Here is a 144,179-nt window from a genome sequence, read left to right on the forward strand (position 1 = left end):
AAGAACACAACTTAACAACAAAAAGACTAAATGCTAGATTTTACAAATAAACACTGTAATAAAGACCCTCATGCACAAGACATTTTGCATATCTGAGCAGATCTGCAGAATCCTTTTCCAGAAGGGTGTGGGCTTTTCTAATTTTGACAACTGTTGCCAATTTGCTGTCCATAGAGGGTGTCCCAGTTTATATCCACATGATAATTTACTTCCAAACCTACTCTGAGATCTGCCAACACTGACAAGAATGCCCAATGCAACATAATTTGTAAGAGCTCCAAACTGGAAATGACCCAGTGACCCTCAGCAGGAGGATAGAGAAATAAATCGTGATCTTGGCACACAACGGAATACTATAAAGTAATGAAAAGGACAGAGTTCTGCTACCCATGAGGCAGAGGAATCTCACAGGCATGTCAGCGTCTGAAAGAAGCCAGAGACAGAACAGTGCTTCCTGCAGGATTCCACTGAGATGAATCAACCGTGAGGTTAAAAGGAAGAAGCAACCGACGATGACAGAGATCAAAACAGTGGTTCAACTCAGATGGTGGGGGCTTTGACTACATGGGCACAAGACTGTCCCCTGAGCTGTTCAAAATGTCTGAGACCTTGATCGGTGACAGGTACATAGGTGCACACGTACACAAGCAGCCCCATGGCAGACCCTGTGTCTCTGTCCAGTCTGGACCCAGCTGTCGGTTCCAGACGTCAGGAGGGGAGGCTTGTAGTCCCCTCGGGCATCCAGGGCTCCTCCTGCAGCTCAAAGGAGCTGGACAGCTGCTGTCTCGCTGTGCCCTCCTCACCTCCCCCTGCCCGGACCTCCTCTGCCCCAGCTGTGAAGCAGCTGCCTGGTTATTTATAGCCTCAGGCTCCGCATGAAAGCAGCCTCATCCAGTGGCTCCTTCCTCCCACCTTCAGCTCTGCTCCCCAGCCGCTCTCTCCCCCCTACTCCAAGCTTGAATGTTTCTGGAACATTCCAGGTCCCACTGCGGGGCCACATGTCACTGTGGTGGTGGTGGGGGGGTCTCCCTGACGGAGCCAGTTCCTGGGGCTCAACTCTCCTGAAGTGGCCTCAACTCTCTAAAGGGCTTTGGGTGAGGAGAGGGAACTGCTTTCTCACCAGACTCAGGCCAGGCCCTGGGGTCTCAGGCACTCAGTGGCCAGGCCATCTCTCTGGGTGAAGGGGCACCTACTTGGAGGCCGAGGTCCCTTCCTGGGAAGAGCGACAGTGGTCCTGGCCTCTCCTCCACAGGACCTCCTGGGCCTTCTGGCTGAAGAGGCCGGCCAGCCTGTCCCCGTGCTCCTCCCATCCGTGGTGCAGGACTCCTGCCCCAGCCTGCCCTGCCCTGCCTGCCCACCCTGGGGGCCTCCGGGTTCCAGAAGAGCTTAGCCAGGCGCTGGACCCTCACCCTCAGCCCACCCCTCTTCTGGTGGGGCTTGAGGGAACCTGGAATCTTTTCTCCAAGTCCTGTTAGACCCAAATTATTCCTGCTCCTCTTCAGAAAGCCAGGACGCTCCCCCGCCTGCCGCACATCGGAAGGGCGCTGTGTCGGGGCCTCACCAGCGGCACAGGGAACAGCCAAGCCCCAGTGCCTGCCTTCCGTCGGAAGTGGGGCCCCCAGTAGGTTGTAGAGCTCCAGCCCTTCTGTACCCCAGAGGCAGGATGCTGCCTGCAGGAGACGTGTGCTGAAACCTCTTCCGGAAACGGGTTTCACAAGTCCATTTAAAAAGCGGCAAAGGTGTCCGCTAGTCTCCTCTCCCTCTCTCCCTCTTTCTTTTCTTTCTTTCCCCCCTCCCTCCCTTTCTTTGTTTCCTTTTTCCTTCCTTGCTTCTCTGTAACCTTCCCCCACGCTCCCTCCCTCCCTTCCTTAGTAAAGTGAAGGATCCCCTCTAACTGGAGGGAAGGTGGCTGGAGGGCCCTATCCCAGTGGACTTCCCTGGGCTCCGCGTGGCCGACAGGCTGAGTGAGGTGACCGCCCCCAGGGGCGGTGGGACTCAGAGGGGAAAGAGTCTGTTCCAGAGCAGAGGAAGCTCACCTTCTCCGTTGGGTGTTTTCAGGGACCTGTGTGCAGCTGACTGATCAGGACCCCCACCCCCGCCTCCCGCCGGGTCCGGCCGGTGCAGGGTGTGTGGGGACCAAGGAGCTATTGGCAGAAAAACAAGAGCAAAATTAGTTTTCGTCCTTTGAGTCGGTGGCTGCCTGCCAACGACTCCTTCCAATACGAACATTCTCGTTTTCACTCTGGAAGTTTTTGTCAGGTTTACTGCAAATGAAAAGGGTGAGCAGACAGAAACAAAGTGACACTTGCTGAGCTGGGAGGATTGTTTCTAAAGCTACGGTCAAGAGCACATCCATGCGTGTGCGCCTTTCTGGGCCCTCGCCTTCCTGGGGGGTTGGACCCAAGTCAGAGACAGCCTTACTAGACGCCCAGTCTTGGGTCTCTGTGCTCGAGTGTTTCCCTGTGGGCATGCTACATGGGCATATGGTTGATTTACGATGAGGACCACTGTAAGCCACCACTGGAAACATCTGCAAGACAGATGGGCACTAAATCCACAAGATGATGGAGAATTCTAATGAATTTCATTGCCATCAAATTTTTATGTTCCTATAAAGCCATGACATTAAAATGACGGCCTCACAACAGACCAGAGTAATTTAATTGAAAAAAAAAAAGTCCTCCAGAAAGACTAATTGATAAATCAAAGCTCAAACTAATATCCTTTCAAAAGTTGAGAATGATATCCTTCAACTTTAACATTCGTTTGCAGGTCCCTTTGGCTAGAAGAGTTGTAATATGAGATACTTCTTTTATTTTCCAGAAGGATGCCACGGCCTCCGTGTGCTGGCTGTGTATCTCCAGGGGGGGTTGGACAAGGAAGGCCAGGTCTCTGACCACACGGGGAAGGTCTGAAGTGACTGCTTCAGTCTCAAGAGAGCCACCAGGCTGGAAAGGGGTGCCTTTCCAGGGCATGAAAGAGATGCTACTTAAAGGGATGCTTTCTTATTCTCACATGAGCTTGATAACAGCAAAAAAAGAGGTGAACAATATTTCCTTCATGGACCAAAAAATTTAGCCATCAGGGCATTTGTTAATATGCACATTTAAACACCTATCTCCCCGCCTCCCCTGCTCATTGCTAGGTGGCTGGGACAGTAAGAACTTTCTCTTTTTAGATAGTTGCTCTGCATTTAAAAACCAAAAAAGCCCAGTCTCTTCCCAGGAGGAGTGCAGCTTCTCTTTGTAGTGTGTTTGCTAACCAGCTTCACACACCTGTTTATCCAACACCGCTAAAAAAAGTCAAGCTCAGAGTTAAGAACAATGTATGTAACAGCTGGGGCAGGAAACCTGACCCGCCGCACGGGGAAAGCGCGTCCTCAGAATACGCCGACATCTCAGGCAACTGGCCGTCGTGCTTCTAAGTGAGAAGACTGGAAAACTGGGCCGGTGAATCAACGCTTACTTTGGATCTGTCCTATTGATCCAAAAAAAAAAAATCACTTGGAAAAAGTGAGCCTTTCTCTTCTATTTTTGCTCCAAACAGTCCAAAAAAAAACAAGTTTTGGTTCAGTTCTGTCTGTGAGCTCAGCTCAGGGCTGAACAAACTCCAGGGAAATCACAGCAGAAGCACACAGCAGACGAGCCTCCCACCATGTTTCTGACCACGGAGGTCCCTCTGGCCCTTTGGCATCGGGACCCCCAGGGAGAGGGCGCCTCTTTGACCTCCTTGCACATTTGCCTGTGTGCACACGTTCTGCTGGAGGAAAAAGGCTACAGAAACTTCCAGTCCCAAGAGTGGCATTCGAGGTCCTGAAGCCTTGCAGCCACTCCGTGTTCTGACACTTCTTCTCAAGCTAAGGGGAGCTGACGGTGGCCTGGCAGGAGGCAGGCTGGACTGAGGCTGCACCGCCTCCCCCCCCCCCCCCCCCCCCCGATTAAAATGCAGCAACCAGACTTCCACCCCTCCTCCGACCGCAGGGAGGACCCCCACCCAGTGAGCTCTGTGAATGGGCGTTACGTTAAAGAGAAGCTTCAGGAGTCTTGCAGATAAACTCATTTTCTGATTGATAATTTATAGTAAGCACATTTTCTACTTGAACTTGTGCCACACCCAGAATAAACAAACAAAATGTGAGTTAATTATACTGTATTTTGAACTATTGCCCCAGCTTTTCTTCATCTATAGCATGACGTTTTCTCTGATACGGTAAAACATTTCAATATACAATAGATTACAAGATCTGTAGTAACGAATGAAAGATAACGTGCTTTTTATCTATACACAGATGCAGCTTAATTGTTCACAGATACAATTCCTCCTGTTTTTGGTTGTTGACAGAACATAAGCGGTTCCTTAGATAGTTTTTCAATCGACAATTAGGCTCCCTCCCTTTATCTGAAAGGAAGCCGAGTTCCCCTCTCAGCAGTGTGCTCATCTTCTGGAAAAGAGAAGATGGAAAGGTGGAGATGGGAAGAAGGGGTCGGGGAGGAAAAGAGGAACCATGAGCGCTTTCTAGAAAGTGCGATGATTAAAACAGAAGACTCCCTGTGCTTCTGGAATGGAAAGATGACATGCACTCTCCTGTGATTCCTGTTACTCCGTGACTTGCAAGGTGCAGCGCCGGGTGTGGGAGCCTGGGTCAGGTGTGTGAAAGGATGCTCATCTTCAGATGGAGCATGCGACCACCCACGGCCAAAACGCTGCTGGAACAAACCACCATTGCCCCTTCAAGGCGATGCAGCACCCGACCTGCCAGGTCAAAGCTGTAGGGATGGGGTGACGCTGCCGTGTCATGTTCCATCACAACTCACAGCCTCACAGAACTGGTTTTGATATGAAGGTAAGTGTGTGGATGGAGACATTGGAGCTGTTTAGTGATTGGATCATCTCAGGGATAGCTACATCCTAAAACTCTGCCTGTTACAGACTTTGAAATCGACACAGGGTTTCCTAGAGGATGTTAAGGCTCTGGGTTTTTTACTGGTGCTCATCCGTGTGTTACTGGTGCTTCAGTTGATGTGGAGGCGTGAAGAGGGTGTGCCCGGAGGCCCTGCCTGGCACACCCGTCTGATGGCTTGTGGTGCGGCTGCAGCTGTGGCACCCGAGGGGCTGGGCCCCTACGTTAGGTTACTGAACGCTGGGACCACAGTGTTGACATCCACTTTTCTGGGCATTCCCAGATGGTCCTCTGCTCTGTCCCTGACTGCCCCCAAGTCCAAGGACAGCTTTGGGGATCCCAGGATCACTGGTGGGATGGGCAGGGGGGTTCTCTGGGTTCCACGCTGGTCTGAGAGTCTAGCCTGCGGCTGCCTGGGCCAGCCCAGGACTGGAGGGGTGAAGGCCCTCTCTGTGAGCCTGGATCAAGCCCAGACTCCCCACTTGCAGCTCTGGCAGCTTCTTGGAGCTAAAACCAGAAGGAATTTGCAGATGTTTTTCTGAAGGGTGGTGGGTGCCACGGGTTTGCCCGGGACCTGGTGGCAGTTTATGGTGAGGGGTTTGGAGCGTCTCAGGCTGGGCCTGTGCATGAGGCACAGACCAGAAAAAGCATCCCCAGCAGAGCGTGAAGGTCACCAGAGTCCACCAAGAAGCCAAAGAGGCACTAGGAGGGCTGGCGCCCCGCGGTGGTGCCAGGAGGCTGCCTTCTTGCACTTCCGAGGGGTGAGCGGAAGGAATGACCAGTCTCCTGCTGGCTGCCAGACTGTCGCAGGACACGTGGGATGGGGATGCTGGTGCTGGCAGAGCACAGATGCCCGAGGGCTTGTGTTCGCGACAGTAACAGAAGCCACCCGTCAGGAGCACAGGCAAACTCTCGGAGTCCCGGTGCCCACCAAGCGGCTGGTTCACAGGAACTCGCTAGCTTTTCTCTCGGAGCACAAAGGTCTGAGCCTGCTGTAATTCTGCCAACCAGATGGGCGGTGGCAGAAGACGAGGAAACTTGGAAATGAGACGCTGAAGGGATGGAAGTGGCCCATGGTTAAGAAAAGTGAGCTGAAGGTTTGGATCACTATCCATGTGATTCATGCAATAAATTAATTTTGTCTCACCTGAGATATTTCACACAAAAGGATGCTTTTATCCTAAGTTATCTGGATAACTGCTTTAAATCCTTTTTTTCCCCAAATAGTTTTACCTTATCTTCTTAGATTTGGAGTTTAATTGAATCAATTTTCTGAAAGTTCATACAAATCACATTCTTCAATATTAAAAAACAACCAACCAACCAAATCCAAAAGCTCTCCAGATATCACAGTAGATTAGGACCTTGAGAAGTCTTTGGAAGTCCTTGACTAAAATTTTTGGAAAGTACAACACATCATGCAATTAACAACAGAACTAGGAGACTAAGGACAACGTTTAGCCACATTCTCCTGTGCTAAATGAACACTCTAAGCATATCTGTGATGCCGCCAGAAGTCTTTACTGTTGAGCAAAAAGAGAGATTGTTCTGGCAAATCAAAATTACCAAAGAAACGTTTCACCAACCTACCACGTTGTAAGACCTCCTTCTAAAAAGCAAACTATTGGCTTCCTTGGTCCTTTGTAAATAGTCAACAAAATCGTTTTTTTACCCAAGATCCCCAAATTGGCGTGGAAATTGTAAATTATGCTCTATGATATTTCAAGTTAAGTGACCAAGGAATATTTAGGACTTTTCCCCCTCAAATACTACCCTGAAATACTGGAGATGTACAGGTGTATAAGGGCATTTAAAAAAAACTACTGAACATTATACATAATAAACATTTTATGGTGTAATCAACAGTTGGGGGGAAAAAAAACCTGACCTTGTGTTAAAGGTATACAATCTACTTCTGTTACGTTAGCAGGACGTGCAGGTTCCCGACATAATCTGTTTCTCACTAATCATTCTGAAGGCATCGGCGTGTTACAAATCTTGTCTCAATTCCCTGATGGTCTTGGTCAGCACACGGCACAAGTCCACATGGACATCTGAGTAACTGCACTTCTCCAGTCCAAGCAGACATTAGACAATAACTTAAACCTTCCACACGTAATCCAAGTAGCTGGTCTTACAAGAAGGGGACAGGGAGAGAACGGAAGACATGTTTGTCTTGGCGGTCACTTGCTGTACATGTGGTCATTATACTGAACATGTATAATGCTCAGAAGTTTTTTAAATGCCCTGCTGTCTGATCTCACAATTTAAATGCACAATGTCCCATTCCACCACCTGGATGCTGTGTTCTTTCCTTGCAAAGGACGGGAGCTGCCAAGACGGGAGATGGTTTGGCTTTGGCAGCAGGCGCCGTCTTCTGGCTACGTAGCTGGGAACCCCTGGCAACAACTGGCGGAGCGGGGACCAGCCGCTCGGCTACGTTGAACCTGAGCCTTGAATCTGTTGTACAGAAAAAGACACCTCTGCTTTCAGTGAGGCATCATGAGGACAGAAGGGGTTCCAGATGTTCTGAATGTCTTGGAAGAAGGCTGCTTTATGTGCTGAGGCATATTGGCATGTGGGAGAACTGAATTTAGCAGCTTAAGAGTTACTTTCTTTAAATCAACAGTGTCTGCTCATCGTGTTGCTGTGGGTCTCTGTATTCCTCAAGTTTGGGAGTCAGGTGGCCCAGCACTGAAACTTTCTTGGGAGGTTAAAGGTGATGGTGGGATGTGGGGGACGGGGCCACAAGTGGAGAGGAGGGAGGCACAAGTGTCCTTGGAGAGGAGTGGCTGTCCAGGAACAGAGACCAGAGCTGGGGAGGCCGGGAAGCTGTGGAGAGTTCGAGATGGCGGCCCTAAGAAGGGAGGGCGTGGGGAGCCACTGAGGTCTGCCTTGGGTGCGAGGATGTCTACGCCCAAAGGAGCCTGAGGGGTGTGTGTGTGTCCACATCACTCCCATCCTGCTCCTTTCCCCAGAATCACATGGACAAGTCTGAGCAGTTCCTCCTTTCTGATATCATTCCTCACCCTTCCAACCTAGAGGGCAGGAATTCTGTTTGCTGAGAAGATCAAGAAGGTCAAAAGAAGACAGAGGAAGTGCAGGTCCGAGAAGACTGCTGCCCGCCGGCAGCCGGCACAGAAAGGTGAGGGGCTGGCCGAGACCCTGGTCCTCTGACCACCAGCCGTTCTCCCGGAGACAGACACGGCAGACGCCTCACTGGGTGTGTTACTCCCGAGAGGCTCCCAGCAGCCCGACCAGTGCGAGCCCGTGCCTCGTTCTGCTCAGCTCCGAGCCTGTGCTGGGACCCCAGTCATCATCAGGAGAGGATTGTTTTAGAAATAAAAATGTATGACCACGTGTGTTGGAGGGACCAACACAATATTGGTCCTCATCTGTTGCTCTTTCTTGAGAGTGAATACTTCATAAGACCATGAACATGAAAATAATCTAACGGGCTACAGATGACATCAAGGAAGCCACTCTTCAAAAAAGTCAACAAGGACAGGGATATCTGAAATTCCCTTCAGCTTCCTGTTGGAATTCCTAACGGTAGAGCCATCACAAAAAAACAGTATCTAATCACAGCTGCTAGTCAGATCTTCTCAAGCATCCCAGCATTGTAACCACCTAAGTAAAAGGAGCTCTGGCACGGAGTAGGTCCTCAGTAAACACTGCCTGAACATTACTTCTCCGTTGAAAAGAATCCAACTAACTTTGTCTTTATATTGAAAAGTCCTTTGAATGGCTCTCCAGATGTACTGAGGCAGCTCCGACACTAAACTCTAAACTACAGTTGGATTGGAAATGCGTATATAAATAAGTAGCATTGACCTGTTTAATCACGTTTCCAATGGAGAGTCTAGAAATGCTTGGAAACCTCACTAGCAGAGAGTTATCATTAAAAATCACCACTCCAGGTCATGGGTATTTGATTTGGATCCAGGAACACTGAGTAGGTTTATTTTTAATGTGCTTTTTTTTTTTCCTGGAGAAAGGAGCCACAACTTTCATAAAGTTATCAAAGGTTTTGGGAGCCCCCTGCAAGAAAGGTTAAGAATGGCTGCTGTCGATGACTGAGATTTCAGGAGGCAGATGGCTCAATGCATGACTGCGTAATTCCTTCCTCCTTCTGATTTCCAGGCCCAGCAGGAATCTGAGAATTCCCCAAGCTTAAGTTACTCTACTATACAGTAATAACTCTTCAGAGCCATGTTATAAACACACACACACACACACACACACACACACACGAATGTTTTACAAAGGAACAGCATAAAAATAGACGTGGGGAGATTTTGAGGTTATGCATACATGGTGTGCAAGTGTGTACTTTTTCTTAATCACTTCCTCTCACTTATCTCTTTCCCAGTTAGCTTCCTCTCCCTGGCACTTGGGATCTATTCCAGGCGGCCACAGTGATAGGCTCCCACGGCAGAGAAAAGCAACCACGTGCGAAAGAGGTTTTAGATGAAAGAGAAACCACAAATGCTAAGTCCTGAGGCTTACTGCAAAAATTAGAGGCTGCCCTTCCTAACTGAGAAACGTTCTGAAGTCCCCGCGGGGCCCCTTTTCAATAGAGAGACCTTTGACGCAGCAAGGGCCGCTGTTCCCTGATCTCCTGAGACGTTCCTAGGGATGCTTGCAGCGCAGACTCGGAGGAAAGAGAGCCCTCGTCAACAAGTAATGTCCTCAATGGCACCAGCTTCCAGCAGAGAATCTCCTAGAAGTGGGATGGACACAGCCTGGGGCCACATTTGCCTCTCCCTTCGCTGAGTCAACAAAAGGATCCTGTGCTCTCAAGTTGCACCTAAATACTGGACTCGCCGGGAGAGACCCTGGGTGGGGGGAGCGCTCTAATGTCTAGCAGAGCTGTGGTTTGGCTCCGGACCTGGCGGTGTTGTGAATCTCTGTGACAGGACAGATGGCATGTGTGTTTTTCTGGGAAGATGCTTTGTGACTTTAAACAGATTGCAAGATGGGTTTGTGACTCCCCCTTGATACGGGCAACCCAGGAACTCTGCGGGAGAGGCTACATAGGTGTATCTTTTCAGAAAACTTATTTCATTTTCTCAGTTAATTCCTTCTCTTAATATTGTGGGGGGAAAACTAGAAAGCCTAGTAAAACTGAGATGTGGTTGCAAGCAAAATTTGTCCTGTAACCTGCTTTTGCTAAGTTTCACGTAAAAATAAATACTTCTAACTGTAGCAAGTATGTCCATTAAAAACTCACACACACACAAACAACAGGGTTTTAAGTTGCCTTGTTTTCAAAATCTCGATGTGCAACAACTACAAATCCTCCTGTTCTGGCCACAAATGGCAGGGAACCAGGGATGCTCGAACCTCTGGTGCGGTACCGATCTTGTTAATGAGGAAATACAAGGCATCAAATATTGAGATTTTAGAGTATTTTAATGTCCATTTCTTCAGTGGATGCACTTTGAAATTATTAGGATGAACAATTTAAAAAGAGCAAAGGAAAGATGGAGAACACAAACAGTTGGTTCTCGCTGATTTCAGATTCTAGGCATGACGTGATTTCCCGAAACAATCACCAAAAAGTGCTTACCTCAAAAATCTAGAAATGCAAAGGCGGACAGGTCTTTGGAAAGTACGCATCCCTACAGCCCACGTGACGGGAAGCACGCGGCCCTCTGGCTCTCCGTTGTCAAGTGCAAATGTGCAGGTGTCTCCGCGGTGCAGTCAGGGTGACAGAGCTGTGGGCGGGTGCTGCATAATCTGGGTGGCCCTCCAAGCTCCGGAAGGGTTTCCTAACGGATGCTCTGCATTTGTTTGCATTAGATACAATTACGTGTGCTTGTTTATATGTAGTTTTTATATATATAATTTGATCTGACCTGAGGCCGAGAAGAAATTTGCAACTGCAACTCAAAGCAACTATTTACACACATTCAATTCTGAAGTATTGCTTCCTGCCCTAAGTTCACAGGAGGTATTGCCGCTCTGAAGAACGCATCCACTGAGTCAGTCGGGAGCATGTGACCCCGCCGCCAAGAAGCCCGCCTGTCTTCAGAAACCGTCTGCTCCATGCCGACAGTCAGACGGCCAGCACCGCCACTGCAGGGACTCTGTGGTTCTGCACTGAGGTATGCTTCCGAGCAGGAACTGGGAAGGCCCCGAGTCACTGGTGGCCCAGGGAGAAATCTGTACTGATTGCTTACGAAGGCTCAGGGTGTTTTTAAAAGACAATTTCAACTGTCCCTCAAAGGCTCCAGTTTGCACCGTGCTGAACCGCACGAGATGTCACCACTCTCTCTCCACGTCTGCAGCTCCTCAGCTTCCCAAGGGTCAGGAATCACAGACATCTTCGCAGGAGAGGAGGGAAAAGAAGAGTCTGATAGAGAGGAAGGGTGTGCAGAGGTGAACTTTGTGGAGCGCATTGTGAGAGAAATAGCAGAGACGTGGATGCTCATCGGCCACCGCCCAGCCCCTCACAGCTGCCACCAAAGCTGCAGAGCCGGGAGCTAGGCGCCAAGGGAGGGGGCCATACTCAACACCCACTGGAATACTGCTGGGAGGGACCCTTGATGCGCCCACGATCCTTAACAGACGATGAGAGCATCAGGTAGTGTTTCTAAGAAAAAATAGAAATAAAAATTCTGTGGTATTTTAGAAGAATACATTCTTTAGAAGCAAGAGGTATTGTCACAATCATCCATTCTCCGGCACTGGAAGACCAACAATCTGACAGTGGAACCTGAAGGCAGACCTCCCTGGACGTCGAGCTCCTGGCTGTGACCGCCCTGCCGGGTGGCCGTCCCACGCATGTGCCCAGGGAGCTGGCTGATCAGAATCAATACTTCATGGTGCTGGAAGGGCCAGATTCTGAATGTGTTTGGTGAGGCGGAGTGATAACAGGACTTAATGCAGATGTGAAAGCTGCACAGAGATTTACCAGTGAAAAACGAATGCACAGGGCATGTCGGTAAAGACCTTAAACAGGGAAGGAGCTGGTCCTCAAGTTACCCCATGAGCTGTAAGGTGTCATGTGACTGTGACTGGACAACCCTGGCCTGAGGACAGCTCTACATAAACTCCAGACTCAACGTGGCGAATGTAATTACAAGCAGGATTAGCAACAAAGGGCACAGAAGTGACTTCCCCGGTTTCAACACATTTATGTCCAGATGAATCTGTCCCCACTTACAGTGTAAGAGCTCCATCTGAGGAGGGCTGGGATTCACTCACCAGGCTCAATCCTGCCACCAGCAGGCCCTGCCAGGCAGAGAATGGAAGGCATGGCCCTGCTGCTCTGCCCAGACCTCCAGCTTCCCGCAGAGCCACGCTCTACTCCCAACCCAGCCATGGGGAGACTTCGTGGGTGCAGGGCAGGAGAGGAGCATTGGGCTTTTAAATGGTGACTGAGGGCTTCCCCCTGGACCTGGAGCATGCAGGTGGGGGGCCCACCTAGGGCCTACTCAGCCCCAACTGCAACTGCGGGAGAGGTGGCCCCAAGTGGCTGAGGCAGGAGTGACCATCTTCTCATCCTCCTGCTGAGCCTTTGCCCACCCCTCCTTTCCCGCCTACTCCCTTCACAACTACCCCGGCAACCCTCCCCGAATCACACGCAGTTCCTGATAAATAAATAAATAAATAAACGCAACCCTCGGATGTTTATTTTGTGCGCCCCTCTTGGACGAGTCACAGCCCCTCTGCTCCAGATGGAAGACCCTCTCAGGGCGGGGGCAGAATGGAAAACGGCTTTGAGATCCCTGAGGCCTGGGTTCCCGAGCTGTGACACTGTTTAGCATTTGGAATCTCGGCCTGCAGGCGCAGGAAGCCCTAAAGCCGCAGGCGTGGGGCCCGCGTGCCCTGGAAGGTGCGAGTGGGGAGGGGCACCTCAGCCCCACGACCCCCACCCCCAAGCATCCCCGCTTGGTGAGTTACTGGCACTTGACCTCAGATTCATGAATGCAAGTGTGTGTGCGTGTTTACATAGAAAGGTCAGGTCACTGGAAAACACTATTATGTATACAGAAAAAAAAAAAACCTCAAAATCATTGTATTAGGGATAAAACAAAAAGTGTCCCGTGAGAAAAAGCAATAAAAATAACATCTTAACCACAGCTTTGTTTCAACGTTGGACACCACCCAAGGCCACGCCTCCCCGGACCCGAGGCCTCCAGCCCCCGAAGGCACTTGTTCTCTGAGCAACAAACATCACACCACAGCAGGGGAAGGGGCCATAAAGGTGGGACAGAGACACTGGATGAAAATGAACCCTGAATAACTGTGATCCACACAGAAGTTAGGGCTGCAACGACCACACAACACCACGTCTGGGGACGGGAACTGTGGCGCTTGGAACACACAACAGCCAAGCACGGAGACGGCTGTTTCGACGGACAGAGCACCGTGGGCAGCACTGGGCTGCGTCACACCCTCTGCGAGACGTTGAGCTTGGTGAGCTCGCTGGTCTCCTCCAGCCCCATTTCATCATAGTCGCTTTTCTCTATGGCTTTGCCGAACCGACACCTTTCTTCGGCTTTGATGGGCTCCTTCCAGGGTCTCTTCGAAGTCAGGTGTACGTCCTTGGCCTGCAGGTTGTGATCGGAACCCAGGGACGCCTGGTCCGGGTTCTGCACGGAAGGCACCAGGTTGGCGATCTCGTCCGTGGGAGAGCGACCGATGCTGCCGTCCACCTGGACGCGGATGTCAGGGGAGATGGACAGCTGGTGCTGCGGCACCATCCCGCTGTCCGTGCACTTGGGGTAAAGGTAGGTCTTCATCTGGCCTTTGCCCTTGACGTTCACTGTCCCCCTGTAGTCGAAGTCGTAGCCCATCTTGCTCAGGACGCGGTAGCTCTCCTCGCTCACCTGGATGCGGCACTCCACCCCCGTGGTGTCCATCCGGCTGGCAATGTTGACCGTGTCACCCCAGATGTCGTACAGCAGCTTGGTGGTGCCAATGACGCCCGCCGTGAGGGGTCCATGGTTGAAGCCCACCCTGAGCTTGAAGTTGAACCAGAGCATGTTGTTGTTGAAGTCATCCACCACGCGCATCATCTCCTTGGCGAACTCGAAGAGGATCTGCAGGTGCTCCTGCGGGTGGCCGCCATCCCGGCACTGCGTGGCATTCAGCCCCGACGCCGCCATGTATGTGGCCCCGATGGTCTTGATCTTCTCGATGCTGCTGTAGTCCGGCTTGCTCAGGAGCTCGTCGAAGTCCCCAATCAGCTCGTTGAGGACCCGGTAGCACTCCTTGCCGCCCTCATAGTTCTCCTCGTAGAACTCGCTGAAGTTGACGATGCTGGCGAAGATGACGCCTCCGTTGTCGTGGTTCTTGGAGTAGGTCTGGGAGACCTTCAGCTGCTCAGCCACGTGGTAGGGGATGATGTTCCTCAGCAGCCAGTCGGCTTGGTCCCTCATGCTCTGGATCTTGGTGCGGTGCAGGTCCGCCTCCACGTCCCCGTGGTAGTGCAGGCGGTAGCTGACTTCAAACTCTCGATTCAGGAACCAGACCAGCAAAAGCAGGAGAAAGATGACAAGAATCACCTCCTGGCCAATCAGGCTGGCTGGTTTCCTGCTGTCATGCAGCAGCGAAGCATTGCACGGACTCCTTGCAGAGCTAGAGAGGAAAGAGAGAAAAGACATGCCTTCTTAAGTGCATCTTTTAAGGGGAAGGTTACTGCCCAGCACTTTCCGGTCTTGAGAGAGCCCAGCTAACCAGCATCCTGCATAAAGTTCTGTGCAGCAAAGGGACCTGTTTCTGTTTGGAAGGATATGGTGAGATAAAGAGTCACTCTTGTAATATTTCTCTAATAGTGCTTTATAATATCTTTGTTTTTCAGATGCCTTTAGCTCCTTGATTTTCAAAAATCTTTTCTTTTTTCCCCCAACTTTTTATTTTGGAAAATCTCAACCTTATAAAAAGAGACTAGCAAAGCAAACATCTGTACACCCTCCTCCTGGATGCAACAGTTGTTAACACTGTGCTACTTTGCTTTTTCCTCTGTCCACGCACTGCACGCACACACACACACACACATGCTTGCATGTGGACACTTGTACATACGCTCACACAGGCGTACTTTGCTGAACATTCTGAAAGTCTGCTGCAGACATCAGGACATTTCAACACCTAATAGTTCAGTACGTATCTCCTAAGCACAAGAATACCTCCCTATGCAATCACACCACCATTATCATACCCAGGAAATTTAACATTCTGTGATATAGTCCAATATAACCCCCCGTCCCTGCCCAATCAGTTCTGTTTTGCCAGTCATTTAAGACACCTTTTAAAAAATATACAATGAATACCTTTAAAAGTAACATACTGTAAGAAACTCAAACAGTATATAAACAATGGAAGATAAATGTCTTTCTTTTGAGGTCACTGAGCTTGTCCATTCCCTATGGTCACCCACTATTCTAATATGCAGTTGTGCCCTAACGACCAGACTCCCACTGAGGGAGGCGTCTTTCACCAGGGCTACCACGGTTGCAGGGGGTATTCCTGTGTGTATCTTTGCACATTTGAATGAGCCTCCCCGTGGGATAAACTCCTGGAAGTGGAATTGCTGAGTCATTTAAAATACTGCACACTTAGAATTCCATGAGAAATTTCCAAACTGCCCTTCTAAGGGCTGAACCCATTTCAGTGCCCTCTGAGGACCAAGTCTGCTCTCTGGGGACTGTCCTGTGATTCCACGGCGCTGCAGGGCCACGGCTGGGACCTGAGGACTGAGTATTAGTGTGAGGGGCAGTCTCTTCTAAAGTTTACTCTTTAACTGTAATTTTTTTCCACTCTGAAATAGTACATTCTCAGCATAGAAAATTTAGAGGGAAATGCAGAAAGAAGAAGATTCCCCTGTCTGCAGACCTTGTTAATGTCTGTTGAATTTCCGTCAGGCCTTTCTTCTACCCATTCACAATGCTGTGATTGCTCTGCTCATGCAAATTTTGTCCCCGGATGTACTTCTGAAGTGCACAGAGTGGGCTACTAGATTTTATGTTACAATGGGCGGGCTGGTCATTTTCTGAATATAACTATATCTAAAATGGACAGACCCTGAGTTTACAAAGTGCCATGGCACAGAAAGCTCAATCTTGTAATCAGTGTTTTTCATGAGTTTTACTGTTACCTGTAACTTAACGATATAAAAAAAATAATGAAATTGACCAATCTGGCCACAAGGCCTTCCGTGAAACAGTCACGAGAGCCATGGCCCTGGAGTAACGACACCCGGGCTGTGGCCTGGCTGGCCCACTGCAGAGCTCTGAGACTTTGAACAAGACACATCGTCTCTGTAGTTTCCTCATGTGTAAACTGAAGATGGGCTAGGGTATGGCTACTGGCCTAAGGTTCCATGCAGAAAATCCTTAGAGACACTGGCAGGGTGCTCCAGGCTGGCATCAGAGAGCTTGGCTTGGGGGGGGGGTTCCCACCAGTCCTTGGTAAGAGGGGCTGTTTGTACAAACAATGCAGTTTACGATGAGCACTTGCCCTCCTTCTGAAAGTCTGGGATTTTGGTACATGCCAGGCAGAGGGTGGCTATGTGGCCAGCTGCCAAGAAAAGCCCAGGCATCTCTGATGGGCTCCCCTGGTGGGTGTTTCACATACACTGTCACGGCTCATTGCTGGAGGAGTTAAGTGCATCCTGTATGACTCCACTGGTAGAGGACTCTTGGATGTAGGCTCCTGGTTCCCTCCGGACTCCGTCTCATGCACCTTTATTTCCTGTGGATTTTGCTGTGTATCCTTTTGCTGTAATAAACCATAGCCATGGGTACGACTGACTACTGGCTGAGTCCCAAGTGCTCCCAGTGAATGAGGAGACCTGGGGGTGGTCTTGGGGACCCTGACAGAGGTTCTGCAACTCAGTGCCTAGGAACCAGGAACCAAAGAAGGCCTCTAGGTGCACTGCACGTCACTCATTTATTTTGCCAACTGACATTTAAACAAATGGTAGTACCTATTATGTATCTAGTATTAAACAAAATAACTGTTTATTTTAGACAGATTTACTTCCAGCCATCAAGCCCTCTGGTTGGCTTAGGGTAGGGAGAGGAGCTGGAGGGAGCAGGTCCTCTCTGGGTGAGCCCATCTCGTTGGGTTCGGAGTTGACCTTTCCTTCAGTTTCTCCAAAGTAGTAGCACTGAGGAACGGCCTCTTTAAGGGGAGACGTCACCAGGGCTTGACGTCACCTTAGAACCAGACGTCGGAGAGCCTGGAGGTACAAGTGGGTGGTGTGCCTCTGTTTCCTCAGTCGTACTGTGGCCAAAGCTACCAGCGTGGCCTGACCCTGGGACGAGCATGGGCCAGTCCCCTCCAGACGGAGCAGAGGGATATGAAATGTGGACAAGTCTGAGAGGGAAAGGGAAGCAACTGCACTGCTTACTTTTACCTCTGCGTCAAAGGAAGCGACCTAATGCACAGACTGACACATGGTGCCCAAAGGGCTGCCTTGCAACAGAGGAGAATTACTGTAACAGGCAGGTGAGAGAATTACTGCCAACTAGAACCCGTATTTCTGACTCTACTGCAGAAGGAACGAGGAAGGCGATGGTACTACTCCTAAATTCAAACAGAACAGGTCAGTTCCAAAAGGACGAATTTTATGTGACTAAATGTAAGACATGACGTAACAGGTGGACATTAAACCGTAAGTCGAAGTTAGAGTAAAACACAGTATGATTCATTGAAATGGAAAAGAGGGATTAGATAACAGAGAAAAACAGAAAACAAAGACCAGTCATGGTCCTAAACAGCTAAATGTGGGATCTGTTAACATTTTGCTGTATTTCAATGCTGTTTAAAATCTATGCCTAGGATGCAGGTGGGGCGCACTAGGAGGAGGCACCAAGGGGGTTTCTGGACTGCTGGTGATGTTCTGTTTCCTGGTCTGGGCAGCAGTTAAATGGGTGTGTTCACTTGTGGAATAACTTCCATCATCACTTTAATCCTCCTTCCCAACATCTAAATGTCCACAGATATTTAATTTTTTAATTTAAGAAACAAAACAAAAATCATTCATCATTAGATTGTAAGTATTACATGTCTTACTTTTCTCATATATAATGAAATACCTAGCTGTAGCTGTAAGATGTATGCAACTTTACATAACAAATGGAAAATGAAAACCACAGTTGATTGCCAGATTGTGCATTTTAACAGCTGCAAAATTTGGGTACATGTATCATTAATTAATTTCTTTTCTATTGACAACTGAAGTTGCTGATGAACTTTCAATATTATCAATCACTCTGATCAATATTTTGGGTCAAGCAGCCTCAACCAAATGCTGAATTATTTCCTCAGCAGATAAGCAAAAACCACCTTTAACGGTTAAAGGTGATGAATATTTTTATGATTTTTAAAAATAGATTGTCAAATTACTTTCCCAAACTATTGCACCATTCTGAAAAGTAATGAGGCATGGCAGAAAAAGCATGGCCCGATAGTAAAGGAGGCTAGGGTTTAAAACACTGCCAGTGACTAGCTGTGTGTCCACAGGCAGGTTCCTTAACTGCTCTGGGCTTTGGTTTCCTTATCTGGAAAATGGAGATATGGTCACCTACTGAACCAGGTAATTCTGTGGATTAAATGAACCTACACTAAATACCACCATCATTTATGAATGCGCCACACCCTGGCCTGCACTGTTCACACTGTAATATTTTGAAAGTACAATGCAGAAGATCAAAGAAAATTGTGCAGTTATGTAATTGTGCGATGACTTTGGTAGTAACCATTTATCTTCTACTACACTTCCTCTTTTGTGGGTTTTTTTGTCTTTCATCTACACAGATTTTAATTAGCTTTTTAAATAACAGTCCCATAAATCCTTTTCTCAGCCTGATTTTACCACCGCACCCACCCCATACCTCAGTCAGTCTTGTGGCAGGGGGGTGCACATTTGGTTCTATTTATTATTTGTAAGATCAGAAAGTTATCTCTGTCTTAGAGGCTTGAGAACTCCTTAAATTTTTTCTAGATGTTTATATAGCTTTATAAACATCTTTAGATTTTTAGAATTTTTAGAATTTTTGACTGTAATATACTTAGAATTTATTTTGATGTTTATAGTAAAGCAAGGGTACATTTATTATTTCAAATTTCTAGTCAGTTATTTAAAACGGTTTAAATTTTTTTCTTTTTGGGGGGCAGGGGAGAGGTAATTAGGTTTATTTATTTATCTGTTTTAATTATTACTATTATTTTTTAATGGGGGTACTAGGGATTGAACCCAGGACCTCATGCATGCTAAGCATGTGCTCTAACACTGAGCTATTCCCTCCCACTGTGGTCAAAATATTTTAGGGAATAAAATAAGCACTTTACTTTGATTTATGAGATTTCTTTTGTGACATGCTAATGTCTTATATAAAGTTAAACCAAATCAAATACAGGAATCCCCTGCTTTTTGAAAGTTTGTTTTTCACCACTTAACTTTGACCAAAGACCTACATTAATACCTGTTTTTGCTAATGAAAGAAATCTGAAGAGGACTTTTGCTTTTACCAAAAAAAGGCGAAAAGCAAAAATAACGTCCAGCATTTGTCTGGCAGCCAGGGTTAGAGGCAGCATCACCCCGAGCAGCGGGAGCCACACCGCCAAGCTCTGTCCCCGGGAACCACGCTTGGCATCTCAGCATCAAGCCGCAGGGCTCTGAACTGTGTCTGTGAGCATCTGTGCTTCACCTCGACTTACTGTGTGTATCCGGTAGCAAGCTGTGTCCGAAGGTAATTGCTTCCTCGTTTCCCGGTTTAGGAAAGATGTCATAGGAACACTCCACTTGCAGACAGCAGGAGAAACCTGCACACGTCTTAACCATCATTTCATTTTCCCAATAAGGTATTACAACTATGACTCAATAGTTCAAGAAATAAATATTTTCCACTTACTCTTTTAAGAACACATACATTGTTCTTTTGATTCAGGATACAACTGTTTTCAAGAAGCTTAGCAATAATCAGTAATAATATAGTTACTCTCATTTACTCAGATATAGGCACAATGTTAAAAGCTTACCTGAAATTCTGTACTGCAGCAAGGTCTGAAATTACTATGGAACTGAAATTAAAATGCAGAAAACTATTGTTAGAAAAAGCAAAGAAGGCATTATACAAAGCAATCTGAGAAGAGTTTAAACTTTGTTTTATTTTTTTACATAGAGATCAAGTTAGACAGTTAAGGACAGTAAATTTTAATTATAATTTGATACTGCATGTTAATGAAGAGTAACAAAATGGTAAAGACGATGTAAAAGCCTTTATATCAGCTACAGAAAGTAGGTACAACCATCAAAGAGCAACATCAAGAAAACAGTCTCGCGGGCATTCATTTAAGGTCTTATCCATGGTGTCCTACAGGCTGGAAACTTCAGTCATGTTCAAACAGCAATGTCTGCTGACAAAGGATCAATTTCAAAAGGACCTGCTGGAGGCGCTGGCAGATCACTTACTGGAGAAGCCGGACTCTGCTATTGGTGGCACCCAAAGCAATCAAATCCCAGGTTTAGGGCACTGAAACCATCCAAAATTAAACAGCCTTCTCTCGGTGTTAGGGCAGGTACCCGAGACATGCAGCACCTTCCTCCCCACATGCTTCACAGAGTCCTTTGGAGTCACGTCACACCCAGCATCCACTTGGGCCCACAAATTGACCACCGACTTCCCCACCTGGGGAAGAGCCCTGACGCTCGTCCCCTAGACCCACCAGCCTTGCTCCCCACAAAGGGGGACCCTGCAAAGCATCTGTGAGCAGCTCTCCTTTGCAGCAAAGGCCAGTGAGGGCTCGTAGGGGCTTTTACAATTACATGAGGCAGTAAAATGACTTTACAGAGAAGGAAAGAAAAACAAGAGCTGCACACAAAATGTGAATTCTAAGACTTTATGTCCTCTCCTTGCCCTGTCCAGACATGACAGTGACACTACTGTAACCCACGTGTCTGTCTCCTCCCAAAGCTGGAGGAGTCCCCTCCCCTTCAAGGGAACTGAGGTTCTGTTTTGTTCTCCCCACGTATACCCTCCCCTGGTTGGGCATAGCAGTGATGATGGGTGGATAGAGGTGTACTGGTTCAAGGAGAAACTCAACCGCCTGCCCTATGTCAAGATCTGCTGTGGGAATTCCGGGCAGAAGCCCATGGACAGGTGCCCCATCATTAAGGCTCTCGAGATCCACAGGGAAACAGCCCTCACCAAGGGCTGAATGGCACTGGGCATAGCTGATGACACTTGTGATGGATCTAACAGGTTAAAAGGTGGATTGCTGAATTTCATGCTCTTGGGGAAGAGCTTTATAATGACCATAATTCCAGATGGCCGCAACTTCAGAAAGGAAAAAGGACACTTTGTTTTGCTTAAAGTCATTTAACTATTCATTAAAGTTTCCTCTCAAATGCTGAATGGCAGTGCTGCTTCAAATTCCTTTTGATCTTAATTGGCAGAGAATTTGAATATCTTTCATGTCATTATTATTTTATTAATTACACTGAGGAAGGATACTTACTCTGTCCATTACTGACCACTGCTTTGGTAATACCCAAAATACACTTTTGCAATTTCATTTGATATCCAGACCAACTGGATCATTTTCTGTTTGAATTTACTAAAGCAATGGTTCTCGGCAACAGTAATACCATCCCAAGAGGACATTTGGGAAATGTTGGGGGTCTCTCTGGTTGTCATAATAATTTGGGGAGCCAGGAATATTAGATGTCATGCCAAGCACAATGAAGAAATGTCCCATGTAACTTTGAAATATCCTGCTGGCCTAAATCTACTGTAATTATAAATAAATAGTTCTCTAATATGTGCTAACATGAAACATTTTTATAAGCAGTTACACAAAAAGTCCAATATTTAGGAGATGTTGGTTACAGAAACAAAAGCTTCATAGCTTTAAGACATTACCCTGAAATTTTTGAATAAATTACTTACTGTGTGCACTCTGCTATCCAAGCTATCATTGTACTTCCAACAACATATTTGGTTGAAAAGGTTAAAAGCCACAAAAGCAGTTGCAAATGTGCAACAGGCAATTTCAGACTCATTTTAACAAACTAAGAGCCAAACGTGACTTAATCAGCAGAATACATGAAGGTGGGAGCCCTGCTGGACTTCATGGACAAAGGATGCTCTAAAGGTAGCACACACACTGCCATCCTACAAATTTTAATTTTTTAATTTTCCGCAACACAGTGGTAAGAACAGATCCTGTCCCCAGGAGCCTTCCATGGAGCTCCTGTTTTCTTCCCCACACTGTCAGTGATGGGCTCTGAGTGCCATCTGAGCACCAGGGATGGGACGTATTCCTCAGTACGCGGAAGGATTTCAAGATAAAAGATATGCTTCCAGGTATTTGCCACTGCCCTAACGTTTCGTGTCATAACGGAGAATTGTTCTGACATGATATTTATGAAGGAGGCCCAGGTCACTCACAGGACTATCCGACTTCTTCATTTTCTCTACTTCAACTACCTGTAATCTGTCTTGGTGTGTTCACCCAACTCCAAAATGGTGAGAATCAGCTACTTCTTTTCATTTTGGGGTCACCTGACCTCTGTTACTTCTTTTTCTCTATGGTCTCCTATGAAACAGCTTCTGGTCCTACTTTCTAATATTCAAACCTCTTTGCCGTATGTACAGCTGGCCCTCTGTATCCACAGGTCCTGCATCTGTGGATCAACCAATCTCTGATGGAGAATGCTAGGGGAAAAAATTCTAGAAATTTCAAAAAAAACAAAACTTAAATTTGCCACATGCTGACAGTTATTTACACAGCATTTACGTTGCATTAGGTAGCATAAGTAATCTAGAGATGATGTAAAGTATTACAGGAGGGCGTGCGTAGGTTACACGCAAACACTATGCTGTTTATAGAAGGAATCTGAGCATCCTCTAATTCTGGTGTACGAGGCGGGGTCCTGGAATCAATCCCCTGTGGATACCGACTGTGAGTTCAAGCATGTGACTACGGCATGATGTGTGATGGGGGTGGTCACCCAAGGATGTCTACATGCAAATATATTATGGTATTAAAATTAGTTTCTCTTTCTTTCCGCTGCATATTATTCTTTGGGCATGTCACTGAGTTGTTGACTCTATGTGGGCTGAAAGCTATTTCATGTTGTGACGGTAAATATCTGAGGACATTGAGGCTGTGAGTGCAGATGGGGAAACGCAGTGACAGGTATGACTCCACAGCAAAAGGCAACAATCCGAGTGAAAGACGGGCAGAGGATCTAAACAGACATTTTCCACAGAAATGACCAACAGGCACATGAGAAAGTGCTTAACATCACTAATCATTAAGGAAAAGCAAATCAAAACCACAATAAAACGTCACCTCACACCTGTTCTAACAAGTGTTGTGAAAAAAGACAAGAAATAATAAATACTGGCAAAGATGTAGAGGAAAGGGAACCCTTGTGCATGGTTGGTGGGAATGTAAATTGGTGCAGCCATCCTGGAAAACAGTATGAAGGCACCTCAAGAAATTACAAACAGAGCTATCGTGTGATCTGTCAATCTCACTTTGGGGAGTATATCTGAAGGAAACAAAAACAGTAACTCGAAAAGACATCTTCACCCCTGCGTTCACTGCAGCACTACTTACAGTAGCCAAGTTGTGGGATCAACCTGAGTGCCCATCACTGGATGGATGGATTGAGAAGATGTTGTATATAAACAATGGAACATTATTCAGCCATAAAAAGAAATCCTGCCATTTGTGACAACATGGACAGACCTTGAAGGCATTATGTTAAGTGAAGTAAATCATACAGAGAAAGACAAATACCATATCATGTCATTTATACACAGAATCTAAAGGCAAACAAATAAATAAATAAATCCATGAACTCATAGATACGGAAAACAGACTCATAGATACAGAGGCAGGGATGGGAGGTGGGTGAAATGGGTGAAGCTGGTCAAAAGGCACCAACTTCCAGTTATCAGATACACAAGTCCTGGGGAGGTAACGCGCAGCACGGTGATGACCGTTAATAATACTGTACTGCACATTTGCAAGCTGCTGAGAGCGCAACTCTTAAAAGCTCTCAACACAAGGAAAAAAAATTTTCATGTGGTGACAGATGTTAACTAGACTTACTGCGGTTATTATCTCACAATATACACAAATATTAAACCATTATGTAGTACACCTGAAACTAACGTGTACAGGTCGTTTAGAGCTCAGTTAGAAAGAAAAGGAAAAGCGTGGTGAAGGAGACATAAGCTATGTCAGGAAAGGTGCAGGGGGTGCGGCCGGGAGGGTGTACATACCTGTCCGGGCACAGGGACACATAGAGCAGCAGCAAAGGCCCGGCCCCGACGACGGTGGCTAAGGAGGACCTCATCCAGGAGCTGAGCTGGCAGAAGTTACAGTAGTGCACCACGGAGATCAGGACAGCCGAGCCCGTGAGCACGGTGGACTGCAACAAGGGCAGGCGGGGTGAGGCCCCCATGCCACCCCGCTCCGCCCCGCAGGGCCCCCCGCCTCACCTCCTCCTGAGGACCCCGAGAGCAAACAGCTCCCTCACCTACCTGTCATTCTGTTTAACAAAATACCTGGTGGTTTCAAGGACAGGTCATAAATCATTAGATTAACTACCCAGAGATTTGGCTACGAGTCTCACTGGTACTAAAACGCCTCTCCAGGTGTGTGGAAATCGCACACGTCACCTTGGAGGAGAGGGGAGGGAGGCTGCCCCACCATGGAAACAGTTACCTTCAAAAAGCCTTCCTTCGGGCACCCTGCTGCGTGTCAGTGGAAATGAAATTCAGTGTTAAAGTATCAAATGCAGTCACCTGGTGGTTCGTGCTACACTCACTGGCCCCCAAAATATAATCTTCCACAGCAGCATTAATTCACTCCTTTTGAGGTGTAACTTGGAAGTTCCTTCCTGATCAACAGCAGCTGATCCAGGGGCCAGTCACCTGCTTGTGCCGGGTCTACAGGTGAGCACAGTATCTTGCGTCATTTGGAAACGTGGGGCAGATGTGTCTTTGTAAAACGCATAAGAAAACCACTGATTTGGAACTTGGTAAACACCAAGAGAGGTTGGAGAGGACACAGCCACCGGGGTGTCTCCCCTGGCAGGCCCCAGGCTGACCTCCCTGCCTGCTCCTCTGTTCCAGGCAAGGCTTTTAAAAAGACAAGCTCAAGGAAGTAACGAAGAGTTTGTACCTCTGTAAGGGCTGTATTTAAACTGATCCCAGACCATCAAACTTACTTTTATTTTAAAAAGTGATCAAGGAGCCCAGAAGAGCACAGACACAAAACCACAAAGGCTTTACTTACGTGTATGTTTGTCTCAAATTCGGAGGTGACGTGTGAATAGACCGCGAGAGCGGGAAGGGACACCAGGATGGCCCCAATGAAATGGCGTGGGAGCCAGCCGGCTATCCACTCCAGCAGGCGCTTGGTACAAGCCATCACATCCTCCAGGAAGAACACCATCCTGCATAAGGTGGGGAGAAAGGGGAAACTGGGTGTCTACGGGTGGGTCAGCCACCAGGGAAGATGTCGGCGGGGAACAGCCAGCCAGAGCTGTTCCCAACTCTCCCCTACGCTGTGGCCACGGGCGTGGGTGGCAGGCAGAGCCCCAGCCTCCCTCACTTTTGGTCAATGGCAAGTAAACTGGACTCATTTAGCTCTTCACACCTTATTTTGAGGTCACTTGCTGCATTCTGAGATGTGCCCATCAGAGACAAGCATAACCTCTGTGGTCTAAACGGAGCATGTAAGAATCAGACAGCCTAATACCAAGAGGCCCCGAGAAAGGTCACCGGTCATCCGCTACTGCCAGCTTCTGGGGTGGGCAGTCTCAAGTGGGTGGTTCAGGAGGTGTCCTGGAATTTTGTGGGGCCTTCCTGTCACCTCACTGATTGAGGGTGCTACTGGCATTGAGAGGGCAGGGGCTAGGGACTGGCAATGTCCCGTGATGTACAGTGAGGCTCTGCCCTGTGCCCCATGCAACTGCCACATGCCCCCTGGACACCCACGGAAGCGGGAAACCTGCTGACAGTGGCGTCAGCCTAGAGCCTAACTGCGTGTCATTTACAAACAGAAAGTGGTTTCTGTGTGGTGGTAACATACACCGAATTTTCCAGGAATGCACCTACTGGGTGAACCAGACAAGAGGACCCGTGGTTTTGTCTGGGACATCACCAAGGGCTGTTCAGCATTTCAGAAATCACGTCACAGGCTCCTGGGACTTGTGCCACCAAACCTGCACACCTGTAACAGTCTGCACTTGGAAATGTCACAGTCCCAGCGAGCGTGCGCACGAGAGCAAACAGCTGACAAACCCGAAACAGCCTCCCAGGTGGCAGTGCCCTGCCATGTCTGAGATGAAGCGCTACATGTGTATTATTTTAAGTGGCTTTCTTGACGTGTCTCCTTCACATTGGCATGACAGCATTTCACTGATGGCTTTGGGAACTGTGAGTATACGTGGGCTACATTCGAGGGCAGTGATGTGGCACAGAAAATGCTTTTCATGGAGAATGGGGAGCTGGGTGTGTGGTGCTGAGGACCACTGCTCTGCAGGAAGAATCCCCGGATGGCCAGCAGTGGGAGACAGAGGAGAGGACACTAGGGGGTCCCCTCGGGAGGGAGACCCACACCATAGTCCCTCTCTGAAGCCAGCCCCCTATGAGAGTGGAGCCAGTACAGGCCTGGCTTCCTCACCATCAAAGGCACAAAGTCCCAAAGTCAAGGTCCCCTGTGCACCCAGCGTCCACGCCTTCAGTTCCACAGTGTAGGTCTGGAGCGACCTGGGATCCCAAACATGCCCTCAGCAGGGCAAGAGGAAACCACACCCCACCCGCCAAGCCTGCCCTTTCCTGGGCTTTGACACCCCAGGGAAAGTGAACTTTTGACATCATACTAGGGGCCCAGGCAGGAACGCAGTGGCCTCACTCAGAAGGGGCCTGCAGAGATGTGGGTGCGCCCGGCACAGCCAGGCCAAGCACCCGTGTGGCCTGCAGTCCTCTGCAGTCTCTCACCTGGCTTAGGCCAGATTCTTCCAAATTGGATCTGAAGAACAGGGAACAGTCATGTAAAGGTTTTAAAGGAAAAGTATGGAGACGACTCTTGCCTTGCAGGGATCCAGAGCCTTATCCCATGTGGGCCCCGTGCGGGCCCTGTGCCAGGCGGGAACCCAGGGCTGGGTGGGGAGGGACCACACGTGGGGACTGGCCTCTCCTTGGGGTGACAGAAATGTTCTAAAAATCATATGGTGGTGTTTTTACACAATTCTGTGAGTTTACTAAAAATCTCTGAATTGTATCCTTGTGAGTGAATTTATTGTATGTGAACTATATCACAAAAAAGTCAGTTTTAAGGAGAAAAAAACAGACTAGGGGCCAGAGGATAGCTTGCTTGGGTCCCTTTGGGTGCCGCCAGGCCCAGGGCAAGCCCAGGGGAGGGCTGTACTATGGAGGAGCCACCTGCTGTGGGCAAGGCAGCGTGATTCCAGTGGGGAATTTGGGGAGATGGCCGGGTTGCCCCTTAGAGTTCTCTCTACTGGGAGGAGGGTGAGGGCGGAGCCTCTGGCAGCCAGAGAAAGCCCTGGGCAAGCAGCTGAAGGGATCTCAGCGGGCACCAGGGGGTGAGCATGGGAAGGGGCAGGCATCCAGCTTGTCCACTTCAAAGGGAGGGATCTTCTGTTTGGAAGCCTCAGGGCCAGACCTGAAGCTATGGTCTCCTGTCCTGGGATGTTGGGGAGGAGCAAGAACTCATGGACATGGCCTTTCTCCCCGTTTCTCTCTGATCCCCAGTCTGGGGGCAGTTATGGGGTTGGGGGAGGGCGCTTCTGGGCTGTCCTGCTGGGCGACAGGGCTTGGGGGTGGGGAAGATCTGGCGCAGGGACCCCGCATGGCATCCGAAGCAGGAGGTGGACAGTATAGGCGGTCTGCGTGCAGGTGAGTGGGGGCCCTGTGCAGGGTCCCGAGGGCCCAGCTTCCCTGCTGTCTATTCAGACACTCTGTCCAGTTTTAAATGGGTTGTCTCTTTATTATTGAGCTCACATTCTAAACCTTAGACCCTTGTCATGGATGTGATGTGCAAATACCCTCTTCCAGCCTGTAGGTTCCTTCACTTTGGGGTGAAAAGTGCTGATGGTGTTCTTGGAAATATGAGAGTTTTCAATTTTGATGAAGTCCAACTTACCTATTTGTTCTCGGGTCACACGTGCTTTTCCCGTCATCTCTAAGAAACCTCCTGCCTGGTCCAAGCTCATGAAGAACCAGGCCTGTGATTTCCTCTGAGTTTTATGGTTTCCCTCTTCCATGGAGGAGAGGCCTTGCTGACGTGCTGGCAGCCCCCTACCAGGTGTCCCCTAATCACCCACCTCTTTTCTTTTGCTGCCCTGCTTTCTTATTCCCTATCTTCCCACTTTCTCTTTTTAAGTGTCTGACCTGGGAGCTCCAGGGACTCGCTGGTGGCATCGGGGCTGCAGAGGTGCCCACTTGTGCTGAGGGCCAGGGTCTGCGAGGGAGGAGCCTGAGGGTGGGCTGGGGGAGGGAGGAGAAGAGGACCGGCCCCTGGAATGTGCTGAGGGAGACAGCTGGCTGTTCCGCCAGCAGAGGGAGCTAAAGGATAGGAGCTGGCGAGCCGCCCTACAGGTGGGCCATTACCTGACGGAGACCACGAGGGATAGCACCTCCAGCAGCAGGGCCGCACAGAAGACCGCCAGAGCAGCCGGCGGGGGCGGCGTGGAGACAGCCCCATACTTCAGGAAGCAGGTAACAGAGAGAATCAGAAACACTGTCGTTGACAGAAGCACATCCAGGAGAGAGCTGAAGGTGGGACTGGCAAAAGTCTTCACGGGAGAATTCTTTATAACCTGTTTGGGAGCGTGAACAGACGTGGCTAAATGAACACGGAGTATAATCCAGCAAACGCTGGCCTTCTCTGGACCAGGTACAGGGTGAGAAGTGCTTCAGGTGGGCCATCTCCCTGCTGCTACCCTACATAATAGTGAGGATGCTAAGGCACAGAGAAGTGAAGAAACTTGCCCAAGATCACACAGCAACTGATTACAAGCCAGTAAATTCTCACAGGCACGTGACATCCTGAGCCTGAAAGATGAGTTATTGGCAGACAGAGTCAATGACTCTGCTGCTGTAGGGGAGTCACATGAAAGCCAAGTACTGGAAGCTTCCACTGAATGCTGGGCCCCAGGTTCAGGGTGGGTAAAAGCTGGCTTCATGATAGAAGCAGCAGGCGGGGATTGGCGCAGCAGCAGGTAACTAGTAACAGGGACAGCAAGAGCCTGCTCTGGGCCTGGCTCTGCGCCGGGTGTGGGGCAGCCGTGGAACAGCGCCCTTGAGGAGCTCGCGGCCCAATGGAGAGGACAGAAAGAGAACAGAGAACGGGGGTGGCTGGAGCAGCCCCTCCGCGCTAGGCTTCCAGGAGGCCTGGGGAGGCACCCACTGCAGAGGAAAGGGACAGGGTTGTTGTAGAAAGACTTGGGGTTTTCTCCCTCGTGGAGATAAATTCACAGACAGGTGCAATTTGGGGCTTATAGACTGCGGCAAACCAAATGAGGCTTCATCTTCCCGTCACTCTGGAAAACAGAAGGGCCGCCACAGCACAAGACTAACCGCAACTACTCAGTGAGGATGACACCCATCTTCAGTGAAACTACAAGGAGACACGCACCTCTGCCTGGTAGCTGGTCCTGTAGGCTCTCTCTAGCTCCTGATCCAGGAAGTTCAAGCTGAACTGATTAATAGGCGGCTTAAAAAAATAATCTTTCATCAGGCTAGAAGAGACAATGAATGCAGTCAACCAGTGTGCAGCACAATCATTATATTTATTTTATCAGAAAATCACACTTAGTTACCTGAATGCCATCTGTGAAGCATGTCACAAAAGCTGTACTAAACGTCACTACATAATAGACATCGCTCGACTGCTCCTTTTAGAACACATCTCTGGAAAGTCCTTTCTGCTTCTAAACATAATCACATCTTAGGTTTCACCCCCGCTGAAGAGTGCCCATTCACCACAAATATAACACCCAGAATTAGAAGAAGGTGGCAGCATTTTTGTTCTCCAGGACCAGCAATCCCTGTACGGAGGGTTCTTACGTTGAATTGGAGGCTTCCTTGCAAACATAATTCAGAACCGGCTGTCCTGTCACTTGGAGAACTGACAGTAATTACCCCTGTCAATGCTAACAGGTTGTTATCACAAAATTGTGTTTATAGTTGGTATAATTTTGGTGCTATTGTCATATATGCAGATTGCGTGTGAAGCCTGAAAATGATAATGCTCAATGATTTTAATGGCAGAGAAATCAAACCTGCTTTACATGACTCATCCGTTCTTTTATGGACTGCTAGCAAATAGTCGTATCCTTCTTATACTGCAGAAAATTACTACAAATGTAAGTGAATGTTAACATGATTGCAGAAGGTAAATCTAGCTGTGGGATGGCATCTCTCTCCCTCACACGATAACTACTGGAAGTAAATCAGATGAGATATGTAAAGGGCCTATCATGAGCCTGTAGACACACAGTAGGGTTCAGGGTACTTATACTCCCTTCTTTCCCTGCAGCAAAGCAGAGACTCTCTTTTCGTGTTACGTGTGCAGTAACTTACTAGATTCTCATTCTCAGAAGAGAGAAAATTCTGTCTATCCTCCCTTCCACTGAGGAAGTGTGGACAGGGAAAAACAACAAAGCAGCTATACGGAGGGCATGCAATGGCCTCATTTTCACAGTCAAGTAGCAGGATCCACACAGCTATCAGCTGTGTTGCTCACCAAGATTAACATCAGGAGGTTTCCCCTGGGAACAAAGATTAGCTCCTGTTGGGACCAATCCTCTCTCAGATAACTATAAACTCTGGATAAAATATAAAAACCACTCCTGGAAGGCACTGGCAATAGACCAAAGTCGTAAGAAAATGGAGGATAGCTACACTTAGAACAAGCTGAATTTCTCATGTTTTTTTCTTTTTTTTTCATTTTTGCCTCAAGAGAGTGATTAGTCAGTACCATGTGTAGGATGGCTAAAACTCAGATAGAAAAGCTATAGTCTTAATCGTTTGGAAACAAGAAAATAGAGTTTGGCATGCCTCCAAATGGAAAATGAGGCTGGATATCCCAGAGGGAGAGAACCAGAGAAGGGGAGCCCCAAAATCTGCATATAAGCTCTGCTTGAATCTTTGGCTGACCCTTGAAATACGCATGTGCATGCAGACTCCAAGCAGCCTGATTAAGGCTAAAAGAACAACTGCTACCCACCTCAGGAGAGACAGTTTGGTGTTTAGGTTCAGATAAGTTTACTGTCTGCTAAAACAAACAAAAAAATCAATACTCTTCTAAGGAATATAACAGAATCCAGAGTTTCTAAGCATCAATGCAACAATGTGCATAACAAAATCCAAAATTACTAGACATACAAAGAAACAGGGAAACACAATCCATCCTCAACAGAAAAGTAATCAATAGAGATCGACCTGAGATTACTGAGAGGTTGGAATTAGAAGTTGGGATTTATAATGTAAGTAGATGTGATATATGTGACAACTACAGCGTAAGGAATTAGAAGAGAGTAATGGATCTATACAGTTATAAAATTTCTACATTCAAAGTGAGATGATACAATATTAGCTATAAGAGGACTATAAAAATATAAGGATGCCTAGAACAACCACTAAAAACAAAATAATGCAAAAACATATGGCTAAAAAGCAAATAAATACATTAAAATATAATTAAAAGGCAGAGATTATCAGAATGATTTAAAAACCAAGACCCACAAGAGATGTATTTCAAATATAAAGACCCAGGTTAGAATTTTTTTTAAATGGGAAATAACATCACATGCAAACAGTGAGAATAAGAAGGCTAGAGTGACTATATTAATATAAGATAAAGCAGTCTTCGAGACAGAGAATTATTAAGCACCAAGAGGGACATTTCAAAATGATAAAAGGATTAATTCACCTGGAATATGTAATACTCATAAATGTGTATGTACATAAAAAAGAGTTTCAAAATACCTGAAAGAAAAATTGTCATGACTAGAGAGACATAGACAGTTCCACAACCATAGCTGGAGATTTTAGCATCCCTATCTCAATAACTGATAGAACAACAGACAAAAAAAGTAAGTAAAGAGACAGATGATCTGAACACGACTGCCAACTGCCTGGAGCTAATTGAGGTTTATGGATCACAACATTCTAAGAATGCAGAATATGCATTCTTTTCAAGTGCACATAGTATGTTTACCAAAACAGACCACATGTGAGGCCACAGAACAAGTTTCAATAAATGTAAAATGACTGAAATCACATAGTGTATGTCTTTGACCACAATGACATTAAAGCAGACATTAATAACTAACATGCCTAAATACCATTCTTGACTAAAAGGTGCCAAGGCTCTTTGGAGGAACAGCTGATTCCTTAGCTGGGGCAGGGAGAATATAAAATGAGCCTGGAATATCCTGTTGTGCTGGGAAGTAAGAAATCGCTGAAAACAAAGATGGAGCCATGTCAAAAGGACACAGGAGCCAGCCTGAAGGGGGGCCCCCCAATGGCCAGATTTGGGACAACTAGGGCATCAAACTGTAATGAGGACAGTGATAGATTATATCCTGTTAAGTAAAACAGGACTCTGAGAATTGATGGATTCATATAGCCACAGACAGATAGATAATGTAATAAATGGGGAGGGGCTCTTATTTACTAGGGGATGCCAGGTGCCCAATGATAAATACGCAGTCAGTGCTGAAGCAGGAAAACAGCCATTTTGACAAAAATAGTGAAGACTGTTTCAGGAAAGAATCATCAATGGAGAAAAAACCTAGGGAAGTCTGATGAGGAATGGGATATTTACACGATCTTAAAGTATCTTCCCATAGACTGCTTACTGGTCACAGGGAGAAAGCAGTGACTACAGATTGGAGAAGTCAGCAACACTCTCGCCTGGTTGATCAAAGTCACCATCCCTGATGAAGGACAAACAGGCACTGTGTGCCTCTGGATCTGGTGCCTGAGAAGACGCATCAGTTTTGTGGGATCTGGACAGACACACGGCCTTGATAAAGTCATAAGGAAATGTCACATAAATCCAGCTTCAGGAATGTTTTATAAGAAAACTGGGCATTTCTCAAAGTGTCAATGTCATGAAAGATAAAGAACGGCTGAGAACTGCCCCTGATTTAGGACGACTCAAGAGGCAGGAGAACCCCATAAGGCAGCACGCGATCCTGGACTGCGTCCTGGACCAGAGGGAGAGGAAGTGTTATCAGGGACATGTGGGACCAGCCGACAAAACTAGAATGTGGACTGTAGACTGGATCAAACATCTCATCAACGTTAAGCTTCCTGAATTTGGTAACTATGATTATATAAAAGAACTTCCTTGTTTTCAGGAAATAGAGTTTTAAGGAGTAGAGAGCATGATGCATCCGACTTACCGACAAATGGTTCAGAAAAAAATTTCACAGAGAGAGAAAGAGGGAGAGAGAGGAGAGTAAAACAAATGTCAAAATGTTAAAAGTCGGCAAATTGGGCAAAGGGTATAAAAGGAATTCTTTGTATTATTCACACAACTTTTCTGCACGTTTCTAATGACATCAAATATAGCAACACATGGACGATGGAGGGCGTGGGAGATGAGGCAACTCAGCACAGTTGGGAGCCCCCCCCACCCCCGCACGTGCTCGCTGCAGTGCGAGGGCCACGCTCTCACCTGTCCTCCTTGATGACGTCCACAAAGTGGGCATCTGTTTTCTCCCGAATGTTCTTGAATCTCAGCGGAAGGAGAGCCGACTGGTCCAAGCTCACACCTGCCCACCTTCCCTTCTCCTGCAAGATCTCACACAGGGAGGTCTGGCTGTTGGTGAGCTTCTCCTCGGGGGGAGGACTGAGCAGTCCATTCTGTGTCTTGGAGCTGGGCCCTCCGGAAGCCTGCAACAGGATGAGACACGGGGGAGCAGACGCGTGGGCTGAAGCTCTAACCTGACTCCACCCAGCGAAGCCCACCAGGCTGCACCGCACAACTCAGCCCACACCTTCTAATCTCTGCTCTAGTCCCAGCGCTCAGCCTCTCCACCATCCGCTTGCTTCTCCCCTATCCCCCAGCTCCTCAAAATGCACCTCCAGGCCTCCAGGGACCAGGAAAGGAGCTTCTTAGGAATTGCCAATAAGGAGGTGGGGGAGACTGAGGAAGAGCTGAGGCTCCTGGAGTCTAATGATCAGAGAACCCGTGTTCCGGGGACTGGTGGGCTCGAGGGAGGTGCAAGCGTGGATCCAGGGAAAGGAAATCCAGAGCTGTAAGGGCTGCAGCTTAAGAAGGGGTGACTGGCTGTGAGCAATGCAGACTAAGTCTGCACCCTGCAAGTCCGTGGGCAGCCCATGCCAGGGTGCAAGATAATGGATTCGAACCTCCCTGGAGAATCAGCCTTCAGAAGCTTGCCTGAAGACTTCTGTGTTCCATCTTTACTCTGATCTCCCCTCCAGGCTGGGTTCTGGTTCCAGGTGAGCCCTCTCTGCACTGCCCTGGCCACCAGCCCTAACCCACGCCCCTCCTCCCATCCTAAGGGTCCCCTCTTCTCTTTCCATGTCCACATCCTAGTGCCCCTTGGGTCCAGCTTCTGGACCCACAGACCTTCCCTGACTCATCTCACCCGCCTGGGAACCCCAACCAGGTTAGCATCCACCCTGCTCTCTCTCAGTCTGTTAAAAGCCCAGAGGACTAAAAGGTATGGAATGGTGCCACCCACTGAGGGCTGCCCCTCAGAACTGAGAGGCTGACAGGACAGGAATGTCGCCTCGGATGGGGGCAGCAGGACGGGCGCCAATAGAGACGACCACCAAGCCCGGGTACCTTGGCGCTGTTCTTCTGCTCCTCCTGGCAGCCGTTCTGGACCGCCCCGCCTTCTGCGCCGGCCTCTGATGTGGGAGCAAATGTGATTCCACATGAAGGGCAGGTCTACGAGAAAAACACAGATCACAGGAACTCACTCAGAAAACACGGCCTCACCACGTGATTGCAGCCAGTCCGCTGCTGTTGCAATTTGCTGCCACACAGAACAGTCCAACCAAACGGGAGGCTTACTGATCCCCTCGGGATGAGACAAAAACAAACGGGCACCGTGAAAATGGAAACATAACCGCACAGAGACCTGAATGTGAATGTGCCCTAATAGTCAAAAAGCAGAAACAACTCAAATGTCCATAAGTGAATGAATAAATCAATACAATGGGTACATCCACAGAACGTTGTTTCACTCAGCTGTCAAAAGGAGTGAGGCACTGTCACATGCAACAACATGAATGAACCTTTAAACCCTGCTCCGTGAAAGAAGCCAGACACAAAAGGCCACAAGCTGTGTGATTCCATCTGTATAAAACATCCAGAAAAGGCAAATTCACAGAGATGGAAAGGAGATTAGTGGTTGCCAGGGGTGAGGGAGATAAGGGAATGAGGAGTGACTAACAGGTATGGGGTTTCTTTTGGGGGTGATGAAAATGTTCTGAATCTGACCATGGTGATGGTTGTACAATCTTGCGAACCTACTAAAAACCACCAAATTATATATACTCTTCAGAGGGTAAATTATGGTATGTGAATTATATCTCCATAAAGTTGTTGTCAAGCAAACAAACCAGCCACTAACACATACTCTAACACTAAGCCAAGGTTCTGGAGCTCTCTGGGAAGGTGATCTGTTCTTATAAAACAGGCAGGACCATCAGAAGAACTTGCTTACAAACCTAGCTATTCTTAGACGTTTGCAGGAATTAGCTGACCTAGAAAAGACCAGGCAAGACTCGATACTGACAGTACAACACAGGGAATGGAGCCAATATCTACAGGAACTATAAATGGACTATAACCTTTCAAATTGTCAATCACTATACTGTACATCTATATGTTTATATATAATATAATATTTATATATTACTATACATTTATATATTATAAAGCAACTGTGCTTCAATTAAAAATAAAATACTGACAGGTATAGCAGAAAGGGCAAGGCTTTCATTTCTCACAAACCAGGGTTCAAACCCCTCCTCGATTTCTCACTAGTTTGGAGAGTCCAGTTCAAATCACTTACGTCAGTTCTCTCACGTGTGAGAGTGGTAATGCTGTTCTGGAAGACACGTAAGGATGTAAGGGGCACACACGTAGACAGCCGAGCATCGTCCCCAGCACGCAGTGCATCGTTAATAAATGTACTCCTGTTATTAATGTGAGCCAGGAAAGTAGTAACTGTTAATGAGACAGCAACCGACGGCATCCAGGGGAGAGGACCAACTGCAGAAGGAGAGGCTCATGAGGCCTCAGAAACAATTTCCTAGCATAAGAATCGTTAATCATTGGACTACGTTGTAAAAGGCTAGATATCACTTCAGAAATTTTAAATAAACGTCACTTAGTGCCTGAGGGCAAGGATATAACCCAGGTCACATCCCAAGTTAGATTTCAGGCCTGCACTGCATTAAATAAAAGAAATAAAAGCTCTAAAGAGTTGTGCAATTTGGGAATATGATGCAACGCACATGTTAAATGTGAGCACTCGTATTCGTTCAAAAAGTGAAAACACCCACACCAAAATCGCTGGCCAATCAGCAAGCGTCATGTCTGAGCCCGGAGTCGTATCTGGGTAAAATCTGCTCGTAGCTCTTTAAAAATTGGCATTATTAACAGAGGCAACATGTGCTAATTGTCAATAACATACAACAAAATTATTTTAAAGTACGTCTTGGTATTGACTCAGTTAAACTTCAAAACACATCGCCGTGGGGCCAATGATCCTCTTACATGACAAAACATCCAATTTCATGCATAAGGAGTGACACCCTACCCCTGTCCCAAGAAAAGGGATCAACAACAGGCCATCAGCTTCTTAGGAATTCCTCATGGTGCCCCGGCTTTAAATATGTACAGTGTTTTATGCATTTAGAGCCACAAATGTGCAAAAATGACTACCAAACCTATTGGATACCAGGGGGCACAACCCCCTGCAAAGGATTCCTTGGACAGGAGTCGAGGCCACACCACTCAGACGCTGCACCCCCTCTCTGAAGGTCTCGGTTACAAAGGGGTTGGGGCCTGGGGCAGTGTTCTTCACAGACGGGCAGCTTAAAGCTACATCCTTTTGGCAAACAGGCTACGTGGCCTGTAACCTGCTGGGAGAAAATGATCTAATGCGGAGGTGAGGTCTTGCAGGGCTGCCAGCAAAAGAACCCAAGGGCGCAAAGGCACAGACAGATGCTGTCGGAGCCCAGATGCTCTTAAATGGCCCAGGAGACTGTGCTCAGGGAGGGCCTGTATCAAGCAGTAGAGCAGGACCTGAACACTGCACCCCCTCTGTGTACCCACTGCAGCTTCGTCCAGGGAGTGGGGCCCTGGGGGTGGAGGGGCTGCCAGCTGTGGAGGGGCAGCCCCAGGGATCCGGATCATTTCATTGTACTGGGAAGACGTGGCTCTCTACTGTTCTGTCTCTTCCTCGGCTACTTTCCCTCTTGAGGGGGAACCTGTACTGATTATAACTTTAAAGCAAATGAAACAAAAACCTTAGAGAAATTCGTCTGCCCTGACGGGGACATTCTCAAACCTTGACAGTCCCCGATCTGCGGTGGGAGCCCCTGTGTGCACCAGGAGGGCCCCACCAAGCGATGGTGGGTGGGTTTGTTCCCCCTCCCAGTCCCCACAGCAATTTTCCTTCAACTATTTTCTAGCTTCACTTTAATCGGGTTAAACCGGTTCTTGCCCAGCATGAAGATACCTCTGTGAAATGTCTGCCAACACACTGAGGGTCTGTCTCTCCCCCTGAGCAGCTGCCAGCATCTCCGACCCTGAGCAGCTCTCACCGGGAAGAGGGGAATCAGACACTGGGGACTCTGGGGGACACGTCTGAGCAACTGACTTGCAGGGCAGCCTCGCTGCGGGCACGGCGGGTCAAAGTCACTGTTCTAATGATGCCAGCTGCCATGACTGGGAAACACCTCTGTGCTAAGGACGTGCCAACGAAGGGTATCAGGTCCTTATCCACCATGTCTGCAGTCTCATGCCCCTGATTTCCTTTAATCCTCCTAACGACACTAGGGGGCAGAAGTGACTGTCAACAGCAGGGGTCAGACCGCAGGGCTCCTGGCCCCTGACCACCACACCGTCTCCCGCTGGCCTCCTTTCCCGGCACAAAGACGACACAGGAGTAATCCTGGCGCTGAGCTCTCCTCTGCCTCAGGACCCTGAAGTGCCCCAAGCAGTATGACCACCTCCGGCTCCTTTACGTGGCACCATGGGACGCTTCACCGAGACCAGCTAAGGTCCCTGAAGCGGAGGGCTCTACGGGCCAAGGAGTGTGCTGGCTGTTGCCTGGGAAATCCCAGAGACCCTGAGAGCGCCCCGAGTAAACTCTGCATTTTCCCAGATGACCCTTGCTCCTTCCCCCAGTGTGATATGCGCTCTGGAGGGAAGATTAGGACTATTTCTCTAACAAGTTTGGGTGCATCTGCATTTGTATTTAACACGTTTCAACACACGCACCCTACATTCTGCTCAGAATACATGGCACAGAGCTATAACATGGTTTTCTCTTCAAGGCTATTTTTCTTCACAAGATAAATCATCTCTAAGTCAACAGCTGTCCTTTTTCCTAACTGTTGAGGGAGGGAGCAGGGAAACCTCTTTTCTGAGAAATGAGGAGGAAGCAACATCAGACAGGTCCCAGCTCTGCCTGTGTCGCCTGCCTGTGAGTGTGACTACCTAGCAAGCGGGCCTCTGACCAGGACAAGCATCCCTTGCTGCCCAAACTCAAAGCCCAGGTTGCGCATGGCAGACAGGGGCGCACGGCAGCATCAAGGACAACTTACTGAGGCCAGTCCTGGGTTCTAAGCTTTCTGTCTGTGTTTGTTCAGCCCTCAGGAGCTCCCAGGAAGTGGACACAATGATTAGCCCATTTGACACAGGCGGGAAGTGAGGCAAAGAAAGAAGGGACCTGCCCAGAGTCACAGGTAGAAAATGACAGAGGGACGTTTCAGCACGGGCAGCAGCGCCCTGGCCCCCAACCACGCACGGGACCTCTCTAAGTGAACAGGGACCACCCGCCGCGTGGGGCAGAGGCTGCAACATGTCGCAGGTAGGCCAGCCACCCTCCTTGAGCTAGCGGCCCAGGCCCGGGCATGTGTACTCCCAAACAGATGATTTCTGCTAATAGAATCCTAGAGAAGAGCAGAAGCAACATATTCAAGGAAAACAGAAGGAATCATTATTACAGAAAAAGAAAGGTGTCCCCAGGAGCTATGAGAACAGAGAGCAGACAGCCCGAGAACACTGGAAGCAAAGCAGCAGAGAAAACACACACCCGTGAAAACCAGGCATGAGGTCTCCAAGCCACGAGGTGGAGGACCACGGCACCCAGCTCAGACTCCCGAGCTCTAAACAACTCGACCCCGGGGCCGGTAAGGCGAGAAGAGTGATAATATTCTACCAGGAAGTCAAAGGCAGAAAACACTTGGTATTAGGGGAAATTTCCTTTATGTGCAATACTTCACTATCTGATGATGCCAACTGAATGGGCTGGACTTATCTTTCCATTTCAATGCATATGTAACATGTAACATAAAGATAACAAGGATATTTATACTATATAACATAAAAACAATGTAAACATAAAACATTTTAATATACATATAGTAAAATGTTGGTACTGAAACAATTTTAGACTTAAAGAGAGTGGGATAGACAGTTCAGAGAGTTCTCATATGTCCACCTCCAGCTTCCCCTAATGTTAGCATCTTATATTAACTGTGGTATAGTTACAAAACCAAGAAATTAACACGGGCATGGTACTATTTACCAAACCGCAGACTTCATTCAGATGTCCTTCTTCTGTTCTGGGACCCCACACTACATTCAGTCACTGTGCCTCCTTAATCTCCTCCAGTCTGGGACAGGTCCTCTGTCTTCCCTTGTTTTCAATGACCCTTCACTTTGGTCGTTTTGGTTTTTAAATAAAGTATGGCTGATTTACAACCTTGTGTTAGTTTCTGGTGTACAGTAAAATGATTCAGTTATACATATATGCATAATATATACATATATATATTCTTTTTCAGATTCTTTTCCATTATAGGCTATTACAAGACATTGAATACAGTTCCTTGTGTAGGACTCTGTTGTTTATCTATTTTATACACAGTGGTGCGGTGTGCATCTGCTAATCCCAAACTCCTAATTTATCCCTCCTCCCTCCCTTTCCCCTTTGGTAACCATAAATTTGTTTTCTATGTCTGTGAGTCTGTTTCTATTTTGCAAAGAAATTCATCTGTGTCACTTTTTCAGATTCCACACATAAGTGATATTATATGATATTTGTCTTTCACTGTCTGACTTGTTTTACTTCGCATGACAATCTCTAGGTCCATCCATGTTGCTGCGAATGGCATTATTTCATTCTGTTTTACGGCTGAGTAATATTCCATAGTATATATATGCCTCATCTTCTTTATCCAGTCATCTGTCAATAGGCATTTAGGGTGCTTCCATGTCTTGGCTACTGTAAATAGTGCTGTTATGAATACTGGGGTGCATGTATCTTTTCAAATTAGACTTTTCGCCTTTTCTGTATGTTCAGGACTTGACCCTGTCACTTTTGAAGTGTCCTGGTCAGGTATTTTGTAAACTGTCCTTGAATCTGGACTTGTGTAAAGTTTTCTCATGAACTGACTGAGGTTTAGGATTTGAGGGAAGACTCCCGAAGAGGGTGACACGCTCTTCTCAGCACATAACATGGAGGGGGAGGGCGTTGGGGGAGTACACAATACCTCTGTCTCATTCATCGTGACGCTAGGCACCATCATTTGGTGAAGGTGGGCCCTGCTGGGTTTTCCACTGTCGAGTTACTATTCTTCCCTTTAAAATGAATCAGTATCTGGGAGAGGATGCTTGGAGGCCATGTAGAGGTCCTGTTTCTCCTTAACTTTTACCTACTAATGTCAGAACTCACTGCTGGCTCTCACTTGTGATGTACAAATGGTGATTTTCCTTCCCTCACTCCTTCTACATCTATTAGCTGGAATTCTCCTATGAGGAAGAGTTATCAATTTATATGTGATATGCTTTCTCCTAATCAAAGGAAACACACACGACTGAAAATACAGATAAAACCTGAAAAGCTCTTTTTAAAAATGTACTTTACATCCACATTTCAGAACCAGCATTCAGAATACTATTTACTTATGTTTACAGCAGCTTTGTGGAGCTATAATTCGCACACCATGCAATTCGCTACCTAAAGTGTGTAATTCAGTAGTTTTTAAGATATTCACAGAATTGTGCAACCATCACCACTATCATTTTAGACCAGTAGATATTATAAACATTTAACGTCTAAACTATATACACCGAGCTGTTCACAATGATTTTATACACAAATAATAAGCAGACAAAAGAAGTGATCATTTTCTTAGAGTCATTTAAAAAGCCATGGCGACTGTCACAGAAGGATGGTCCGGGGCTAGTTACCTCAAAGGAAAGTATAACCCTTTTGAGACAGGACAGGTCCTCTTTGAATCGCCCCCATGTGGGCAAATCCACATCATTAACCTTGTTACCGGCTGTAAACAGGCAGAAACACCCCATGAGCATATAAGCCAGCTTCTGAATAATAGATTGCGGTAAACTCACAAAGACCAGCCAAGCAGTGAGGTCTTTCAGAGATGCAATGAGATGCTGTCACAGTGCACATGGCCCACTGATTAGGACGGATGTGAGAGAACACCATCCACATCTTGGGTTTCCATTTCTTTGTTATTCTCGAAAATGGCAGCCTGGCCATTTTCACTGGCACATGCAGTCTCCATCCATCCATCACCCATAGCCCTCATGATAAATATGCAGCAGACACCAGGACAGGGCTGAGGCCACACTCGACAGGCCGACACTGCACATGTACGTGGTTACAGCAATGATCAGCCACAACTGAAGGACCCCCTCCCCCAGCCCAGGACAAACAGGGATCTTCCCAGGGGGGTTAGGACTCCTCGTGGACAAATCAAAACAATGTCTCTGGCTCCTCATTGCCACCTCGGGGTCAGCACCCATCTCTCTGAGCGCAGTGGACCACCACGTGTCCCAGGGTTAGCTGAGCTTCTCCAAATCCGGCATTCACGGGCATGGCTTCAGCTAATCCCCCCAACAGCCCTGCGAAACTGCCTGTGGTTGCCACCTCCCCATGGCTTACAGAAATGATGTGTTCAGTCCCAAAGCTAAGGCTTTGAGGTGGGGCCTTGATTTTAAGTTCCATCCCTTTCTAAGGCACCAAAGCCACCTTCCGTGACACTGATGGGGCGAGTCCTTGTCCCTTCCCTAGGTCCCTTCTTGACTCCTCACCCCAAATCCTTGGAACCTTTGCCTGCTCAGCCCAGAGAGCTGAGAGCCACTGTTTCGGTGGGACCCCCTCTCCCACCAATTAGGCGGCTCCAGGACCCTCCTGGTGAGGAACTCTCACACCAGTCACTCAAGAAGCCAAGGCTTGGGTGTGAAGTGTTCCCTCTGACCTATGACCTCAGGGCCAAAGCCCTGGTCCTTTGCCATCACTGCTGTTTCTTGGCAGGTCATTGCAGTACTCAGATTACCTTATGAAACGCCAGGTGGCAAGTCTCCAGCTGTGAAGTGGGCGATGACTTACAGACACACAGGATGCCTGTGCCAGGAGTGGAAACAAGTGCTTCATGGGCATCACCTTGGTTCTGCTTAGTGCTGCCCGGGCTTCCGGTTCAGCCCTCAGTCTAGCTCTGCAGAGCTCCGTCTCTCTGTGTGTCATTAAAAAGTTAAAAACTAAAGCCACAAGAAGGTCGTCATTATCTACTACATGCCAGGCACCGTTCTGGACACTTGGGAAACATTTAAGTTATGCAACACATGGCCCCACATTCAAAGAGCTCACAGGAAGGTGCATCAGAAATAGGCAAATACCTAAGACTGTATACATTATAAGCAAGTGGTATAGACTAAAAGAACTGAGAATTTAGAAGAGGGAAGATGGCTATATTTAGCTAGAAGGGTCATAGGAAACTGAAAGGAAGCTGAGCTGTGAACAGAAGAGGGGAGCTTATGGGAAAAGGGAAGCGACCACATCGCAGGTGAGAGGAGCTGCAGGACCAAGACACGCGTGGATTCTCTCGAGAATTTACGGAACAGCTTTCCTCAAATTCCTTGGTTCTTCTATGAAACTGAAACCGAGTTCCCCTGCCCAGTTTATCATTAATCTCTCTATCCAAAATGTTACTCCCTTTCTGGGCCCCTCTGACCTCAATCCTGTGCTAACTGAACACTCGTCCACCAGTCAGATCACTCCGGCTGCTGCTGTCAATACCATGTTAATGTCCTAAACCCGCTGTTTAGATATCACTGGCAAGGCACAGACTCAGGTTGTTTCTCAAGGGCAAGATGAGCCAACAGACCCTGGAGCCGGGCCACCTGGCCTGAGAATCTTAAACCAGAGGCATCCTGACTCCTGAAGTCACAATTAAGGAAAGTCACAGAAATGTCTCGAGAAGATGCTTAACCTTAGCTTTATGCTCTTCCCCCTTTAGAGCCACCCCAACACCCTGCCACCTCACAGACCGAGTCGGAGTGGGTCTGAGCCTTGTCTCCCACTCCCTTGCTCAGAGCCCTGTAATAAATCCTGACTTAGAGGGAACACTTGCTGTCAGAGTTTGACTCTGCATTGAAGGCACAGGAGCCCTTTTGCTCGTTTACAAAACTCCTTCCACTAAACAAGCACTGCCCCAAAGTGTGCAGCTTGAAGAAAGAAATCTGAGGTCTAAGAGGCCAGAGAATGCTTCAGACCACTTTCTCCTCTCGAGACCAAATCATGCATTATTAGCATGCTAACGGCTCTGAGAAGTCCTGCAGTAAGGAAACCCTTTCAGTGTTGTTTAACCCACATTTACTTGGCCACAGACCATGAGTTCCATACTTGACACCTGTTTCCGTCCTGAGACACGACTGCTCAAGGGAACCTACTTAGGGAAACTCTCCTTAAACCAGGCCTCTTCAACTGAGCAGGGTTTCTGGCGCTGGGCAGGGGGAGGAGGGAGCTGTGGGGTGACAGAAATCCCCAGGGGAGCTAACTCTCTGGATGGCGCAGCAGCAGCAACAAAGGGAAAGAAGTCTGTTGACAGGAAGAGTCAACAGATCCTGGGAAAGAATGAGGAGGAACTAGTCTGTGATTCCGGCTGATGAGAAAAGCTCACGGTAGTGTAGACAACTTGAGGCAACGATCCAAGGACGCACATGAGGCACTAGCATGTTCACTGGAGAAACCCACCCAGGGAACTCTGAGCAGGTGACTGGTGTTTTACTTTTGTATTATTCAAAAACTCTTACTTGAAGGAAGGTCTTATATGTTGGATTATAATCCACATAATCTTTAAAGCAGACTTCAGTTTTCTGCCTTTCAAGTTGAGGAGGATATTTCCTAACGACTCACTTGGTTACCTGGGGCTTACTACTCGCAGCTCTTGCAAATGCCTGCCCTCACCCCATCCTTGCCCAGAAAGCAGGGCTGAGAAGCAGGGTGATGAGGAGGGTCCCCCCTCTCCCCAGCAGCAAAGCCTGGTGGGCATGGAGACCCAGCCTACTATCCCCTCAGGCTCCTCCTACTCCAACCACGAATACCAGTAACCCCTCTTCCAGGATGTTCCTCATCCCAAATGTCCTATGATCCCCCACAGCGCCATCCACACACCCCAGAAATTACACTTCAAGATCCAACTCCTTTTTCCCTTCTGCAAAGGGCAAAGAGATCCGTGGTTTTTTGGGTTTTGGTGTTTTGGTGCAAATTCCCTTTGGTAAACAAGGTCAACTTAACAGACCACAAGATTTTCAGAAAGCTCTCCATGACTACTTGGAAAATTTAAACATGGCAACAGAATATGCTAAATAGTTTTTGCCCAACCAGATCATGAACAAATGTATAAACAGATTTATAACTAGAACAAGAAATGTTCTTTCAGGGCGGGGGGTGGGTGGAGAGAAAAATCTTAAGGTGATTTAGCCCAGAACTCCTGTCGCTAACACTGCAGGCGTGTGATGGTGAGGTCAGCAAGGGTGCACACCCCAATGGAGAGAAACACACACGCCATCTAGGATGGCAGACAAACACAACAAAGCATTTATTTTTGGCTTTGAGCCCTATTTCTCTACTTAAATACTGCTCAGTTAGTTGGAAGCCCAAAGAAACAATTTCTGCCCAACTAATGAGGCATATTTGGAAGCTCTGTTTCCATTCCCCTCCCCACTCGGCTTTCCCCAGCCCCTGCTCCGTGGCAGCCCGAGCAGAGGCCATCTCCAGACCGTGTGGACACTGAGGGAATTTTATCTATATTCACCCTGTCACATGTGCCAGAGAGTACAGGGAAGGGCAGGGTCTAATACCCTACCCTCAACAGGGGTGATTTTAGCACCCCCGCCTCAACCACCAGGGGACCCTGGGCCAGGTCTGGAGACCTTCTTGGTTGTCACAGTGAGGGGACTGGACATGACTGGCATCTAGTCAGTGGGGCCAGGGATGCTGCTCAATATCCCACAGTGCATAGGATGGCATCCGCTATAAGGAGCTATCTGGCCCAAAGTGTCGATCGTGCCAAGGTTGGGAAATCCTGCACTAAATGAACAGAGCACATGATGGGAACGATACACGTGTGCTGTCTGTAAACCTGGATGCAGTAACAGCACCCAGTACCCAGATGCGGGGTATCACGGAGTCCGACACCGTGAAGTAAACTGGACCCTCCAGCCAAGCGCCACATGAGGATGCCTTAAGCTGAAGTGCCAATACAGTGAGTTTCATATCTGTTCATAAATGTGGGTAAGCAGGGACATACTGGATCAAAGCCGTATCAACGGGCCATCATCCTGACCAATATATCATTGTGCCATTTGAGAGCACAAAACAGCGAAGTAGAATTGTTTTAACTGTCTCCATTTTCTTAAAAAAATGGAAATGGCAAATATTTAAACTATAAACAAAAGGTACCAGTGAGGGAACTGAATCAAAAGTGAAAACTGAGGAACAACTAATAAACTAGAGTGATTTCACATGCCCAAGGTCAATCATGTTAATTCCTTGGTAGTTGATTATGACAGAAATGGGTACAGTTAGACGGCTACCAGGAGATCTCTGTTCTGGTAATCAAATACTGTCATACTCTTGGCAAGCCCGCACACACTCTTCCAACGAGCTACATCACAAGATTCACCCATACCAACAAAATTTAACATAATCATGAAACACTGGATTTCAAGAGACGTAGGAGTACTTGAGAAAGTGGTCTCTGAAATAAGACCCACACCAGCCCCCTAAGCAAGATGTAAGGAGAACCAGCTTTACTATTATCATTTACCATTAGCTTTCAGAAGTCCCCAAAGACATCACAGGTTGCAGAAAAAGAAAACAGAAACTTGAGTGCGAAGCAGCTTTATGCAGTGTGAACGGAAAACGCAGGTGCACAATATGTCAAAAAAAAAAAAAGCAAAGATATTAAAAATGCAAAATGCTGCCAACTTTATACTAAACTTAAAAATCATAAAAACCAAATGGAAGACCATTCTGAGTCATCTGCCACAGACCCAAAGGCTGTTTATTATTTCACATGTTCTACTGCAGAATTAATATCAAGTTTTAGAAGTAGGAGAAAAAAAAAAAACTAACCTTAAGGTTATCAAAGGTTTTGACAGTCTGCGCCAAGTCACTGACACTCCCTGGCGATGCTGTCCCCTGTCCCCTAGGGCCTGAGGACACCCGCGAGCCGTCAATGACCTCAAAGTCAGAAAGCAAGGCCTCTGAACAGCTGCAATGAGACTCCTTCGCTCTCTGACCCGCTATCAGGTATGTCTTCAAACCTATGGATTAAAAATTACAGTCAGCACAGGTGGACACCAGCGATGGTCGAAATGCAGCTCAGTCTTGCTCTCTACGCAGGACACGCTCCTGGAAAGTTGAGAGTAAAGTGAAAATGTGAACAGGCTGTATTTTACTACTCTGCCCCCATGACCTCTGCAGAGACGCGCAGGCTTAGGGGGACGTCTGCCTCCCAGACCCACCACGTATTCACGTTACGTTTTCCCTGAATGATGGCTGCACAGTTCATCTTCTGGGGCTGGAAGGAGCATCACAAAGTTCCTCTTTGAAAGGGTCACATGGCCTCCCGGTGAAGGCAGCTGTGCCGACTGACGGTGGATGCTCTATCTTTCTTGGGTTTGTTTCCATCTGGCAATACCGGTCACCTACATTCACAGTGGTCAGTCTGGGTGTGAGGGTGACCTAGAGTACAGACCGTTTTCCCTGCTTCAGGGGTTGCAAACTGCCATGAAAAGGGAGACCGTAACGTGCAGCCAGAGGGGTAACTAAGCCCTCACTTGATTCCGATTTCTTAAGAATCTATTTCCTGCTGGATCCAAACATGCATAGCAGCAACACTCAAGCTGCAGTCTACGTGAATATTACTCTCTCACAAAATCCCCATTAAATTAAAAAAAAAAAGTTGGTTAAATGGACAATTAACCTCCAACTTTACAAGTCCCATTAAAAGCTGAAATCACTGTGTAAGCTACACTGCTAAGTAGCTGCAGCAGGCAGGCTGGTCCCTCTCTGGTTTGCAGAACTACCTGCTGGGAGAGTAACAAGGAGCAGCTTTTCCAGATGGAACTCAAGGAATTTCTGAAAAAGAAGCAAACCTTATTTAAAGAAATCCACTGTTAGTCCTTAACTGGAATTTAACCAGACTGCGAATTTATGAAAGGGAGTGACAATGTAATCTATCCAATAAACATTCATTTTTAGGCCTGATGTGTGCTGAGAATAAAATCAGAACAAAGCAGGGTTCCCAACTGAAAGAGTTGAAGCTGCAGCAGACGGTGGTAAAGAAAAGTCATCACGGAAGAAGACTCATCAAGAGGTGATATGTGTCCACACTACTGAATCCATACTCAGTTTCCTGCACTCAGTACACATTTAATAAATGTTCTAAAATTAAGCAAATAACCCTGGGACTACTTAATTACGAACTCTTCATCATTTTATAATTAAACCATGTTTCATCGCTTTATCTTTCTTCCTCTCCCTCCCTCCTCATAAAAATACTGTACGGCATATGTTTTTAAGTCAACTGTTCTGAGAATTTGGCATGGGCCTGGGATACCCAGAGACACCCAGGAGTGCAGCCAAGTCACAGGTGGGAATCCAAAGACCCAGATGAATAATTTTAGATGCTAACTGACCTCAAAGGAGATTGTTAAATGCTCACTCTTAACTAAGGTCCCGAACTTCCAGGTATTTTTCCCCAACAAAAATGAACAGCCCAATTATATATAGGACCAATCACAGCCATGACTAATTACATGTATAAACCTGAAAGGGAAACAGGAACTGGAATACAAAGGAAGATGGAAAGGCACCTTTGCATGAATTTCTCAGACTCTGTTACAGACACCGTTGAACTGATTTTGCGGTTTCACCCTGGGAGGGTCGGAAAATACAAGCTCTGTGGGCTAATGAGAGAAAAGCCCTGTTTCCAACCTGTCGTGGGGTCTCTGAGCTGCAAGGGCTCATTCCTGGCTTCACAAAGCCCGTGTGTGGCGAGGCCTCATCCCTGGAGCTGCTGCAACAGCCCCTCTATGGCTCCCAGGTGTGGCAGCAGATGGGGAGAGGGGCCCACAGCAGGGGTGGCCTTGGGGACCAGGAGGAAGGACACGTTTTTTGATTGCAGGGGGTGAGGAGCTGCAGCTAAAGTGAGGAGTCCTATTGTGCTGTGGCTCGTCCTGAACCCAGAAAAGCGTGCCCTGCACGAGGCTCTGCGCCCCGGTCCTGCCCTCAGTCAGCTCACTCACACCAGGAAGGGTTATTGGTCAGGGGACCGCTTATCCCTTCCCCATGTGGCTCCGGTCTGGCAAGAGCAGGTGAAGGAGACCCTTCCTGGAGGTAAGACAAGTAAAGCAGAGGCAAAGCGGAGCCTGTAGACCCGCAGAGCACGACACTGCAGCTGGTCCTCGACGCAGGGACACAGCCTCCACCCAGAACGCGGAGCAGGGCGCTGGCTCTGCAGCACGAGCCCTGACGCCAGCCTTGGGGGGTACCTCCCCAAGGCTTGTCGCTGCCGCTGTGAGTCGTGACTTCCGAGTTGCTGTTCAGTGGTCAAACATTTATTAAGTGCCTCCTGCTTACTATGCACTGCTGCGGTGGGAGGCAAGTGTGAACACAGCAGCTGTGACTCTGCCTGTATGGGGCCACTTCCTTAAGGCGGATCTCAGTGGCAGGCAGCTGTGCCAAGATGCCAGGACCAGGAAGCACAGGAGGGTGGCATCTCACAAAGACTCAGGGCTCAGGGAAGGCCTCCTGGATGAAGGCCCCTCCAAACTGAGCACAAGAAAATGAAGCGAGGCCTGAGCAGTGAAAGCCAATGGGACCAGAAACTAGGGCAGCTGTCGTCAGGCCATAGGTGTTACCAGAACAGTTGGTGAACAAGCCCCCAGAAAGGGAGCCTTTGGCAGGCAGAGCTGAGGGATGAAGACGAGCTCCGTGTGGCTGGAGCAGCCAGAGAGGAGCTGGAGTCCGTGCAGAGTGCCAGGCAGACCAGCTCCAGGAGGCTCCAAGCTGGGGACAACAGGGTGGGGAGAAGGAGTGAGCAGGCCCAAGGCTGAGGGAAGGCCACCACAAGTGGGCAGTCAGAGAGTCAAGGGACAAAGGAATTGGGAAATAATGGTGGGGACAGAAACCTACTCTCCCCAAGTGCAGGAGTGACAGGCAATGCTTCCCCAGCAGGTGTGACTGATGGGTGACTGCATGTGGCCCAGGGGAGGAGCCCTCAGATTCAGGCTGTGCCCCTCCCAAAAGAGTGATGGAATGAGGTCCTTCATCGCTCTGCATCTTGCTAACAAGAGGACTCAGCCCAAAGGGCTGATGTGAGATCAAATGATTAATACACATGAAAGGGTGCCAGGCACATAGCAAAAACTCAATAACGTTGGCTATTATTACCAGTGTGGGTGTCTGACCTGCTTATCACTGGGTAAGCTCCTTCAATGTACAAAAGCATTTGCAGAACTGTTAAATCAATAACTGCCTTGAATTTGTTCCTAATTTGAATTTTTCTTTAGGGTGCCCCTCATGACCAACCTGTATTATTAACACAACAATGCTAGTGGTCCAAAGGGCAAACGCACAGATGTGTCCATGGCAAGCAAAATCAGTGAACAAGTTAAGCAACTTTTAATGTATGATTCAATATGGAAAGCTAAATGTAAAGTGAAACCTTTTGCCAAAACTGGAGCGATATCAACATGATAAAGTCAGGGCTTCGCTGCTGGATATGAGCTATCCCAGGGAACATATCAGGGCCGGGTGACCAGGTCCTAGCCCCTTTAAAGTCTTCAGTCAAGAGAGGTCATAAGAGATAAGGATTTAATGATTAACCACACACATGGACCCTGGGGTCCAAGTTCGTTAGAATGGCTCTTTTAGAGCAGAAGGTCAAAATAAGGCAGCTAAATTATTTATTCTGTTAAGTCTAGTGTAAACAAGAGAACAATTACTAAGATTTCTTATACGCTTTCCTGGTAATTGACTTGAAATCTCACCAGCACTGATGCCTTTTATTAGCTTAATTTTACAGCAGCCAGAGAAGTGAAGGAGGTGTTTCCCACGCACTCCTATCTGGCAGAGGCGTTGTCTGAGGCTGCGTGTGCCCTGGAGACTGACGTGGTTAACAATCTTAAGCATATCATCAGTTCTTTGAGGACAAAAAGCATGCCCTGTACACAATTCATGTTTAGTTTTGGTGAACTGAGAGTAACCTGAGTGAGTGTCAAAGTCCATTTTGGAAAAGAAAGACTATCCTGGCCTCTTTATTGTGGTCTTTTTCTGCAGGACTCTTGCTTTGGAGTGCAATGTCCTCAGTCCAAGAACCAAGGACCTGACTGCCAGTGCAACAAAGAGGAGAAAAACCACGAAGGAAAGAATGTTTGGAGGCACGACCTTGGGAGTTAGTAGCGTGACACAGCAAACTCCTAGAAGCTTGCATCACTAATGGTTTGAAACAATAAATCAGTGTGGGCTAGTTCACAAACATTCTACAATTTTACTTCACTTTGTAATGTATTCTTCCTCATAACTAGGTCTGTAAAGGCCAAGTAGCAATGAGGATGATTTAAACTAAAATGCAGTCAGTCAATAAGGAAAATAAAGATTAAAAGTGCTCTTAATTTTAATCTACCAACCAGGGGCTACAAGATTATAAGTATACATATTTCATAATGATCTATTGCTTCTGCTTAAGACGACCAAGAGTTTTGGTGCGAAAAAGATAACCATTTTCCACCCTGTTAACATCAAAACACTCTGGATGGGCCTACGTCCTTTATACTCCCACATGAAACGATTCCTCACAAGGTTGTCCCAAGACTTGACAATAAACCGCAAGTTCCAGCGGCAAATGGATGTTGGTGAAACTTAACCTCTTTTTAAAAAATGAAGTCCCAAACAATAAAAAACGAAACGATTTATCTAAGCAGGAGAAAGAAACAAGGTGGGCACCATGCCTGCTTAGCCTGCTCTGGACTAAAACTTAGTCCAGACTAAGTCCTGTCCCCCAGCCCACTCCTGCGGTGGGTGCCCTCTGCACCAGCTTCTACTCTGCGGTCACAGGTAAATGTGCTGCCATCACGGCCAAAGGTGAGTGACCGGGCAGCCACCTAGTGACCACGTCCCCGTGAGCCGTCTTCTTTTGAACTTTCCCATTTGGCATTAGTAAGCGCTCCCCTGCTCAATACTGTGTTGCTGAGAACTGACACAGGAAAGCCCAGTGTCACCACCTTCAAAGACCACCCCTCCCACCTCTAAAAAGCTCCTGAATCAGGGTTTACTACCATGGGCCTTCAAAGGGCTACAATATGAGTTCTCTGAATGACAGCATTGGGCTGATCATGGAAACAGTCTCCCAGGTACTAATGACCTCATTCATTCATTTCCTCATACACACATTCATTTATCCAGCAAATGAAATACTTGCTGAGTCCTTACTGACAGTTAGGATGTGGGCTAAGTGTTGAAAGAGACGGACAGGAGAAAGGAGTGCTCCAGTGTTGGAAACTGAGTGCAGATGAAAACTGTGACCTGAAAACTCGACTTCGGATTACAAAACAGTCCATAAAATGGAAATCTCAGTCACCTGATAATGACATCATTTCATTGGGCTGTTGTGAGGATTACACGAGTTAATGCTTTTCCTTAGAGACTCTTCAGAAACACTCAGGAGTAACTCAAGAGTAAACTGAGGAAGGGCATCAAGTAATGCCATAAAAAATTAGGTTGCAGAATTGGAAAGATGGCAGCAAATGTGAGGACAATAAGTAAGTGACGAAAAGAGAACTACATGAAGTCAAGTCTGTGCTGACAGGATGTCCAGAAGCGACATAATCATTTTTACTGTGAGTTTTAGAACACAAAAGGACAACGAAGGTCTGTGATAACTATCTTGGAATACTGTATAAAACAGAGCTTAAATAATCACAGGAGGCTATGAAACAAGAGAGCTAGAAGGAGAGGTGTCGGGAACTGAGAGAGACTAAATAAATAAATTGTCATTCACCAAGTAGTAATACAGGATGGCCATCAGACACAAGAAAGCATGTTGGGTTACAGCTGGAGCAGTTACAGGAGGAGTCAGACTGTAATCTTTTCCCAGGAGAACCCAGAAATAATAGTTAATTTTAACTTAATAGTTAAACCAATAGTTTAAAAATTAATAATTAATTTTTAAGAGTTGCAGATTTAAGTACAGGACACAGACAATGGAAAACAGACTCTAGAAAGAAGATAAATGAAAGACTCAATTTAAAATCTGGGAATAGGTAGCAGCTAAATAATTGAAAATAAAACTAAAAAAAAAGGGGGGGGGGACAGAATACATTAAACATAGAAATAAAGCTACAGGATGCTAACTGAAAGAAGCCAGCCACAAAAGGCCACATAGTATATAGTTCCACTGATGGGAAATGTCCAGAACAGGCAAATTCATAGAGACAGAAAGTAGATTAGTGATTGCCAGAGGTTTGGGGATTGAGGGATGGGGAGCAACTGTAAAGGTACAGGCTTCCTTTTGGGGGTAATGAAAATATTCTAAAATCAGACTGTAATGATGGCTGCACAACTCTGTGAATACTCTAAAAATCACTGACTTGTACACTTTGGTGGCGTGAACTCTACAGTGTGTTAATTATACCTTTATAAGGCTGTTTAAAAAAAGAAACAAAAGTACGTAAATGTCAAGATGCAACAGTTCTGAGATTCAGAGGAGAAATAAAGTCAGTAAGAAATACACTATCTTTGGGAATTCAAGGTAAAGAAAAGAGTGGTCAGTGTCAGGTAAGAGAAAAATATTCAAAACAAAGGCCTAGAAATAGATAACATGGTAGAGCAGGGATGGAAAAACATATAAATAAAAAATAAGGCTAAATAACCTTGAAGAACTAAAAATTCAACATGGCAAGAGTTCAGAAGTCTGGGAGAGATTAAACAAAAGAAAACAAAACAAAACCCTGACCTTCACAAGTTATCTCCAAGAATCATCAAATCTGCAGCACTCACTGCTGCAGGCTGGTCCGGAGGAGCTGGGCTGACACCCAGGCTCTCCTCCTAGATTGACAGCCCCCAACGACAAGGGTTCACCACACCATGTGGCAAGGCTGCCCCCTGGCCACCACACACAGACGGCAGGGTTCTCCCCTGCCCACCTCTCCTCTACAAAGGCATCTTCTTCTGATGTGGGGCAGCTCCACCCGCGCGACACTTCCTGTGAGCATCTTCAGCTGGGAAGAAAGGCAGCTCGCCCTGCCTCACCCGGAAACTTCACATTATGCAAAAAAAAAAAAAAAAAAAGACACAATTCTTACCATTCCTGACTAGGCTTTCCTGGGAGTAACCACACTGGGGCCTTCACCACCTGTTCCTTCATGGAAATGTTTATCCAGGCTCTGGCTTGCTCCCAATCACATTTCCAGCACAGTCACATGCCTGCTGAGAATTTCCTCACTTTTCAAGTCAACCCGTTTTCAGGGCACATTAAGTTTGCTCTCTTTTGATGAGTGTTTTGCATACTGGCTGGAACACTGACAGACAGTTTCCCAAACTGTGTTTTCTTGTTCCCATAGACAGACTTACTCGAGCCTTAGAACTGAGAAACCCAAAACCTCTACTTTCTGGTCAAGAAGCAGCATCTTCAAAATTTCCAGTTTCTCTAATTTCATTTCAGCACGGAAGCAGTCTTTCTTTTTAGAAGAATCCAAGCTGTGTTTGTGTGGTGTGTTCCTAATAACCTTCTCCTCGGCTAACCAGATGAGGAGTGGAGGATGGGGCCATCCCTACTCAGGGGGTCCCTGGCTGGGTGACTCGCTCTCCCACTGCACGGGTGTGTGGCTGTAATTCATGCCTCAAAGAAAATCACAACCATGTTGAAGACTCTCACACAAGCATAAAACTGAAAGTGAAACTAAGGCAGTGAGTAGCGAGGGCCCACATATGCAAAGAGGACTCTTGTCCGGGGCACATCAACACGCAGAGATGGGAATGACATAAAAAAGTGCCCTGGGGCTGCACTCAACAGCCCCTCATTCACAAGAACGTGGTGGATGAGTCTTTAGAGGTCCCTGGGTCTCAGGGTGGAGAGTGGGCTCCGCTACAGACCCCAAAGGAGACGCAGATGCAGGTCGAAGGCCTGGGGTTCAGACACCCCGGAAGAGAGGCTGCAGACACCCCAGCAAGCAGGTCCTGGCCACAAGAGGTGCTGCCCCAAACCACACAGCCGAATGCTTGGAGAAGAGGAGGCATGAAGGACAGCTAACATCATGGGAAGGAAACAAGGTGTTGTTCTGAATAACACTAGGCCACACTGCAGACACGGACACACAGCCCAAGGATCTACCATGAAGTGTGGTGACTACAGCTGGTAACGCTGTATTATATAACTGAAATCTGCTAAGAGAACAGAACTTAGATGTTCTCTCTCTCTCACACACACACACACAAAGATAAATATGCAAGGTGAGGGTTGTGTTAATCAACTAGACAGGGGAACCCTTTCACAATGTATATGTACATCAGGCTACAATGTCCATTTTAAATAACTAACAATTTTATTTGTCAATTATACCTCAATAAAACTGAAAAAAATGAAGGAAAAAACCCACAGAAATACACCACAATATTAACAGGGCAATAGGATTATGGAAAACATCCACTTTCTATACTGGATATTTTTCCTACTTTTTTTTTAATGTTTAAAATACGCATGGATTTTTGAATTTATTACAAAATATTTTAGACATAGAAACCACAAGGGAAAATAGTCTGAAAACCCACCAGGCTAAGAGAAAGAGGTCCCCTGTGCCATCCAGGTTCTCTACCACACCTCCTCCCCCACCGAGCACGGAGCTACCCTGAATGCCATGGCCAAGTTGCTCCTCCCCATGCGTTTCTTTAGTGTACATACGTATGTAACACTATACAATATGCATCATTAATATGTTTCTTTACATTTACATAAATTACATTGTTTTACAAATATTCTTCTGAAAGCTGCTTTTTTTTTGATCCAGCAGTATGTTTGAAACTTATCCATATTGATATGTGTGATCCACGTTCATTTATTTTTTTTAATACTATAAAGTGTCCCACTGGCTAGATACACCATGATTCAAAAAAGGAAACCTCAAAGTATTCAATTAATTAACACCAATGATAAACTCTGTGTTCTGTTAAAAATAAGGAACAAATATGATAAAGGGGGTAAAGATATACCGAATGCAAAAATACCACTGATTCAAAGAACACATTGTAAATATGCATTTAAGAAAGAAATGGAACTTGTGGAGACTAGTTTAAAAAAAAAAAACAAAAACCAGTAGAGGAGCTCAAGGATGGAAGAAAAGCTGCTGGAAAAAAAAGTCAAAGAAATCAAACTCAGGGGAGATGGCAGGCCAAGCACCACAAGACCACAATGAAATGGAAAAAACAAAACAGGGAAATGAGAGGAATTCAGAGCTCCTCGAACTGTAAGCAAACAAGGCTGGGAGGCAATAACTCCACAGCCCTGGTTAAGAAAGTCCTCATGACTGCGGTAGATTTAGGCCACACGCCTGCCACTTTCCAAAATTAGGAAATGGACAGAGGGCCCCAGGGAGTAAATGAGGACCAGGTTGACTCAACCCAAAAAGGTCAAGGGCTCAGCCATACACAGCTGGGCTGAGAGGGGTGAGAGGTGGAACCAGAGCAGAAAGTTCAGGATGGTTCCAGAAGACTGAAGGCGTGTTCAAGGGTTTGATGAGATACTACAGGAAGTGGGCTACTGGGGTGTGTGAAGAATCTAGATCCGGGCTGTCCAAGAGAACTGCCTCTGATGACAGGACAATCCTCCAGCTGTCAGGTCAGCAGCCACCAGCCACATGTGACCACCGGGCACTCGAAATGTGGCTCATCTGAGTGAAGAACTGAATTTCTCATGTTTTCTCATTGTAACTTAAATTTTAAATAGTGACATGTGACAAGCTGCTGCCATACTGAACAGTGACGATCTGGATCCTTCCTTATTGGAAAACAGGAGTGAACTGGCAACAGAAAGCTCCTTCTTATCTTTACTAACTAGAGAAGAGGTGTAAGAACTATTTTTTAAAAAAAGAGCAAAGAGGAAAACTAAATGTGAAACCAGCATTAACTTTTATTTATTACATATTTAAGTAGCAAAGACAAGGGGGAAATTACCCTGCACACTAAGAGCAGGAATAGCCAAATGGAAAATAGGAGAGAAACAGATAATCAATCAAACAAAATGGTAGATAACCTCTAAGAATAAGAAAACAGGAGAAATGAGGTATCACTTCACTCTGGTCAGAATGGCCATCACTAGAAAGTCTACAAATAATAAATCCTGGAGAAGATGTGGAGAAAAAGAAACCCTCCTATACTGCTGGTGGGACTGTAATTTGGTGCAGCCACTATGGAAAACAGTATGGTGATTCCTTAAAAAAACTAAACATAGAGTTGCCATATGATCCAGCAATCCCACTCCTGGACATATCTGGAGGAAACTCTAATTTAAAAAGCACCCCAATGCACCCTAACATTTGCAGCAGCACTATTTACAATCACCAAGACATGGAAGCAACCTAAATGTCCATCGACAGAAGAATGAATAAAGATGTGTGAGTGTATATATACACACACACAATGGAACACTACTCAGCCATAAAAAAGAATGAAATGCCATTTGCAACAACATGGATGGATCTAGAGATGATCATACTAAATGAAGTAAGTCAGACAAAGACAAATACCATATGATATTACTTATATGTGGAATCTAAAATAGGATACAAGTGAACTTATTTACAAAACAGAGATTCACAGACATGGAAAACAAACTTATGGTTACCCCAAAGGAGAAAGGGGGTATGGAAGGGAAAAATTAGGAGTCTGGGATTAGCAGATACAAACTGCTACTTGTAAAACAGATAAAGGTCCTACTGTATAGAATGGGGAACTATATTTAATATCCTGTAATAAACCATAATGGAAAAGAATATGAAAAAGAATATATATATACACACACACACACACACACACACACACATATATATAACTGAATCACTTTGGTTTACACCAGAAACTAACACAACATTATTAATCAACTATACTTCAATTTTATAAATAAATACATACATAAATAAAAATAAAAAAGAGGAGAGCTTGGAAACATTAAACATCTTTTTTAAACTTAAAATGCTTTGAAAGTTTGGTTCAAGAATCTAATTCAGAGCCCATTTGTATACAGTTCACCCTTGCTTGACATATTATTCCTAAAACCGTTTTTAACATGAATGTTTATAAGATATGCCATATTTTCCACTTTTTATACACTTTAAATTTTACTGTGTGATTCCTAAAAGCAGTTTGTGAAATGAACACTGAGCTCTCTGATCTTTCACACCCATTAAAAGCAACACATGTAGTAAAACACCCCACTGAACAAATTACCATTTCGTGGGGGTTCTCTGCCTCCACCCGGCCTGAATGTTTAACTGGGCACACGGCCACAGTGCTAATGGATTTGGCACAACGGCCAAGGCCAGGCTAGGAGAAGGTGTCTCAGGAGTGGGATTACTGACCTGACCTTCTGCACAGGCCTCAGGCCCAGGCAACTCTGTGAAGCAGGTAAGCTAACTCTGGTCACTTGGGCCAACTTCCCCTCTCTTTCCGCCCATCCCAGGTCCCCTCCATCCCACCAGCCTACTGTCTGGACATTCCCCAGCAGCCCGCCCAATCGAGGGTCTTGTGGGTACTGTGAAACCACCCACGATGTGAGGAGGGAGCCCCAGGGACTCCACTGCACATTTGGCCCCCAGTTATAGCCCCAAAATTCCTGAGTTGCAAACATCCAGTCAAGTTTCTGCCGGGAAAGACACGAGGGTGCATACACGCCAAGAGCATTCCCAGCATAAAGCTGGGCCTCCTCTGGGATCATCACAAATCATGGCATTCCTGCTGGATCCTCTAAAATGTTTTAAATTTCCTCAAGGACCCATAATACACCTTCAGGAAACCGGACAGTGAACCACAGGTTCTCATACCCATCAGACCCAATGGCCCTTTGTTATCCAACTTTTACTACATACTTCATTCACAATGTCCTCTTTACCTTCCTGGATAAAATTAAACTCATGGACAATATGTAACCCTTCGTCACTGAGACCATCAAAAGCACCTCTTCCAATCTCCCGCCGCATGGTGCTGCATTGAGCTGCCGTAGGACATAGCAAGGGTGCCCTGGAAAGCGGGTGCCGGGCAGCAGCCAAGCCTCTTGCCCTACAGGTGGCCAGAAGTCCCGTAGTTCTCTTCCCAATCTCCCCCTGCCAAGAGAGAACCAGCTGAAGGGTACTGGAAAGACTGAACCCTCCACAGTGCTGTGTGTGTACCTATTACATAACTGTATGCTCATGAGTGTGTGTATCTGCGACAATCTAAAAAGGAAAAGATTTCTGAACTCATCCTATTCATTCTTTCAGCAAATAATGGCCCCTGAAATCTGCCAAGAATGACACGAGGCCCATTATAAATGCAAATAATGCCATCCACTCGGTCTGTCTTACTGATCTGAGTACCTACATCACCCTGCTAAAGGCCTGGCACAAGGGGCATTCAAATACGTGAAGAACTGATCACATCTCCACGGCCGTTGTCCATTTGCATACCATGAAAATCAAGTAAGGGCAGAAGAAAGTACTGAAAGTATCATCCCTTCTCTGGAGACTGAACTATAGAGTGAACCTTCCTTGCACAATAAGGAACAAGAAGTTACTAGCCTACTGATTCTATCTGAGCACCTGCTATATGCCAGGCAAACACGAATGACAAAACTGTGAGCATGAAGTCAAACTGAACCTGACTCCGGGGAACTAGAAGTAGGGAGAATAAAGGTCACCTCACTGAAGCTAGTAGGGGAGGAAGCGTGGCATCGGTGAGGCGCAGCGGCGGGCGGCAGCTGTCAGAGCAGTCCCAGTGACACGCTGGGCCCGCAGAGAGGCGCCAGCAGAGTTGTAAGCACGGGTGCACACAATCAGATTGTCTCTCTTTTTTTGTATTTTAATTTTTTTAACTTTTTAATTTGAAGGAATTTGAGACATATAGGAAAGTTACAACTAAAGTACAAAGGAGTTCCCTTATATTTCGCACGCAACTTGTCCTAATGTTCATGTCTTATTCTGCTATGTTAAGCAAAGAACAAAAATCTAGAACAGGGGATTAATGCTGGTACAGTATTATTAGCCAGACTGCAGACTTTATTCAGATTTCACCAATTTCTTGTCTGATTTCTATTTCAGGATCTTACCCGGATCCCGGCTGTTTTTTTTAAAAACCACACAGCTGGAGGTGGTGAATGGTTGGGAGGGTCAAGAGCCACTGCAGGACTCACCCTGAGGTTGTTGCTGTGGTCCAGGCAGAGGGCAGGAGCAGCCCAGCCCATGGTGACTGTGGGACAGAAGCAGTCCAGGCAGAACTGACAGACTGGACGGGGGTGGGAGTGGGTAAGGAAGGGGAACAAGGCTGACTCCCCAGGTTCTGCCTTGAAGGAATAGATGATGACAAGTCCACTGGCTGAGTAAGACTGGGGCAGGTAAAGGCTTTGGGGTCAAGGTCAGAAGCTCAGTTGTGGAGCCTTTCATTGTAAGACGCCCGTGAAATCCTCAAGGGAAGATGTCAAAGAGGCAGCCACATCATCCCAACTGGAGGGGAGATCTAGACTAGAAATGGGATGTCACTACTTCCACCCATGGAGAAGATGATGAGAGAGGAGGGGCCAGGAAGGAAGCCTGAGGACCTTCGATGTCAAGAAACGGTGGGGGAGGGGGATCCAGCAAAGAAATCCAAGGAGGAAAGTCAGATGAACAGGATTCCGAGGAAGCCCAGGGAGCAGAGTATCTCAAGAAAAAGGAATGGGCCACTATGTCGAGTGCTGCTGAGAGCTGAGTACGACACGGCCAGAAAAGTGATGCTGGGTTTGGCAGTATGAAGACTGTCAGTGCCATGCCCAGGAGGGATGTCCTGGAGTGGCTAGGCTGGGTGTGCTGAGTGGAGAGTGGAGAAAGCACCTGTCGACCCTTTATTATTTTTCTCCTTGTAAACTCTTTCTTGGGAGTAAAGCAAGCTTTTTACTGTTCAGAAAGTTACATCTGAGTTGCAAGAATTTTTTCCCTGTATTCCCCCATTTGATAAGGGCTGCCACAATCAGGCTGAAAGAGCAAGGACACTTTTCTTGACAAAAGTGACACTACAGAGCATGGGAAAGGGACGGCCTTTTCAAAAATAGCACTCAGCTCAGAGTGAGTATCTGTTGCTCCCTTTACAGCCACCACCAAGGTCCTGGGCTGGTAAATATGCATATGAAAACGTATTCAACATCATTAGCCACTTAGGAAATGCATGTTAAAGCCATGAGATCTCACTACACACCTATCAGTATGACTAAAATGAAAAATACTGACAATATCAACTGCTGATGAGGATGAGGAGCCACGGGAAAGCTCATACATTGTTGGCGGCAATACAAAATGGTATAACCACTCTGGGAAAACCTTCGGCAGTTATTTATAAAACTAAACTTACACTGCCCATGTGCCCCAGCAACTCCAATCCTCAATATTTACCCTAGAGAAACTGAACCTACGCTTACACAAAATGCTGTATACAATGTTTACAGCAACTCTACTCATAATTGCCAAAACCTGGAAACAACCTAAATGTCCTTCAGTGGGCGAATGGATAAACACACAGTGGTGCATCCACAGGATGGAATACTGTTCAGCCTTACAAGGAATGAACCACAGATACATGCAACAACTAAGATGAATCTTAATCGTTCACTTATACTTAAAGTGAAAGAACTCAGTTTTAAAAGTGAATATACTATATGGTTCCACTTTTATGACATGTTCCCAAAGACAAACTACAAGGATAGATAAGAGATTAGCTGCTCCCAGGGGGAGGGTTGGGGCAGGAGGTGGGTTTATAAAGGATCAACAGAAGGAGAAGGTTTGAGGGGTGGAGACGAATCTGTTCTGTATCCTGCTTCTACTGGTGACTACAAAATCTATACATGTGTTAAAATTCATAGAACTGCACACCAAAATTAAGAAGTCAATTTATAAATGACAATTTAAAAAATAAAATTATACAAAAAGGAATTACTACACAACATTGCAATTCCAACCCAAGTCTCTATTCATGAGAAAAGAAAGCATCCATCCACACTGAGACCTGTGCACTACACAACTGTTCGGAGCAGACTCACCTGTCACAGTCAAGACGTGGAAAAAACCACATGCGCATCAGCCGGTAAGTGGACAGACTGTGGTCTACCCAGCCAACAGAACCTGACTCAGCAATAAAAAGAAACTGAGTACTGATCCATTCTATGGTATGGGTGAATCTCAAAGACAGTATGCTAAGTGAAAGAAGCCCGATCCGAAAGACTTCATATTGGGTGACTGCAATTACATGAAATGTCTAGAAGACGAATCTTCAGACACAGGAAGTAAACTCCTGGGTGTTGCGTTTGGGAGCACGTGGGCTTGTTAATGAGCAGGATGGGCTTGAGGGGGTGACAGAAATATTCTAAAATCAGATTATGGCGATGCTTAGTCAACACTGTAAAGTATCTAAAAATAAGGGAACTGTCCACTTTTAGGAGGTGATTTTGTCGTACGTAAATGATACCTTAGTAAAATGGCACTCAATTAGATATTCATGTATTTTTAAAGACAAGTTGACCCCTACCTCACAGAATACACAAAAAATGAATTCTATGTGGATTATAAATATAAATCAGAAAAGCTAAACAATAAAGTACTTAGGAAACAATACAGAAGAATAATTTTATGACCTCAGAGGTAGAGGAAGGTTTCCTAAACAGAACACAAAAAGCATTAATCTAACAAAGGAAAAGACTAATAAATTTCATAGTAGGTTAAAACACATGAAATTGCCAATATTTGATCATTCTGATATCTAAAAATGGCAATTTCATAGTAAAAAGGCAAGACCATAGTGGGAGAAGACATTTGCTTCTCATTAGCTGATAAAGGGCCAGTAGCCTGAATATAAAGAGCTCCTAAAAATCAATAAGAAAATAAAACCAAACCAAACCAGACCACTCCATGAAAAATGCATAAGAAACTTAAACAGACACTTCACAGAAGAACAAAACCAGATGGCCAGCTGACGTAAGAAAAGGCACTCAACCCAGGGAAACACAAACCAAATCAAGGAACCACAGAAACTCCACACACCCACCAGAGTGGCTAAAATCAGACAGACGGTGCCCATGAAGATCTGGAGCAACAAGGAGCTGCTGGTGGGAGGAAAAACTGATAAATTTGCAGAATAGTTTGGTATTGTCTATTAAAATTGAAGGTACTCACACTCTAATCCAAGACTCCCATTCCTAGACGTTTGTTTACCCAACAGAAGTGCATGCAAGTGTCACCAGGATACAGTACAAACATGTTCATAGCAATTCTGTAGGAGCCAAGATGGGAACCAGCCACACATCCATCAATAGGAGGACAGAGACAGACGGCGGTACAGTAACACAGAGAACACCTTACAGCAGTGAAAAGGAACAAACTACAATGAGAAGCAACAGGGATGACTCTCACAAGCATAATACTGAGTGACAGGAGCAGCTTCAAAAGAGTACATACTGCAGATTCCATTTATATGAAATCTAAACCCAGGCAAAACCAATTTATGGGGCGAGAAGTCAGGATGTGGTTACCTGCAGGAGGAGAGAGTGGATAGTATTAAGGGGCACATCAGGGGGGCTTCTGGGATGCTGGCAATGTTCCATTTCATCTAGCGTGTGGATGTGTCCATTTCATGATAATTCTTCAAATGTACATTTACAACTTGTACGTTTTTATTTATGCATTTTATACTTCAATGCAGAAGTTTATTTGGGGGAAAAAAAGGCATCCAAACTCTTCAAAAATATTGATACCATTAGAGACGAAAAAGGCTGGGGAACAGTTCTAGATCAAAGGGGACTACACAGATGTGGTAACCAACACCACAAACTATCCCATCCCTGACTGGATCCTGGATGAAAATAAGAAACGCTCTCAAAGATACTATTGGACAGCTGGGAACATTCATATTCACATTTGAATATGAACTGTACATTTGCTAGGAGTGTTGTCTTAATGTTCAGCTTCTTGATGTGATAATTGTGTCTACGCAGAAGGTCCTTGTTCTTGGGAGATACGTGTAAAGAATCGAAGGCTGCAGGGCCATAATGCTTGCAACTTACTCTCAAATGGCTCAGTGGCTGTGGAAAGAGAAAAGAGGAGATACACACACATACACACACACATATACACATACACATAAAGGGCACATATGTGCATACACACATATATAAAGGACATCCTATATATATATGTATGTGTGTATGTATGAATACACACATACATACACTTAGAGAGAGAGAGAAAACACATTTGGTAAAATGTTAACAATTGGTGAATACAAGGGAAGGGCATATTAGTGTTCATATACTATGCCTTCAGCTTTTCCATACGTTCGAAATTTTTCAAAATAAAAAATTTGGGAAAAAAACAAAAGTGAACGAAAAATCCTGCAAAACCAAACAAACTAAAGCCAAATGTTTAAGGAGGCACACTCAGGTCAAAAACCAGAAGGAAGAGAAGGAGTGGTCCCAGGTGAGGGCAAGACCATGGTTACCTTTGGCAAGGAGGGGACAGGATGGGGGCATCTGGGTAGTGACAGTGTTCTCTTTTTTTATCCTGGCTGGTAGGTACAAGGGTCTTCACTTTAATCAGGCTGTACATTTATTTTATGCAGTCTTCCATACCGTTTCACGATTTTTACAAAATTGTGGTTTTACAGAAGAACAAAGGCTGAGCAGAGTCGAGCTGTGTGTGCAACGTGGGAGAAGCAGCTATAATTGAGCTGGAGGGAGAGACAGCAACTCAGTCACTCAGCTCTGGCTGCCACGGGTTCTGCCATCACACTTCACAGGCCCTGCTGTGTAGCTTCTGGCGTGGTTAAACGATCATAACAGCGTTACTGCCTCTCAGCTGCCAAATGTTCTCACAATTTGGTTGCTATGAAAACACACCTAACTTACACTGCAGACTGATTTATGAAAGGTGTTGCAAGATGAGGTGGGTTTTTTTTTTTATGAAACAAAATTGTTTCCCAGAAAGTCATTTTTCCCATAAATCACAAATAAAAATTCAGCAAAAAAATATTTAAAACTCCCATAGGTTTTGGTCTTTAATTCTCTTCTCCTGATATTGCTACAAAGATAATGGAAACAAAATATTTATTGTTTACAGTTGTTTGGAATTTAATTCCAAACGAGTTAGTCAGTAGACTCATTTACTACAGAGCTAAATGTGCAAGACTCTGTTGAAGATAAATCCTCTCCATGCACAGGAGAGAGAAACCCTCAGTTTCTTCATGAAGTCATTCTTGACAAAAGACAACAGTATCTGTGCTCCCCTTCAGCTCACAGACTCCAGAGCCTGACTGCTTGGATTCAGACCCCCAGTTCCTCTACATGCAGCCTGTGGAGTCTAAAGCAAATTACTTAACTTCCTTGTGCCTTGGTGTCTTAATCTGAAAGGACATGATAGCATTACCTACTTTATAGGGTTGTTCTGAGGATTACACAAATAAGCATACACAATGTGCTTAAAACTATGCCTGGCACATACCGACATAATAAAAGTGTTTGTTAAAAGTCAATACTCATTTGAAAAGATACATGCACCCCAATGTTCACAGCAGCACTCTTTACTATAGCCAAGACATGGAAGCAGCCTAAATGTCCATCAACAGATGACTGGATAAAGAAGATGTTGTGTGTACACACACACACACACACACACACACACACACACACACACACAATGGAATACTACTCAGACATCAAAAATAATGAAATAATTTCATTTGCAGCAACATGGATGGACCTGCACATCAGACTAAGTGAAGTAAATCAGACAGAGACAGACAAATATCATATCACTTATATGTAGAATCTTTAAAAAATGATATAAATGAACTTAATTATAAAACAGAAAGAGACTCACAGACATAGAAAACAAACTTAAAAGGTGGGGGAGGGATAAATCTGAGTTTGGGATTAGCAGATACTAACTACAGTTTATAAAACAGATAAACAACAAGGTCCTACTACATATAGTACAGGGAACTATATTAAATATCTTATAATAACCTATTATAATGAAACAAAATATATACATATATATATATATGTGTGTATAACTGAATCACGACGCTGTACACCAGAAACTAACAACATTGTAAATCAACTGTACTTAATTTTAAAACATTTAAATTTTAAAAAGTCAATATTCAAATAAATGAGGGAAGTGGTGGTACATGAAAACAAGCCAGCTGAACAACCACACCCGGAGAATGCAGTTTAAGGCTTTTCCTCATTTTTAAAAATATGTTTTTAATGAAGTCTAGTCAGTTTACAATGTTGTGTCAATTTCTGGTGTACAGCACAATACTTCAGTCATACAGGAACGTATATATATATATTCGTTGTCATATTCTTTTTCACCATAGCTTACAAAAAGATATTGAATAAGGCTCCCTGTGCTATCCAGTATGAATCTGTTGTTTATATATATTATATACAGTAGTTAATATCTGCAAATCTCAAACTGCCAATTTATCCCTTCCCACCCTCTTTCCCCTTTGGTAACCATAAGTTTGTTTTCTATGTCTGTGAGTCTGTTTCTGTTTCATAAATAAGTTCATTTGTCTTTTTTTTTTTAAATTCCATATATAAGTGATATCATATGGTATTTTTCTTTCTCTTTCTGGCTTACCTTTTCCTCATTTTTGAAACCTGTATCACTGTACAATCTTTACAGTATGCAGACTCCATGGTATGATTTGGGAAAGGATGAACAGAATAGTTAGGTCTTATCCCCACAAACCTGCCCTTCTCCTGTGTCCTCTGGGGCATCACCGTTACCCAATTGTCCAAACTAGGAGATTCCGAGTAACTGTTCTCTTTCCTCTCTCTTAACCAAGCCCTGTCCAGTCTCCCTGGTGAATCTCCCACCCTCTCTCCTCTCCCATCGCCTGAAACTTAATTTCTCTTGAGTGCTGGCAAAGAGCTTCCTAACCAGTCTACCGCCTTCTGGTCTCTCCTGTTCCCATTAGTCCTCTACGCTGTCAACCAATGTATCTTGCTCTAAAACTCCTGATAGTCATTCTTTTAGAAAAGTAATTAATAGCAACAAGTACTAAGACAACTAATATTCAGAGAATCGACTGCGTTTCTAATACCGAGCTAAGCGTTCGTGCATTATTCTCACACTTAACCCACACCAGCCCTATGAAGCGGGTACTATTACAGGTTACTGGCAGCAGGATACAGCAGGCACCTGAGCTACCGACCCAATGCCACCTCCCAGGCCCACTGTCTTGGCCCCTTCCTCTTCCTCATGCACTTGCAGTGCAATTTCCCAAACACCGCACACTCTGCCACATTTACATGCTCGGGGGTGTCTCCTAGCCTTTTCAGGTGTTCTGCAAATGTTCCAATTCTTGTCTTTTAAGTGTTCCAATTATACTCAAAGATTGCTTTGAGGGCAGGATTTCACACTTGAAAGTTACAACTTCTCTTTCACTAAAAGAAACAATTGAACTTACCATGCCATTTTATACAAATAACTCTGATGACGGCTTTAATCTGAAAATTTTAGACTAGGAAAACACTGTGAACACAGCATTTTCACTAATAATTAGATGGTCTTCTATGCTCCAAGACAGATAATCAGAGCTCGTCGGTCTGAAAGTGCTTGAGGAATCCAGGTTTAGGACAGTAAGCTCTGCAATCAGCTCAGACTATGGTGGTTTGCTGTCTTGAGGTTTTCTTTCTCACTCCTGCCGTTCTCTCCTAATCCGGAGAGCCTCTGTAAGAGCAGGCAAGTTGCAAAGTAATACTCCCCCGAACTCTGGCTCGCTCTGGGTATTGCCGCTTTTCAGACAAACACTTGGTGAAGGTGCTGAGTGCTATCATATTCCTGGTTTCTTCCTTCCTTAAGAAGGAATTGCTCACTAAAATGACATCCAACTAAACAAATATTTAAGGAGTGTCTGCTGAGTGCAAGATACTGATTCCAGGTTAAATAAAGTATTAAAACAAGCCTTTCACCTGCTGATTGAATTGTCTTTGATAACTGTACTTGTGTAGTACCCCTCATTTCCATTACCTCATCTGATTTTCCGATGAGATTGGTGAAATAATCCTGCCTCCAATAGAGACAGGTGTGTGCAAGTGGTGGGGACAGTGCTTAACCACAGGGGTCAGGTTCAAGTTGGAGGTAAATATCCATCCCAAATGTCTGGATGGAAAATATCACATAAGATAGGCAGAAAATAAAAGCTCAGAGAGGAAAAGCTTATATGCAGCATTAAAGACCAGCAGTGTCTTAACACTTCCCAAAGGACAGCAGGTTCTCGAACAAAGTTAAGTTTGGGTAGGAGCTCATTCTCAGTAAGAAGGGAGCTGCCCCCACACATAATTCTCTGTGTTTCTCTCCTTATTATTTCCTTCTAAAAACCTAGACTCTTTTCTAAATTTATAGATTTATTGCCAAGGTCAGGGAACACTTGATGGCAATGACACAGAACTCTGAAATCACAAATACAGTACTAGCAAATTCCACCTTCATATTCTACCTTTTTACTGCCTTCCTAGTGTAAAGAAAAAGTTGATGATTCGTGAGTTTAAAGTCTATTTTTGTTTTTATTTATCTGAATTCATTAAAAAAAAGCAAAAATATATGACCCCCTCCTTATTATCTGATCATTTGATAATCTCACATACAGACATAAAGCATCACTATAGGAAAGGAGGGCACCAATGGAATGAAATGAAAATCTGATTCCCTTGTTTTCTAATAATCCGCAGTCTTTCATTCTGCACCAGAACTTCTGTTCACTGCAAGCAGCAGCACATTAGCAGTGTTGCTAAAAACCTTTGTGACTTTGGGCAGGGCACTGAAGTTCCATGGACCTCAGTTTCTTCCTTTTAAAGGAATAAGATAGTCTAACTAGAATCATCAAAACTATAAGATGCCTTCTATTAATTCTAAAATACAGGACTTGTAAAATAAATAAAATTCCACGATTTGATGGAGCTGTTTTTGTCCAAGATGTTTAGCCACATCTGGCAAAGGAAATCTAAAAAAGGGCTCCTGAATAGTAAGATATATTTTAGAGATTTGGACTTCTCCGTCATAAACCTATGGACTCAAAATGTTGGTTATCTAGCCACCAGGGACAGCACAGCTTAACATCAACAAACATACTGCATTTAATCCTGATAACAGAGGTATACAGCTGTTTTTCATGTAAATCAGCTTTGTCTCTGGATATTCATAAATCCCTATTTAGAAAGCTGAGCTACTTGAAGAGAAACACAGCACAAGAATCTCACTTTTGTACATTAATGCATTTAAATAATGTCTCTAGGTTGAGAGCTTGCACCTAAATCCTACCAATTGTCCAAGATCTAGCTTGGAGGCTGCTCCAACACTCTGGACAGGTGGATAAACTCTCTCCATCCTGCTTCTGTCGCCCCTGGAACAATCAATCTTCCCCCAGACAAACACTCCTCTCCCCAGTGTTACAGTGACTGGCTCCCAGCTCCCCTAACTGACTATAAATTCTCCAAGACTGTGCTGGCTCTGCATTGTTCATGAAGCAAACACGCAATAAATATTCGTTAAAATAAACTCATATAAATTAATATGATCTTCTTAATTTATAGGCATAACTAAACTTCATTATAAGTGACTCTTGGACAAAGCCCTGAATTAAAGCACCTGGTTCCACTTTTTTAGATCCTTTGATTATGTATGAGGGGAAGCTGAGGACAAAAATAAGAGCAAAATTAAATGGTTACTAAGGAAAAAAAATCAAAACTTAGGTAAGAACAAGCAGTTTGAGCTCTGTTTTAATTAAGGAGAGGCAAATGATTTTGCATCCCAATTTTCTTGATTTGTGTAAGAGAGGAAAAAGACCTCAGACAGTAACTAGCTCTGAAAATCCTTATGAATTTGCAATTCATGTTAATGATGAAACTGAAGCTAAGCTCTCAGTAACTGTCCAAGGTCACCTAAGTAGTAAGCAGGGCTGTGGACTTCCCTGCATTTCCCATATTTGTAGTAATCGATATACTTTGTGCAGATTCAAGTGTGAGCACAGCTACATTTCTCACGTTAGCTTTGGAAATAAGAACAAAACTATATCAGCCAGAAAACTTCAGTTGCTTGTGTGTGTGCATGAGCAAGTATATTTTAAGCACTAATGATATAAATGAAGAAACCAGCCATGTTTCCACTCATCCAGAAGGAATCGATTCTAACTGAGTAGGCCAGTGGTTATTTCCAAGGCAATGTTAAATGTGGATACTTCACAGAAAAGGATCAAGGTTATCTGTTCCAGTGCCTGTTCTTTCAAATCTAGGACATGTGATCTCTAATAGAGTTCTAAAGAAAATAAGATTTTCTAAAAATTCCAGGCAAATCATCAAAGAAGATCATCATAAACCAAGATTCTTTACCAGTCTCCTTTATCAAGATATTTCTTTCCAGGTAATGACCAGGGGATTTATATACCTGTTACAAGGTTATTATATATTAAAAAAAAACCTAAAGTTCGTTTTGGGGGGATGGGGTGGGGTGACTGTGTTGACAAAGAGGCTTCCTTTGCACCCAGTTCACTTCTGTGTGGACCCTGGGACACAGAGTGATGTTCACTCAGGATGGAAAGTGACAAGACATGGATGACTACAATGACAGTCTTTAAAGCTTAGCCTGCAGGTAACCAAGAAGCTGCTCTGGGATGAAGCATTTCGCTGCAAAAGCAGCTAGATGACCACAGGTCTACCCGCTCCAACACACACTTCTTTAAAAATAAATAGAATTTTGGACATCTTTCATTCTTTGCTTCCAATGCTGCACACACACAGGTTCAAGGACTGGCAGACAGCCTGTTTTCCTGAACAGCCGGGTGGGAGATGGGTCCAAGGCTACCCACAGACTTTGCTTACAGGGACTGAAAACCGCAGAGTGTATTCCGAAAACACAAGAGAAACAGACCTTTGTTTTGGGATGAACTCACATTCCCTTGAAAGTGGTTTAAATTCTTTCGCCATGGTTTAAATTGCAGATATCCCCAAACTTACCCCTGAACCTCTTACCCTGGGTGGCAGAGAGGCCTCTTGGGGGCAGCAGCTCTTAAGCCACACTCTGTTCTCCCCAGGGCCCCACCCTGACCCACTTGGACTTCTAATGCCATCCTCCCCTCAGCCCCAAGAGAGGACCCAGTTCTCCATGGAGCTCATCCTGGGCGGAAACAGCTCTGAGGCTGGGAAGTGTGCCAAGCAGAGAGCTTTTCATTGGTTTCCGTTCCCTGTCATTTTGCGGGGAAGAGGAAACACCCAACAATCAGAACTTGTCAGGCAGACGTGAAAGAGATTTAATTAATCATAAATACTAATTTAAAGTTGTATTTGCACTGCCATTTTAAAAGGAGATAACACTAATACCACTAGAATGAAGTCTCTGTTAAGAGAAAGTGACTACGTATTGTTCAGATTTCAATCACTTCTTTGTTCAACACCGAAAAACCATCCTCAATTAGTCACACACACTTACTGTGAAACACAGCGGTTCATCCCTTTGTCACGTTCTCGCCCTTCTGCAGTTATATAACTTCTCTTTGTTCAACAAATGGCAGAACAATGGCAAGATGGAGTTTAATATGAAAATAGAGCCATTAAAACCTACCTACAAATGACACAAAGCCACAATTATTCAATCCAAAAAGGAGCATGGGGTGCGGGGGGGTGGTGAAAGGAGCGTCAGAACACCTTCCAGAATCGCTTAGGACAGCACCTCACTCCACATCCAGAGGAAGACCAGAACAGTAATGACAGGGAGCATGCCCATTTCTGCCCTTTCTAGATAAAGTGGGAATTCCTTAGGTCAGGAACATGTGTCATTATCCACCTCTCTCTCTGTTCCACAGAGCCTGACTTGGTGCCCTGCAGGGAGCATGTGCTGGGAGATGCTGGTTTCCCAACGTTACTGAGTGTTTCCACTGATGGCCCTCTGGCAGGGCTGCTCCAGTCCTCAGATAGCTCATAACCCTGGGGATCTCAAGGAGCTATCTGGTCACTCCCTAGAGAAAACCCATTAATGCCCTCATCAGATGAAACCCCTGGTCTCCAGACCATGACTTGAAGGCCAAGCAGGTGACCAGAAAGTCCCTGGGGCCATCAGGACTTGAAATGACCAAGGGTCCTATATCAGTAATGACTCCAATAAGGAAATAGTAATCCCAGATCAGAAAGGTTTTAAATACACAGAAACAGGAGGCGGGGGGTGCAAAGGTCGGGAAAGCTCAGCACTCATCAGGGAAGGCGTTAGGAATAGGAGCTTCCAGGAGAGCCACTGCCCAGCTCACGAGGAAGCTGCAGAGAACCCCGGGGTGCCGCCCACCATGTGCCTGCCTCAAAAGCTGTGGCCACGGACGACTCAGCAACTTCCCTCCGCCTCGCCTCCCACAGCTGAGCAGAACCTAACCTGGGGCCCCAAGAAAGGACCAGGAATACAGCTCCAGGCTTCCCCTGCCTCAAGGGCACAACTTGGAAGGGCAGGCACTTCACTGGCCACAGACACCCAGGCACAGGCACACCACTGGTGCTGAGCACCATCCCCAAGGCGTTCTTGACCCCACCAGACCCAAGCCAAGCCCAGGGATATCAGCTAACAAAACACTGAACACTTCCTGCCAGATTATCCCCAAAACAGTCACTGGAATCTCTGCAGTCACTCTCTAAGCCACTTCTGAGCTTGTTTAAGTACAGAGTTTTCTTGTGATCCTCCAGTCAACTCACCCCACACTTCAGTCCAGCTCTGCCAGGGCACTGTCACCCCCATGGCCCCACCAACAGCGCCAGCTGATTCTCCCAAGTGTCAACATCTTTCGGCTCGATGTAGACATAAACTCAATAAAGAAGATCTTTTTCTGAGCTTATGGAGGATATGTTCTTCTGTTCAGGCTACCATTATAAAGAACTATCCCTAAAATAGAAATAGACTCAACAGACATGGAAAAAAAACATATCTCGTAATGAGCCATAATGGAAAAGAAACTAAAAAAAAATACATACGTATGTGTGTATATGTAGTAACTGAATCACTTTGCTGTACACCTGAAACTAACATTGTAAACTAACTAAACATCAATAAAAAATGAGAATGAAAAGAAAACAAATTTATGGTTACCAAAGGGGAAAGGATGGGGAGGGATAAACATGGAGATTGGCAGATACAAACTACTATATATAAAACAGATAAACAAAGACCTACTATATGGCACAGGGAACTATATTCAATATCTTACAATAACATATTATGAAAAAGAATATATATATACACATATGTAACAATCACTTTGCCATACACACAAAACTAACACAACTTTGTAAATAAACTACAATTAAGAAAAAAAAATGACCCTGACACTATCGGAGTGACTTGAGGCAAGAGTGTAGATTTAAAAGTACATGTGTTGCTCACTGGCATAAGATGGTGGGAGTGTGCCCTGTGCTGGGGGCACAGGTAGGGATGGGGACACTCCTAGGGCTGGGGAGAAAGTGCCAAGGCCTAGATGACCCAAAGGTGAGAAGACTGGATATATACCAGGGGCCTGATCAAATAAACGTATCACAGATGATGGGAGCCATCTCTTACTCCTGCTGTTGGAGAAGAGAGGAATGACCAGGGAAAGGGGGAAAGCTAAGATCAGCCAGGTGGTGTGAACTGTAATTGGACACATGGTGGCTTCTATAGCTACCTAGGTAGATGAGAACTACCAGTGTGTGTGTGTGCGTGTGTGTGTATGCACGTGTGCACGCGCACATGTGCATACATATATGTGCACGTGTGTGCATGCTGGAGGGGAGCATATATGCTAGTTTCCTAACTATGTCCATTGAAAAGGCTTAGTAGCCATGACGTCCCAGTGAGTGGACATACCAAGCACTCAGAACTTAGTTTCTAAAAACTATTCTCCACTCAAAGGAACCAGAGCTTATTGGAGAAGTGGCTGATACCAGGGCTGGGGAAAAGAAGGTTCAAGAGAAGCCTGAACGTGTTTTGTCAAAAAGTCAGGAACTTCTCAAAGAATGATGTAGATGTTCAAAGTATGCAATGGCTCCCGCTGGCCAAATCTGGGACAATCAGAGCATCAAAGTAGATAGTGACAGTAAGGAAGTATAACCCAAATGAATGAAATAAGATCTGTGAGTCTACTGCTAGGAAGGGATGACAGAGCGGAGCAAAGAAAGAAGAAAGCTCCACCTTACAGTGCGACACCAACTAATAAATGCAAAATAAATGATGCCATTAGAGGGCTGCCATTGGCACCATCATACTAATTGATTCAGGAAGACTCATCAAAGGATGCTAAAACAGGTAAAAGTTTAATGAGAAACAGGATATTTACACAGTCTCAAAATATTTCCCAAAAAGTAGTTCTTTAATAAAAACAAAATGCTAATTAATTAACTTTGCAGCAAAGAAATCTGGTAGACACCATCTCAACCAATGATAACGCTGACTAACATCTCTGGAAATGGGACAAATCAAAACTGTGCCCTCCTATTATGATACATCTAGAAGGACGTAGCCCCATTTCTGCAGTCCTGCCAAAAATGCATAACCTGAATCTAATCATGAGGGAACATCAGACAAACTCAAATTGAGGGACCGTCTACAAAGTAACTGGCCTGTTCTCCTCAAAAATGTCAATCAAGGTCATGAAACACAAAGACTAAGGAACGGTTCCAGATTGAAGGTGGCTAAAGAGACATGAGGAGCAAAGCGATGTGTAAGCTGGGATTGGCTCTGGGTCCCTTAAAGGACGTTATCGGGACAACTGGCAAAATGTGAAGGGGCCGGTGGAGTAGGAGGGGTACAGTGACTCATTTCCTGATTTGGGTGGCTGTACGGTGACTACACAGGAATGTGTCCTTGTTTTTAAGAAATATACAAGGAAGTATTTAGGGACACTTTCTGCAATCTGCTCGCAAATGGGTCAGGAAAAAAAAGTGTTTGTGGTGTGTAGAGAAAGACAGACAAATGTGGTAGAACACTGACAATTTAGAGAATCTGGAAGAAGGGTTGGCACAGGATTTGTGGGAACCCCAGACACCCCAACCACACAGTTCTGGTCACACCCACTGGGGGCAGCTCTTAAGACAATCCACTTGGGCTGGAGGACTAGACAGAAAGGCATATTAGTGGGGTCTCTCTTTAAATACTAAGTGACATCTGATCGTCAATGCCAAGAATGAAGACCAGGACACCACAAACTGTTTGAGAGAAAGCCTATGTCATTTATCTCTGAACTCCACCCCAATACCACACTTGGGTCTTGAAAATGCCCAACCAGTGGGTGATCAACAAGTACGTGTGGAATGCAAGCTACTTATAGTGGGCTGAAGAGTGTCCCCCAAATTCATGTCCACCAAAGCCTCAGAATGTGGCCTTGTTTGGAAACAGGGTCTTCGAAGCTATAATCAGTCAAAGTTCAAGATGAGATCACAGTGGATTACGGTGGGCCCTAACTCCGGTGAGTTTCCTTACAGGAGACAGAAAAGGACACCCAGAGACACAGAGAAGCCGTGTGAGGATGGAGGCAGAGTTAGAGAGCTGTGTCTACAAGCCAGGGGACACCAGGACAGCGAGCAGCCCCCGGAAGCCAGGAGAGAGGCCTGGGACAGGTTCTCCCTGAGCCTCCAGAAGAAGTCAACCCTGCCCACACCTTGATTTTGGACTTCTGGCCTCCAGAACTATGGGAGAATAAATTCCTGTTGTGTGAAGCCAACCAGTGTGTGGTACTTTACTACAGCAGCCCTGGGAAATGAATATGCTACTCAAAGAATACATAAAATGGCTTTTCAACAACACTAAAATCTCATTTAACATGTTAGTTTAATTAAGGTAAAAAATCACTGTAACATTTTCATATCTCAGCTTTAACATCTTATGCCACATGCCACATAAGCATTGTTTCTTTCCGAGCTGCACTCAATCTGCCCTGGAGACTTGTCAGAGATTAACAAAGGGTGCATGCTGTAATTTTTCTTTTCTTAAGAGACAAATTGACTTTTAAATTACTGACAGCCTGCTACATGAATGGCACAGTTTCAGACATTCTGTGACATGTTACAAACAAACTACAATAAAAACTTCTCAGAACAGTGGCTGAAAATATGGGAAAGAACATGATATTTAATAGGCGTGCATTTCCAGCCACGAATCACACCACCCACACAGCACAGTGATACGTAAATCTAGCATTTAAAATTGGCCTATATGAATTTGCAAAGTGCAGTGAAGTGGGCCACCAGGCCATCATTACTAAATAAGCACAAGATAAATCTGTGATTAAGAGTAAAGACGGAGAATGCGTTTGGCTCCAAGTACTGGAAATGGTTAAATTATGCAGAGCTTCGGCAGAAAACACAGTTGCTGTTTTTTCAGTTTAGTCAGTGAAACATAAAATAATATTGATGTCTGAGAAGGGCTTTCGATGGGAACAGCAGTGCACATTCATCAAGAGAGCACTTACCCTTCCTCCCGAGCGCTGCGCCGAGCCCCGAGGCTATTTATAACGGCGGGCACATGGCGCTACAATAGGCGATTGTATTGTGCAGCTGCTTGTGCGGATCAAGAAGGGCAGCCGTGGACAGCCTGCACTTTGATGTTTCCCTTTTTTGGAGATTTAAAATAACATTTAAAAAACTGCCAACCAGCAAGGTCACAGAATATTTTTGGACGGCATGGGAATGACGACAGAGTCGTGGGTGCCTGCAGATCGGCACTCTGGGGCTCGGCCAGCAGGCCAGATGGCACAACATCGCCAATGCCAACTTCACCGACTACGCCTCCCTGGTAATAAAAGGGCGTTTTACACATCTGCAGAGGGTCTCCCCGACAGGGATACCCCAGGGAACGAGGACGTCCCTGCTGGCCTTACTTCACGTTGTCTCCACCACCACGAGGCCTCTGTTCTGCCCTCACCCCACAGCTCTCCAAAACCCCAGCCCTTTCCAGCTGAATTTCCCAAAGCCCTTACCACTGACATACTGCAAATTTGTCCAAGATATGTGTCCATGTTTTAACTCCCCCATTCTATACATGTGGTCCACAAAAGCAGGGACAGGACAGCATGTCTGTTTTGTTCACTGATGTGTCTACAGAATGAGTCTACAAGACTCAGGACATAAGATTTACTGAGTGCATATTGTAGAATTACTTAATTTAAGCAGCAGAGGCCATGATTTCAGGACGCACAGGGGAATCTGATGACCAGAGTTAGATTCCAGAACTCTGTCACCCTCTGCCTCACCACAAAGATTCAGGTTTTGCTCACATATCAACAACATGCAAAAATAGAAATGGATTTCATAAAACACTTGATTTCCTCAACCTGAGGTAGAATGAAAAGACAACTACACCTCACAGTGCTCGATTCTGAAACTATATTCATTCAAATGGCATCTCTGAAACTCTTATGATCGCTGTCGGTCCGTCTGGCAATCCTTCCTGCTAGAGATGTTAGACGCAGGAAGCACTTGTGCTAATGAGAAGTGCGGCCCTAATTCAATGAGCATTAAAAAGCATCAAGTTATGCAAACAGATACTGTGTTATGTACAACAAACAACTCTTGAGATTTCCGTTTTTTCCAGGGTTTTGCATCAGCATACCATGAAAATCTAATGATTTTAGGTAAATAAAGTTCAACGAGACACTCACCACTCAGAAATTCTAGAAGGTCAGAAAGAGGCAGAGATCAGGGCCCCAGTGGAAGGGGAGGGGGCACAGGGCAGGGACAGGCAGGAGAGCAAGTGAGGACAAGGCTGGGGGTGTCCTGGCAAATTCTGCAGAGCCTCTCCTCCGCACTGTAAAGGGAAGGCCAGACTCAGAAAGCTGATTCCATTCAACAAATTCACAGGTGAGGAAGCCCTAGAGAAGCTTTTTTGGGAACAATTCACTAGCAGAATAAAGGTGTGGCTTCCTAAATGTGAGTAACCCCTTACCAAAGATGTCTGAGGAGCAACAAAGCCTGGCAGGTACAGTAGCAAGAAGACTGGTTACTGAGGACCCCTGGCAAGCGGCTTTGAGGCCACTTCCTAGCCCTCACTGGCAAGCAGCGTTTGAAGTACATGGGCAGGGAGGTCTCAGTCATGGCGTGGGAATATGAAAGCCGGCAACCAAGAGGGAGCAGGTCAAGTTCCCCTACAGACTCTTCTCTTCCCACCAGAGGTCGTCTTCAGAAAACTCTGTAACATCCTGTAGGATTCCGGAACAATTTCCTACACGTCAGAGCTCAAAACATTTATAGAACATCTGCTTCATGCACAGCTGTTTCCCTACCTGCACAGAAGCTCTGTGGCTCCAAAGCCAATTTAAAAGGAGCGTCAGTCCTCCCAGGAGTCAGAACCAGCCCTCACAGTGAAAAGCAGAATTCTGACGTCAGAATTGGCCTCCTGGGAACACTGAGAGGGAGTATACGATCTGCCAGGCCAGACTGACACCCCTATTCATCTCTGCACCAACGGCACTCAGCCCCACGCCTGCGCACAGTGGGTCCTCAGGAGACAAGCTTCATTGTTATATTTAAGCATGATGAAGGCCAGAGGCGTGGAGAGCTCTGTGTGTGCATTTTTATTATCAGCTCCCACTGACAAGCAGTCTACGTCCACCGCACCCAGTCCCTCCTCCTGATTTCTGAAGTTGCCTCATCACAGTGACCACCACCCACTTCAGGCCCTGGGGTCAGACAAGTGCAAATCCCTGAAGCCCTTCTTCGAAGGTCAAGCCTGGGGCTGACATGTGGCTACTTCCAACAGGGTCTGCCTAAGCCCTCGGTTCTTCCAAGGAACCCGCGTGGATGAAACCCAGCTCAATCTTATTCTGCAACTATTTTGTGTCTATCATAGGTTTTGGCAGATAAAATGACACTATCTTTTAAAAGCTAATGTTTGTTTTCTCATTTTAAAGGCAATAAAAATTTTTTTGCTGGACCAATATCTAAAAAAAGTGAAAAGTAAGTGTAATGAAAAAAATAAAGATGATCAGTAACCCCAACCGGAGAGATCAACCACTCAACTTCTTTATTTCCCTCCCACCATTTTTAAATAATAGCTTTACTGAGATAAAATTCATATACCATACAACGTACCTGCTTAAAGTATAGAAGCCAGGGCAGTTCAGAGTCGTGCAACCACAGACACAGTCGACTGAGAACATTTTCATCATCCTAAAAACAAACCCTGCAGCCTGCAGCAGTCACTCCGTGAACTCGGCATGTGTCTGCCCCACCACTGTCCTGTTCCGTTCTCTTCCCAACACCGGCCCCTCTTCTCAGCCTACCACCTCCCCGTGAGCACCGCTTCCCATGCCCCACAGTAAAGGCCCGACTCCACTCAGTGGTTTAACTCATTCCAAAGCTGTGGCCAGCACGTGAGAGAGATCCCATTCAAAACACCCACTCTCTCCTATCTGAAATGTCACAGTCATGGGGTGATTCCTTGTTGATAAAAAAAAAAAAATGATGATAGCAGTGACAACAGGCAGGACAGGGACCACATTTGCTGGGTGCTCCAAAGCACCAAGCATTGTTCCAAAGCACATTACATAGAGAACCCGTCACATCATTCTCACAGCCCAGTCCAGCGCAGGCTACTGCTAGCCTCGCTGTAGAGACGGGAAAAGCAAGGCCCAGAAAAACCAAGGTCAAAGAGGCTGAGAAGAAGGCGAGCTGAAATTTGAACCCCAAGCAGCGTGACATCAGAGCTCAGGCCCTTAACCCTACACCACGCTGCCACTTCCTTCAGAGAACTCTCTAAAATGCAGTCATGCCAGAATGCCTTCACAGGGGAAATGGCTGATCAGGCCCTTTCCGGGAGAACCTGGGAAGAGATGTGCTCTCAGTAGGATAAAGGGTGGGGGGGCGGGGAAACTGTACAGAGGGGACCAGACAGGCTTACTCTGTGACAGTACAGGCAGAACTAAGTTTACTTCACATACATAAATCATACCAGTCTTAGTATACCATCCTTGCCAGGAGAGGGCCCCTAGTCTCCTTTTAATCAAACTAATTACTGCTAATTAAGTTTATCTCCTTGAATCAAGAAGCTAAAAGAAGTCTCTGAATCAAAAACTGTTGTGGCAAACGGCAAGGAAATCGTGTGGTGAGGGGAACACAACCAAAAATACATGATTAAAGTAAGGCTTTAGTCTGGAAAGCAATTCACTAATCTGTTAGCAGTGGCTACCTTTAAGGGATGGGAATAGTAAATACTTTTTATTTCCATTTTATACATTTCATACTGCCGTAATTTTAATACCAAACTTACGCCACTTAAGAAGTTGGGGGAAAAAGATATAAAAAGGCAGCGTGGGGGAAGGGAACAGAACTTCTGGAATAGCAAATGAGAAGTTTTGCAAAACTTCTCCTCAAAATGCAATGAAAAGAACTGGACAAATCTGTCAAAAGCAACCATTTCAGGAATGGAAATCAACCGAAGGCATATAACAAATCGAGAAGTATGCATTCAAAAAGACCTACAGAACCTTGCGTTACAGCAGTGGCAGTTGGTGGCATTTTGGCCTGGGGTGCTCCCACCCCTCACCCCAGCTCCACCGCGGTGCTGGGTCCACCAGGGCAGGACAAGCTGTGAAAACTGGTGGCTCTGCTGCTGGAGGGGATGACTGGATATGGAGTAGAGCACGTGCCCAGGGGTGTTATAAACAATAGCGATCATAGAAAATTATACAAGGGCAACATCTCAGATAGCCTTAGGCTGCAGTACTGGCTGGGGTAAGCAAAAGACCGGCAGATTAGCCAAAAATATATTAGGTAGATCTGAAAAATAAGAGAGCCACAGCAGGCCAGGATAAGCTCCCACATGTCCCTGGTGTCCTGACGGGGTGCACACATGCAGGAGACACTGGAGCAAGCCCTAGTTATCTACTTTATCTCGATAAAGAGACACTCAGAGAATCTGTTGCTAGCAGACCTGCCTTACCAAAAATACTAAAGGAAGTCCTTCAGGCTGAAACTCAACACCAGATGGTAACCTGAATCCACGCAAAGAAAACAAGAGCACTAGTAATGGTAATTACATAGGTAAATATAAAAGAGAGTTATAAATATTTTGTCTCTTTTACAGGTAACTGATTTAAAAGACATGCACATAAAACAATACCTATAGACCCTTATTATAGGGCTCATAACCCAATTACATAAAGATATAATACATATGACAAAACCACAAAGGAGGGAGGAGGAGAGATTTAATGGAGCAGTTTCTATATCTTATTGGAAATGAGTTAGTATTAATCTAAAGTAGACCATGATGAGATGCATACGGCAATCTCTAACCATAACTCAAGAAAAAATTTTATTAAAAACTCAACAAATGAATTACAACAGAACCCTAGAAAATATCTATTTAACACAAAAGAAGACAGTAAGAAGCAACAGAGGAACAAAAAAAGACATGAGACAGAGAAAATATCAAAACGGCAGAAGTAATCTTACCATACCAATAAATACATTAAGTGGATTAAACACTCCAATTAAAGGAATAGTCTGTCACACTGGGTAAAACATCAAAATGAGGCAACAAAGACTTACTGTATAGCACAAGGAATTTTATCTAATATCCTGTAATAACCTATAATAGAATATAATCTGCAAAAAACCCTGAATCGTTATGCTGTACACCTGAAACTAATGCAATACTGTAAATCAACTATACTTCAATAAAAAATATATTAAAATTTTTAAAAATTGTAAATAAAAATTAAAAAACAAGATCCAAACAATGTTGGCTACAAAAGACATAAATAGGGTGAAAGTAAAAGTATGGAAAAAGATATACTATGCAAATAAAACTGTCAGAAAACTGCAGCAGCTATACTAATACTAGACAAATAAACTTTCAGACAAAAAATGTATTAGACAAAAACAAAAATTTTATAATGATAAAAAGGTCAATTCATTAGGAAATATAATAATCATATACACATAAACACTCAACAACAGAACCCTAAAATACATAGAGCAAAAACTGACAGAACTGAAGGGAGAAATAACAACTCAAAATAATATTTTTTTTTCTAATGGAAGTACTGGGAACTGAACCCAGGACCCTGTGCAAGTTAAGCACGTGCTCCACCACTGAGCTATATACCCACTCCCTCAAAATAATATTCTAATTGCTGTAACAACTGAGCAGAAAATTAGTAAAGATATATAAGGCTTGAACAACCAACTTGACCCGACATCTACAGAACATTTTCAGCAACAATAGTAGAATACACATTATTTTCAAGTGCACATGTCACATTCTCCAGGGCAGACAATAGGCTTGGCCAAAAAACAAGTGTCAATACATTTTAAAGCATTAAAATAATGTAAAATATGTTGTCTACCACAATGTAATTAAACTGGAAATCAAGAACAGAAAGAAATTTGGGGGAGGGAGACTCAAATATTTGGAAATTAGAAAACACGTCTAAATAATTCAAGAGTCAAAAAAGAAGTCACTTCAAACTGACTGAAAATAAAAACACAGCAGATCAAAATTATGGGATACAGCCATGGAAAGTACTGAGAGGGAAATTTATAAATTTTATAAAAAGTCTGTAGGAAAAAAAGGGAAGTCTTAAGTCAATAACCAAAGCTTCCACCATAAGAAATGAGAAAAAGAAGAACAAATTAAAACCAAAAGAAGCAGAAGAAAGGCAATAATAAATATTGAGTAGAAATAAATGAATTTTTTTAAAAAAAAGAGAAAATCAATGAAACCAAAAGTTCATTCTTTGATCAGGAACAAGGCAAGGATGTCCATTCTCACCATTTCCAGTCAACACTGTACTGGACATTCTAGCCAGTGCAATATGGCAGGAAAAGAGAATTTTAAATATACAGATTAGAAAGGAAGAAGCTGAACTGTCCTTATTCACGTATGACATGATCCTGTATATAGAAAATCCTAACGAGTCTACAAAAATAACCTACTAAAATATGTGAGTTTTAGCAAGTTCAGAAGATACACAATCAATGTCTGAAAATCAACTGTATTTCTATATGCCAGCAATGAACAACCCCAAAAGTGAAATTAAGAAATAATTCAATTCATAACAGCATTAAAATTAATAAATATTAGCAATAAATTTAATAAAAGAAGTGCAAATATATATACTACTGTTGAGATATTAAATAACATCTAAGTTAAGTGGAAGGAGATAGATACCGTGTTCTTAGATTGGAGGACTCAATGTTGTTAAGACGGTGTTTCTTCCCAAACAGAGCTACAGATTCAACACAATCCAGTTAAGTTTTTCATAGAAACTGACAAGAATGGCTATGAGTAGATAACTGATTGCATCTGAGTTACGGCTGCTTGACAGTACATTATATTATTGTCTTCGCTTTTGTTATGTTTGAAATTACCCATAATATAATGTTTTTTGTTTGTTTTAAAAAATTAGTAGAGCTCCTTTCTGTTTGCTAGATGGGATGCTGCCCGATTCATTAATTGTTGAATAAAGTCAGTAAGAGCTTTAAAACTGAAAAAAAAAATTTTTTCAACTATTTCAAGGGCTGCCGTAATACTTCTCACTCTTGATCCTCTTGCTTACAATGGCTCACCTATAGGTTGCTCTTTGCTCCAAGTCCACTCAGTACACGTGGCAAGTGGATGTGTGGGTGGGGAAAACTAAGAGAACAAATACACAGAGTGACAAAGGAAGAATAAGTGAAAGGTTATAAGCATTAGCTACAGTGTTCCTGTACAGTCTAGTCCGTCACCAGGCTTAAATTTCTGGCAGCTTACAACCACTCCACAAACTGCACATGTCAATCTCTAATGACCCACGTGACAGACTGGAAGCTACCGAAGTTTGTTACAGAATGCCCCTCTATTGTTATGTTAATTGCACAGTAATTTACTTGGATCTGGGCTAAGTACAAATTAGTGGTGCTGTAAGATCAAAGCACCCAGGGCTTTAAAGTTGCCATCTTCACTACACTGCCCCACCCCATCCTGTCTGGAACACCTGCACATTCCTTTCACTTTCTATTCCCAATGCACACTATAAAGCTGCCTGAAAGGGAAAGTAGGCTGTGTTTTAGTTTCCTCTCAAATATTTGGTGCTTTCCAATTTTCTTTCTTTCTTCCCTAATGGAATAATACTTTACATTTGTAAAGCATTATTCACCTTCTCTTAAGATCCTTACAACATCACCACAACATAGATAGGAGGGGTATTAAATCTGAAATAATGGTCAAAGTCCAATGTCACATCCAGCATCCAGCCTCCCATCCAGGCCCACGACTTTAACAAGTGGGACGTGTTTTCTACTTCCTGCTGCTGCATCTCAAGGCACAGGGGCACTTCCTAACAACAGATAAGGGGGCCTGTCTTAAGGATGGGTAAGAATTTGCCTGAGTAGTCTGTGATGAGCAATTGGGAAGTTCTATCTACAGCTCATCATGGGCCCATCCCCTCAAATATACAATCCTGAAGTGTTAAAAGTATTAAATAGTTCTAAAACATACTACCCCATAAATCTTTTCTCTGGCAAAAACACACTTGGTGTTCTCATTTTGATCTACTACTACAAACTTCCCCCTACTCCTTGACTATGTTTTAATTTTCTCTCTTCTCTCCCTAGTCTAGAGCAACAATTTTACTTTTTAATGAGGCAGATCACATGCCCAAAAACATCTCCATAAGACCCATAAAAATGTGAGTATCACTTGTTAGTGTAACAAATAAATCATTTCAAAAACTTAGCTTTAGATAGGAGTAATTTCAAAATGCCCAGTTAAACATAACCTTGTCCATCTCAATTTTCTCATTTACATACAATTCAAAGAAAGGATCTGATTTTCCATAAATTTCCATTCTCTTTAGATACAGGAAAGATTCTTTGTTACATCAAAACAAATGCGACTTTACTATTCTATTTCCTCATCTATTTTACAATTAAACCGAAAATCATCATCTAACTCAGAATTAGAGAAAACTGCTACTGAAGCCCAGCTTTTATGAAAAAGAGTTTTAAGAAATGACATTAGAACAATGGGCGGGAGAAGAGAGGATGAGAAAAATATGCATCCCAAGTTAGAAACATGAACTCCTGCTCAAAGTACAGGTTTTTTAAAAAGTGGATTTACAAAAAAGATTGAAATAATATGAATGACCAACATTATTTCACAAGCATAATAAAATACTAATTTTTAAAATCCTTCTTCTCGTACTATGGCTATTTTTGTGTTGGCCAAGCAAGTCACTTCCTCTCCCCAGGCTTCTAACAATGAACATAATCTGACAGCATTATATACACCACAACTGCACTGCAGACCAAGACGGTTCTGGGTCAAACCCAAGACTTATGGTTCAAATCAGGATTATTATCAAATTAAGATAGTTCTGGCTCAACTGAGTCATCTTGCACAGGCGGCTGAGTCAATTTCAAGGCTAAATGCCTGCTCTGGGGTAACCCCGCACATCCCAGGCGGCTGTATTTTCAGGTCTGTCCTAAACAGAACTGGACCCTCAGAGGAGTTCCAAAACCAACACAGCCTCCACGTGACCCTCAGGAGCAGGTTAAGTCAGGGTCCACGATGAACAAGAGGATAGGATTTCTGTCACCAGAAGTGAGCTGTCAGCTCCCTAGACACACTCGCCCTGTGAGCTAATGTATGCATGTATATCTTCACTAAGTGGGCAGAATCAAACCTCTGAACCTGTTTTCCATGACTGAACTAACTCTACAGTTACACCTTTGAGAAACTGATTCCTTCTTTAAATAAGCTAGACGAGAAAAAAGTAGAAGGAACAGTTTCTTATTCTTTCATTTGTGAGATCTGAAGGTCTTTAAATAAGAATTTGTCTGTATTTGAGGGAAAAATGTCTTTGAATATTATGATTTATAATTCAAGCAGCTGAAGGAGTAAAGGACACATAGAACATGGTACTTTCACACCAGGACAAGTGCACATCTGATCTGTGCCCAGCCAGGGTTTATTCAGCATTCCCTTTTCCTCACCTACATGACTTCAAGATGTATTTCTGCCCGTAAGGATAACTTATATAATTTTTAAAATTTTTAATAGTTTCTTTTTGCTAATAAAAGTAATATAAGTCTGTATTAGGGGAAAAAAACTGAAAAAGAACAAAATTAGAAGTTCCTCTAATCCCACCCTAATGACAACCACTATTTATAGATTTATGTGTATCCTTTAATGCATATCATCATTTCTGTGTCTACAAACTCCCAAATACATCTTTTGGGGGGAGAGTATAGCTCAAGTGGTAGAGCATATGCTTAGCGTGCACAAGGTCCTGGGTTTGCTCCCCAGTACCTCCTCTAAAAGTAAATAAATAAACCTAATTACCTCCCTCCACCAAAAAAACAACATCAAATACATCCTTTTATGGAAAATGAAATCATGTTTCATAGTCATTTGTTTTTTTCGATTAACAACTGATGACAGCCTTTTGCCCATGTTGGCACACACAGATCTACCACTTCCATACAAATACGGACAAGTATTCCACTATGTGGCTAGACTGACTGTGATTTACACTTGATAGAAACTCAAGTGATTTCTAGTCTTCCGTTATTACATAACCAAGATCCTTCTAAATATATCTTTGCACACTTGCACAAGGATTTCCATACGGTAAATTCCTAAAAGTAGAATGGCATGGTTAAATAGTAAAATTCGGAAAGACATTGCCACATGCTCCCCAAATAGCTTTTCTCAGTTTGTACTTCCAAACACCAGTAGTGTTTCAGAGCACCTGGTTTTCCTGCCTCCTCACCACAAACAACTATAAACAAATTTCTAAATCTTTACAAATGAAAGAGATTAACATTTTTAATCATGCTCATTTCAATCTGCTCTCTCTCGATCACCAGGGAGGTTGTGCATTTAGTCTGCCACGTTATCAGCTATGTGACCCTGGCAGGTAATTAATCTCTCCATGCCTTCGTTTCCTTGTTTGTAAAATGGGAATAAGACTAATGTCTACCTCCTGGGGGAATTGTGAAGATCAAATGAGGAAAGGCTTCTAGGATACTTAGCACAGATCCTGGAACAAAGCAGGAATTCAACAAAGGTTTGGTGAACAGTAAATAAATACCATATTCTATCAGGTAGACTAACCAGAGTTATTCCAATGATCACCACTGCTGGGAATTTGAGTGCTTTTCAATTTCTGCTATTATCAATTGCATTACAATCCTTGAGTAAACAGCTTTGTTTCTTTAGAACTACTTTCTAAAGGCTATTCTCCCAAGATTTAGAGTGTTATAGTTCTTGATTCCAATCTTGAGGAAAGTAAACTAGTAACAGTATGCCACCCACCAGGTTTTATGAGTTTTTTTACGATTTAAGAAGTAAATAATGGTGCTTCTTTTCATTTGTACTCTTTAAATTGCTAAAAGGATATACATTTTCCATATTGTTTCATTAGTCACAGTTTGGAAGATAAACTTAAGCAGTTATAATTTTCATGTATATGTGTCTCCAAATTATGACTTAAAAAAGCACTTCTTTTACAAATAGTAACTGAAAATTGCGTATCATATATTTATAAATAAACACACATTTTATTTCTGTATTTCTAATATGTAACTTTTCTCTACCAGTAAAAAAAAAAGACACAAATAAAAAATTTAAATAACATTATCTTATAAATCTTATCTAATTTCTGAGCTTAACTTAATTACTGAAAAATAACCAAAGAGAAGTTGCTTTTTTTTTAAAGAGCTAGAAAGAGTGTCATCTCACCTTAATAAAAACTAAAATCAAGATAAACTATAAATCACAACTTTTCTTGAATCAAACAAAGAGGAAAGGCCATAAAGCAACCAAGGAGCCTAAAGTCCTAGATCCCTCTCACACATAGAGAGAAAGGACACATGGATTGTCCCAATAGTGGCAGAGCCCAAAAAGACATGCCTACCATACAAATGAGACCTACTGTAACAGGTGGACAATGTGCATGAACTGAAAATTACAGTAGACAGGTGGAAAACATAAGAAAGGGTCAAGTGGAAATTATAGAAATAAAAGTACAGTATCAGAGACAGTACCAGAGACGCACTCACCACTGCTGAGGTAAAAATCAGTGAAGTTGAGAAAAGGCCAACAGAATCAGAAGAAATAAAAAATGAAACGAAATATTTGAAGAGATAATAGCCAAGAATTTGTCAAACATAATAAAAGAAATCAAACCACAGATCCAAGAAGCATAGGGGACCCTAAGCAAGAAAAAAACTAAAATCACATCATGTCCAAATTGCTGAAAACTAAAAATAAGGAGAAAGTCTTAAAAGCTACCAATGCTAGGGTAGGAAATGGGGAGACAGACTACTGTAAACACACTGATTTCAGAGAAATTTCAGTGTTTTCAGAGAAACAGAGAAGAATCACAGCAGACTTCTCATCAGAAATGATACAAGCTAGAAGACTATGGGGTGACAGATTTAAATTACTGAAAGAGAAAGATTCAACTCAAAATCCCATACCCTGAAAATATGTATTTTAAAAATTAATGTGGAATAAACACCTTTTCAGACAAACAAAAGCCAAGAGGATTCATTCCCAGAAGACATGAGGCACAAGAAATGTTAAAGGAAGTTCTTCAGTCAGAAGATGAAAGAACAGACTCACAGACATAGAAAACAAATTTATGGTTACCAGGGGGCTAGGGGGTGGGAAGGGTTAAATTAAGAGTTCAAGATTTGCAGATACTAACTACTATGTATAAAATAGATAAACAAGTTTATACTGTACAGCAGAGGGGGTATATTCAATATCTCTCGGTAACCTATAATGAAAAAGAATATGAAAAGGAATATATGCATGACTGAAATAGGCTGTACATCAGAAATTGACACAACATTGTAAACTGACTATACTTCAACTAAAAAAATTTTTTTTTAATTTTTTTAAAAGAAGATGAAAGAACAGAAAGAAAACTAGATCTACACAAGAAACTAAGAGTTCCTGAACTGGTTTTAAAAAGAAGAAAATCAGTACAAAATAAGTTAAAACAAAATTTAAAATTCAGTTCATCAATCACAATTAGTCACTTTTCAAGGACTCAGTAGTCACATGTAGCTGGTGGCTACCACACTGAAAATTGCAGATATGAATATCTCTGTTACTGCAGAAAGTTCAATTGGACAACACTGCTCTAAAAGGTAATTTACCATCTAAAGCAAAAATAACAAGAATATATTATGGGGTTTATAACATATATAAAATATAGTTATGATAATCAGAGCATTAAACATTCTTACAAGGTTCTTACACAGTGGATCAAGTGGTACAATATTTAAGGCAGACTGTGGTAAGTTAAAGATGTACACTGTAAACTTGCGCAGTCACTAAAATAGGTTAGGAAAAGAGACACAACCAGTAAGTTAATAGAGGAGACAAAGGTAAAATCAGAAAAATATTCAGAATAATACCTGTTATCAAAAGCCAGATTATACACCTAAGAATGCTGAAATTTAGTGTATGTAAATTATGCCTCACTAAACCTGACTTTTTTATTTTTAATGAGCGAGAAAAAAATAACCAAGGAGTCTTTGTCTTGATAAATTAGTTAATTGTGGTCCCACAACAAAAATATAAAACTTAGCATTTATTTCACTATGTGCACAGAATCGTTTTATATTTGAAAAGTTCTGGGCTGTCTCAGTGACTGCAAAGTTCCCAAGAAATGTTCAAATACAGGTTTCTCTTGACAGTAATCACACAGCTTATAAGCAATAAAGCTAGGATGCAATTTAAGTTCAGATTCGTCTAACTCTAAAGTCCATCCTTTTAGTCACACTAAATCCAACAGGATTCTGAATTTGACAAGTTTATGAATTAGGTCACAATGCATTTAAGAACCTGCTCTTGCTAAACAGGGAAGGGGTCTTACACGATTCTTTGCCTCCATATTGGCATTGAGGGTGCCTGTGTGATAAGCACTTTGCCAAACATAATGCTTCTGGTGCACTAGCCATCCTAACGGGGTGCCCAGCTGTCAGGTGAACAAACAAGACACAAGACTGGGAACAGACTAATCAATGCAGGGACCATGGGTAACTACTGTCACACATTCACCAGTTGCTGGACAACTGTCTCCCAGACACAGAGGGAGGTACCTTCCCCACCAGGAGCGGGTGCAGATCCTAGCCTCTTGCATCCTCCCTCTTATTCAAGGACATGAGAAGAAAATGTCCAGGGAGACTGTCTACAGAAAGGAAGGTTAAAAAATTATAGACGAAAAAGAAAAGTTAAATATTTCTTTGTGTGGAAAATCCAAAAGGTTATTTTGAAACTAACAAAAACTTTAAGTAAAACCATTAAATTTTAAGAAATCACTTTATGTAGAATATCGAATAAGTGAGCTACGAGACTGCACTGCCAATGTTGAGAAGTGTACAAAGAGGCACTTATTTTATTATTATTTATGCAGCTTAAAGAAAACAAAGAATGATGATATTTTGAGTACTGTTAATATTCATTTTTAGCCCCTTGTTTTAATCCCTATATTATTATTTTAAATCCCAGATGATTATTAATTTATGATAGAAGTGATGAAGGAAAATGGATGTATTTACAACAAATTTACTTCTCTGAAAGCATGCACTCCATGAACACAGAAGTACTGAGTACCTGCTACCTACCATACACCAGAAATACAAAAATGTAAGCTGTGTCCCCAGCAGCCCACAGCCCAGTGAAGGGAAGGGACAACTCCAACGAATGGTCAAAGCAACAGGAACTAAATACAGGTTTAGAATTATCCTGAGTGAATGCAGAGACAAGAATCCCACTCTGCCTGGGGGCTTAGGAAAGGCTTCACAACAGAGAAGAGATGAGAGCTGGTTCTTAGAAGGTGAGCAGAGGCTCAACAGAGAAAGATACATGGCTAATGAGAGAGCCCAGCCTATTGAGGAGAAGCAGCATTTTTGGAGAAAGTGGCCAATTCTGGAAAAGATGGTTGCAGTCCCATCATGCTGAAATGCATTGGTGTTATTTCTTTTTTTTTTTTTAACATTTTTTCATTGAGTTATAGACATTTTACAATGTTGTATCAAATTCCAGCGTACAGCACAATTTTCCAGTTCTACATGAACATATATATATTCATTGTCACATTTTTTTTCGCTGTGAGCTACCACAAGATCTTGTATATATTTCCCTGTGCTATACAGTATAATCTTGCTTGTCTCTTCTACATTTTTGGTGTTATTTCTTTAAGTGACAGATATACTCCATTAGTGAGAAGAAAAGGAAGACACAAAAGCACTAAGTGATGACAAATCAAAAGCAGAAAAGAATTAGAGCCCAGGCCCTTGGGTTTATGCTTAGTTGTTCATCTAAGACTTCTCTGCTGGAAAAGCTAATCAGAGCTAAAAAGAGAAATTCTGAAGCCAAATCCAGGATTTATGGTGGTAAATCTATAAATCCTCCCACTGAGAAATTTAACAGAATGAGAGACTTTGATTTTGCACGTTTTCTGTCCAAATGACGAGTTCCACTTTTCTACCTCCAATTTCATCGCTTTATGTAATCTATCGAGCCACACAGAGGGATGAGTGATGTACCCTACAGGTTGAGAAATGTGCAAGCTTCCACCTCCATGGTCTAAGTGGACATTGTGGTAACTGGCAAGGGGTGAGGCACACTGGGGACTTAAGAAGAATATACCTGAAATGGTTACAAGATAGTGAGAAGTGCATCCAACCAGGAGCTGCAGTCACCAAGCGCCCTCCATCCATTTGATATAAGATGCATTGAAAACCCTCAAGAAAATACTAGCAAATCAACTCCAACAATACATTAAAAGGATCTTACACCATGATCAAGTAGGATTTATCCCAGGCATGCAAGGTTTGTTCAATATCCACAAATCAATCAATGTGACACACCACATTAACAAATTGAAGAATAAAAACAATATGATTATTTCAATAAATACAGAAAAAGCTTTCGATAAAATTCAACATCCATTTATGATAAAAACTCTCCAGAGTAGGCACAGAGGGAACATACCTCAACATAATAAAAGCCAGATATGACAAACCCACAGCTAACATCATACTCAATGGTGAGAAGCTGAAAGCATTTTTTCTAAGATCAGGAACAAGATGAGGATGCCCACTCTTACCACTTTTACTCAACATAGCGTTGGAAATCCTAGCCACAGCAATCAGAGAAGAAAAAGAAATAAAAGGACTCCAAACTGGAAAAGAAGAAGTAGAACTGTCACTGTCACTGTTTGCAGAGGACATGATCCTATACATAGAAAATCCTTAAGATGCTACCAGAAAACTGCTAGAGCTCATCAATGAATTTGGTAAAGTTGCAGGACACAAAATTAATCTACAGAAATCAGCTGTATTTCCATACACTAACAACGAAAAAGCAGAAAAAGAAATTAAAGATATAAGATGCAGTGACAAATTAAGATGTCCATTAGTAATGCTCCAGAGAGATCCAGACAGTCATAATTAAGAATCAGCCTCTTTTCTGTATGTGCTTTCCATGGCTAGCATGTGGACAAGCTATTTCAACTGACTAGATTATGGGGTATAAAATGGGGCCCAAATTCAGGGACTTATTCAGGGGAGATACAATTTTATTCAAAAGTCACTCACATGGGAAACGGCCTGATTATGACTGGATGGAGCAGTACTGCCTGCCTCATTCTGTTCTGATTCCTAAGGCTACCCAAGTGCAGAGGAGAGAACCACCCCCAAGGGTAGTTTTGGTTTCTGATCTGCTTATGAGCTCTTTCTGGCTGTGGCAGATCATATACCCTTCCCAAAGGCCTTTAGAAATTAAATGGCCAGTTTAGCAGCAATGAGCACTAAAGAAATAGCTCAGCATTTCCTTTATAATGATTATTTCCTGTCCTTTACATCACCCTTTCTTTTCTTAGGGAGAGAACACACACACACACAGACACACACACACACCCCAGAGTCATACGCTTAAGCAGAAGAAAGGCAAATTTGGGGACTTTACATGTCAGTTCACTAAAAAAGAAATAAGAGCTATAAAGACTGAAAAAGAAGGGATTTTAAATTTAAATGACTTTCTACCAAGAAAATCTAAGAATATTTGATTTCTTTAATTAGAACAAATAAGAATTCAATTAAATGGCGAGTTACACAGAGAAATAAATTCATCAGCTTCACACCTTCATATGAAGTTAAACACACACTCACCATACAACCTGGCAACTCAACTTCTATGTATTTAACCAAGAGAAAGGGAAGTATGTGTCCACCAAAGACCTGTGAATGTTTACCACAGCTTTATTCATTACAGTCAAGAACTGGAAACAACCCAAACACCCATCAACTGATGAGTGGGGTTTTTTCCACTGTGGTATGCCCACCCATACAGGGAATACTATTTAGCAATAAAAAGGAACAAGCTATGATTCGTGCAACAACCTGGATGACTCTCAAAAGCATTATTCTAAATGAAAGAAACTTAGTCACCAAAGGCCACATACTGTGTGATTACACTTCTATGACATTCTACATAAGGCGAAACTGTACTGACAGAATGTAAATCAGCAGCCCTCTAGAGCCGGGAATGGGGGAGGGACCGATCACAGTGTGTCCTGAGGGCACTTTGGGGGGTGATGGAAATGCACCATATGAAGTGGGGTAGTGGTTATACACTGCAAACGCTTGTTAAGACTCAATGAACTGTGCACTTTAAGTGGGTGGGTTTTACCGTTATGTACATTATAAAGTTGGCAACTTTTCTATATAACCAACTGTAACTAGCTAGAAAACATAATGGAAAAAGATCTGAGTCATAGTAGCCATGAAAAATAGTAAAACTTAAGAATAAATTTAAGAAATGTGTAAAAGCTCATGAAAAGCTACAAAACTATACTGAGCAACACAGAAGGACTTGTATAAATGGAGAGATATCCCATATGTGCCAGCTGGCTGGATGAGAAGACCCAGCCTTGTGAAGGTGTCAAATTAATCTGTAACCTGAAAGAACTTGAGTCAAAATGCCAAAGGGAGTTTGAGGAAACAACAAATCCAACTTTGATCTAGAAGAACAAATGCATAAAAACAGAAACACAAAAAGACCTGCAAGAACAGACTCAGATATAAATCAGAATTCTATGTCGTCATAAGTGGTGTGTATCAACATATGTTATGTAATTCACCCTTGCCCCACATGCAAATAAATGTTAGATGGTTTAAAAATAGCAGTATAAAAAAAGAAAAAATATAAAAGCATTAGGATAAAATATATATATAATCCTCGAGTGGGGAAGGCTTTTCTAATCAAAGGCAGAAACCATAAAAGAAAAGAATGATGGACATGCCCACATAAAAATGTAAATATGCACATGTCAAAAAATATCATGATTGAAAGGCAAGATATAAATGGGGGAAATTTTACAACAAAATGGAAGACAAAAATCTAAGATATTTATGTCAATAAAGAGACTTTTTCAAAGTAATAAGGAAAAGACAAATACCTCAATTCACAGGCAACTCATAAAAGAAGAAATACAAGAGAGCAATTTACATATGAAAAAGGGTTTAGCCATTCATGTGGGCAAAGACAATGGCCAGTAAGGATGTCTGTCACTTTATTATAATTTACAATACTGTATTTCACCAAATCTAAGACACCAATTGTAAAATGCATCATTACATTTTGTTCTATTATGAAATAAAATACAAGCCTGTCAATTAAACAATGACATACATTAAACTGTGGGATGCTTCCTGATTTGAGGGATTTCCGGAAAATACACATCTCAGTATCATGATATATAGTAATGCAAAACTGGAAACAATCTAAATTTCCAACAAGGGAGATTTCCTGAATAAGTTATAGTATATCTCCATGATAAAAGTTTACTGTCATTCACGATGATATAGATGTGCATACAGTTTAACAGTGGAAAGAGGCTCATGATCTATTAGGTGAACAAGGAGGTTATAAAACAGTATGTTTACTATGATGCCATTTTGTTAAAAGATAATTATTGACAAATACATCTGCACTGAAAGAGTCTAAAAGCTCTCTCAGGACATTCACAGTGGCTATGTCTGGGTAGGAAGCATTTTTTTTTTATCTTCTGTGTGCTCACCTGTCTTTTCTGAAAGTTAGACCACAAATGTGTTTCACTTTTATTATAAAAGATAAAAATAAGATATCTAACCACCTGGTCATCTGTCTAAATGTAAGTTTTCAAAAGTTACACAATTCTGTGAAGATGCAATGTTTAAAAGGGAAAGAAAAAACTTGAAATAATGTAAAACCTCAGGCAGGACATGGTTAAACAAACTACGGTTTTTCACTCCAAGAAACATATTCTCCTTACAAATAAAAATATGTGAATTAAATAGATGCACAGGGTATAACTGAATCACTTTGCTGTACACTTAAAACTAACATGTAATTCAACTATAAGTAAATAAAAAATAAAAATTTTAAAAAAACCTGCAAAGCCTCATCCAAAATAAACAGACAAACAAATAGATGCACAGGAAATCTACATAAAATAGCAACAGAAGATGAAAACACAAATTGGTTGACATTCTTAATCAAAAAAGTTTTGTGTGTGTGTATATATTTTTTATTGAAGTATAGTCAGTTCATTCACAATGTTGTGTCAATTTCTGGTGTACAGCACCACAATTCAGTCATAAATGAATTTATACATATATTCATTTTCATATTCTTTTTAACCACATGTTACTGCAAGATATTGAATATAGTTCCCTGTGCTATACAGTATGAACTTGTTTATCTATTTTATATATATTAGTATCTGCAAATCTCAAACTCCCAATTTATCCCCTCCCACCCCCTTCTCCACCCAGTAACCATAAGTTTGTTTTCTCTGTCTGTGAGTCTGTTTCTGTTTTGTAAATAAGTTCATTTGTCTTTTTTTTTTTTTAAGATTCCACATGTAAGTGATATCATATGGTATTTTTCTTTCTCTTTCTGGCTTACTTCACATAGAATAACAATCTCCAGGTTCATATATGTTGCTGCAAATGGCATTATTTTATTCTTTTTTATGGCTGAGTAGTATTCTATTGTATAAATATACCACAACTTCTTTATCCAGTCATTTGTCGAAGGACATTTAGGTTGTTTCCATGTATTGGCTATTGTAAATAGTGCTGCTATGAACATTAGGGTGCATGTATATTTTTTAATTAAGGCTCTCTCTGGATATATGCCCAGGAGTGGGATTGCTGGATCATATGGCAAGTCTATTTTTAGTCTTTTGAGGAATCTCATACTGTTTTCCATAATGGCTGCACCAAATTACATGCCCACCAACAGTGTAGGAGGGTTCCCTTTTCTCCACAGCCTGTCCAGCATTTATTGTTTGTGGACTTTTGAATGATGGCCATTCTGACTGGTGTGAGGTGATACCTCATTGTAGTTTTGATCTGCATTTCTCTGATAATTAACAATACTAAGCCATTTAAGAAAAAAATTCTTAATCAAGAAAAAATGTACCTAAGGATGTGAAGTTACAGTCTTACAAAGAGAAGACAGCTAAGGTTATAGGTTATAAGTAATTCTTTGTTTTTACCTTTTTACTCCTTTTTCATATAAAATTAATTTAATAGAGGCAAAAAAAATAGACTTTCAAGAGCCACAACAGCATTCTACAGGTCTATAACATTACTCTCTAAAAACATTCCACAGAGAAACAATCTAAGCTCCTTAGTTCACAATTTAGTTTTTCTATAACCTGTCCAACAAAAAAGCAGATCTCATGTAGAAACGCTTATGCTACAGGGAAACATAGCAAGAAGTTTCCTTCATCTCTGTGTGTGCTTTTTTTCTCTTTTCTGGTTAAGGAAAACATTTTCAAGTTCATAAAAACAAGGAACTAAAATTAGATAGACGAGAACTGAACCTTGACTCACGGTAGGGAAAACATTATTTTTAAACGGAGAAATATTTATAGGCCTGTGCTTTATGGAAAAGGAAGACAGGCGCGCTAATGTATGTCGACGGAACGGCCTAGGGCAGGAACAGGAGACTCGAGAAGAGAAAATACTTTCACTGCATGTTTATATTCCAGGAACCACTGGCACTTCACATATTTTTTTCTCATGGAATACGAATTAGAACCAATAATTACAGAGTATTTGAGAACACTATTCACTTAACATTAGAGAAAATGCTGTAAACAGCTCACAGCCGACCATGAAACCATCTCCACCTCCTCCTACTGCCGCCCTTAGGACCAGGAATGCTCCCAACTCCGGAAGAGCTGGGCTTGCCCTAGACACCGCATCACCCCTGCGGGACAACCAATACTTTTCAGAGCTCCCGGCAAAAGTTTTAAGAAATATGTTTGTTACAGGGTTTTTTTTAAAAAAGACACAGAGGTGAAATCTAAGACACTTAGGTGAGTATTATCGAATAAATCTCTTAAGACGTTAAAACCACCTTCATCTTGACATTCGCAGCACTGCTCAAAAACCTTCAAAACTACTTTACCTCCCACCGTATCGTCTTAACGTCTTCTTTTCACTCATTCACTCCTACGGGCCAACATCAGAGGACCTGCAGTGAGCCCCCAGTCCAGTCAGGGAGGAGAGAGGTTGTATCTGCAAGGGTGAGTGGGTAAGAGCTGGTGGAGGGGACCAGAGGGCAGGGGAAGGGGGAGGTCCTCCCACTCGCGAGGCTGAGGAGAGGGAGGACTGCAGAGAGGCGTGGCTCTTTGAGAAAATTCAACCAGCTGGGGTGCAGGCACTAGGCAGAAAGAACAGTCATGCTGCATGTCAGGGACTGGACCCATCTGGGAGAAATGAAGGAGAGAAATGCAACGTCTGAGCTGGTTGCATGATCTGATTTCACAAGTTTCTCCTAAGAGCAAGTACGTACATTTTCGTTTTAAAAACACTGCATGTTTTCACTAAAGTCATACCTTAATGCTTTGCATCCCTAAGGACCATTGTCTTTCTCATGTCCCCACCTCCAACCTTCCTTGATAGCAGAAGCCTGATTCTCTTTGGGAGATCTTCCTTCCACCTGCTCAGGAAAGAGATCCTACTCCCCACCTGGCCCCAGCTGATGGAGGCAAGGTAAGTCCAGGCCAACACGGGGACTCACTCCTCTTGCCAGAGGGAAGGGACTGGTGAGGGCCTGGACATGGTCCTGCCCTGACCAAAGGGACCTGAGGGAGGCGTGCTTGGGGATGTCTTAGGAAAACTTTCATTGCTAATAAAATAAGACACGCATGTGAGGGAAAGGCCTTCTTTTTCACTGGAGGTCATCGTGTTACCTGGAATAGCTGTAGCCCCCCTGTGCCATGAGGGAAGACACCTCCCACACTGCAGGGATGGCAGAGAGCAAAGACAGACAGCACCTGGTTCCTTGAAAATGTCATCAAACCTCTGACTTAAATCAGCCTTGGAACTGCCACACTTCTTGTTGTGTGAGACAATAAATTCCTTCATTTTCAGCTACTTTTAGTTAGGTCTTCAGTAACTCACACACTATTACTTTGAAACCATCTTGCCTTTCTTTATAAGCATTCCTACATATGTTTGCATTCCTCATGAAGCAGAGGGTTTTCTACTTTAGGGTGAAGTTTTGTTTTGTATATTGTGTGTTTTGTAACATCTCTTCTTTAAGGAAAGCACAAGGTAAGAGCTTGGACAGGGTTTCACACGGTTCAAGGAAGGCGCACTACCTAGCAGACATAAGTGCTGCAGGCCCCGGGAAGAGGTACTCATGGTGATTTCCCCATGGCTAAATAAAGTACCACATGCTTCAGGATACTTTACTCTGTACTACACTCCTTAGCAATCTTGTTTCTATTAGGGGGACCTAATTAATAGTGACAAGAAGAAACACCCTAGGCAGTAGCTATGAATATTCTAGCCCCTGGAAAAGTACACCATCTTCCCCAGTGTAAACCAATACACTGGCAACCAGCTACACGTCAGTCTCATGATTAGCATGAATCAATCCTCCTAAACTTGGATAACTCTGAACACTGATGGAAATGAAGATTCTGAATCTCCAAAGTTGTGACCCAGGTCCCCAGAGCTCACTGATTCCCCCAAGGACTTCTCTCTCTCCCAAGAGGCTGCAACAGCACCATGCACCTCATCCCCCTCTGCTCTGCAAAGATGAACTACAAAATCCCAATCTCCAATCATACTGCCTTGTACTATGATATATTCTAATTAATCATCAGTGTTTTAGTTAATGTTGGTCTGGGAGGTTTATGCGTTTTCTGTAACAGCTTTATTGAGGTACAATTCACATGCCACACAATTCACCTATTTACACTATATAATTCAGTGATTTTTTTTAGTATATTCACAGAGTTGTACAACCATCACCACAATCAATGTCAGAACATTTTCTTTGCCTCAAAAAGAAACCCTCACTTCCTCTCAATTCCCCCAGCCCGAGTTTTATTTTCTGTTTCTATGGGTTTGCCTGTTCATTTCATACGTGGCCTTTTGTGTCTGACTCTTTCACTGAGATGGCTGCAAGATGCATCCACATGGTAGCGTGTGACAGTGCTTCCTTTTTATGGCTGAACAGTATTCCACAAGCAGGCATAGCACATTTTGTTTCTCTGTTCAGCACTGGATGGATATTTGGGTTGTTTCCACTCGGTGGCTGTTACAAATAATGTTTTGGGGTCTTTGGGGCACAGGCCTGGGAGTGGACTGCTGCGTCACGCGGTCACGTGGTCACATGGGTCAGGAGCTGCCAGGCTGCTTCCCATTTCCCACAGCAGCCAATGCGCCACCTCACGCTCCTGCCAGCACAATGGGTCTGGGCTAGGGAGTCTCAGACAAGGACCATAGTCTATTCATCCTCGGATCCTCGATCCCTCGTAGGCACTCAAAAACTGTTTAATGAATGGATGCGAGCCGATGTGGCTTAAAAAAAAAAAAAAGCAAAATGCAGCCAACAGCAGAGTAACAGGGTCCTTTCAAGGACATCCCTCCCTGACGGGACCTGACATACGCCATGTGCTCCCTTTGTGCCCTGGAGAGGCTACCCCACTTGCCCTGAATAGTTTCATTGCCCCATCTACAGGCTTGAAGAACATCCTAACAGAAGGCGATGATATCTGCTGGGACTCTGTGGGCCCAAGAGCTACCTTACAGTCTGGGGGGAAGGTCACCCTCTCGTGGCCATTGTAATCCAGCTGCCCTGTGGGTGTTCCCAGTGGTGTACGAGGGCAACTTCTCAGGTGGACCAGGAAATATACCTCAGGGGGCAATATCACTCCCCAGATTGGGGTCTGAGGTGGGCACCAGTGAACATCCCACCCACCCTACCCGCTCAGCAAATGGCAAGTTGGAGCCCAGCGGACTTCCAACCTCACTGTTATCGCCACAGAGGGACTCTGCCTCTTCCTTTGCCCTCAAGTGGTTTCTGAAACTCAGTTTTCTCCTCTTCTACCCTGAACAGTACTGACACTCGGTAACACTGACAAGTTCGCATACTCTTTCTTGTTTTAACTACATAAAAACAAATAAAAATGAACTACAAACCAATGACCATGTTTGGGAACTGAGTTCTTTTGGTAGCCAATGTTTTTTTAGAAAAAAGTTCTATATTAAGGCCGCGCTGTGGGAACACTGCTGGCTGTGGACAGTATCCCACATCCCTGCGCTCTAAGGATAGTTAACAAGTAGAGAGTGTCCCGGACAGCACAGGAGGCCTACAGCTCACTCGACCTAACAGAAACCAGAGGGGAAGCCTAATTTTACCTTGCTGTATTTAGACAGTTTGAATTCACTTGAACAAGAAAGTTCCTAGAGCTGTTTGGGACCTTTTTTTTTTTTTTGGTCAATATTTAAATAGCATTTTTTTTAAAGCTTGCCCTAGATACCAACTGTTTATCTAACACACAATTCCAAAGTTGCCAAATCCAATGCCAGCCCAGAGGGGATAGCCAAAAACCCTTGTTTATCAAAAACAAAAGGTCTCTAAACATGTTACATTTACATTATGATTTTTTTCCTAATCACAGTACCATTCCAACTTACAGTGAACAAAGTCATTATTGCAGTCAAGATACAACACTCAAAGCACTACCTATTACCAGCTTGGCTCTCAACTTGGAGGATGTTTGCTGAAACATCTTATTGCCAGATGTGACTTTTAAAAGGGTCCTTCTTACAAGTTTCTCATTTTAAAAAGTGGCAGAGGTTTGTCCACAAGTTAAATGTAGAGTTACCATATGACCCAGCAATTCCTCACCTAGGCATATACCGAAAAGAAGTGAAAACATGTACTAAAAAAAAACACACACACACAACCAAAAAAACCTCCATACATGAAGGTTTACAGAAGCACTATTCACAGTAGTCAAAGGTAGAAAGAGCCCAAATGTCCATCAGCAGATGAATGGATAAACAAAATGTGGTCCATCTATACAATGGAATATTACTAGGCCATAAAAAGGAATGAAGTACCAGTACCTGCTACAATAAGGATGAACCTTGAAAACATTACGCTTAGTTAAAGAAGCCAGGTACAAAAGGCCACATATGATTTATGCACATGAAATACCCAGCATAGGCAAATACACAGAGACAGAATAGATTAGTGGTTGTCAGGTGCCAGGAAGACGGAGGAACACAGAACTGCTTAATGGATACAAGGTTTCCATTTGGGGATGAAAATGCTTTGGAACTAGAGGTGATGGTTGTACAATATGGTGAATGTGTGTACTAAAGGCCACTAAACTATAAACTTTAAAATGGTGAATTTTATATTATGTGAACTTCATGTGATTTTTTTTTAAGTGAACACAACATCAAAACTGCAGGATTACAGCAGTGGGGCAGGGAGGTGGGGGAGTGGCAGAGTAGAGCCCTTAGAAAGTGCTCCATGCAGTACAAGAAGCCCGATGCCAGTCTATAAAAGCAACGGGACAGAATCACCAGGACTGTAGTTTAGCCTGGGAGGCCAGTTAGATATAGACAAAGCCCAAGTCCCTACCCAAGGATTTTTCATAACAATCTTACAAAGACTATCATAAGAAATGTCGACCCCCTGACCCCAGGTACTGGGCGAGCGGCTTGTGATACCCTGTGTAGAAGCGTGAACTGAGCGCCTGACACATGAAAACACATTTTTCTTTATCTGTAAAGGGGGGAAGCAGGAATTCAAGTGCTGCGCTCACGGTCTTAAATCAGCCATAATATTCACTAACATCTATTCAGAGACTAATGCACATTCCACCCACCAAATACTGTGTTCTCACCCTGCTCGATTTTTCTGCAAAGCCCCATTGCTGTGAAACAGTGTGTCCAGACTCCTGTGTATCTGATTTTTAATAGTCTCCCTTATTGCAACCCTGATTACCCTGTGCCTTGAGCTCACAGCAAGGGTAGGCTGAGATCAGGGCCTGAGGAAGCACTTGGAAAAGACAGGTGACAAAAGGTGAGACAAAGACAAAAGGTGAGTTCTGTCCCAATATTAGGGGAACCTGCTTCTGACTCCCTCCTTGAATCACAGTGGGGCAATCTGGCACTAGCACTCCCACCTGTGTGTTCCCTGCTGTGCCCCTCCCACACTTCCTCACAGCTGCTGGAGGCGAGTGGTACCATCAACTGCATGGGCCAGTGCTGATGGAACAATTTGGAGGTGGGTAGGGGAGCAGGGCGAGAACCAACGTTTGCTAAACACCATGTGCCGAGAGTCTTATGTGCACCATCCTATTTGATCCTAGCCAGAACCCCTCGGGTCAGGAGACACACTTCTCTAAAGAGAAAACCAATGCACAGACGACCGTTTATTAAGTAACTACGTGCTGACTACTTGGAAAACTAAGACATTGAGAACCCACATTCCTAAGAATTGAATCTTCCTTAATTTTTACTCTCAGAGAACAGCCTTACTAAACCAGACGGCCGATGCCTCCTTGGTAGACTTGGCAGACACAGGAATGGAACCTGCAGCGTGGGGAGCAAAGCGCAGATAAGTAACTTGGGAGACGCCCTGGCTTGCACTGGGCGCCTGGCATGTGGCCGAGCCCTTCAGGAAGAACGGACCTTCTTAAGCAACAAACAACAACAGACTAGCACTACTGAAGGCCAGACTACTAAATCTGGGGGATGCAAATCCAGGTATATCTTTGGTTTATACCAAAGACAAGAACAAGACCTGCTGGTCCTTGACAGTGTATTAAAGGATGCGCCAAAGCACCACTTCCATACAAGCAGCTATTCTCACCAGATGTTTCTTGGGAAAGTCTGCAAGGCAGTTTCCCAAAACTCAGGTAAATTTTAACACCAATCAACACTTCCCTAATGTAACATTCACATTTTAGGTTTATAATATAACCAGTTATAGAATTAATTGTCAATGAATTCTAACTAATTTCATCATCAGTTATAGAATCTAATCTCTAATTCCCATTTTCTATTTCTACACACTCAAAAGAAGCCTGCATCAGTCTCGTGGAAAACATGCTCCGTTTACTGAGACACAGATTTGATTCAAATTTCCCCTTCTCCTCCCCTTTAAAAATAGACTAAAAATAACTGTCATAACAACTTACTCATCCTGAACTCAGTACCTAACAACTTATTCAGAATATAGCTGACAACCAAAAAACTGCACAGAGGCAGAACTCTTCGTCCTTTTAATCAAACTGTAATCTGCAGGGTTAATGAGCTTGGTTATTTGGGGTTTTTTTCCATGGAATAAAGTGAAAACCAGGAGCAAAGCTGTTATAGGAACGCATACTGATAGCAAGAGAGCAAGCAGAAAAATTATTCTAAAACATAAGAACCAAAAAAATACAGAGAAATCTCAGCTTATTTAAAAGTAAAGCAAAAATTCCTATTTTTATAGCCAAACTGCTTTATCAGTAAAAGCCAAATAACAGGTAATAAAAATAACTGAGTCAACAAGAAAATTCCATTTTATTTGGCATCTTTCTCTTTTAAGAAGGTAAAAAAGAGTTTTATACATTTCAGAAATACAAAGCCAGATGTTCAAAATGGTTAAAACAGGAAAATGTCTGATTGACTAAAGGGGAAAGTCCTCAGCCCTTCAGAAAACTTGACAAATACAGGAAGACTTATGGTGATTGATATTTACATCTAACAACCTATCAAGTGAGGCTGGTTTCAAAGCCAACCCTATGCTACTCCTAAAGCTGTCTATCAGGGAACTGGCTGGGGGAAAGGGAAAGGAGCAGAGAATTTAATACTTAATCAAACTACATCAAGCTTAGAAAAGAGGACAGCTATTGTAAAAAAAAAAAAAAAAGCTACACTGAGTTTGAGAAATGCTTACATTAAAGTACAATTCAGTATTAAATCTCACTTAATCGTATCTTTAAGGGAAACTAAAAACCCTACTGAAAATGAAACGGCTAAATTTCAGTCAAGCTATAGTATTAAATAATAAGTTTTTTTATTATTTCAATTTATTTTCAATCAGCTGGACTGCTGATCTCAAAAAAAAAAAAAGAATCACTTTTTCATCAGCTGATGAATGGATAAGCAAAATGTGGTCTAGCCATACAATGGAATATTATGCAACATAAAAGGGATGAAGTATTGACACCTGCCAACGAGAATGTACCTTGAAAACAATATGCTCAGGGAAAGAAGTCATACACAAAAGGCTGCAAACTGTATGATTCCATGTGTATGAAATGTCCAGAATGGGCAAGTCCATTGAGACAGAAAGTAGATTAATGGTTGCCAGGGGCTGGGAGGTTTAGGAGGAAATGGGGAGTGAGTGCTTAATGGGTACATAGGTTCATTTTGGGGTGATTAAAATGTTCTAAAATTGATTGTGGTGATAGCTGCACATATCTGTGAATATACTAAAAATCACTAAATTGCATACTTTAGATGAGTGAATTCTATGGTGTGGTATGTGAATTATATGTCAAAAAAGAGCTGTTATTTAAAAAAGAAAAGAAAAGCTTAAAAATCATCCACTCTGACAACCTCATTCGTATTCCTTGTTCAGGAAAGTTCCACACACCATAAGCAATGTTGTTGACAAAAGCAGAAACCTTAGTGCAAACTGGAACACCTCCAGGGGAGTCTATGGAATTGGAAATTTAATAGCTACTAAATAAAGTAACATCATGACTAGAGCTATGAAAGCAAATATTTCCATTTGCACTTCAATGGCAGAGGGACAAAGTTGATATCTTAGAATCACCAGCTCTGAAGGCGTTCATAAATCACAATTTCTTTCAGGAGCCAGAAAGAACACAGAGTTAATTAAGTTTTTCCAGCTGAGAAAGTCACTATGAAATGTGTATTAGAGCCCAGAAAAGCCCTTTGAAATGTTTTGTTTGCATGGTAGTTCTAAAAGTTTTTAACCTCCTGCAATGACTGACACACTGAGTCAGTCGCTTTAGTCGGTAGAAAACATATGACTCCAACAAGCTGTGAATAACAGTTTCTCTAAGGGAAGCTACAGTTTCACAAGTTGGGCCTTTGTGGAGGTGAAATTCTCTCTCAGGTTGGATGACATATGTGCCCAGTGTCAACACCCTTTCAGAACAAAGTAGAGTGTTTTTCCTTTTCACTTTGTTTCTCCAGCCATGCAAATCACAGAAAATGTGAGCTGCTTTGCTATTTGCAATAAAGGATAAGAAAACCATTCCAATCTTTTATAATTCCTTTATAATTAAATCCAAGAGTTTCCTTTTATCACTGGTGACCTCTAACTTCTAATAAAGAAGTTTAAGGTAGACACTTTCCAGGTGTGTTAATTTGGGGGATACTAAACTATACAGTAAACACAGAGGACCCTGGCACACTAAATACACAGTCAGCAGACCTAGGAACCCACCATCAGGAGCAAGTGAGTCTTTTATTAATGGAGTAATCTGTAAGAACATTATGAATCCAATATTTGCTCTGTTCTACTAGAAAAAACTTGCCAACACACGTGAAATTCATTTTTTTGGCAACTAATCTTCCAATCTCTCTCCAAAATAATGTTCAACAGGAATCGAACCACATTTTTTAATTTAATCACTTCACATTTTCTTCCAGCCATTTCAAAAGTACTTCTCAAACTTTCAAATCAGATGGGGTTCCTCTAATGATACCTTACTTTATATACTAAATGTGATCCCCAAAACCATGTGTAAATTATATTTCTGTAACTCAATCTTATTTACTTATATTTAAAGGAAGAAAAAAATCCTTTAGAACGTTAAGTATCTCACACATGTCCCACAACTTAGTTTCTGTAAATCTGAGTTTCCATATGCTAAATTTATCTAAATGAGGATTCACAGTTTAAACAAATGGATGGAGAAACCACTTCTTCATATTAAGAACACGTACTATGTTCCAATCACAGAAGTTCAGCTATTCTTAGAGAATGGGGGGAGGGGGGAAGAATTTAAAGCACATCTGGTTCAAACTCTACCTTTTACAAACATGAGGAAACTGAAAACCAGAGAGATTAAATTATTTTCCCAAAAGTGCTGAACTAGTTTGTGGAGAAAATATCTTAAGTTGAAAAGCTAATCTACTGAACAAATTTATTTTTTGTTTAGAATAATAAGATAATTCTATAAAAGTACTCTTCTTTCAGAAACATCCCTCTTCCCTGCTTTTAGACAGCTCATTCATAAAACAAAAATTAATAGTAATGACCATAAGAAGCATTTTTCTCATGGGGAAAAGAACCCATTTATGAAGTTGCAGAATGCAATGTAATCCACACTTTGGATGTGAACACTTAATAAGGCAAAACTAACTAAATTAATATGCAATAGTCTCTTTCACTTAAAATATCAAAGCCTTAATGGGATATTGTCTGTTGATATCCATTAACAAGAAAATCAATCACCTTCATGTGGGTTTTCTTCCTCTCTACAAACTACATGGTAAAAAACCAAAGTTAGTATTTCCCACACAATTCAAACACAAATACAAATGATCCAAAAGCTGCTTTCAGTAGTACATTTTTCTTTGGAAGAAAAAAAATGAACAGAATGTAATAGCATTACATAAAAATCCTGGAAATTATGCACAAAGATTTTGCTGGAGCTTTGCCCAAAAAAGGGTATGCTGGCTCTCTGTGTGCATAAATGATCATCAAATAAGAACTGTAGGGAGCTACAGCGTTATTAAAGGTAAATATACTTCTTGAAATCTCCATTTTAAAAAGCTAAAAAATGACTGCCTGAACTAAGCCGTTCAATCCCACATTTCCTGGGTCCTAAATAAACATCTGGGTTTCAATCATCTGAGTCTCTGCCTTATAGTTCTTCCCGGCACCCAGGGGCCCAGTTCACGTTCCCAGGCACCTCCCCACCCCCTTCCTTAGGTCCTTTAAAGACGCCACCCGTAGCCTCTAATAAACCACTCAACACTCAACTGTTCCTCGAAAACCGGTTGTCGCCTTCTCAGCCTTCTGGTTTGCTCCATGTCTGGGGCACAGTTTCACACACATGCGGAATGTGTGGAGATATAATCTTCCTTTCTTTGTGCAGGTAACACATATTATTGAGCATCTGCTATACGCCAGGCTGTGTTTCCGGTGCTTGGAATACAGCAGTAAATAAAACATGCGAAAATTCCTGCTCTCAAGACACATTCAACTGGGATGGAGACAGATCATAAACAAAGTAAGTGAGTCAAATGCATGTTGCGCAGGATGGAAAGGAGAATGGCAGGGCAGTCATTCCAGGAACCACTATTCAGAACAAGATTCCTGTGAAGGGAATTCCTGGAGTTGGGCTTTCTGGAACTTCCACAGCTGTCCTGGGGGGTAGGATTTGCTGGGCTGGGGCTACTCTCCAATTTGTCAACAGGTAACTTACACTTGGGTCTAGGATGTCTTTCATTTTATTGTTGTTTACCTTCATTTACCAATATTCACAGGTACAGGTCCCTCAACAAGCATTAGAGGGAAGATACCGGAGACAAATCCTGCGTGGCTCTGTAATTGTCAATCATAGGAATGTAAATTAAAGCTTCCGGAGAGGTTCAAGACCCACAAACCATTTCTCCCGTAGAGCTATTTCTTCATATAAACATGCATATATTACTAATTTTCTTTTCAAAAATAAGAGGGTAAACTTTAGCTCAGTCTCTCTGAATGAACACATCAGCCAAACAGAATTAATGAGATTTTAATATCTATAATTTCTCTACTCCTTCACAATGTTACTAAATGAGTAAAAAAGCTACCAAACACTGCCAGTTTGTATGAAAAGGACTCAGGGGCCAACTCGAAAGGGCTCCCATGGACCCAAGATGACCATTTGAGCATCAAAAAAAAAGAAGGGTATCTTTAATGGAGTGAAATACACCAAATAAGCTAAAATCCAACAGTTCACACTGATTCTTGAAAAAAAGTCATTGGTCACCTTCAAAGGATGTTAGGAAATCAACTCAGCCTGAAAGCTGGTAAATAACGGGAAATAACAAGCAAATAAAACAAAAACTTCTAAACATACACAGGTTCCCAAGATTCTGAGATTTCACAATGGTTGAGATAACAATGTGCCTGAAAACACTTTGTGAACAGGAAAGAGCTAAACAAAGAAAAGTATAGTTATTTTTCTGTTGTTGCTGCTGCTAAGAAAATTGTCCCCACTTTCGTTAACATTAGCTAGTAAATCTAATCTCTACTGAGAGCGCCAAGGACTTTTCTAAGTACTTAATATTATTTTCTCCATTAATCCTCACAACAATTCTATGAAGCAGATGTTTCTAATCACTAGTGTTTTCTAGTACAGTCCCTTGGGATTGAATACAGGCCCCACCACTTAGTAGCTGCTTCTAGCTGTGTGACCATTGCAAGTACCTCTCTGTGCTTCAGTTCCCTCACCTATAAATGGAGATGATAAGTGTCCCTACCTCCCAGCCCTATTTGTAATAAGACCAATAAGTCTAGAGTGTATCTGATTAATGTCTCTTTTCCCTTCCAGGTTGTAGACTCCAAGAGGGCAGAGGGCTCTATCTCCAGAACCTAGTCCAAAGAGTAGAAACTTACTTGATATTTATTGAATAAATAAATGAGTTTACAGCAGAATACAACAGAGCTGATTAACTGTTCTAGTTCAAACCTCATCCAATATCTCCAGAGTTCCAAAGCTAAAGATTTTCCCGTAACTCCTCAACTGTCAAGGGTCACATAATCTTAAGTACCTCTAAGCTCTGGGGAACCAGAAGCGGCCCAAGAACAATACTGCCTAAACTCCCTAGAGTTTTCAGTAAAGAAGCTGCCAAACTTGGCAGCTACAATTAACCCAGGGCAAGTTACTGGTGTTCTGTATTTTGGACACTTACCCTTTTTAATTTGAGAAACTGACACAATCACAGTCCCTGGTGTTTTCTGGGTTTCAGTCCCAAATTATACAAGACATGCACCAAACAGAGTTCAGGGGGAAAAAAACCACTCTCAAGTGCAGTACAAAATGTGACTCATCCAGGCAATAGAGCCGGTTATTATCTACCAAACATCTGTTGGAGTCAACTCACTATGCTAATAAGTGTTTTACTTGAACCGTCATCTCAGTTGAGTCTCCCAATAACCCTCTGATAGAGGTACTGTCATTCCTACATATTGAAGAGTACCCACCAGCTTGCCCAAGATTCCACAGTTCAGAACTGAACCGAATCCAAACTTACGGGACACCAGAACCCATGCACCAGACCACTGCACTATTCTGCCAAATGGGGAGACCTGCAAAACCAAACTGAACAACCAAGTTGACAGTCTTCCTCCTGACCCTTGAACCCCAGCAGCAGAGATCTGGCAGAATCACAAAGGATTTTTTGAGAAAAAGGAAATGTATGAACTCAAGTCCCTTGCAACTTCCACAGTAAATGTCATATGTCTAACCTAGTCCAGTCTGCATTGTCCCATCCACATGAGAACACGTGTTTAGGTAGTAGCTGCAAAACCGTCACTCTTCCTCTCTTGTCACTTAGGGAACCAGTTCTCAGGCTGTGGTGCACAGACTCGCAAGGGTCTCCCAGCCTTCTGTAGGGCATGTGTGAGGTCAAAACAATTTTCATACCAACACTAAGACATGATTTGCCTTTCTCAGCCTTGACATTGGCAATGGCAGTGCAAAAGCAACCATGGATAAAGCTGCCGATGCCTGACTATGCATCAGGGGGTGGTACCCAACTGTGCTGGTCATCAGCAAGTTCTGTACCACTCCACACTTGCAGAAGGGAAAAACAGTCCTTTTCACTTTAGAATGTTGTCTGATGAAGCAATAAAAATGAACAATTGTGTTAAATCTTGAGTGCTCGTCCAAAGTTCTGTGGGACACGATGGGAACACACCTACAGTGTGAAACAGTTGCCACAAAAAGCAGCTGCGCACCCGTTCGGGCTGCAAGCCAAACTAGCTGCCTTTTTGATGGAACATCATTTATATGTGACCCACAGACAAACTGTGGTCGCTCAGACTTTTGCGCATCTTGTAGTCTGTTTCTGAAAAATGAGTGAAATGAGTCTGTCACTTTCAGGGAAACAACTGAGAGTATTTGTTGCCAGTGACGAAATTCAAACTTTCAATTGAAAAACAGAACTTCGGAAAACTTCTATCTGCCACTGTGAAGCTCGCACCTTCCCTATGTTTAAAGACTTGGCTTATACCAGCATCCGGAAGATCTGCACAACTGAAGGAACCATTATTTTCCAAATGACCGATGCATGATACTACCAACTTACACCTGGGTAAAGGTTCATTCAAAAATCCAGTGGGGTTTAAATAGCATTCAAAAAAACTGATCAGTAGGATTTCAGGTTCCATATTGCAACTAACCCTTAAAAAAACTGACACTTGTTGGGTGCTGGTGCAGTATCAAAGAAAAATATCCACAGTTTTCTAAAAAGGCTATTAAAGTGCTCCTCTACTTTCCAACTATATTATCTCTGTAGAGCTAGATTTTCTACACATTCTTCAACATACTGCAACAGACTGAATACCAAAGCAGTGAAGAAAATCTAGCTGACAGACTTAAAAATGGTTAATACGGTAAAATTTTTGTTACGTGCATTTTACCACAATTTTTGAAAATCAAGCAGTTTTTTGATTAATCCAGACATTAAAGAGATGTGCAGAAATGTAAAACATGCTACTCTTCCCACCAAATTTCTTTGCTTATCAAGAGTTATTTTTTAAGTAGTTATTTTTATAAAAATATGTTATTTATATTAACAGTGATGGGCACAACAGGTCTAGTGTTATTTTGAAATGAATTAAGGAAAGATTTCTTTAAATGTCTCAATTGTTTTTCCCATTTCTAATACAGTAAATATAAGTAGATCATGTATATGAACAAAAGCTCTTTAGTTTCCCCAGTAATTTCTAGGGATGTACAGGGTCCGAAGGCCAAGAAGTTCGAGAACCACTGGCTTGTGCAAAGGCTCAGAAGCCAGTCAGAGCTGTTCCTGATCATCCCAGCCCTGGAATTCTACCCCCGTCTCAAGTCTGTTCTTGTCCCCTGCTCCCACCCCCTGGGTCAGAGCTGTCACCACCACCACCAGCCTCTGAAGGCTTGACCTTCTGGCCTATTCTGAGGGAATGAGCCTCTCCCCTTGCTTCAGCAGAACACGCTGGGCATTTTCTTACAAGTACAGCATAAGCAAATGCTGGTGAAAACAATAAAAAAAAACTGATTTATAAGAGCAAGCAACTTTTACAAAGTACAGTTTCCTTCGCCAAAGCTGACCCAAGTTAAGCCACCGGTTGGCCTGGTAAGCAAACTGTCACAGCTTCTCCAGCCTCCCTAGGGGAAGGCCACCCCGGCCTCGGCCTACCTGTCTGTCTGCAATAGCCCTGGCCAGCCTGTTTAAAAAACTCTCACCTCGTTATAAAATTCCCTCCAAGGATGCTAATTCCTACTGGGAAAGAGGTCTTTAGGTGTCTCATGTGCAAAGTACACATGATGATGCCAAGAGCCACATGGATGAAGAACTATGTGGTATCAGGGGCTCCCTACCACAAGCAGGACAGCAGACCTGCAGGATCTCGTGATTAATGACCATACGTACTCTTACAATATCAAAATCCCAACTGAAATACCAAGACTGAAATCACCAAGAAAGACAAAAATTTAGGCACATGTGTACACATGACAGAAAATTCAATGTGTTCTTTTTTTTAAGGATTATTATTTCCAGGGGGAGGGTATAGCTCAAATGGTAGAAGGCATGCTTAGCGTGCATGAGGTCCTGGGTTCAATCCCCAGCACCTCCTCTAAAAAAATAAATTACCTACACCCAAAATAAAAAAATTTTTTTAATTTAAATTTTTTTTTAAAAAAGGATTGTTACTCCATAGCAAAGTATACAGGCAACACTGATCAGTAGGCAGAAACATAGTTGTTATCTGAACCAGGCTGGCAGGTAGACAAGAACCCCTGAAATTTCTTTACTTATTCTATTTGTTTGTTTTTAATTTTTTCCCCTTCTTAGTTGTTCTACCTGAAAAGATCACCCTCCTTCCTTCTTCATTCCACCAGCAATTCAGCAAACCATATCCTTAACTTTCTTTGCCAAAGGCTGATTCAACTCAAAAGCTGGTCCTCAGAATTAACAGCTGTGTGCTCCTTCTGGAAGCTGTACAATTTGTTCTGAAGGAGCCTGAATAAACTGTCATCAGGGGCTGCCTGAGCACCGACTCCACAGCTGTTTGTCATCTCCCATCCCAGATGTCAGGCCAAATTTTCTGCCTCATCTTATCTCTGCCCCTTGCTATCCGAGAGGCTGTTTCAACGTGCACAAGAGAGTCCGCTCAAGAATGCAGGTAAGCGTGGAAGTTCTCTTCAACATGACTTAAGAGGGGACACTGAGCGGTCAGCTGTGGGCAAGCAAACAGTGGCAAAGGTGACAAGCTTAGCGGGGGACAAGCTGTCCAAGCTGCCGGGTGAAGCCAGGGGTGCACCTGAACAAGCAAACTGCACCCTAAACTAGTACTCAGCCAGGGCTCCTAGCTGGCAGCTGGCAGGGAACCAGGGAGCCCAGACTTCCAGTTTGGGACAGCTGCTGGCCAAGGATGAACTGCCGAGTGTCTCCATCCACTGTGTTTGAGGAGTGGTCCAAGACAGGGGCTAGACAGGGACTCTTCCAAGTGCCACCTCTCAGTACATGGTGAAGTGCTCAGTCACTGAGGTAGCCAGCTGGTGACCCTCTCTCCCAATGCACACAAACAGAGCTTGCCCTGAGCTGCTCTGCAGCTGAAAAGCCTGGTTTGGGGGGAAAGTCTTGTTTTGCTTCTGCAGCTGACAATGTGACAGCCCCCAATACTCCCTTCCACAAACACAGGAGTGCTGGTGTGGATTTGGGGTAGCTGAGCACCTTTGTTTTATCTTCCTGGTATTTAAGAGGGGAAAATTAGATGTCTGTGGGTATTTTCCAAGAGTTTAACTTCCCCTGTGACTCTACCTATGAAAGGAAAAATCAACATTCTAGACAAAAGCCCTCACCTTTTTTGCTTGTAGCCCAAGGCAAGAACAGAACAGCCAGTACCCTCCTGGCCTGGTAGTTCTCCCCAAATGGTGCAGAAGGACCCTCTTCCTATCACTCAAATCAGGCTATTCCTCCCTAATCTTTAATGATAATTGCCCCTCACTTTTCCGATCACTTCCAAAATCCTTGTCCTATGCTGACAATTCTTTCAACCTTCTCTCTCAGTGACTGGCCAGCCACCTTATCTAAAATTTCAAACACACACACATTCCACATCCTCCTTCCTGCTTTGTTTTCTCCTTAGAACATAACACAAAACAAACTCTATATTTTGTTTACTGTCTAACTCTCTTATTAGAACAGAAGCACCACGAGGGCAGAAATTGTGTTTTGTTCACTGTTACATCTCCAGCTCCTAGAAATGTGCCCAACACAAAATAAATTATTTGTTGAATGAATGAACAAACAAGCCAAGGGTTCCTGGCCTATTTTGTATTCTACAACTTGATCCTGCATTTTCCACTCACACCATAGACACTTCAAAGACCTCTCACTCACCCCTGACACCAAATTGTGTCCCCAGGTCAATTCCAGAAACCTGCAAAGCCATCTCCTGTTCAATCAAGCCCCTCCCCGAGTCATCTGCTTAGATATGGCTATACGTCCAATCCAGTTGATCTTACCATTGCTCACATCTGTCCCATCTTCCCCACCGCCACTGTTGTTACCTTGGTCCAGGCCACCATCACCCCTGCCTGGATTTACTGAAACAGCTCACTAATCTCCAGTCTCATACCCTTCCAACCCACATTCCCTAGAACTTAAAGAGGAAACTTTCTAAAACTGCAAATCATATCACCTAAGCTGCCTGCTTAAAAGTCCATCAGCAGCTCCCCCTTACCTACAGGATCGAATCCAAACTCTTCCCTGTGTGACCACAGCCCTCCATGTCCTGGTGAACTACTTAAACTGCCCAGCCCACCAAGAAACGTAACCCCAAGCCTTTGCCCACGCTTTCCTCACTGCACCGAATGTTCTATCTCCCTGGAGAGCCACTGCTCGATATCAAGATCCCCCTCAGGGACATGCACCTCTCTACAGCATTCCTGACTCTCTACTCAATGACCTCAGCGACCCTGAGCTCACCCAGGTCAGGATCCTTCACGACTTCACCTGCGCATCCACATGGCCAGGCCCCATCAGAGCACAACAAAGATGTCTGGGGAGTGAGTGAACGTGCAGAAATAAAATCCACTTTCCAAGTCTGTTAAGACAAATCAGAAGAGCAGCTTCCTTTCACACTGCCAGGCTAGTTCTGGAATCCTCAGTCTACTGTATGACGTTCCTTTCTACAGAGTCCTCAACTGGGTATTTTTCACCCCTTATCAGAAAAGCGGATGAGAGGAAAAGCTAATGCCCAACAGTGCACAGAGAAAACGTCTGCCACAAACCCAGAGAAGGGCTGAAAGGAATCTTACATATACAACCTGAACCCCCCTTATGAAAAGGGTCTTCAAAAACTGTGCTATCATCTCAATTTAGCAGATTTGTACAGTGTCAGGAAAACTGAACTGTACGATTTCAAAAAAGGTCAGGAAGTTGTGGACACATCCTCTATTACTGGAGTCCCATCCACAGAGGTTTTCAAAACGAGCTGAATAAAGCAAAAATCATGGCCTCAGGGAAACTGTTAGAGGAGAGAATACCATAAAAAAAAAATCACTGGTTTAGCTAAGCCTTCTGTCTCTCCCTATCTCCGAAGACTTTTCCTTATAAATATATAGTGTACACAAATTCAAAGAAAAAGTTAATTTACTAAATTTACAGTATGTGAGTTAAAAAAAATCAGCAAACCTATTCTAGCATTTTTTGGTCAGTACCTTTGAGACCTTTGATGTATAGGTTGAAAATAAAATTACACAGAAATTAACAAAAATGGGTATTGCCAAAGAGTCAAAGACTTGGCAAATTCCAGACATGCTTAATGATTCCATCTGTTTTTATTTTTGAAATACAAGTAATATACTGTTCAAAGTACCACTTACAAAATCGCTATCATTGTCACACTTAATCTAATATAGTACAGCCCAGCTCCATTCTCTGGAATCTGTCCCATAATCCCTGAGGACAAAGCCTACAACACCCAGATCCTAAAGATGCCAAAATGTCGAGCAGGGATTAGATCTGCACCCCATTCCCCTGGAACCTCAGACTCCAGGGCAGGAGCCACCCTCCTACAGAGGAAGACGCGTGTCACGGCAGAATCTCTCAAGTGAACTGTAAAGTGTAGTTTCTGATCTCATCAACGTAGCACTGAAAGCTCTCTACAGAGAGGGAACTAGCAGGTGAAAATATTTTTCTCCTATACCTGCAAAATCTTCAACTATCAGTAAATTCTTCAACTACTAGCAAAATTAATAAAACAAAGAAAATCAGGAGAAGGATACATTTATCACCAGGTAAGAAGTAAGTAAATGATATGGGGAACTCTGATCACAAGGAGAGAAAGTATCAACTGAACATACAGGACTGTGTCCAGGCTGACAGCCCACAGAGGCCCTCAAACTCAACCACTTACCGTGGCTGATTTATACCCTCACTTCTCCATCTCTGATTCAAGCCGTTACTCCTCTTTCTGAGGATTCCCTTCCCTGGAGCTTTTCATTGTGTGATTACGCAGTGTGGGGGCACCACAGAACACAATACAGCTTTAAAAATGTTGACTTTTTAAAAATCAATGTTATTCTCTACACACTTCCAAAAAAGGTGTTTCCCTCAATGTGGAAGATTTTAGTAAAATATAATGCTTTTTAAAAACGGAAAGGGAGAAGATGTTAGTTATTTAGAATTTGTAACTTTTGGTCCCACTTACTTAGACATTACTTCCCAGACCTCAGATTTTTGGTCCTATGTGAAAATAATAAAAATAAAACAAAAGGAGAAGCTCAGTGTAAACATCAAGAATAGCAGTAAGGAGCTTAAGACAGGGACAAGGGACCAGACACAAATCTGAGGGGATGGGGGTAAGGGGTCTAAACACTGTTCTGGGGACATTTTTCACTTTCAAATTGCCTCATCCTTTAAGAAGTTCAAAATTTTAAAATGCTGAGGTCTATCAGGTAAGACAAAGACCATGATGAGAAAGTATCATTAAATAAATGAAAGCTGAAAACGCAAACATTTTTTAAAAAGAGATCGAGGGGAAAGGCAGTGTGCACTTAAGAGTACCTAATTCAATCTAATTCTCAAGAGTCCTGCAGGGCTGAGCCGGCTTCCTTATCCCAGCAAAGTGAGGCCTAGAGAGGAGAAAGGTTTGGGTTTTTTTTATTCTTTACATTTTGGGGAAAAGGCATAGAAAAAAATGTTTCAGTGGGGCTCAAGGGTGATCAAATGGACTGCAAAGGCAATTCCTTATAGTGCTTCAAAGTTTTAACTGCTGACAGGCTCCAATCCCCTTACATTCATCAGACCTGCCCCCAGAATATTAGAAACGTTAAGAGCCGACTGGCAGGATACACCTTCTCAAAGTTCTCCTTTCTTCTAAAGGTCTCATCTAGGTCAGCACTGTCACGGTGTGAACAGGTCTGTGATATCTGACTCAGTGGAGGAAAAGTCCCACTGGCCCTCGGGTGCCCCCGTGGTAAGGTGTCCGAGACAACCGATCTGCCTCAAGATACTGACACTGGAAAGAGATTGTTTTGTTTTTCCAACACAAACAGGACTAGGGAGGGAGATGACAAGGCAAAGAAATGCACATACCTTTCAACTGGTCAGCAACCACACTCTGGCCGAGACGCTCAGTAACCTTCCCATCTTCCATTTCGTACCGGTCATCTAGGTATTTTGCAGTGGCCTCGGAAATGTGAACCTTGCCAGCCACTCCCAGCTGCTCCATGAGATTGGCCAGGTTTACATCATTGGACCACACATCAAATTTAAACCTCCTCATGCCCAAGATGCCACACAAGACGGTCCCCGTGTGAACCCCAACACGCATGTTCACCATCTCTTTCTTCTCCTGGCAGAACTGCTCGATGGCTCTTATCATGCCCAAGCCCATTTCGATGCAGCAGTAGGCATGGTCGGCCCGGGGTTCCGGACACCCAGCCACACAGTAGTAGCAGTCTCCCAGGGTACTGATTTTCTCACACTTGGTCTCCTCACACAACTGGTCAAAGCGGCCAAACAAATCGTTGAGGAGACCCACCAGGGCATGGGCGGACTTGTTGGCACTCATCTTGGTGAAGCCCACGATATCTGCAAATAAAATACTGACTTCTTCGATCTGCTGCATCTTAAACGGGCGGAACGCAATGGGGGCTTTCTGTATGGAAGACTTTTTCTTCCTGTTCTTGGGGCTGGAGGTGGCGTGCCTTTTAACAGAATTCTCACTCTCCTCGTCCCCCTGTTTCATCAAGTCATCAGCTATAATTCTTGGCATCACAGAATGAATCATCCTCTCTTTCAGGGCTTTTTCCACTTCCAGATCCTTCCCATGCATGATGGACTGTCCCACCTTGAGGAAGGTGCTCCTGGATCTCACCTGTGACATGATGAACAGGTGGATCCCGATGGCATGAACACAGACATGGAGCAGGGCTCGGCTCAGCAGCTCCCACTGTGGGGCCCCCGCTCCAGGCCAGGGGAAGCAGTCTTCGTCTCGGAAATGATACCCAAAGGTCTCAAAAAGAACAGAATAGGCCACTCCCAAAATCAAGCTCAAATACAAAGGTAAGTGCATGACGGTGTAGAGCAAAAAGAGCACTTCAATGCACATGGAAAAGCTCCCCACTTGAGATAAGCAAGTGTCTGCCGACTTGGCTGCAGGAGTATGATTGGAACTGTCAACTCGTCCTGAGAGAGGCGTCAAGACCTGAAACTGGGCAGCCAGGGTCAGGGCAAACACCAGGAGAGTGAGAACCAGCGAGGTCCACACATAATGCCGGGCATACAGCTTGGTGAAGGTAAACAGAAAAAAGCCCACACACACCACGAGGAAGCACAGAGCAGGGACTACCATGACAATCAATTTGGATCTCATATGTACCCCAAAATAGATGCTCCAGAGAAGGCAGGCGAAGCCGATGTAGAACAGCGCATACCGGAAGCGACGCTGGGTCTGCGGGAAGCAGCGCTCCATGCAAGCCTCCTCCAAGTTCACAGAGTCAAACTTGGGGTCCCACCACCGGCTGGAGGCCCTCTCGAACAGCTGGGGCAGCTTCTTCTGCCTGCGCAGGCGGCCTCCGGCGCCCATTCTCCTGGGGATCCCTCCTGAGTCCCCGGAGCTGCTACAGCTGGAGGAGATGCTGTACTTGCAATGTTTGGGGTGGCTGTTGGAGGACAGCTGCTTGGGGTTGATTTTGACCCTCACGCTGTTGCTGTCTCCGCTGGAGTCACAACTCACCTCGGTGCTGTGGTGCTGCAGCAGCTGCTGGTGGGGCGGGGAAGCCATGTTGCCAAGCGCTCGGAACCCTCCCCGGCCGGCCGGGGTCACCGGGACCTGTCAGCGAGACGACCAGTTACACTGGGATCCGTTCCCACACAAGTAAGAACACCTGAAGGCCACGAGCTCTACCGATTCCCTGAGTAGGGGCCCCGGCGGTCTACTGGGGAAGGCACCATACGCTCACAACAACTGTGGGTAATGTCTGAGCACCACTCTACCGTCGTTCCCCGCGCCCCGAGGCTGACCGCAGACACTGGGGCCAGACCTGGAACACCCGGGGGTCCGGAGCGGTGGCCGCCCCCGAGCCCGTCCAGCGCCGCCCGAGCCCCCGGTGCGTTTCCTCGGCGCGCACTCGCCTGCTCCGCCGCCGGCTCCGAGGAAAGTCCAGCCGAGCCCTCTCACGCCGCGGGCCGCTCTCGCAAACACAGCTCTGCCGGCGGCGGCGGCGGGCCCCTCATGCTGCGCAGAGAGCGGCGCCTCCGCCGCGTCAAGGCCGGTGGCCGGACCCCCGGACCCCGCCCCGCACTCCGCGCCCTCGAGCTCGGCGGCCCCGCGGGCAGCGGCGGCGGGCGAGCGTCGAGGCCCGGCGCCCGGTGCGAGTCTGCGGAGCCCGCGGTGCTGTGGCCGCCCCCGTCGGCGCGGCCCGTCTAGCGGAGCCTGACCCGGCCGCGCCGCCCCTCCCGGCCTCCGGGGCCGACCCAGCGGGCGAGGATGCCCCGAGCCCCGGAGCCGTCAGGCGCCGAGCGCAGGGCGCGGCGGGCGCGGGCCCCTCAGCCGGCTGCCCGTGCGCGGCGCTGCCGCAGAGCCCGCTCCCGCGACGCCGACCCGGGACGCCCGCCCACGCCCGGGGCGGCCTCCCGAGCTAGAGATGCCGCCGCGGCCGCGGCCGCCGCCGAGCGCCGCGCTGCCGCTGCCTCATGTCGGAAGAGCCGCCGCCGCCGCCGCCACCATCTCCGGCCCCCTCCCCCTCCCGCTGTCACTGACAGACTCGCGCCCGCGCCGCCCCTCGCCCCGCCGCAGCGCGCACGCGCCGCCCGCGCACGCCGCCGCCGGGCTCCGGGCACGCGCACGGTGCGCGCGCCGGGACGGCAGGGCTGCGGGACGGGGGCGGGACGCGCGCTGAGGCCCCGCCCTCCACCCTCCACTCCGCCCTCTGCCCGGGGCCGTGCCGCGCCCAAGCAGCGGGCTGCAAGCACTGCGGGCCTGAGGGGGCTGCGGGGCTGCGGGCTTTCTGGGGATGCGGGGGCTACCGGCACAGAGAGAGCTGAGAGACCACCATTCCCTGCTGCTCGACCCCAGACCCGCTCGGGGAAACCTAAGGGCATCTGCTAGTTAAGGAGCAACTGGAGTGTGACGTTTGGGACATGAAAATGTTTGCCCTCCCCTCGGTGCACTTTGTTTATAAATGAAAGTTTGCAACTATTGTATTTGCCTAAAGGGAGGCTCCCCTTTCTTCATAAGCAATGAGCAAGTGTCACCCAGGACACTGGCCCCTCCTTGAGCTTGTTCCAGGGCCACCTCCGCAGTGCGGTCCCAGCCCCAGCCTCTGCTGACCCAGCCGGGCAGGCCTCCAGGGGGCCGTGGTTGGCCCTAGAAAGCTAGTGCCACTGAGAACCAGCTCCTCCAGCCCCAGGGAGAGTTTCCCTTTCCATCCTTGGGTCGTTTCACCCTCCTCCTGAACAACTGTGTTTCCCTTTTCACAAATGAGGTTTTCAAAGGAGTCTGCTACTCCTGGGGCAGTCCTTGGAGGGGCCTCCGTAGGCATTGTCTGCCACGTATAAGTACAGTTCTGTGCTCTCCAGTGCACCAGTCCTGACCCTTCCCCTCCCCATACTTTGCAGTACCTCTTGCCAGTCATGGGGGTCTGCTCCCTCCTTCCCCACCCCCAGGTTTCAGTGTTGAATTAGAAAATAGTAAAATGCGGGCTGTCCATGTTGCGGAATATTACTCAGCCATAAAAAGGAGTGCCGTGCTATTTCATGCTGCAACGCTGGAGGAGCCTTGAAACACGACGCTAAGTGGGAAAAAAAACAGGAAAGACTACACATTGTATATTCTTTTTATATGAAATGTCCCAGAAGAGGCAAGCCATAGAGACAGAAAGCAGATTAGAAATTGCCAGAGGCTGGAGGTAATGGGAATAAGTGAGTGCTAATGGGTAAGGGGTTTCTTTGAGGGGTGATGGAATGTTCCAGAACTAAATGGAGGTGCTGGTCACACAACACTGTGAGAGTACTGAATACCACTGAATTGTATGCTTTTAAATGGTTTAAATGGAAATTTTATGTGTATTTTATCACAATAAAGGAAAAAGAAAAAAGTAACACAGTATCTTTGCTGTGGTATTTCTGCAAAAAAGTGTATAACCTCAGTCTAATCATGAGAAAACATCAGACGAACTTGAGAAATATTTCTTCCCAGTAATTGACCAGTCCTCATCCAAAGTGTCAAGGTCATGAAAGACAAAAAAAGACTGAGGAACTATCACAAATCGCAGAAAACTAAGGGATACAACAACTAAATGGAACACAGGATCCTGATTTGAAATCTGGAACAGAAAAATAAGGTCTGCAGTTTAGTTAATGGCGTTACATTGTGAGATGTTAATTTCCTGGTTTTGATCATGGTACTATGATTAGGTATGATGTTAGCCCTAGGGGAAGCTTCGGTGTAGGGGATAGGGGAACTGTCTACTGTATTTTACAGCTTTGAAATTATTTCAAAATAAAAGTCAAAAAAGTTAAAAACCAACCTTTCTTGAACTTGGACTAAGTGCCAGACACTCTCTCATACTCCATGTTTACAGATGAAGAAATTGAGGTTCAGACAAGCTACTATATACAACATAGATAAACAACAAGGTCCTACTGTAGAGCACAGGGAACTATATTCAGTAGCCTGTAATAACCTATACTGAAAAAGAATATATATACATATAACTGAATCACTATGCTGTACACCAGAAAGTAACACAACATTGTGAATTGAGTATACTTCAATTAAAAAAAGAAAAAGAAAAAAGAAAGAAATGAGGTTCAGAAGAGTTGAGTGCCCGCTACAAGCTACTAAGATAAAAAGAAGTAACTTCTCTGTTGACTGAATGTGTCGTAAGTGCCAGAAACCACTGGACACTTTCACTTGTGACCTTTTTGGTCCTTACCACAACCCACTGAGGTAGACATTATTGTCCCTATTTTAGAGATGTGAAACTGAGGGTGGGAGAGTGGTATGCCCAAAGTCAGACAATGGGCTAGGGACATAGTTCAGATTCAAAACCAGATTGGACTCCTGTGGCCACGAATCTCTGAACAGCCAGGCACCACCCTCTCTGAGCTTCCAGGTGGCCCTTTTACTATCCCCCTGTCTCATATGGTGACCAACCTAACTGGACAGGAAGTCCTTGGAGACAGGGTTCACAGTACACCTAACCCTAATTCATGCAACCCCACACTCCTCATTCCTGATTTCCTTCAATCAACTGAAAAATTGCCTGTCTGTGCTTTTCTTCCCCCCAACAAACCATTTCAGTCCACCCATCATTTCTGGTGACTTTGACGTTATAAATAAATTAGTCATGTCAGATTTTTGACTTGGGGAATAATCATACCCATCTCCCTCCTTCTTTTTTGTATGTCTTCCAGAAGCAGTTGGGCAGCATTCCCTGCCACTGAAACCTATAAACTGCCAGAGCATTCTCTATCTCCTGGTTAGGGCATGAATCTTCCAGAAACCCTTGGGATTGGGGGCGATGTGCCTGACACTGTGCATTTGGCCCTGGGTGTACAATGATACACCATCTCTGTCCTTAAGGGGCTTACAGGAGCTGGGAAAGATGCCATGGAAGGGGATGGGTTAAGAAAGTGGAATCAACATCCAAATGAAGCCTATTTGTTGTGATTGGTTGAGGTACCTCTTATGTCTACTTTTTTTTAATAGATTGTTTTCTATGGAAGTATAGTCGATTTACAACGTTGTGTTAATTTCTGGTGTACAGCATAGTGATTCATATATATATATATATATTCCTTTTCATATTCTTTTTCATTATATGCCATTACAAGGTATTGAATATAGTTCCCTGTGCTACTCAGTAGGACCTTGTTGTTTCATCTGTTTTAACTTATAGTGGTGTGTATCTGCAAATCCCAAACTCCCAATTTATCCTTCCCCACTTCCTTTCCCCCTGGTAACCATAAGTTTGTTTTCTGTCTGTGAGTCTGTTCTGTTTTGTAAATAAGCTCATTTATGTCCTTTTTTTTTAAGATTCCGCATATAAGTGATACCATATGGTATTTTTCTTTCTCATTCTAGCTTACTTCACTTAGTACAATGATCTCCAGGTCCATCCATGTTGCTGCAAATGGCATTATTTCTTTCTTTTTTATGGCTGAGTAGTATTCCATTGTATAAATATACTACAGCTTCTTCTTTTAAAAAAAAAACTTCTGCTCTTTATTTTTTTAATTTTATTCTTATTTTAATTTGGGGGGGAGGTAATTATGTTTATCTATTTATTTATTACTTTTGGTGGAGGTACTGGGTATTGAACCCAGGACCTCATGCATGCTAGGCATGCATTCTAACACTGAGCTATACCCTCCCCCTACCACAACTTCTTTATCTAGTCATCTGTCCATGCACATTTAGGGTGCTTCCATGTCATGGCTATTGTAAATAGTGCTGCAATGAACATTGGGGTGCATGTATCTTTTCAAATTAGAGTTTCCTCCAAATATTTGCCCAGAATTAGGATTGCTGGATGACAGGGTAAGTCTATTTTCAGTTTTTTAAGGATAGATTTATTTTTTATTGAGGTAACAGGATCTAGATTCAAACAAATCAACTATAATATTTTATGAGACGACCAGGGAAATCTGAACACTGTATTTGATGATTGCCAATAAAATTTTGTTACAATGGTTAAAAAGAAGGAAAGAAAGAAAGAAAATGAACATGAAATTTAATTAGGCTTGGTGACAGATTGCAAAAGAGAGAGCTCTACAAAGTAGTTTAACTACATTCCCGTAATTCCAAGACGTGGAGGGGAGTCACTGGAGGGTCCTGGGTCCCTTCTTCTCCACCCCTAGAAAGCATAAAGGTGCCTGATACCCAGCAGATACAAGAAAGATGCTTTCTCCAACCATTCAACTCAGGTTGCTGATAGATCTGCCGGCTTTCTCTCCACATGTGATGTGTGTCAACCTTCCACCCAGACACCGTGTGAATCAGAATGTGTCTGTACAATCTCTACAAAAGTTTTTGGAAAGCCTTGCCGGCCTCATGCTGCCATCCATGTTCACCTGATCGGTGAGGGCCTCAGCGCTGAGCTATTAGAATTCACCCAGGTGACAACTATGATTGGCTTTGACAACTGTGACTGCCTCCATGTGGACACAGCTCCAAATTATTTTTGGTTGTCAGATAGGCAACCCTCTTGGAGAACCCCTGGAAGATGAGACTCCCTGCTCTTATCCAATCATGTGTTCCAAGCTTTGATTACAAGCTTTGAGTCCTTTTTTCTTTCAACTGAGGAAAGTCAGGAGGGTAGGAATCTAGCCACATACTTTTTTTCCACCATCGATTTCCTCCATCCTGTTGGCTGGTCACAAGTCTCTGGCAGCTGCTTTCATGCTGGCAGAGAATCAGCTGTCCGGGCAAAACCAACGACTGATTAGAGAAGATCACCAAAATCCCTTGCAGTTTCCTCTAAAATCCAGGAGTCTTCAGTCTAGTCATTTATAGGGACTATATCCTGCTGGGCCTGGCACAGAGCCCAATAACACTTCACTGAATGAAGCAGATGGGAATTAAAAGAAATAGGATGTACGTGCAATAGCTGAGCTCTCGGTTACTTTTAATAAGCAGAATAGGTAACATTTTAATGTAATGCTTATGAGTTTATAGCTCTTTCTGCTCTGTCATGTTTATAGTAGAGGCTCTGGCTTGAACCTAAAGCTAAAAGAGGTGATGGACATATTTATGACCCCATGGGGCCAGGGAGGACCAATCCTGGAAGCAACCACATTTTGAAGTAAGGAGGAGCTAGTTGGTTGACCAGCAAGAGCTTGGTTGAGAGAGAGGATGGGGGATTCTGAATAAAGCGTGGTGTCTGTCACTATATTTGTCAACAGTCCTGCTGGACTGTTGATCCCACCCCATCCTGTGAGTAATGGTGAAGAACTTTGGAGTAGGTATAAGCAAAACAGCATAAGAACTGTGCAGTGAATTGAAGAGTGTACCTCCCAAATTCATGCCCACTTGGAACCTGAAAAATCTGACCTTATTTGGAAACAGGGTTTTAGCAGAGGTAATTAGTTAGATGAGATCATACTGGATTATGGTGCGAACACTTTTAAGGAGAGGGGAGGGGAATACCTCAAGGGTAGAGCATGTGCTTAGCATGCACAAGGTCCTGGGTTCAATCCCCAGTACCTCTGTTTAGCAAATAAATATAAACCCAATTGCCTACCGCCCCCTCCCCAAAATAAAGAGGAGAGGATGCAGAGACATGGAGAAGAGGCCATGGAAAGACAGACAAAGAGATTGGAGAGAGGCACCTACAAGCCAAGGAACACTGAGCATTGCCAGGAACCACCGAAAGCTGTAAGAGACAGGAATGGTCTTCCCTAGGCCCTTCAGAGTGATCCTGGCCCTGCCAGCACCTTGATTTCTGACTTATGGCCTCCAGAAGTGTGAGAGAATAAATCTGTTGCCTGAAGCCACCAAGTTTGTGGTCATGTGATATGGTAGCCCCAGAAAACTCATACAAACAGTTTCATCACAAACTCTGCAAGTCAGGGTACAACTAGCATTGCCCTCTAACAGCATAGACACGAGGGTCAGAAGAAACCTTTAGTGAGAGCTGACAGCTTCTGGGGACCCCCACGGACACCACAGGAGGACAGAGATCTGCGCTACCTCGTGAGGGTGAGAAAGAGGAGGAATCAGGTCACTCTTGTTCAAAAAAGGCTCTAGAGAGGCCTGAGGGGACTCCAGTCACACCTTATCATGCTCACTTTACAGACAAGAAGCTTGAGCCAAGAGAAATAAAGCACTTTGCCAACAGCTGTAGAGTTGTCAAGCATCTTACGGCTTCCAGCGTTGGTGCCATTCTGGCTCTTGGGCCTCAGTATGAAACCTGTTTTCCCTCTGGCAGGTCTCTCTGTAGCTCTGAAACTTCACCAGGCTGGATCTTGGTGGCAGTCCACTGCGTTCACCCATTGTGTTGGGTGTCTGCTGGTCCCTTTCCACCTGGAGACTCAAGTTTGTCGTTTCCAGGAAGTTTTCTGGGATTGTTTCTTTGATGATTTCTCTCTTCTGTTTTCCCTGTGCTCTTTCTCAAAAACCTATTATTGGATGCCTGACCTCTTGAACCGTTCCTCTCATTTTCTTATTTCTATTTTCCAAGTCTATGACTTTCTCTTTTCTCTTTCATTTTTTTGCTCAACATTCTGGGAGATTTCCTCAACTTTACTGTTTCATCTTTTATTGAGACTTTCTTTCTATCCTGTTTTCTCTTCAACAACTTGGCACAATAATAATAATTCTGCTGTCATGTTTTAATATCAAATAATTTTTCTGCCTTCTGAATTTTTTAATCTCACCTTTTTCTCATTTCACCAATGTAGTAACTTCTCACCTCTCTGAAGATAGATTTTTTTTAAATATCCTGTTGCATCATCTCCATTTTTTTCTAGTTGTTCTTGCCTTTTTCAAGTTAGAGGCTCTTACATGTCTGGTCAGTCTTTAGGGTCTACTCATAGTTCAGAGGCATCAATAAAAAGCTGGGGCTTGTCAACCACAGTGGTTCCCAGTCCCCAGCCATATGCTGCAATCCGCTGGGAAGCTTGTGGACACTAAAGGCCTGACCCCACCCTCAGAAATTCTGAGTAAACTTTTGGAGATGGGGAGGGGTATAGGAGGGTATTTCAAACCTCCGCAGGTGATTCTTATGATCATGTATTGCTTTAGAATATTCTCCCGCCCATGTCAGTATGTCCAGGTGTTTTTCCTTAGATTAGTCAGGTTTTCCAGAGAAGGTTTTTCCAGCCCGGCTGCCACTCGGCTGAGAAGGGAAGAGGCTGGAAGTCTCAGCATTCAGCATCCAAACTTCCATTAGCAAACCATCATCAGGGATAGTTTCAGTCCTGTTGGAGTGCTGCTAACTTTTACCCTGGAGCCCTCCTGTGACAGTCACTTGCATGATAAATCTGCATCCATCTGTATCCACTGTGATAGAACCCGGTATACCCGCTACAATGATGTATGTGTATTTAGGCACATGATGGTATCAAATTCTCATTAACACTCCTCAAACAGGAAGTGTGTGAGTCAGATAAGTATAACTGCAATGCCAATAAATAATTTTTTTCAAACACAGAAAAACTCCAGGAGAAAGTCACCACCACACACAATACACACCGAGAAGGTGTTGAGTCCAGGCTGTATGCAACCAGCCGTCTTTTCTGGCTCTCTCTGCTGTGCCCATTCATGCATCGTGTTCCGATGATCTGTGATGCTCCATGGCAAGGTCCTTACACGAGCTGTGATAAGAACTCAGCATTCAAGTAATGTGGTAGGACTGCTTGGGTGAGATAAGCTTTCTCATGTGCAGTGAGCAGCAGAGCCCTAGAGAAGACTCCAAGATATTTCCAAAGTGTGCTCTCAACTAACCGCCAACTCTTATTACACTCACAGTAGCCTTTGGTGCTAAGATTCTTGTTGCTCTTGGTGGCTATATATTTGCAGTTTTCTGGGAATAGTGTCATAATTTGGGCAACATCCACATACTCTTTTAGATGCAACCATGAGACAGCTCTCCTGGAAGGGGGAGCCAGTGGGTCTGGATGCCCTGGCTTCTATCCAGACCTTCCCACTCTCAGTAATGGTTAGTTACGGGTCTTCTTAGTCTTACGGGTCTGCAGTGTTACAGACTGAACTGTGTCCCCTCAAAATTTATATGTTGAAGTCCCAATCCCCCATATCTTAGAATGTGACTGCATTTGGAGAGACATTCTTTAAAGGGGTGATTGTGTTAAAATGAGGTCATGAAGGTGGCCCTAAATCCGATGTGACTGGTGTCCTTATAAGAAGGAAATCTGGACACTTCCATGTGCAGAGGAAGATGATGTGTAGAAACACAAGGAGAAGACAGCCGTCTACAAGCCAAGGAGAGAAACACAGAAGAAACCAGTCCACCTGACATCTTGGTCTTGAATTTCGAGCTCCCTGAACTTTGGGAGAATAAATCCCTGCTGTTTAAGCTGCCCAGTTTGTGGCACTTTGTTGTGGCAGCCCTAGCAAACTAATATGTACAGAAGATTTTTTAATGTGTATTTTACTGCAATTAATAATAATAATAATAATAATAATAATAATAAGCCTATAAACAGGCAAGTGGAAAAAAATCACCAAACCTATTTAAAATTTTCTTCTCCCTTTGGTCCTTTTTCTGGTTCTTTCCCCCTCACCCTGTACATCTGCCCCTTTTGTGCCCTTCCTGGCAAGACTACTGAGAGACAGGCATATGGAGTTCCTGAGATGGAGTTCATCACAGGAATGGCCCCAAGGAAAGTGGTGAACTTTCACCCACTTCTCCGTGACTAACAAGCTGACCCTCTTTGTGTTCCCCTAGCAATTTGGACTGCTTCTGTTATTTAGCAGAATGCAACTTAAAACTAGGTGAGTGGCTCTCTCCTCTAAGGCTCTCAACACCTGAAAGGCAGAGATGGGTGCAGCAAGGTCTGGTAGCAGGGCTCCTGAGCCAGGGGCTTCTGTCTCGACTGTCACCCTCCATTCCACAGCTGCTGCTGGAAGCCAGCTGGTGATCATAAAAGGATGGAGAACAGCTAGAACCCAGATGCAAAATCTGGGTCTGTTGAACAGAGAACATGTATCTGCAGTTGGATTCTGCCTGTTTGAGAACCAAGAGTCTTTAAGCACCTTTTAAACCCTGGAAACATTAAAAGCTTGGATACCACCTTTTCCTCCCTTCTTGAGTTACACAAAGGTACCTTCAGAGATATGGGGTATGCAAATGATCCAGCAATCCCACGTGTGGGCATGTATCCAGAAAAAAACTCTCTAATTCAAAAAGATACATGCACCTCAATATTCATAGCAGCACTATTTACTGTAGCCAAGACATGGAAGCAACTTGAATGTCCATCAACAGATGACTGGATAAAGAAGCTGTGGTGTGTGTATATATACACACACACACACACACACACACACACACACACACACATTATACACACATACATATATATTATGGAATACTACTCAGCTTTAAAAAAGAATAAAATAATGCCATTTGCAGCAACATGGGTGGACCTAGAGATTATCATACAAAGTGACAGAAGTCAGGGAAAGACAAATATCATATGACATCACTTACAAGTGAAATCTAAAAACAATGACACAAACTTATTTACAAAACAGAAACAGATTCACAAACATAGAAAACAAACATAGTTGCCAGAGAGAAAAGGGGATGGGGGAAGGATAAATTAGGAGTCTGGGATTAGCAGATACAAGTTAATATTTATAAAACAAATAACAAGGTCCCACTGTATAACACAGGGGACTATATTTAATAGATTATAATAACCTATAATGAAAAAGAATATATACATGTATAACTGAATCACTATGCTGTACACTGGAAACTAACACAACATTGTAAATCAACTATACGTCAATGAAAAAAAAATTCTAATGTCTTTAAAGACATAGGGTATAAATGCATCGGGACATAGGTTTAACACCGCATAATACAAACATGTTGGGTTTATGCAATACTGTATGGTTTGCAAGAGGCTTGTACCTACACTCCTCCTTTGATTCTCACCATAGTGCTGGCTGGTCATGGAACAGGACACTCTTGGCCTCTCACACAGTGGCAAAAACCAGGATGGGGGCAAGTCCTGAAGGTCCCAGAGCCATTCCAGTGCACCAGCGGGTCTAGATTCCCAGGCGTCCTCACTCACTATTCTCTCCACTCCACCCTGATAGTAGTAAGTACCAGTCATGGTTACTTGCTCTGTGTCGGGCATTTTCCATTTATTATCTCATTCCATCCTCAACCACCCTTCGGGGGAAGCAAGGTTTAGCAAACAAATACTCCAGGAAGGAGCTGAGCTCAGAGGAGTCCCCAGATGCCATCTTCTAAATCAGAGCGTTCAGTTTACTCCAGTTGCACCCTGTTTGGGTCTGCTCATTTGTCTTGGGTCCCTGGTACATACAGGCAGCAGGCTGGCAGGGGTCAAGCACTGAGGCCAGGGCAGGGCCCCACATCCATGACTGGGGGAGGTGTTAGTTTCCGAGGGCTGCTGTCATAAATTAGTACAAGTCAGTGACTTAATAGAAATTCAATTCCCTCACAGCTCTGGAGGCAAGAAGTCCAAGATCCAGGTGCTGCCGCAGGGCCATGCTCCCTCCAGAGGCTCTCCGGAAGGACCCTTCCTTGTCTCATCCAGCTTCTGGGGACTCCCAGCGTTCCTTGGGGTGGGGGCTGCATGGCTCCAATCTCTGCCTCCATCTTCACAGGGCCCCTCTGTCTCAGGATCTCTGATCTCCTTCTGCCTCACTCTCACAAGGACCTCTGTCACTGAATTTAGGGCCCACCCAGGCAATCCAAGACAATCTCATGATCTCAAGGTCATGGCATCTCCAAAGACCCCTTTTCCAAATAAGGTCACATTCACAGGGACAAGTGGTCAGGAGATGGAGGACACTATTCAACCCACTACAGGAAGGAGGCAAGTTGAGGCCTGTAGTGTCATCCTGTCCGTCAGTGGGGACAGGGGTGCTGTGGTAGCTTCTCCTGCCACAACCCTAGGACGGGCTGGGCCTCCAGCTCGCCGGCAGCAGGGCCAAGGCCAGGCAGCCCGTCCTCCAAGAATCAGGGGACAGGGCCAGCATACTGGTGCCCAGGGCAGCGAGCAAACACAGCCCTGGGCTGGGGAGGGCAGAGATCAATGGTTCCTGAGATTCAGGGAGGTTGGGGACAGAATGGTAATTCCAAAGGCCCCAGGCAGCGTTGCCAGGACAGCATAAAATCTCATTCCTGGGCTGCTTAGTTATCCTGAGAAGGCGGAAGTTGTGTTAATTGCCTGTGCTGCGGCCGGGGGGCTCTGCAGTGTGGGGGGCCAGCCTCATCAGACTCAACTCCGGCCCAGACCTGGTCTTCCTCCTGATGCCTCATCAGCTGAGCCCGTGGTCACGGTGCCATCTGCAGGAGTGCGGCTCCACCAGTGTCCAGCCAGGGAGGGTGGCCAGGCAGCATGACCCAGCTGTCAGGTCAGGGACACAGCAGAGAGCTGGCCGGTCTTCTTCCTGCTGGACGCGAGGTGGAGTCTGAGGTAGCTGGCCACAGGCAAGTCTACACTTCAGTTACACTCAACAAACCTGCTCCCAACGAGCAGGGAAAGGGGGAAAAGGGGGTGGAGGAGGGCAAATGCCTCAAAGACCTGCAAGCCCCACCCAGGCTCAGGGAAGGGGGTGGAGCTTCTTGGGGATTCTGGAAGAGGCAGCCGGACTGTGTGCGGCTAAAGCAGTGGGCTCCACACTGGGACTGCCTGGCTTCAAACCCCAGCCCCACACCTCACCGTGCAGCCTTGGGCTAGTTACTTAAACTCTCTCAACCTAAGAGCTCTTATCTACAAACTGAGGCTCAAAATAGAACCTACTTCACACAGCTGTTATGAGGATTAAAGTAAACAAGCCAAAGAAAGCCCTTAACACAGTACCTGGTATGTAGTAAATACTCAACTAATGCCAGTCATTAAAACCAGTGACATCTGAGGTGAGCCTTGTGGAAGGGTGTGAGGATAATTTTATGTGACAACTTGGCTAGGCCATGGAGACCAGTTGTTTGGTGTAGATGTTGCTGTGCAGGTGCTTTTTAGACATGCTGAACATTTAAATCTGTAGCCTCTGAGTCAAACTGGTCACCCTCCCTAGTGAGGGTGGGCCTCATCCAATCAGCTGAAGGCCCTAAGCGAAAAGACCAAGGTCCCCTGAGGAGGAAAGAATTCTGCCTTCAGATTACAGACTGCAATGTCAACTCTTCTCATTTTCCAGCCTGCCGGCCTCCCCTGTGGATTTCCGACTTTCATTCACCACAACCTCCCTCTATAAATACACATCCCACTGGCTCTGTTTCTTGGGAGACCCTGACTGACACACTGACACTGCGTCTTCCAATCCATGTTCAGGGCTGGGGGGCTCCCTGTGAGGGAGGAGGCAGCGCTCAGTCACAAGAGAGAAACGGACGTTGAAGCCAATGAAGCATCTGCTCTCAGGGGCTTCGCAAGGACAAGAGGCGGGACGTCACCATCTCATAGTGGGGCCCGAGGCTCAGGGCTGAAGGGACATCTTCAGCATTACCAACTAGGAACAGTGCTGCTAGATTGGAACCCGGATCTGCCTGCCTCACAAACCCGTGGCTTCTCCCATCCGTCAAGTGACCTCCATCGGGGAAGGAGAGAAATCAGCACGTTGTCAGGGAAGAGGGTGGAGCGTTGGGGGACCGGACATGGAGAACAGACAGACCTCAGAGGAACCACAGGAATGCAAACTAGGCAGACAGGGATGGGTGAGCCCAGCACTGCTTGAAGGGTTAACTGCATTTGATTTAAAGATGCCCTGTTTGGGCTCAGTGTCAACTCTCCCCAGGTCTCCAGCCTGCCTCCGGCCCTGCAGACTTCAGATTTGCCAGCCCCACAATCATGTGCACTAATTCCTTAAAATAAATCTCTCTGCAGATGAATGGATGGATCGATGGATCTAGATATACAGATATCTGTAGACAAATCGAGATCCATTGATTTCTATCATCTGTCTATCTACCCATCTGTCTATTCATCTGTTGGTTCTGTTTCTCTGGGGAACTCTAACACAGAGAGGGCAGGAGAACTGTGGTCCAGAAGCCACCAAGGACACACGTCCCAGAGTCCCAGAGAGAGGCCAAGCCGATGGGCTGTGCTGGGGAGGTTGAAAGGTCAGCTGAGCTACAGGGCAGAGAGGACGTGAGGCAATTCAGCAGGACAGCCAGGGTGGGGCTGTGTTGAGAGGAAGCTCAGAAGCCTTTGGAAGACTCATGGGTGCCAAAGCTGCCCTGGCAGAGGTGGCCCTGCTCAGAGCACAGGGGCTGACTCCCCTACTTCTGTCTGCTTTCACAGGTCAAACTAGGGCAGCTGCAGAAATGTACTTGGGAGGAAGGAGGAACCTACCTCTCCTCCAGGACCCATGATGTCACGCACAAATGCAGACTCATCCCTGCCTGACGGCTTCAGGGCTCAAAGTCAGGAGGAGGCAGGAACGCTTGGGAGGCGGGTCTGCAAAGCTCTCTTTGGAATCTGGGTGTGGCCGCCCTACACGGGGATCTGGAAAGTGCCTGCTGTGAAGGAACTTCCTGTGCATTTTTGAGGCTCCGGGGTTTGGAAAGTAGGGGCTGGCATGCGAAAACAGCCTCCTGCAGACAGAGGCTCCAAAAGGCGGAGCCCCGCTGGTGCTGGTGCCAGTGACATCGCCCCCACCAGACGACCTTGGTTACACGGGGCAGCTGACAGACCTTGTTGCCAGTTCACAAGAGAAAGGGGTGGCAAGGTGGAGGCATCTGGTTCCAGAGCTGTCTCTCTTCTTTAACAGGCTTCCCGCAGGGCACGGATGTCGTGCCTGCCCTTTCCCATGGCTGATTGCTATCATATACATTTGCATCCACTCTTTCTTCCAACTATGTAAGTGCCAAGATAGGACAAGGACAGAGCAGAAGTCACCCAGCTTGACGTTTTAGAATGCCAGGGCCAGCATTCTACAAGTTTCTACATGGAGGCCTAGCTATACAGAAAAAAAAAAAATCCTCTACCTCCAAAATACCTAAAAAGAAATATTTTTTTTCCTGGTGAAAGAAACATAATTTACCATTTTAAGTGCACAGTTCGGTGACATTAAGCACATTCATATTATTGTGCAACCATCACCACCATCCACCTCCAGATCCCGCTCATCTTCCCAGAATGAAATTCTGTCCCCATTAAACAAAGACTCCCAATTTCCTCCCTGACCCTAGTCCTTTGTAACCTCTGTTCTGTAGTAGGGAAGAGCAAATCTGACTCCATCTTGGATCTGTTTCTTTTATTTTAAACTCTGTATTCTATTGCTTTTGCTACAAGTTAACCACTAAAGGGATGTTGCCTATAAGCTTCAGGTATACATAATAGTCCATCTCTGGGAACCCTGCCTCCCAGGAGATGACTGTTAAGCTAAAAGACCTTTGTTTAGGTCACAGGAAACATCCTGACCAGGCCTATCTGTGAATGACTGCCAGGAGGAAGAAATTAACACATCCCCTCCAGAGGCCGACCGAACCAGGCACGGTTTGCCTTTACTCCCTCTCATTGTAGTATAAAGGAAGCCTGAATTCTAATTCAGGCAAGATGGTTCTTTGGACACTAGTCCACCGTCTTCTTGGACTTTTGGCTTTCCAAATAAAGTCACTATTCCTTGCCCCAACAACTCATCTCTCAATTTATTGGCCTGTCATGCAGGGAGCAGTATGAGATTGGACTTGGTAACATTCCACTTTCTGTCTCTAGGAATTTGACTATTTAAGGTGCCTCATCTAAGAAGAATCATACATTTTCCCTTTTGTGTCTGGCTTCTTTCACTTAGTATTATGTCTTCAAGGCACATCCATGTTGTAGCATGCATCAACATTTAATTCCTTTTTAGGGCTGAATAATATTCCACTGTGTGTATAGACCACATCCATTCAACAATGTACATCTGGATGTTTTCACCTTTTCAGTATTGTGAATAATGATGCTATGAATACCAGTGTACAAGTATCTATTTTGAGTTTCTGCTTTTTCTTGACTTAGTTTTAGTGATTTTTTTCTAGAAAAATTTTTTTTCTGAATGTGAAAATTACTGATACAAGGTTTTTCATAGTCTCTTATTATAGTCTCTTTGTAATAATCTCTGTAATCTAGGTTGCATGTATGGTTTTGCCCTCTTTCTAAATCTTTACATTATGTAATTGAGTCTTCTTCCTTCTGGATCAGCTTGTCAGAGATTTACCAAATGTATCATTACTCTTTCAAATAGCTAATCATATTAGCTAGAATTGGGTTTGGCTCTGAGAAAACCTCCAAAGAGCAGTGATTTAACATGCTCTCACTGTGAAATGTCCAGAAGGGGTTCAGTCAAGGGCTGGTCTGGCCATCCACAGTGTCAGACATCCAGGCTTCTCAGGTCTGTTTCTTTTTTATTGTCCAAGGACAGAAAAGTCACTGCCCAATATCCAAAGGTCACCCTTTTTTCCAAGACAGTTTCTGAGGCTCCAGGCAGGAAAGGGGAGGAGGGAGAGAAGAAAGGTATGCACTCTCTCTTCCATCTCCTGAGGGTTGCACACACCACTCTGCTCACTTCTCTTTTGCCAGAACACAGTCATACGGCCAATCAACTCACAGAAGACTCAAGGAAATGCTTTGTTGTTTTCTTCTCTCCAAAAACTTCCATGACATTGTTGCCATGCATTTTATATCCACATATGTTATCAACTCCATGATTCAAGGATCATTTTGATCTGAACAGTCACTTATCTTCTTTTCAGTCTTTTTAAAAAAAAACTTTTATCAAAATATAGTAGATGTACAATATTATAGAAATTATAGGTGTACAATATACTAATTCACAATTTTGGGGGGGGATTAGGTTTTTATCTATTTAAAGGGAGGTACTGGGGATTGAACCCAGGACCTTGTGCATGCTAACCACACACAATACCACTGAGATTTACCCTCCCCCGTAATTCACAATTATTAAAGGTTATACTCCATTTATGGTTATTATAAAATATTAGCTATATTCCCCATGTTGTACAATATATCATTGTACTTTATTTTATACATAATAATTTGTACCTTCCACTCCTCACCCCTATATTGCCCCCCCTTCCCTCACCCCACTGGTAACCACTAGTTCTCTGTATCTGTGAATCTATTTCTTTTTTGTTATATTCACTAGTTTGTTGTATTTTTTTAGATTCCACATATGAGCAATATCATACAGTGTATTTGTCTTTCTCTGTCTGACTTATTTCACTTAGCATAATACCCTCCAAGTCCATCTATGTTGCCGCAAATGGCAAAATTTCCTTCTCTTTTATGGCTGAGTAATATTCTGCTGTATATGTAACAGTCAATTATCTTTTAGAGAAATTTTTTAAATGAGAAAAGCTCTTCTATTGCCCTCCTCCAGTGGTCTTCATTCCTATGCGTACATTTTTCATTTTCCAACTGGTTTCATTTCCTTCTGCCTGAAAAACATTCTCTAACATTTCTCACAGCGTGTATCTGTAGGAAACAAATTCTCTCAGCTTTGGTGTATTTGAAAATGTTTTTTCAAAGAATATTTTCACCAGATATAGAATTCTAGATTGATAGTTTTTTTTTTCTCTTAGTGCTTTAAAGACGTTGTTCTGATATGTTCTGGCTTGCATTTCTTCTGACAAGAAATCTATAGCAAAATTCTAACCTTTGTTCTTCTATATTTAATGTATCTTCTTTTCTCTGAAATTTTTGAAGACTTTTCTCATTATCACTGGTTTTTTCACAGCCTGGTTATGTGTCTTGTTTTGGATTTCTTTATTTTTATTCTTCTTGGGATTCTTTGAATGTCTGGGATCTGTGGGTTTATAGTTTTCATCAAATGTGAAAAAACTTCGGCTATTATCTCTTCCAATACATTTCTTTCCTGACCTTTCTTTTTCTGGGACTTTAATTACACACAGTCCCACATACATGTACTGTCTGATATTGTCTCACACATCAGAGAGGACCTGGAAGGGCTTTTTCCTTTTTCTTTCTGTGCTGTAGTGTGGATAGTATCTGTGACTATGTTCACGAGTTCACTGATCTGTTCCTCTGCAAAGTCTCATCTGGTATCAACCCCATCTGGTGAAATTTCCATTTCACATACTGAACTTGTCTATTTGGGTATTTTTTATATCTAACACTTCTCTCCTCATTCCTTACATGATTTCCTTTAAGCCTTTGAGCATATTTACAGTAGGTGATTTAAAGTCCTTGTCTTTTCATCACATCATCTCTGTTGTTTCTGAGTCTGTTTCTATTGACTGACTTTGCTCTAGATTATGGATCACATTTGACTGCCTGCTCTCGTGTCCAGTAATTTTTTAATTGGATGCTGGACTTTGTAAATTTTATATCATTGAGTCAGGTTTTCTGGCTTTCTTTTCAAGACTATTAGACTTTGTTCTAACAGGTTACTCGCAGCTTAGGTTAATTCTCTCAAGGTATGTTTTTAAGCTTTGTTTGGACAAGTCTTTAATCTCCTTTACTCAAGAAATAGTTTTACCCAGAAGACTGACCCTTCTGGGATCTCAGTGAATGCCCTATGTATTCAGTAAGCACTTTCCACTGTAGCTGGTTGGAACTTGAATATTTCCCAGGGCTGTTTGAACTGAGGAATTGTTCAGTTTACAGTTCTCCAGGTGTCCTTTGACCAGCCTCATAGAATTTTGCCGTATGGATATGTAGCTTAGTATTCAGTAACAGTATCCAGGTTCTTGGAACTCTTTCTTTGCATAGGAACCTCCTGTCTGGAGCTCTGCTCTGCAAATTCCAACTGCTTCAGCCTCTCCAAATGCCAATGTTTGTCTCCTCAACTCAGCAACATTGCCATGCTCTGATTACATTCCCTCTAAGGCCCAGCTTGAGTCCTGAAAGATGCAAGGTTGGTTTAGTATTAGAAAATAAATTGCGGGGAGGGTATAGTTCAAGTGGTAGAGCTCATGCTTAGCATACATGAAGTCCTGGGTTCAATCCTCGGTACCTCCCCTAAAACTAAATAAGTAAACCTAATTACCCCCTACACAAAAACAAAAACAGAAACAAAAAAGAAAATACACTCATGTAATTAACCACATTGCTTATTAAGGGAGAAGATACATAATCTCAGCAGACAGATAAAGGAAAACCATTCAATAAAATTCAATAACTATCAATGTATTTTTTAAGCTTTCAGCAAACTAGAAATAGAAACTTCCTTAACCTAAAAAAAAGTACCTACCAAAAAAAAAAACCTACAGCAAACCTAATATGCAACAGTATAATGCTAAAAGTTGTCTCTTGAAAATCAGGAAGAACAGCAAGGCACTACTGTAGAGCACTGGGAACTGTATTTAATATCTTGTGATGACCTATATTTTAAAAGAATAGGAAAAGGAATATATATATATATATATATATATATATATATATATAACTGAATCACTGTGCTGTACAACAGAAATCACCACAACATTGTAAATCAACTATACTTCAATTTAAAAAATAGAAAATCAGCAGCACTATTTACAATAGCCAAGACATGGAAACAACCTAACTGTCCATCAACAGATGACTGGATAAAGAAGATGTGGTATATTTACACAATGGAATACTATTCAGCCACAAAAATGACAACATAATGCATTTACAGCAACATGGATGTCCCTGGAGAACGTCATTCTAAGTGAATTAAGTCAGAAAGAGAAAGAAAGATACCATATGATATCACTCATATGTGGAATCTAAAGAAAAAAGAAGAAGAAGACGACAAATGAACTTAAATATAGAACAAAAACAGACTCACAGACATAGAACACAAACTTGTGTTTGCCAGGGAGGAGAGGGGTGGGAAGGGACAGACTGGGAGTTTGAGATTGGTAGATACTGAGAGGTATATATAGCATAGATAAACAAGTTTATACTCCATAGCACAGGAAAATATATTAAAGATCTTGTGGTAGCTCATGGTGAAAAAGAATATGAAAATGAATATGTGTATGTTCATATATGACTGAAAAATTGTGCTGTACACCAGAAGTGGACACAGCATTGTAAACTGACTACAATGCAATAAAAATAATTAATTGATTTTAAAAAGAAAATCAGAAAAATAAATAAATAATATAAAAATAAATAATAAAAAATTTTAAAAAGAAAATCAGGGAGAACAAAAATAACAGCTTTCTCTGATTCTATTCTGCATTATTCAGGATGTTCCAGTCAGTGTAATAACGCAACTAGAAAAATAAAATCTGTGCGGTTGAAAAGGATGAATAATGCTGGTCAGTCACTTATTCACAAATGTGTACTCAGCACCTACTATGTGCCAGGCAGTGTTGTAGATACTGGTGTCATAATAGTGGGAAAAAAGAGGCAAAATCCCTACTCTTATGGACCAGATATTCAAGTCACAGGTGGGGAGAAGTCAGACAATGAACAAAATAAAGAAAGAAAATTGTGTAGCCTTCTCAAAGGCAGTAAGTCCTATGGAGAAAAATGAAAAATCAAGCCGGAAGTGGGATGGCAGGGCCACGAGCTGGGCAAGCTCAGGCAACACCACTGGCTTCCTAATCAGTGGGAATGGCAACCCTGAGATCTCACAGAAGGAGTGAGAGGAGAGGGATTGCAAGATTGCTGCAAGTTTTAAATGGAGTGTTCAGGGCAGGGCTCGCTGAGGAGGAAATGTTTGGGCAAATATTTGAAGGATGTAACAGAGTGAATCATGTGGATATGTGGGGACCAATGTCCCAGGCAGAGCCCGTCTGTGTGTTCCAGGAGGAGAAAGGAGGCCAGCACGGCCTAAATGGAGTAAGCCGGGGGAGGGTCACAGGAGGCGAACTCAGAGAGGCCACAGGGGTCGTAAGTCACCGTCAGGACGTGGGGAGCAGGACGAGGATCTGAGAGCTCTGACAAGAATAGGGAGGGGTTATGTGGCTTGTCTTATATTTTCAAAAAGGGTCCCCCTACTCTCTGTGTTGGGCACAGATTAGAAGCAAGTCAGGGCAGAAGCAGGAAACCGGGGTATTTCAATGGCCCAAGTGTGACATGACAGTGGCCTGGCCTCACACAGGACCTGCGGAGGTGGTTAAAATAGGTGAGATTATATATATATTCTCAAAGTACAGCCAACAGCACATGCTCATGGATCCGAGAGGGAATGTGAAAGAGGAGTCAAGGTGACTCCAAGGTTATTAGCCTGAGCAACTGATGGGAGGATGGAGAAGACATTGCTGAAAAGGGGGCTCAACCCTGGTTGCTGCCACTGTTCCCATGAAGCTGAGTGGCTATGAACACTTAAAAACTCTCTGTCTTCATCCACATCCAGTGGTGATCTGCCAGCTACACCAGCCACACCAGCCACACCGCATCGTGTAATTGACTCGCCAGGGCTGACCCTTGATTTGCGTTATCAGAAGCTGACTGGCACCCGGCAGGCAGCCTGCTGGCCGATGTCAGCAGCAAATGCCATTTGCATTTCAGACCACTAGTAAGAGTGGAAGAGAAGTGATTACCACATGAGGTTTCCTTGATGAAAGCAGATGTAAATGCAGGTTTTCTTCCCCTAATTTGCAACCCTATTTTGACAGTTTATTTTTTTAAAAGATCATCTTTAATCATAGAATAACCACGGAATACATAAGACACTTTTAAATTGTTTATCTGATTGTGGTATCAAAAGTCCAGTGAGCAATTTGTTTAGTTGGCTTGACTCCCAGAGTCAGTGAAGGTTTCGTTGAGCACCTACTCTGTGCCTTAATAGTCTGAACCCAGTTAAGGTGGGTGATGGATAATTCTGCTCACTGTGTTCTTATCAACATTTTCTTGCTTAACAGAGCACCCAAATATCATACTTTTATATTTAAATGATTATAGTGCTGCCATCCATTGTGATCTTCTGTTCGCCATGGTTGGAGCCTTCGGCTCTGCTGGGCTATAAATCACTCAGGGATTTTACTCAAAGACTCATGACCCAGGCACCAAGGTCAGAGCTCTGAGCCACGTTCATCATGATACACACAGGATTTAAGAAAATGAATTGAGTTGGGGCTTTTTTTGTTTTAAACTCTATTTAATTCTGCCAACACCAACCGAAAACTCACGTGGACCTGGGTTTTCTCTCCTTTTACCATGTGATCAGTCTGGGTTGTCAAGAAACATCCACACCTCTGCTACCTGTGTTCAAGGAGAGGAAGACAATACTGGAGAGAAAGTCTGATTTAGTCTAAAAAAACTCCGATTGAGGTGGCTGACACCCGTCTGGAAGCAAGGCCTGAGGACACACACACACAAGGACTGAAATCAAGTGGTAGAAAAAAGCCAGGCAGCCCACCTCCACACGTGCTACTTATTCCCAAAGGGTTGGCTCATCCCCTCGGAGTCCCAGACACATTCCCAGCCCTGTGAGGGAAAAGGCCCTCCAAAGCTCGGCCTATGTAAAATTCAAGCATATGAAGTTGAATCTGTACCGTTTCTTTCTGTGTGTGTGTCTCCCTCCATGAATGGGCCGCTCCTGGACCACATCCAGCCGGTGGGCTCTGCAAGACAGGATGCCAGACCTGATATGAGATCTCAGCTCTGGAAGTTGCCAAGTGGGGCCTTGGGCAAGTCATTATTTACCTCTCTGGGTCTCAAATTTCTCTCTGTGAAATGAGGATATTCTAACCCCCGCCTTACTCATCTCATAGAGTTTTGTGAGACCCAAATGAGAAAAATGATTGAGAAAGTGCTTTGCAGACAGTAATGAAAATAGGCTGGGGAAATGTACTGTGTTATTATTAGTCTCAGCTCTGCCCCTGACAGTGTCACCTTGGGCAAGTTACTAAGTTCCTTAAGTAGAAGTCTCCTCATCTGTAAAGCAGAGAAAGGATTATCTACCTCAGATGATTAAAATAGGGATTAAATAAGATAATTAATATAAAGCAGACACTATTGGTTGGCTTTCCCTAGCCCTAGCTTCTCCTCTAAAATAAAAAGTATGAACTTGTTAAGAGAAAGCTCTTCAAACTTTCACTCTTCCTCCCCTCTCCTTCCTGCCTGGAACGTAAGTCTGAGGCCTGGAGGTGCAGCAGCCATCTTGCAACCATGAGACAAGAGGCTGGAGAATGAGGGTCTCTACTAAGGATAGAGAAACAGAAAAATGGAAAGAGCCTGGTTTCCTGATGACCATTGATACCAACCCTGGAGTGTCTCCCCATGAGCTTTTTGCTTCATAGGGAAAAACAATCCCTTGTTGGCATCAGAATCTAAAGTAGGCTTTTCTGTTGCTTGCATCCATATGCATTCAAAGTAAATACACTGTCTTAATGTATGTTAACTCTGATTCCTAGAGAAAACAGCCATGAGATATGGCCCTGGCATGTGGCAAGATTGCTGAAGTGAAATTAAAGTTCAAGGAGTGAATGAAAAATGTCCATCATGGGAACTATGAGCAATTTGAGAATCTTCATGTGTTTCTTGGGTGAGGAAAATGACAGTGTTATTGTTATAAAGCAATGAAGGTTATCAGTCAAATTGTTCATCGCTGGAAAAGACCCCTTGGCAAATACTTCCCTTAAAAGTAAATAGATGTAACAAAAGAAGTATAAGACTTGTAACATGACAATTACAAAACTTATAAACCAGAAAGTAGATTAGTGGAAAAAGAATCTAAAAAAGAATATATATAGAGAGAGATACATAGATATAGATATATATCTGGATCACTTTGCTGTACACCTGAAACTAACACAATATTGTAAACAAACTACACTTCAATTTTTAAAAATTTTAAAAAGAGATAAGTAGATTAGTGGTTGCCAGGCCAGGGACTGGGATGGGGTGAGGAGTTAAAGCAAAGGAGTGGGGGATTTCTCTTCGAGGTGATGAAAATGTTCTGGAATTAGATAATGCAGGTGATTTTACAACATTGTGAATATACCAAAAACCAACAAACTTTACACTTTACAAGGATGGATTGCATGGAATGTGAATTATATGTCAATAACAAAAGAGTAAATGAAGAGGGGGAAAAAAAAGTAAATGGACTAACTAGTTAATCAGAGCCTTTTTCAAGTTTCCATGTAAGTCCACTAAATTGACCTCTTAGCCCAAAGATAACATCCATGGAAATTTCCACCAACAATAACTTGATAATCTTGTCTTATCACCTCCTCTTTGGCAGCATTCCAAGCATCTTCCTTTGGTGGTTATGTTGACATGGCTCATAAAGCAACGAAAAAAAAAATGCCTTTTGTAGCCACACAGCTTATGATACCAAAGTAGCGAAAATAGCCTTAGACCCTTCCACTGATTTGCAGTGTCAATCCTCTTTCAGTTAATCCTGATTCAATATCTGTGATTTACATCAGTATCTGTGACAGGGGCACAGTCCTAAGAATAATACTGTGGCCTGTTGTCTATACTCATAATTGAAGGAAATGCTAAATATCCATTAGGAGTTAATAAAAATAAAGACGTAATGTTTTCTGATCCAAAACAAAGCCCATAAAGATGGATATAAAGTACTCTGCTCCTGGTATACAGTAGGTGCTCAGTAAGTGCTAGCTATTATAATTATTAGTGGACTGCCAGTGAATTCAAAGACCTCCATTACTCTTTCTGCATTGCCTTCCTCTCCCTCCTCCCAAGGTTCCGTATTTGGCCACTCTGCTCAGCCTTCCCATAGTCCTGACAGGTGACTATCTTAGATCTGAGAAACCAACTCAAGCTGAGTTATCAATGGCTGATCACGTCCCTTCCCTTTCCCTCCCTCCGCCATCTGTTCTTGGGTTCTGTCACATCTAAGTCATCGATCCTGGCCACCCATGTGTGTGATGCACATCTTTCATGGATGAAAATGACCCTATAGCCTCCCCAACCATTTCTCCAGGAAGTAGGAGGGATGGGTTTGGGCTAAGACAGTGCAGTCTCCATGGCAACAAAGCAAACCAGCTCATTCAAGGAACTGGACTTCTGACCTGGACCCCAACACAGTAACCAGTGAAAGAGTTGGCCTTAGGCTCTCACAGCCTCAACACTCACCCTCACTGACACCCCAGGCTCCACCTGCATCCTCCACCCCAGGTCCCACACTCCCAGCCCCACTCTGACGAAGAACCTGGGTTGGGGAGATGTAGAGCGCCAGACACACCCAGGATGTTCTCACCACCCCCCAGAGCCAAAAATGCCCTGGTTGAAAAACGACAAGTGAAACCTATAAATAGTCAGGGCCTGTTTCCAGACCTTCGGAGTTCTCCCACCCAGACCCATTTGTTGTGCATGTGTGTACTGACATGGACAACATCTGTAAAGATCTGTAGGTAATACAGGTAGAGCTCAGTTAAACACTGTCAACACATTTTCTCATTTGATCCTGTCAACCTGGGCAGAAGTATTCTATTGATGAGAAAACTGAGATTCACAGAGGTTTTTTTTTTTTTTAAACTTCACCAAGGTCATCCGCTGATGGGAGACTGAGTTGAGGCTGGTACCAGATTTGAAGACTCACCAGCAGTGAGAGCCCCACCTGAGCCCCACCAGGCTCCCCTCCAACACCATCTCTCAGACTCACCAGACAACATTACAGTTCTGTATCTATGTCCGGGGCTGGCCCCCTTGGGCACTGCGCCCGTTCCCTCCTTCTGAAACACTTCTTCCACAGCAGAATCCAGCCAAATCACTGCCTCCCCACTGAAACCTGCCTCAGACACCAGGGGAAACTGATCAGCTCTTCCTTGGGCTCCTCGACTGGAGCGCAAGCTTCACCCATGGAACCAGGG

At 44.1% G+C, this 144,179-nt stretch overlaps 1 protein-coding gene across 2 annotated transcripts; it reads right to left on the reverse strand.

Annotated features, from left to right (window-relative positions):
* Positions 1-10,296: 10,296 nt before the first annotated feature.
* Positions 10,297-119,564, reverse strand: ADCY9 (adenylate cyclase 9). 2 transcript variants are annotated; one of them, XM_072942585.1, is made up of 11 exons: positions 118,918-119,564; positions 116,875-118,615; positions 46,584-46,774; positions 34,736-34,840; positions 33,599-33,816; positions 29,546-29,648; positions 28,519-28,727; positions 25,178-25,337; positions 24,160-24,308; positions 19,901-19,942; positions 10,297-14,491 (listed from the first exon to the last, which is right to left on the reverse strand). In XM_072942585.1, the coding sequence occupies exons 2-11, from the start codon at positions 118,565-118,567 to the stop codon at positions 13,300-13,302; spliced, it is 4,062 nt and encodes a 1,353-aa protein (XP_072798686.1). In that variant the 5' UTR covers positions 118,568-118,615; positions 118,918-119,564; the 3' UTR covers positions 10,297-13,299. The 2 variants fall into 2 exon arrangements, with proteins under 2 accessions (XP_072798686.1, XP_072798687.1); XM_072942586.1 differs by having other exon boundaries at positions 118,827-119,564.
* Between the last annotated feature and the right edge of the window lie 24,615 nt (positions 119,565-144,179).

The sequence above is a fragment of the Vicugna pacos genome, chromosome 18 (assembly GCF_048564905.1).
Source record: "Vicugna pacos chromosome 18, VicPac4, whole genome shotgun sequence".
NCBI lineage: Eukaryota > Metazoa > Chordata > Mammalia > Artiodactyla > Camelidae > Vicugna > Vicugna pacos.

Coding starts and splice junctions, on each gene's coding strand:
- ADCY9 (XM_072942585.1), bottom strand. CDS start 118,567: ATGGCTTCCCCGCCCCACCAGCAGCTGCTGCAGCACCACAGCACCGAG. Junction 46,775..116,874: donor GGTTGCTGACCAGTTGAAAG/GTATGTGCATTT, acceptor TTTAATCCATAG/GTTTGAAGACATACCTGATA. Junction 28,728..29,545: donor GGACCAGCTACCAGGCAGAG/GTGCGTGTCTCC, acceptor GCTCCCAAACAG/GTTATAAAGAATTCTCCCGT.